The following is a 117,062-nucleotide window of genomic DNA, read 5'->3' as shown; positions in this document are numbered from 1 at the left end:
TAATGCTTCCAGCACACTACTGCAAATCGAGTTATTAAAGTTAAAATAACAGCGCTTTCTGGGCTATAACCAAATACTTTTAAATTTAGACTTTCAATTGCATGGATAATTCTAATACTTCAGAACGGATTGGCACCAGTACCGTTAAATTATAGGAGACTTTAGGGATTTTGTTGGTGAAAGTTATTTTAATTATGAAACAGCTTTACAAGTTTCAAAAGCTTTAAAATTTGCTTCTTTATCTACTTCAATATTGATGAGTTCTTTACCATGCATTGGTCGTTACAAGAAGAGAAACCGTCAGCGTTCATCTAGTAAATTGTTTACAGGCTTTGTTTTATCACCCGCATTGCAGCTTATATTATAGCTGAGCGACAGCGATTGGCTTTTAGCCAATGAGGTAGAGCGCTTTTGGTTGCGTTGGGAAAAGCGCTACTACCTCATTGGTCAAATACCAACCGCTTTTCGCTCAGTCAAAGAGTAATAAATTAAACTTTTAGTGCAGAGAAGACCATAAGTATGTAATATATAGCTTTATTCAGACTATTGTCATGATTGTGCTAAGCGAATATCGGACACATATCCGGTTGTGTTAAGATTGAATGTAAATATGGATCGAATATCAATCACACGTGGACAGTAACAGGACTGTGGCATGGGTGATGGAAAAAGAAATATAAGCGTTATAAAAAGTTTTGTTTGTTTGTTTGTATGAAACATAAATGATGCATGATGATGGAGATGATTTGATTATGAATTAGTTTATTGTCCCCGGTAAGCACAACCCATACCTCTTACCTGGGCTCCCCTCACCTATATAACCTCCTCTAAGTCCTCTTCCCGGTGTCTCCTTCCCCACTCTCGAGCTCCCCTCTCCCCCTCTCCTTCCCTTTCCACTTCCCATGCTCTCTCCCATCTGTTTCTCTTTCGCCCTCCCCTTCCCCCACACACTCTTTCTCCCTATCTCTCTTCTCTATCTCTCTCTTCTCATTTCTTTCGAGTGATACATTACTTGAATAAAAGTCAAATAAAGGCTATATTGGAAGTCATACAGCTTTCTATCGATCCTCCTGCATGGATGAATAGATGTTGTTTATATCACTCTAGTCACCCCTTTTGTGATATCGAGAGCAAATATTTCGATGGTCTATATTTTTTCACAGTCAAAATAGCCAAGGCTTATTGGATTTTCTAAAACACGCTTTTAAATGTAGATTGACATGCTCGATATTTCTGCTCGTGAATATTGCACTGCGAAATTTAAACATTTCTTTTGTAAACCTAGATCAGGTAACTTCAAACCAAGCGACTATGTTGTTCACACGATTATATGAAACAAGATGAAATGAAAACCGAAACTCCGTGCTACAAATGTTAATTTTCTAACAAAGGGTACAAACAAAGATATCAATAATGACGTCACTCAAGAACTTAGGCAGTATAATAGGAAACCACATGACCAAAACCAAACCCAATATTAAAACTCAATAATACGACCGACTGTCAGTTTAACCAAATTCGTGTTGTCTAGATTTGATTCGGCTATCAAATTTTCGCTACAAAGCAGAGATGAGGACTAATTATGATAAGAATCAAGTGGGCGTGGTTAGTCGTCGATGGAATTGCCAAAGAACGTTCTTAATATGAAACCAATAATAATTTGTATGAAAAATTAAGTTTTGTAAGCGCTCCAATTTGAGAACAATCCATATTCTGCGAACGGAACTAAATAATCTATTTAACCTGATATATCTTTGGGCAGATATTCTCTGAAATTGCTTTTAAATGAAATTCAGAAATACACAGATTTTACTATAACGCGAGAAATCCGGAAGTTCGTATATATCAAACGATTTACAACATGGCATTTCTTATTTCCAGAACTAACTCTCACTTATATCTTGCTTAAGCACCCGTAAAACATTTGAATGAAGTGTATTATTGCACAGCTAACGCGATTCGAAAGATTTACTTTTCTGTATTGAAATACCCGTGGTTTAAATTGATGGTTTAAAACTAAATCTAGCTACAAAATAAGCTTACCTGTAACTATGGTTACAAGTAATGTTAACTTGATACCTCTGTCTCAAACTCAGTTCATTCACATCGGTGGGTGAGTCAGTGGGTGCAACAATTTCGATGAATTTCATATATTGATATGAACTGCTAGACATCTTTTACCTTGCCAAGTGCGTATCTTGGATATCAACTATCTAAGAGTATCTTCTTATAGATATTTTATTAAAGGAAGTCTCCGGCAATCACAACATTATGCTTTGTATGTTAGAATAAAAATGATTTAGCACGAAAAACGTGGTTTTATTTAAAGCAAACTCATATTGACCATAAAAATGAATGAAAAACATCTGTCTCTCAATACGCGATATTCACAATTGCCGGGCACCAAAATTGAGGGGGTCGGGTTCACACTCCAATTATTTTACAGAGAAAATTAATCAAAATTCAGATGTAAGCACTTTTCGACCAAATGGATGACACTCGAAAAAAAACCACCATATTTAAATGACATGTGGCATGAAAATAAGATGCAAGTACCGGGTACGTAGAATTTTTGTATCATCTTTTCATGCTTTTATTCAAACAAATAAATCCAGGACCAACTTTCACTTGACAGAATCCTTATGCTACATACAGATGGACATTAAACGGATCAAAAATAAGATATTTGCTAGTTTCTCCCATTGAATGTTTTCACCATGTTATACAACGTTGTACCAGGTATCACACACACTAGGGGCTTATAAGATTGCTTGAACATTGTTTTAACGCCTGAATATTAAATTATAACTATTATTCATCTATTTTATGCAGACTAAGCAGCAAACCCGGCAGCAAACTAAAACAGTACTAACTGACCAGCAAGGGGCATTTTGGATGGGTCTAAAAAGTTTCGGATATATGAAGCGACACCTTATTGAAATAAAATATCCAGAGTAAAATCCCACCGGATGTAAAATTAAATCAATCTCATTTAATGTTTATTTTAAATGTGGCGGCCTGAGGCTGTTGATCCAACTCGTTATTGTCATATTATTATCGGTCACACAAGTTGTGATATGTTTAGATTGCCAAAAATGGCTGTCATATTAGACTTCATCTCAACACGGAGACCCAATTTAACAAAGGTTGTTTTTTCTTGGGGCCGTGACTAATAATAAAACAATTACAAAAGTTTATTACCTAGGCTTATACACATAATTATTACAAAAAGAAAATCGTCAAAATCCAAAATGATATCTTTATGGTTACATACTTATAGACATTACTGGTTTGTAAGACTATTCTTGAAAGTAGTAGTATATAAAGTTACAGAGTTTTGGACATATTGTGTAGTTCATTCAGGCTTGCAGCACGACAAACTGCACTTTTTGTACTATGCTCTTGGCAGTGGAATAGTTGCTTTACTGTGGTTTTGAAGAAAATTATAGCTATTGTTTACATGACTCCAATAAGGACACGGTTGTTTGATGTGATAAATTTGATTTTTGATTATGTGATATGTTTTATTCTATAATTCTATATTTGTGCACAAATCGAGGGCGCTATTTGCATATATTTTTAATTTAATTTAGCCTCTTTTTCTTATGTTTTAATGGCATTATACCAGTGTTTCAGCAAGGCATTATGTGTTAGATGTATCCTATTTTGCACAACAGTTCTAGCAGACCGGTTTTGAATAACTTTATTTCAGATAGTGACACCACAATTTTCTCATACAACTTTACACAGTGCTCCAGGAGCTCTATAACTTTGTTGCTGGCGGTTAGGGCTTAGTGGTGTCATGGTATTGATCTGTGGAGTGAAGGGGAAGGTGGTTTTAGCAGAGATATGGAACCGAGACTGTGGGACAGTCTAACCGCTTCCTAAAGTTTGTGTATCTCATTAGATTTAGTCCACATTATCTATTTTATAATCCGATGGTATTATGTTATTCGTGCTCTCACTGAAGATGAATAACAGTTTGTCTGTTAAATTTTGATTTCTGCAATTGGAAGCGTTTCAACATTAAATCTTTAGGTTGTGCAAATATATTATATTTTAACTTTCAACAGAACATTTGAGCCAAGAATGACAATGATCAAGTGCTTACAGTTTATGTGTGATTTTTGATACCATGCAACATTAATGTTGAAGTTTTAAAAGATTTAAACTTTGCATTACAATTCCCATGAAATATACCAAAAACTTTAATGTTGCAACATTTATATCAACATTAACGAAAAAAGATATTTACAAGTACCGAGCATCATCTTACATGCAAGTTTCATTTTCAAATTGAACCTAATTAAATGTTTTGTAAGAAACAGAGGGGGATTTCACAGAACAAAACATGACGCCAATTGACAGTTAACCACTATAGTGGCTAACTTCAGGCTTAGTCTTTTACGTGGTATTTTAGTATACCACTGGGCATTATAATTATGCAAAAAGTAGAAATCCGAGTAAAATTGAGGGCGTCGCTGTGAAGCAAATCACACATTATGGCTTTAACTCTTTACAACAGCATCCCTCATATTTCTATTGTTAAAGCAGAAGGCAGCAATTTTTGTCATCCATGAATGAAAAAAGTACGTTGCTTTCACGTTTAAGTGCATAGCGTGTATTCAAATATGCTGTAATGATTTACTGTCTCTTTCTGCTCTTGTCAAATTCATTCTTCGAAAACTCTTACGTTTCTGTGTATTTTCAAAATCAATGCAAATCACTCACATTATAACGATGCTCGTGGTTGCTAAAAACGTTGACTTATAGTGGTTTCCAAAGATTTTACTTGAACGTAGTATTTCTTCCTTTTCAACGATTTCAAAATAATCAACGCCTCATGTTAATTGTCAGTCTAAAATTGCATAATGGCTTTGAAAAGTAAAGGTGAATGAATTCCTGAACGCTTTACCGATATACAGGTATAATAAAGGGATATTTCATACAAACTACGTGATCAGTCTTGACATAGCTGGTATTTATTTTCCCTTTAAAAACCACAAGCTTTAAGGCTAATAAAGGAACAGTAGTAAATTGCCTAAAACTGCATTATCATGTACGACAATGGAGTATAGACTCCGCAAATTTCCCCCAATCCGTCTTGATCTTCTTCTCTGCTTCCAAAGAACGCTCTGACAATTATTGTCCCTTTCCGTTCTGCCAAATCTAATTCATCACATCTCTTCATCTTGTAGTTTGCTTTTAGTCTCTGTATTAGGTGCCAGGAGTACGTCTCATTGAAACCTATTCTCGTCTTATAAAATCATGATCACGAATGTTGAAAACTAGAAAGCCTTAACTCACAATGTGTTTCATTGTAAGTTAAGGCTTTCTGGTTCTCAACCCTCTATCAAAACTTTGCTTTCTTATTTTAAAAGACTCTCAGATTATGTGAGGAATCGGTGAAATTTAAAGAATATTGCATTTCCTTTTCTGAAAAATATACTGAGGTGTACAAGCATATTTTGTATGTGTTCCATGAATTTAATTTATATAATTTTTGAAGCGATAAAATAAGTGTGTGTATCCCTAACGCCCAAGGGCTTTTTGGTGGCTGGAAGCGAAAGACGGAAGAGAAAAGAGAGAAAATAAACAAAGAAGTTGGTTGCTCTGGGTGGGATTCAAACCAGAGACCCCTGGCATACCAAGCACTCGGTTGGCGACTCTTAGGCACTGGTCCTTTGCTGGCTTGCCAACGGAAGCGTACCTACCAGCAAACACAAAAAACGTTTTAAAAACGTTTTAAATAAGTTATATTTTGGCTTTTGGTTTAGGTAAAAACGTTTTAATAACATTAAAATGTCGGGTTATATAAAGGTCATGATAACGTTGTAAAACATTTTGTATGAAAACACACTACGACAATATTTTTAAATGTTTTCAAAAAATGTTATTGTAAACTATTTTTGCAAATAATTTTGCAAAATATTGTGTCAATACTTAAATAACATTATGTTAAAATATTTGAACCCAGCAAACACAGATATGTTCTTAAAATGTTTTTTTTCAAAACCTTTTAATAACATTTAAATGTCGGGTTATATAAAGGTCATGAAAAGGTTTTTAAAACGTTATTGAAAATATTTTGGGCAAACATTTGTCGCAAAATATTTTTTCAACCCCAAAATAATATTCTGTTTAGAATGGTTTGTATCAAGTTTTCAAGAATGTTTTTGGAATGTTATTAAAACGTTTTTATACCCTTTATATAACCCGACATTTAAACGTTTTCTGTAAAACATTTTTGTTTGCTGAGCAAAAGAAAAAAAAAAAAATGTTTTTTAAGGTTATGAAAACGTTTTATACTCTTAATATACCCTTTATATAACCCGACATTTAAACGTTTTCTGACAACCTTTTATAACCTTTTGCGAATGATGTCGAAAACGTTTTGTGTTTGCTGGGTAGGGTGTGTAATTGCGTCATCACATCACGTGGGATGCACACACGCGCAGTGCATATATCAAGTAGTATTTTGTAGTAAATGGTAGCGTTAGGGATATTGGGTGAGTCGTATGTGTGTGTGTGTGTGGGGGGGGGGGTGTATGTATATATGGGGTGGGTAGGGTGGGGTGTATATGAGGCCTATGTGTGTATAGGTCAGGGTCCCTTCCAAAGATTTTCAACTTGGTGATTTTTAGCCCAAAGTAGACCAATTGAGCCAATTTTTGTAACATGGGCTCATTTGACGGCAGGTGGCCCTAAAGGGAAGATTGATGTAGGGGTTGGGGTATGGGTGTGTGGGGGTGGGGGGAGGTGATAATGTGAAGAAGCTTATAAAAGTAAAGATGAGACTTCTTGTCATGAGTATGTGCTTGATTCCATAATACTATTGTCGAAGAGACAAAATAACAGTTCTTTGCTGAATCCATTTGTCCAAGCATCAAATTTTGCTTATGTAAAGACCACGCCACAATATGTTATTATTTTCCTTTGTCACTCGTTAAGGTGTTGTTTTATTGTGTATAAACCTGGTCAAGTGACTCTCAAACGTGAAGTGTGAGAGTTTTCCATTAGGCAATTCGAGGGCGCTCGATGTTCTACTGGTGGTTTCTATACGTAAAATGATTGTGAAGAAAGCGAGGATTCATTACGCTTGACATCCATTTTGTCATGGTTGTAAGCTATTGAAATGTCATGCGCATGAAACTTTCTATATCTTACAGATAAAAGTGGTTTTCTATCGTTTCCATGAATGTTTTAATGATATGTGGCTGACATTCCATTTTTGGCCAATTGTAATTAAAAATAAGCGATGTTTTTGGCATCAATTATGACGTCAATCTGGTTATGTTTGTAATGTTATGGGTATTGCGAAATTGGACGGTTCATTACAAATATCCAGATGGGGGTTAGTTATCCTCTCCGCTGATAGATGATGGTTAGTATTAATTTTAAGACTGGTCATAAATAATAATTTTTTTAAAACAAATTTTGTATCATTGAGCAGACGACGCTTTGTAAGTTGCATGCATAGAAGACGCAGAAGATTTACACGCAGCAGAATATTTACCGGATAAATACTCGTAAAATATTCATGTTTGTGTTTATTGTTGATGTCTTGCATATGAATTATTTATTTCTCATGACAACGATCTACTGCAGTACCCCCAACAACTTCTGCCTAAAAATACCATTTGCTTATGTAGTATTTTACCTTCCTGTTCAAGTTTGATGCACAAATACCCATCACCTCCCGCTGTCTAGCACGGATAATTCTAATGCTTCCAGGCCACTACTGAAAATCGAGTTATTGAAGTTAAAATAACAGCGCTTTCTGGGCTATAACAAAATACTATTAAATTCAGACTTTCAATTGCATGGATTTTCCACACACGTTTGGAACGGATTGACACCATACCGTCACATTATAGGAGACTTTAGGGATTTTGTTGGTGAAAGTTATTTTAATTATGAAACAACTTTATATTGCTTTATCTACTTCAACATACATATGTGTTTTACCATGTTGTCATGTATTTACAAGCCTGCTTTATTTCGTTGCTACAAGTCTGTTTTATTTCGGTGCTAGCAGAAGACAAGTAGTCTGCGTTCATCTAATCAATTGTTTACAAGCTTCGTCTTATAATCGTCATTGCAATTTCGATTATTTTATTTTTGTTTCATCTTTTTTAAATATTTCCTCAAAATTGAAATGTTAATGAATTGATTTCAATAACAATGAAATGCAATCTTAAGCTTTAACATATTTGTTGTTGCTGCTGATGTTGTTGTATTTGTTTTGTTGTGAGATCCAAACAGAAAAGATTTTAAGACAACATCGATAGATGGATGTCAATTAGTCTGCGATATAGGATGACATTTTGACAATCGACTTAGTCTGCAACTTGTCTGTTTTGTTTCCCTGACCCAGAAGAGGATACATTGTCAGTTTAACTGTGTTCGTCTTGTCTAGTTTTGATTCTCCTATCAAATTCTCGCAAAGTAGAGATGAGGAATAGTTATGATAAGAATCTAGTGGAAGTGGCTAGCTAAAGAACAATCTTTAAACCAGTAATGTATGGAATATTAAGTTTTCTTGAGCCTTTATCCTTTAGAATAAAGCACATTCTGCAAATAAAACCAAAGTATTTAACCTGATACATCAGACTAAATACATTAAATTTATTTCCATAACTGGTTCTTGCTTCTATCTTGCTTGAGCACTCATAAAAGTTGTGAATGAAGTGTATTATTGCACAGCTAATGTCCTTTGTAAAATTTACTTTCTTGTATTGAAATATCTATACACAGAGTACTTTTACCCGTAGTTTCAATTGGTGGTTTAACAAATTTAACCACATGATACTTCTTACCGGTTACCATAGTTACTGGTTACAAGAATTGTTAACTTCTATCGCCAGCAGTTCATTGACATCTGTAGTGAGTCGGTGGGTGCAACATTTTCGATGAATTTCATTATCGATATGGACTCCAAGACCTCTTTTCACCTCAACAAGTGAGTATCTCGGATATCAAATATCCATGCAGTATCTTCTTAAATAAAAAGCGTGTCTTTTCTGTTCAAGGTCATCGTTTCGCAGCATTCTGGCGTGAAGATATCCTGTATAATTACGCCTCAACTGATACCTTAAAAGAAAAAGTGTTGGAAATATCTACGACATGATAAAGTCATCTTGATTTAATAGTTTGTCTCAAAGCCCTTCCCAAATTGAAAACCTAATGGGGAATGCGATTTTTTTTTTAAATTTAAATTTTTACTTTAATTTTTTTTCCTTCAAATTGTGGGAGGAGCTTTTTAACAAGAATACGCACACATAGTTTCACTGTGTTTAAGATGAAGGGTTTTTGAGATTTACTACTTGGGCTATTTCTACGTCTGACGATGTCAGAAGTGAACTTTTTTTGCGTTAAATTTGGGAAAAATTTAATTTACTCAAGGGTAGTATTTTACTAATGCGCTCGGGGACTTTGAGAAGAACTATTAAATTAAGATGGCCTAATAAAAACTTAATATTGCTACATATTCAAAGATATGTAATCATGTGGTCACGAGGAAGAACCACCACAACCCACCAGGGCTTCCATAATGCGATTGCTAGAATATATTTGAAAGCATTTTGCTTGTACTTCGGCTTACAATGGACACTTGTGTGAGACACTTTGTAGCTGACCCATTGTGACCAACACGAGCTTGAGCAATTATCTCAACTCTTAGGTAACCTAAGCTAATTCAATTAATGTCCGTTTATTTTGTAAATATACAAGAGCCTGTTTTGTTGTGGTTATCTTCCTCCAAGGAATCATCTTAAACTGCTGATTCTTTAATGACTTGCATGGGACGTGTGTGAGCAAACTGGACTTAAATTAAGAGCGACACTTTAAATGTTGTCTTGTGCGCAGCAATATCTTCAGAGGTTTACTGAGCTAGATCCTTTATATTGTGGGAGTTATTGTTGAGTCTGGTAAGAAGTACCTCCCCTGCTGAATAACATAACATAACATCACTTGTCTATTAAAGCTTTACTAATCACTTGTTATCTATTTTATTTAGCAGGTTAACTATCTTGGAACTTTAGATTTAAAAACCCTCATCATCATGCACGAAACACGTGGTAAATGTTAGAACATCCCAACTCAAGATCAATTTAATCTGTATTTCTCTTGTCTATTCTTGTTTTACTTGCTGGTTTGTGTGTTTCGTCCAATTACCTATAGCATGTGACGAACTATTGGTCAAAATTTTAGCATGTATTTGTATTGTCTGATCAATTAAAATCGATTGTTTCAACAGTAGTATACAGAGTGTTGTTTTGTGTTTAGGGGTGGATTCAGTATTTTGTTAAAGTTTTTCGTACGTTTTGTCGTTGCGATAAAATGCAGCGACAAGATTTGAAGAAAAAAAACATTGGGAAGAAGAACAACTCTCCGAATAATGCTGTCGTTTAATAAAACAAAATGCAATAGAAAAGCGAAGATCGCAGCGGAGAGTGATAAACGAAACGTTTGTTGTAACAACAAACGGACATAAAATGTCAAACATGGGCCCAAGTCCCTACTAAACTTTACGAAGCTTCATAAGTCTAGAAATCGTACGACAAGTCGTAAGTTAAACTTACTTTAATACGAACTGCACCCTTCGTAAGTAAAAGGGATTTACTACAGGAGCCCTTCGTAAAGTTACGTCTAATATTGTGTATTCGTAACTTTACGAATGGTCCATTGATATGTCAATGCACCATTTTACCTCATTATTTTGGCTTACAATGAACTGACTTTCCTAACATGACTTTCCTAACAATTGTTACTAATCATAGTTTATAATATTTGGCAAAGGATAACCAACTTAAAATTTGACCGAAATCGTATATATCTTTAAGTAATACTGAAGTATTAGAATTCCAAACGTCCCTTTTACATTTTTCATTATCATTATTCAAACTACGTTTACTTACGCATCCTTTTCAAACTACGGAAATGGCCCACTTAAAACACGAGATATTATTTTAATGCTTCAATTGCATACTTGGGCTGACCATAATGACCAGATAAAGAGTGACAGTTTATAGATTTCCCGACCACTTATTGCACATTCCATTTAAGGATTTATAGACTGTTTAACTGCAATTGTATGTAGTCATAGCATTATCCTATGGCATATTCTGTCCGTCATATTATTAACACTCATTTCTTTGAAAAATGAAATATAAATTTGATAAAATAATCATAATTAATTAATTCTAGGAACATTTTATTGGAATTTTTGTCAAAGATATAGGGCAAAGGAGGTACAACTGATTACTAATCTTCCAAGAATCTATTCAACAATATATTGAATTTTGTATGCATTTTATACGATTTACATGGGTAAGAATAGCTATAGTTTTTGCCTTATAACGGGATACTGATTACAAACGGCCAACATGTGTGAGGCGTAAAGCACTGAAAATTATAATTCGCACATGTAATTCCTCTTACGATACATGGATCTCAGGAGTCTTTGATAAAGACTAGACATTACCTTCAAAAGAATAAACAGCAAGTACCTTTGATCGCAGTAACATCGGTCACTCAGGCATTGTGTTCTCTTTGACGGCCGAAGGCGTTGTATGTAAGTATTGAATCCGAATGTCAAGATGGCTCAACATAATTAACTGGCACTGTTTCTAGTGCTAAGCACATAGAATCTTGTCAAATACGTTACTTTGAATAACAAGTTACTTCATGACGTCACCCACACGTAGGAAAGATTGCGCCCTAAAGTTTGCTAGGAGAGTAAGTGGCCTTAAATTTGCCACCAAATTTGCGGCCATAAGATTGCTAGTATTAAGGGAGAGATTGCATCCTAAAGTTTACTAGGAGATATTGCCGCCTTAAGGTTGCTAGGAGAGATTGCGGTCTCAATTTTGTAAACAATTACGACTGAAACGTTCATATAGACTGTGCTTTGATTAGAGTTTGGGTACGTGTACTTTAATGTTAATCCACATTTATTTACCCATAATTATTTTCTTGCGATAAGTAAAGTCATCTATTAAATGAAACCAGTGCTTGGTTTTGCTTCAATCTAATGCAGATTACATACCTTTAAAACGATACTCTAATTCCTGAATCTTTACTTCTTGGCCTCTTGTTTGGCGTCACAATCTATCCTTTTCACAAACAACATTCAAATATTCTATATTGGAATAACAAAACAATCGAAGGCATAAAATGTCATTCCAGATATAAATCTAAGACATTCATAAAAGTCCCCATCTTCTCGACAGGTGTGAGGATGATGTTCAGTGAGGGGGAAGTAAGGGGAAGAAATCACCCGTGAACCTCTCAGATGTGACTCGTCTTTAAGAAAGTGCTTTTTACGATACGATGATTTCTGACCTTGTCAAGCATAATGTTGCTCTGCGATAATGTTGTTAACCAAAGAAACGTCTCATAACACACAGCCGATGGCGGTAGGCGACAAAAAGAAGAAATCTAAAAGGAAAGTAGAGGTAAAGGGGAAGAAGTTTGTCTCGAAGAGAGGGAAACAACAGGGTGATTTGATATATGTATGTATATATAAAGACTACCATTGCTTCATTGGATTTCATTCTGTATACAAACTGAAAGAGAATCAGCGAATGTATAGCTTGGGTATTCTTTTGCTTTCAACAAATATCAGGTTTGCGTATACGAGAGTCATTCAAAAAGTTCTACCTCCATCATCACATCCCTGTTATCTTACGTGTTATTTGATGAAAAATTAAGATATGTTGGTTAAAGTAAATACATATTTGGTACATCGGAAAGGGTTCCAAACTGAAAGAAACTGAGGCCAAAAGTTAAGTAAGCCAAAAGTTAAGTAAGTATCATATTGTAGCTTTGGATAATGTCTATTAAAATGTTTTCAAGATGTGATTGTCCAACTACTCAGGATAAATATTTTGGTCCTATTTAAGCTCCCTGACATGCCTTGGGACTTCAAAACAAAATAAAACGTGTTTTATATGAGAAGAAAACAACTGATCTACATTTTAATTAGCACAAACATGATTGTGAAATTTGCGAAATTTTGACTAGCCCAATGTTAAGGGTAATTCATAACTTTTTAAGCAATGGATGCATCTTTATGTTAAAATTGAACAGTTTGTTAATAACCTTGTATATACATACAAAATACAAAAGCTGTGCATAAGACTTAGTTTATTTTAAATTGATGCTCAAAAGGAACAATACAAAGTGTGTGAGTGTTGGAGGTGGTGTGCTGCCGTCACGCGGACGTTGTTTGGTTGGATCAGGTGTAAGTAGTGGTTGGTGTGAGTGTTGTAGGTGGTGTGTTGCCGTCACACGGACGTTGATCGTTTGGTTCGGGTGTATGTGGTGGTTGGTGTGAGTGTTGGAGATGGTGTGTTGCCGTCATGCGGACGTTGTTTGGTTGGTTCGGGTGTATATGGTGGTTGATGTGAGTGTTGGAGGTGTTGTGTTGCCGTCACGCGGACGTTGATAATAGGTTTATATGCCGGCAAACGGGGACCCTGTACTGGACCGGCGGAATAATTCTGGTATACACTGCGCACAAGTATAACCCTAACCCTAATCATAATTCTAACCCCAACCCTAACCGTAGCCCTAAAAAATAGGATGCGCAGGGTAAACCAGAATTGTATTAAAAACACAGGGTGCGCAGGGTAAACCAGAATACACATTTCTGCAATACATTTCAAACTGAATGCGAAGCCTAGAAAGAAAAACATGGATGTTCTTCATTTTGATTTACAATTCAGTTTGCATTATGAAATTGTAATTAACCAACAATAATTGTAATAGTCAAGTGTAAAGATGATGATGAGTGACATGGTAAATGGTAGATATGATAATCCATTGATACATTTATATTTACAAGCATTTAGGACGCCACAGGATACCATGGCATTTACAGAAATAATACAATAATCAATAATAGATAAACATAATCATGCAAGAAATAAATGAGTCTTTAAAAGTTTCTTGAAGTTGTAGGTTATTGTGGCAGACTTGAAGTCTATAAAAGGATGCATATAGAGACGCAAGAAACACTACTTATTGCTACGTTTGAATAGACACATGCAATGTGGAAGCTTGAATACAATTTAAGCAAAAATATTTTGTTCACACAAAATTACAAAGCTGACGATATCACATATTCTATCCATCACGATTCCTTTTACTCACCACGTATCGTGACCTATTTGTATCACCACATTTTAGGGGTGAAGAAGGTCCCTTACGTCACAATGCTCACTCAAGTGTTCCTGGAACTGGCGAAGAAGCTCACTTGACTATAATTATCGTCTATCGTCTCAATTTTCTCATGCTTACGTGAAATTATGAGCGTTCCCTATTTTCCAGATTTAATTGTTGCTTCCTATTTAGAATTCCTATCTAGAGAGCGATTCATACAGAATTGTAAAGTATTGTAAATTTTCTCTCTACCTCTCTTTCTCCCTGCCCATCCTCTCTATCCCTCACACACACACACACCCACCCAACACACCCCCACCACGTACGTCCGCGTGACGGCAACACATCCCTTCCAACACTCACACCAACCACCACATACACCCGAACCAACCAATCACCAACAAAATGTCATTTAACTTTAATTCTTAAACGTCCACAAATCTGCTCTAACGTCAGCCGGTTCATTCATACAAATAAATGTTTTTGTTTATCATAAAAATAAATTGGACGTAATCCAATTCTTAGCCCTGAATTTAGGAAATAAATTACCATTGGTTTGAGGAAATCAATTGGTAACGTTACCAAACGGAATAATGTGGATTGAAGTAAAAATAATAAACATGGCGATAAAAATCCTGTTCTGAATAATTCAAATGTATTATCCCTTCGACCCACGAGCCTACTGTTCTATTGTTTTTTATTCCTTTAAGCTTGTAGTAATCAGTACACGGTTGAGTTAGCTACACTGGTATATTGGATTATGTCATTAACATTGCACCTTTCTAATGATTTTACATTTACTAGCTGGTGCTAAAAACCAAAGAAAATATCATTGTATCCCAGACAGATTTACTACGTAGAATTGGAAACACTGTGAATTGGAAATGAGTCTAATGAAAGTTATTCATAATAATTTGTTGCGTGTTTGTTTTCTGTCTGTCTGTTTGTCTGTCTGTATGTGTGCAAAGGCCCATTGGTTGTGGTAAGAAAGACCAAAATAATCCCCATATTAAATATTCATTAGACGGTACGAAGACTCAAAATCGCCTTATTTTTCCATGTAAGAATATTAGATAAAGAAATATCACTAATGTTTACAAATGTTTCCAATGGCAGTATAAGTGTTTAAAGATTCTTTAATCTTTACCGCAATATGATTTGCTAGAAAATTCCTTCTTTTTGAGTCCTTGAATGCTATGAAAGCGTTGCTCGTAGCAAGTGCATTTGGTCAATTACCATAGATGTTCACATTTCAAAAAGTCATCATAAAAAATCAATGTGTTTGTGTACTTGTATATGTATTTTAATTCCATAAAATGTCAGTCCAGATGGTCACACATTACCCTCCTAATTTCCCGGCTTTGTCAATCGGTCTAGATTTGGCGGCCAGAAAATTGATCTACCTGCCATAATCCTTGCGCAAATTCAATTTGTAACCTAATAAATGCACTTCTTCTCGCACTACACCCACCATATAGATGAGATAAATATTATGTTCATTTGAGGTTAGCGCATTTACTAGGATTTAAACTATTACCTTATCCTGACCAAATGCAAAAAGACATTAATAGAATTATCGACTTGGTCCAGTTGCCCTAGATAGTTGTAGCTATTCTTGTACTGTTTATAGAGCAGCAAAAATCCCGCTTACTTAGATGCCTCTAGTCCTCCATAACGCCTCTTTCCGAAGTAATTAACCAGTATCGTTGGCGCGCATAGTCCAAGTAAAAAAAAATCGCCGACGGAATTTGCTAGTTTCATATATCTTACCATTTTACAAATCTAAACCGTGAGATTCTCTTGTGCCTCAAGGTGTGAAGCGTACTATAGTATGGGTCAGATGGTTAGGTTTAATCCACACAATCGATCTACTTGGTTGCTTCTAACAGGGCCATAGGTGTAGTGCTAAAGAAGTGTACCTTTATTGCTTGTCACGAGGACATAGTACGTCAATGTATTCAAGAAATGAAACAGAATATCTCTGTTAGGATTAATAGTATTTCAACAACCAATAGCGAAGATGTAAACATAATGCACCTTGTGTAATCGTCCTAATATTTCGCTACTGAATTTTGTGATCTCAAAACATAACCTGTAAAAGAAATTAATGAAATAATGAGACTGTCGCCTACTCGCAATTGGCATTCGTGCACAAAGGGTTAGGTAATCAACACAATTCTGTCACGTGTCAGTAAGCGCTATTAACATGATATAAAGGATGCTTCAAATTTGATAGGAAATGTAATAAAGATGCTGTAATCAATTTCTCTATGTAAAAAATGCAATTTATTTAAAAACCGATAATTCGAGTCGCTATAGTTTTTTTATTGTTAATACGAACATCGTTAATGTTAATTTGCGATTGCAAAGTAAAATGATAATATTGTAATAAAGTTAAGCTTCAAATCTATTTAATAAATTGGCATCAAATTTCTTGATCTTGAGGTAGCATTCTCTAATAGAGCAATGCAAATTCTTGTGTGTCTCCATGTAAGATAGAAGTAAACGCTTACATGATAGCATTGGGTAAATAATGTAATTGAGTATGTAACCAATGAATATATTTTATTCTGTATCGGATAAATAAACCCTGGAATATATTCGCAGTTGACTTGATATACATGTTAGTATTGTTTTGACTTTGACCAAAGATTCTTCCTACAAACACCATTTTGCATGTAATTCTTTAATTGATAATGTATTTTAGGGCTGGGCTATAGCCTACCTTATTATGTTGCTTATTAAAATGATCATCTTGTCCATTGTTTCAGGCAAGGACATAGATGGACCAACAATGTCACCCGTATGGACAATTTCATATCACTTGATAATCCTGTTGCTTAATTTACCCTCCTCAAATCTATGAAATTGAATAAAATGCCAAAAATGTGCTATCTTTCACAGATTATCTGGTGTGACAGAAGAGGCAACCTGCTTTTCTATTTACTCAGCGTAATAATTGACTCACGTGGTAGCACACATACACACTCATACAACTTCACTACTGTGCGACATTTTAAATCGCACCACTACGCGTGCGTAATAACAGATAGAGCTACCTGTCCATGGTATACATGGTATAGCGATCTCAACCACTGCAATACGCAATATCTTGAATACGACTGTGTTTTCTGCCGAGAAAGCGGTTTCACCGCATGTAAAACCAAACTACCATTGACTTGTACTGGGAAAGTTTATCCGTAAGCCACTATGGCTAATTATCCATGGATATGTAGCCTGGTTCTTTTATCAATTCTACCATTACCAGGTAAGTGATTTTACCAAAAAATTGTAGTTATATGTTCAAAATGTTGTTACTAATACCGATATGTATTTACTAGAAAAGAAAAGTAGCCACAGCGTAGCTATGGTTTTACGATATACAAATAAAATATATTACAAAGTGTTGCATATATGAGCAGAGGTTGGAACTATCATGTGTTATCATATTAAGTAGTATGTTCATGTTTGAAGTTAAAACGTGGTTTCCCGCCTTTTTTGAAAAAACAAAGCAAAACAAAAAACCCAACAACAAACCGATAATATATCAGTACGTATTATCTGACGTTCTGTAATACTATAATCCACTCCGTTGTTGGAGACTATAATATCGGTCCATTGTACCACAGCTAGCATGGACGTGTCTTTTCTTATATCTTGGTATGTACATTCTTTCGTTTACATAGCTTTTTTATCGCCGCAGAGCTTTATTTGTAAAATCGACTTCACCAAAATGAGGAAAATTATTTTGCTTATAATAAAAGCACTTAACCTTTTCAGTATTGCAAACATCAGGGAATCGTTCATTCTGAATTCCTTCGGGGTATACACCATTTTCTGTATCGCCCAGAAACACACACCAAGAATGAAGTTATGTCGCCTCGCACGGTAACATGAATATTTTCAAACCTAAAGGCACATCGTCTCCAAATTCAACCATCCGAATAGTAGTAGTTAAGAAATAACGTAGTGCCGCCAAAAAGCGCCACTAAATTCTGTTATTTTTCTCTCCAGCTAAGATTACCGTTGTTACCATAATAGCTGGTTAATTAAATAGGAGAAGCGGGTGATATGCAACTCGTCAGTAAATGATATTGTTCCCGCGCTAATTCTTGTGGGCTGATTTTTTATAATTTGACCTAAATGGCAGAATTTCAACTTTAAATTGGCGGGAATTCGATTAATCACGTGCATATGTATCCAAATATCCAATTACTTGTAACAAAACACGATTTAAGGACAGAAGAAATAATTCCTTCTCAAATATCCTTGTTGACCAAGTTATAACCTCCAGCAACCTTCAAGTCAAAATAGAAAATGTAACACCAAAAGCCATGTTACCTAAATCACGTGTGTTTCCCCTAAAATACGGAAAATACTAATTTTGTATAAACAACAGGCTTCCTGGTATGTGGGAGTGGCTTGTGCAGTACAATCCTATATATCCAACCAATCACTGATCAGCTTTCAAATGGTATTGGAATATCGACATTCAATCTTACCTTCGGGTTTGTTACCAGACAAGAAGCAGACATTCATGCTCTGACGTCATAGGAATATATTTGGGATCCTTAATTGTACCTTTGCATGGGTGATTTACTTCTTTCAATCCACAATCCAATTTTTGCTATTGATATCAAATGTGCAACCTTGAAGAAGCACCTGGTTGGTCATGATCGTATTTTTAATATCTTCATAGTATAGATTGTGATCACCTAATTGGGATTTGTTTCATTAGATATCTCTTTCAATTTTCAAGGTGAAAGTATTTTATTGGTATCTTCGCGAATATAGCTAATAACACGGGTATTATTATTCCTTTTAACTGAGGTGAAATTATTATGATAAAAAACTGCGGTCGATGGGCCTTAACCATTGTAGCTTCAATAAACTATTTTATGTTGCTTTTGTATATATTAATATGACATTTATTTTGATCTAAATAATAGTACGCCGCCATGTGTTTTATTATTACATGTCGGTTGAATCGAATATTTTAACCTGTCTAAGGTCAGGCCAATATTCATGATATTGGAATTATTTCGCTTTTCTCCCTGTCTTATATTATATCAGCTTAAATCTATCAGTTTACATTTGTATTTTTGTTTTTGTTATACCGTATATATTTTCAATCTCCGTTTACATAAAGTAATACAACATGACATAACATTCCATAAAATAACATGACATTATAACATTACACATTATATAACCCGATAATCACATCTTGCATTTACATGAAAATAGTATCTCGCTTTCCAGTTTAAAATTGCAGAATCCAATATTGTTGAACTTGCTTAAATTGGCCTAGCATTCTTATAATGAGCTTACTTGGTACGTGGCCTCATACATTCATGTAACCTTAATTACTTACCAAATTCATGAGTAAGGAAAAAATGAAATTATTGCCCCTGGGTAAAATCTTGAGATTCAAGGTCATTGCGCTCTATAGTAAACTTGCACTAAAGTTAATATTTGTAGTAACTCTGTAGAACACACTTCTAAATAACCAACCGCCGTCTCCGTCCAAAATTAATGTTTATATCAATTTTATTTTCGCTTCCTATAAATACTACCCGCCCGTTTTTCAGTAAAATCAAAATTACAATACGTGGTTCCCGCTAAATATTGTTCCGCCTGCTTGTTTCATAAAATAATCGTGATAACGAATTCGGAAATTCTCGTTAAAGGGCGTATTACACTAAATCACTGCGCGAAAGGTGCAATGGTGATGAGTTCCGGTTAAAAGTATATGGCTACTGGAGACAATGTGGTGTCCTTAGGGACCATATTCTTCGTGAGGTTGACATGTTCTGATTTAAATGAAAGATGCTAGCCTATTAATGACTAAAATAGATATGAAATTATACAAATCGATTTCACAAGAAAAGTAGGCCCTGTCCGAATTACTGCTAACGGAACAAGTTTTAATGCTAGTTTTGGCGTTGAAATAGCGGCGTCGCTTTTCAACATTTTTTAATAAAAACTGATTCTATAAAGTTCCCCAAAATTGAAGCTTAAATAAAATTTCAGTCCTTAATTAATACAGGGATGACGTAAAAAGTGAAAAATATTGTCACGCCTGGTAGAAAACGCCGTTTAAAAAAGTTGATTTTGTGTGTTTTTCAATGGAGGAGTTATTTGGTGGTTTACGCCCTTGAAAGCATGTTAAAAAATGGTGGATTGAGCCCTAAAATTCGGAACTTAAAGTTATTAAAGAACGTTTTCCCTTAAACTGATTTATTTTGAAATGAGAATATTCTATTTTATAATCCCGAAGCTTTCAAACAAGATTTTAGAGTATAAATTTCTGGAAAATTCGCTGGAAACAGGGTTTGGTACCAAAGCTGGCAATGGCGGCCATGTTTGTTCAGATATACCATTTTGAGCTTAAAATCGAATAACCATTCAACTTTTAAAATTTTTTGTTTAAGAAAATGGTACAATAATTGAAAAACGTATAACATGAAATGCGTTTATAAGATACTCTCGGAAACATTTATCCCATCAAAGTTATCCAAGTACCTCCAACTGCCTTATCAATAGCGTTTTAAGGTGACGTTTCTATTTTCCTCTCAATTTTAACGAAATTTGGTCGGTATCTGGCGTTATTATTTACAATGCGGCCGTTTTCAATTCTCTAGAGGGAAATTAATTAACAAAGTTTGTGACGAGTTTCTTTGATTGAAGATATTGTAATATTATCAGATATTGGGAGAAAATATGCGCGCAAGGGGGGTGTTGTGTCTTTATACCCCTACCCCAAACGTTTTCGTCCTAGGCGTATACTCGTGCAATGAGATGATGCTTGTCGGGGGGGTGATTCAGAAACCTTTGTGCATTTTGCTTATGTAATGTGCAACTTAAGTAATTTGACTCACTGTTGTTAAAGTTTTAACTATTATGACGTCATAATTGTATTTAATGATCGATCAAACCTGCTATAAACTCTGTCTATATCCATAATTGGTCAAAAGTACCCAAAATGGCGGTTTTTTTTTAATGTATCAAAAATTGTTTAGAGAACCCTTTATAGCAGATTGGTGTAATGTATGAATTAAAGAAATGACACTTTTTCTTAGAATGGTTTATAGTTTCCAAAAATAGAGAAAAGTTAAAAAAAATTCAAACCTCTTGTGCGGTTCAAGGGCGTATTACACTAAATCACTGCGCGAAAGGTGCAATGGTGATGAGTTCCGGTTAAAAGTATATGGCTACTGGAGACAATGTGGTGTCCTTAGGGACCATATTCTTCGTGAGGTTGACATGTTCTGATTTAAATGAAAGATGCTAGCCTATTAATGACTAAAATAGATATGAAATTATACAAATCGATTTCACAAGAAAAGTAGGCCCTGTCCGAATTACTGCTAACGGAACAAGTTTTAATGCTAGTTTTGGCGTTGAAATAGCGGCGTCGCTTTTCAACATTTTTTAAAAAAAAACTGATTCTATAAAGTTCCCCAAAATTGAAGCTTAAATAAAATTTCAGTCCTTAATTAATACAGGGATGACGTAAAAAGTGAAAAATATTGTCACGCCTGGTAGAAAACGCCGTTTAAAAAGTTGATTTTTACGTGCTTTTCAATGGAGGAGTTATTTGGTGGTTTACGCCCTTGAAAGCATGTTAAAAAATGGTGGAATGAGCCATAAAATTCGGAATTTAAAGTTATTAAAGAACGTTTTTCCCTTAAACTGATTTATTTTGAAATGAGAATATTCTATTTTATAATCCCGAAGCTTTCAAACAAGATTTTAGAGTATAAATTTCTGGAAAATTCGCTGGAAACAGGGTTTGGTACCAAAGCTGGCAATGGCGGCCATGTTTGTTCAGATATACCATTTTGAGCTTAAAATCGAATAACCATTCAACTTTTAAAATTTTTGTTTAAGAAAATGGTACAATAATTGAAAAACGTATAACATGAAATGCGTTTATAAGATACTCTCGGAAACATTTATCCCATCAAAGTTATCCAAGTACCTCCAACTGCCTTATCAATAGCGTTTTAAGGTGACGTTTCTATTTTCCTCTCAATTTTAACGAAATTTGGTCGGTATCTGGCGTTATTATTTACAATGCGGCCGTTTTCAATTCTCTAGAGGGAAATTAATTAACAAAGTTTGTGACGAGTTTCTTTGATTGAAGATATTGTAATATTATCAGATATTGGGAGAAAATATGCGCGCAAGGGGGTGTTGTGTCTTTATACCCCTACCCCAAACGTTTTCGTCCTAGGCGTATACTCGTGCAATGAGATGATGCTTGTCGGGGGGTGATTCAGAAACCTTTGTGCATTTTGCTTATGTAATGTGCAACTTAAGTAATTTGACTCACTGTTGTTAAAGTTTTAACTATTATGACGTCATAATTGTATTTAATGATCGATCAAACCTGCTATAAACTCTGTCTATATCCATAATTGGTCAAAAGTACCCAAAATGGCGGGTTTTTTAATGTATCAAAAATTGTTTAGAGAACCCTTTATAGCAGATTGGTGTAATGTATGAATTAAAGAAATGACACTTTTTCTTAGAATGGTTTATAGTTTCCAAAAATAGAGAAAAGTAAAAAAAATTCAAACCTCTTGTGCGGTTCAAGGGCGTATTACACTAAATCACTGCGCGAAAGGTGCAATGGTGATGAGTTCCGGTTAAAAGTATATGGCTACTGGAGACAATGTGGTGTCCTTAGGGACCATATTCTTCGTGAGGTTGACATGTTCTGATTTAAATGAAAGATGCTAGCCTATTAATGACTAAAATAGATATGAAATTATACAAATCGATTTCACAAGAAAAGTAGGCCCTGTCCGAATTACTGCTAACGGAACAAGTTTTAATGCTAGTTTTGGCGTTGAAATAGCGGCGTCGCTTTTCAACATTTTTAATAAAAACTGATTCTATAAAGTTCCCCAAAATTGAAGCTTAAATAAAATTTCAGTCCTTAATTAATACAGGGATGACGTAAAAAAGTGAAAAATATTGTCACGCCTGGTAGAAAACGCCGTTTAAAAAGTTGATTTTGACGTGTTTTTCAATGGAGGAGTTATTTGGTGGTTTACGCCCTTGAAAGCATGTTAAAAAATGGTGGAATGAGCCATAAAATTCGGAATTTAAAGTTATTAAAGAACGTTTTCCCCTTAAACTGATTTATTTTGAAATGAGAATATTCTATTTTATAATCCCGAAGCTTTCAAACAAGATTTTAGAGTATAAATTTCTGGAAAATTCGCTGGAAACAGGGTTTGGTACCAAAGCTGGCAATGGCGGCCATGTTTGTTCAGATATACCATTTTGAGCTTAAAATCGAATAACCATTCAACTTTTAAAATTTTTGTTTAAGAAAATGGTACAATAATTGAAAAACGTATAACATGAAATGCGTTTATAAGATACTCTCGGAAACATTTATCCCATCAAAGTTATCCAAGTACCTCCAACTGCCTTATCAATAGCGTTTTAAGGTGACGTTTCTATTTTCCTCTCAATTTTAACGAAATTTGGTCGGTATCTGGCGTTATTATTTACAATGCGGCCGTTTTCAATTCTCTAGAGGGAAATTAATTAACAAAGTTTGTGACGAGTTTCTTTGATTGAAGATATTGTAATATTATCAGATATTGGGTAATATTATCAGACATTGGGTGAAAATATGCGCGCAAGGGGGTGTTGTGTCTTTATACCCCTACCCCAAACGTTTTCGTCCTAGGCGTATACTCGTGCAATGAGATGATGCTTGTCGGGGGGTGATTCAGAAACCTTTGTGCATTTTGCTTATGTAATGTGCAACTTAAGTAATTTGACTCACTGTTGTTAAAGTTTTAACTATTATGACGTCATAATTGTATTTAATGATCGATCAAACCTGCTATAAACTCTGTCTATATCCATAATTGGTCAAAAGTACCCAAAATGGCGGTTTTTTTAATGTATCAAAAATTGTTTAGAGAACCCTTTATAGCAGATTGGTGTAATGTGTGAATTAAAGAAATGACACTTTTTCTTAGAATGGTTTATAGTTTCCAAAAATAGAGAAAAGTAAAAAAAAATTCAAACCTCTTGTGCGGTTCAAGGGCGTATTACACTAAATCACTGCGCGAAAGGTGCAATGGTGATGAGTTCCGGTTAAAAGTATATGGCTACTGGAGACAATGTGGTGTCCTTAGGGACCATATTCTTCGTGAGGTTGACATGTTCTGATTTAAATGAAAGATGCTAGCCTATTAATGACTAAAATAGATATGAAATTATACAAATCGATTTCACAAGAAAAGTAGGCCCTGTCCGAATTACTGCTAACGGAACAAGTTTTAATGCTAGTTTTGGCGTTGAAATAGCGGCGTCGCTTTTCAACATTTTTAATAAAAACTGATTCTATAAAGTTCCCCAAAATTGAAGCTTAAATAAAATTTCAGTCCTTAATTAATACAGGGATGACGTAAAAAGTGAAAAATATTGTCACGCCTGGTAGAAAACGCCGTTTAAAAAAGTTGATTTTGACGTGTTTTTCAATGGAGGAGTTATTTGGTGGTTTACGCCCTTGAAAGCATGTTAAAAAATGGTGGAATGAGCCATAAAATTCGGAATTTAAAGTTATTAAAGAACGTTTTCCCCTTAACTGATTTATTTTGAAATGAGAATATTCTATTTTATAATCCCGAAGCTTTCAAACAAGATTTTAGAGTATAAATTTCTGGAAAATTCGCTGGAAACAGGGTTTGGTACCAAAGCTGGCAATGGCGGCCATGTTTGTTCAGATATACCATTTTGAGCTTAAAATCGAATAACCATTCAACTTTTAAAATTTTTGTTTAAGAAAATGGTACAATAATTGAAAAACGTATAACATGAAATGCGTTTATAAGATACTCTCGGAAACATTTATCCCATCAAAGTTATCCAAGTACCTCCAACTGCCTTATCAATAGCGTTTTAAGGTGACGTTTCTATTTTCCTCTCAATTTTAACGAAATTTGGTCGGTATCTGGCGTTATTATTTACAATGCGGCCGTTTTCAATTCTCTAGAGGGAAATTAATTAACAAAGTTTGTGACGAGTTTCTTTGATTGAAGATATTGTAATATTATCAGATATTGGGAGAAAATATGCGCGCAATGCGCGCAAGGGGGGTGTTGTGTCTTTATACCCCTACCCCAAGCGTTTTCGTCCTAGGCGTATACTCGTGCAATGAGATGATGCTTGTCATGGGGGGGGGGGGTGATTCAGAAACCTTTGTGCATTTTGCTTATGTAATGTGCAACTTAAGTAATTTGACTCACTGTTGTTAAAGTTTTAACTATTATGACGTCATAATTGTATTTAATGATCGATCAAACCTGCTATAAACTCTGTCTATATCCATAATTGGTCAAAAGTACCCAAAATGGCGGGTTTTTTAATGTATCAAAAATTGTTTAGAGAACCCTTTATAGCAGATTGGTGTAATGTATGAATTAAAGAAATGACACTTTTTCTTAGAATGGTTTATAGTTTCCAAAAATAGAGAAAAGTTAAAAAAATTCAAACCTCTTGTGCGGTTCAAGGGCGTATTACACTAAATCACTGCGCGAAAGGTGCAATGGTGATGAGTTCCGGTTAAAAGTATATGGCTACTGGAGACAATGTGGTGTCCTTAGGGACCATATTCTTCGTGAGGTTGACATGTTCTGATTTAAATGAAAGATGCTAGCCTATTAATGACTAAAATAGATATGAAATTATACAAATCGATTTCACAAGAAAAGTAGGCCCTGTCCGAATTACTGCTAACGGAACAAGTTTTAATGCTAGTTTTGGCGTTGAAATAGCGGCGTCGCTTTTCAACATTTAATAAAAAAAAACTGATTCTATAAAGTTCCCCAAAATTGAAGCTTAAATAAAATTTCAGTCCTTAATTAATACAGGGATGACGTAAAAAGTGAAAAATATTGTCACGCCTGGTAGAAAACGCCGTTTAAAAAGTTGATTTTGACGTGTTTTTCAATGGAGGAGTTATTTGGTGGTTTACGCCCTTGAAAGCATGTTAAAAAATGGTGGAATGAGCCATAAAATTCGGAATTTAAAGTTATTAAAGAACGTTTTCCCTTAAACTGATTTATTTTGAAATGAGAATATTCTATTTTATAATCCCGAAGCTTTCAAACAAGATTTTAGAGTATAAATTTCTGGAAAATTCGCTGGAAACAGGGTTTGGTACCAAAGCTGGCAATGGCGGCCATGTTTGTTCAGATATACCATTTTGAGCTTAAAATCGAATAACCATTCAACTTTTAAAATTTTTGTTTAAGAAAATGGTACAATAATTGAAAAACGTATAACATGAAATGCGTTTATAAGATACTCTCGGAAACATTTATCCCATCAAAGTTATCCAAGTACCTCCAACTGCCTTATCAATAGCGTTTTAAGGTGACGTTTCTATTTTCCTCTCAATTTTAACGAAATTTGGTCGGTATCTGGCGTTATTATTTACAATGCGGCCGTTTTCAATTCTCTAGAGGGAAATTAATTAACAAAGTTTGTGACGAGTTTCTTTGATTGAAGATATTGTAATATTATCAGATATTGGGAGAAAATATGCGCGCAAGGGGGGGGGGGGTGTTGTGTCTTTATACCCCTACCCCAAACGTTTTCGTCCTAGGCGTATACTCGTGCAATGAGATGATGCTTGTCGGGGGTGATTCAGAAACCTTTGTGCATTTTGCTTATGTAATGTGCAACTTAAGTAATTTGACTCACTGTTGTTAAAGTTTTAACTATTATGACGTCATAATTGTATTTAATGATCGATCAAACCTGCTATAAACTCTGTCTATATCCATAATTGGTCAAAAGTACCCAAAATGGCGGGTTTTTTTAATGTATCAAAAATTGTTTAGAGAACCCTTTATAGCAGATTGGTGTAATGTATGAATTAAAGAAATGACACTTTTTCTTAGAATGGTTTATAGTTTCCAAAAATAGAGAAAAGTTAAAAAAAATTCAAACCTCTTGTGCGGTTCAAGGGCGTATTACACTAAATCACTGCGCGAAAGGTGCAATGGTGATGAGTTCCGGTTAAAAGTATATGGCTACTGGAGACAATGTGGTGTCCTTAGGGACCATATTCTTCGTGAGGTTGACATGTTCTGATTTAAATGAAAGATGCTAGCCTATTAATGACTAAAATAGATATGAAATTATACAAATCGATTTCACAAGAAAAGTAGGCCCTGTCCGAATTACTGCTAACGGAACAAGTTTTAATGCTAGTTTTGGCGTTGAAATAGCGGCGTCGCTTTTCAACATTTTTAATAAAAACTGATTCTATAAAGTTCCCCAAAATTGAAGCTTAAATAAAATTTCAGTCCTTAATTAATACAGGGATGACGTAAAAAGTGAAAAATATTGTCACGCCTGGTAGAAAACGCCGTTTAAAAAGTTGATTTTTACGTGCTTTTCAATGGAGGAGTTATTTGGTGGTTTACGCCCTTGAAAGCATGTTAAAAATGGTGGAATGAGCCATAAAATTCGGAATTTAAAGTTATTAAAGAACGTTTTCCCTTAAACTGATTTATTTTGAAATGAGAATATTCTATTTTATAATCCCGAAGCTTTCAAACAAGATTTTAGAGTATAAATTTCTGGAAAATTCGCTGGAAACAGGGTTTGGTACCAAAGCTGGCAATGGCGGCCATGTTTGTTCAGATATACCATTTTGAGCTTAAAATCGAATAACCATTCAACTTTTAAAATTTTTGTTTAAGAAAATGGTACAATAATTGAAAAACGTATAACATGAAATGCGTTTATAAGATACTCTCGGAAACATTTATCCCATCAAAGTTATCCAAGTACCTCCAACTGCCTTATCAATAGCGTTTTAAGGTGACGTTTCTATTTTCCTCTCAATTTTAACGAAATTTGGTCGGTATCTGGCGTTATTATTTACAATGCGGCCGTTTTCAATTCTCTAGAGGGAAATTAATTAACAAAGTTTGTGACGAGTTTCTTTGATTGAAGATATTGTAATATTATCAGATATTGGGAGAAAATATGCGCGCAAGGGGGGGGTGTTGTGTCTTTATACCCCTACCCCAAACGTTTTCGTCCTAGGCGTATACTCGTGCAATGAGATGATGCTTGTCGGGGGGTGATTCAGAAACCTTTGTGCATTTTGCTTATGTAATGTGCAGAAACCTTTGTGCATTTTGCTTATGTAATGTGCAACTTAAGTAATTTGACTCACTGTTGTTAAAGTTTTAACTATTATGACGTCATAATTGTATTTAATGATCGATCAAACCTGCTATAAACTCTGTCTATATCCATAATTGGTCAAAAGTACCCAAAATGGCGGTTTTTTTAATGTATCAAAATTGTTTAGAGAACCCTTTATAGCAGATTGGTGTAATGTATGAATTAAAGAAATGACACTTTTTCTTAGAATGGTTTATAGTTTCCAAAAATAGAGAAAAGTTAAAAAAATTCAAACCTCTTGTGCGGTTCAAGGGCGTATTACACTAAATCACTGCGCGAAAGGTGCAATGGTGATGAGTTCCGGTTAAAAGTATATGGCTACTGGAGACAATGTGGTGTCCTTAGGGACCATATTCTTCGTGAGGTTGACATGTTCTGATTTAAATGAAAGATGCTAGCCTATTAATGACTAAAATAGATATGAAATTATACAAATCGATTTCACAAGAAAAGTAGGCCCTGTCCGAATTACTGCTAACGGAACAAGTTTTAATGCTAGTTTTGGCGTTGAAATAGCGGCGTCGCTTTTCAACATTTTATAAAAAAAAACTGATTCTATAAAGTTCCCCAAAATTGAAGCTTAAATAAAATTTCAGTCCTTAATTAATACAGGGATGACGTAAAAAAGTGAAAAATATTGTCACGCCTGGTAGAAAACGCCGTTTAAAAAAGTTGATTTTGACGTGTTTTTCAATGGAGGAGTTATTTGGTGGTTTACGCCCTTGAAAGCATGTTAAAAAATGGTGGAATGAGCCATAAAATTCGGAATTTAAAGTTATTAAAGAACGTTTTCCCCTTAAACTGATTTATTTTGAAATGAGAATATTCTATTTTATAATCCCGAAGCTTTCAAACAAGATTTTAGAGTATAAATTTCTGGAAAATTCGCTGGAAACAGGGTTTGGTACCAAAGCTGGCAATGGCGGCCATGTTTGTTCAGATATACCATTTTGAGCTTAAAATCGAATAACCATTCATTCAACTTTTAAAATTTTTGTTTAAGAAAATGGTACAATAATTGAAAAACGTATAACATGAAATGCGTTTATAAGATACTCTCGGAAACATTTATCCCATCAAAGTTATCCAAGTACCTCCAACTGCCTTATCAATAGCGTTTTAAGGTGACGTTTCTATTTTCCTCTCAATTTTAACGAAATTTGGTCGGTATCTGGCGTTATTATTTACAATGCGGCCGTTTTCAATTCTCTAGAGGGAAATTAATTAACAAAGTTTGTGACGAGTTTCTTTGATTGAAGATATTGTAATATTATCAGATATTGGGAGAAAATATGCGCGCAAGGGGGGTGTTGTGTCTTTATACCCCTACCCCAAACGTTTTCGTCCTAGGCGTATACTCGTGCAATGAGATGATGCTTGTCGGGGGGGTGATTCAGAAACCTTTGTGCATTTTGCTTATGTAATGTGCAACTTAAGTAATTTGACTCACTGTTGTTAAAGTTTTAACTATTATGACGTCATAATTGTATTTAATGATCGATCAAACCTGCTATAAACTCTGTCTATATCCATAATTGGTCAAAAGTACCCAAAATGGCGGTTTTTTTAATGTATCAAAAATTGTTTAGAGAACCCTTTATAGCAGATTGGTGTAATGTATGAATTAAAGAAATGACACTTTTTCTTAGAATGGTTTATAGTTTCCAAAAATAGAGAAAAGTTAAAAAAAATTCAAACCTCTTGTGCGGTTCAAGGGCGTATTACACTAAATCACTGCGCGAAAGGTGCAATGGTGATGAGTTCCGGTTAAAAGTATATGGCTACTGGAGACAATGTGGTGTCCTTAGGGACCATATTCTTCGTGAGGTTGACATGTTCTGATTTAAATGAAAGATGCTAGCCTATTAATGACTAAAATAGATATGAAATTATACAAATCGATTTCACAAGAAAAGTAGGCCCTGTCCGAATTACTGCTAACGGAACAAGTTTTAATGCTAGTTTTGGCGTTGAAATAGCGGCGGCGCTTTTCAACATTTTTATAAATAAAAAACTGATTCTATAAAGTTCCCCAAAATTGAAGCTTAAATAAAATTTCAGTCCTTAATTAATACAGGGATGACGTAAAAAAGTGAAAAATATTGTCACGCCTGGTAGAAAACGCCGTTAAAAAAGTTGATTTTGACGTGTTTTTCAATGGAGGAGTTATTTGGTGGTTTACGCCCTTGAAAGCATGTTAAAAAATGGTGGAATGAGCCATAAAATTCGGAATTTAAAGTTATTAAAGAACGTTTTCCCCTTAAACTGATTTATTTTGAAATGAGAATATTCTATTTTATAATCCCGAAGCTTTCAAACAAGATTTTAGAGTATAAATTTCTGGAAAATTCGCTGGAAACAGGGTTTGGTACCAAAGCTGGCAATGGCGGCCATGTTTGTTCAGATATACCATTTTGAGCTTAAAATCGAATAACCATTCAACTTTTAAAATTTTTGTTTAAGAAAATGGTACAATAATTGAAAAACGTATAACATGAAATGCGTTTATAAGATACTCTCGGAAACATTTATCCCATCAAAGTTATCCAAGTACCTCCAACTGCCTTATCAATAGCGTTTTAAGGTGACGTTTCTATTTTCCTCTCAATTTTAACGAAATTTGGTCGGTATCTGGCGTTATTATTTACAATGCGGCCGTTTTCAATTCTCTAGAGGGAAATTAATTAACAAAGTTTGTGACGAGTTTCTTTGATTGAAGATATTGTAATATTATCAGATATTGGGAGAAAATATGCGCGCAAGGGGGGGGGTGTTGTGTCTTTATACTAACCCTACCCCAAACGTTTTCGTCCTAGGCGTATACTCGTGCAATGAGATGATGCTTGTCAGACATTGGGGGGTGATTCAGAAACGTTTTGTGCATTTTGCTTATGTAATGTGCAACTTAAGTAATTTGACTCACTGTTGTTAAAGTTTTAACTATTATGACGTCATAATTGTATTTAATGATCGATCAAACCTGCTATAAACTCTGTCTATATCCATAATTGGTCAAAAGTACCCAAAATGGCGGGTTTTTTAATGTATCAAAAATTGTTTAGAGAACCCTTTATAGCAGATTGGTGTAATGTATGAATTAAAGAAATGACACTTTTTCTTAGAATGGTTTATAGTTTCCAAAAATAGAGAAAAGTTGAAAAAAAATTCAAACCTCTTGTGCGGTTCAAGGGCGTATTACACTAAATCACTGCGCGAAAGGTGCAATGGTGATGAGTTCCGGTTAAAAGTATATGGCTACTGGAGACAATGTGGTGTCCTTAGGGACCATATTCTTCGTGAGGTTGACATGTTCTGATTTAAATGAAAGATGCTAGCCTATTAATGACTAAAATAGATATGAAATTATACAAATCGATTTCACAAGAAAAGTAGGCCCTGTCCGAATTACTGCTAACGGAACAAGTTTTAATGCTAGTTTTGGCGTTGAAATAGCGGCGTCGCTTTTCAACATTTTTAATAAAAACTGATTCTATAAAGTTCCCCAAAATTGAAGCTTAAATAAAATTTCAGTCCTTAATTAATACAGGGATGACGTAAAAAAGTGAAAAATATTGTCACGCCTGGTAGAAAACGCCGTTTAAAAAAGTTGATTTTTACGTGCTTTTCAATGGAGGAGTTATTTGGTGGTTTACGCCCTTGAAAGCATGTTAAAAAATGGTGGAATGAGCCATAAAATTCGGAATTTAAAGTTATTAAAGAACGTTTTCCCCTTAAACTGATTTATTTTGAAATGAGAATATTCTATTTTATAATCCCGAAGCTTTCAAACAAGATTTTAGAGTATAAATTTCTGGAAAATTCGCTGGAAACAGGGTTTGGTACCAAAGCTGGCAATGGCGGCCATGTTTGTTCAGATATACCATTTTGAGCTTAAAATCGAATAACCATTCAACTTTTAAAATTTTTGTTTAAGAAAATGGTACAATAATTGAAAAACGTATAACATGAAATGCGTTTATAAGATACTCTCGGAAACATTTATCCCATCAAAGTTATCCAAGTACCTCCAACTGCCTTATCAATAGCGTTTTAAGGTGACGTTTCTATTTTCCTCTCAATTTTAACGAAATTTGGTCGGTATCTGGCGTTATTATTTACAATGCGGCCGTTTTCAATTCTCTAGAGGGAAATTAATTAACAAAGTTTGTGACGAGTTTCTTTGATTGAAGATATTGTAATATTATCAGATATTGGGAGAAAATATGCGCGCAAGGGGGGGGTGTTGTGTCTTTTATACCCCTAACGTTTTCCCTAGGCGTATACCCCAAACGTTTTCAGAAACCCTAGGCGTATCTCGTGCAATGAGATGATGCTTGTCGGGGGGGTGATTCAGAAACCTTTGTGCACGTTTTTTGCTTATGTATGCTTGTGTGCAACTTAAGTAATTTGACTCACTGTTGTTAAAGTTTTAACTATTATGACGTCATAATTGTATTTAATGATCGATCAAACCTGCTATAAACTCTGTCTATATCCATAATTGGTCAAAAGTACCCAAAATGGCGGGTTTTTTTAATGTATCAAAAATTGTTTAGAGAACCCTTTATAGCAGATTGGTGTAATGTATGAATTAAAGAAATGACACTTTTTCTTAGAATGGTTTATAGTTTCCAAAAATAGAGAAAAGTTAAAAAATTCAAACCTCTTGTGCGGTTCAAGGGCGTATTACACTAAATCACTGCGCGAAAGGTGCAATGGTGATGAGTTCCGGTTAAAAGTATATGGCTACTGGAGACAATGTGGTGTCCTTAGGGACCATATTCTTCGTGAGGTTGACATGTTCTGATTTAAATGAAAGATGCTAGCCTATTAATGACTAAAATAGATATGAAATTATACAAATCGATTTCACAAGAAAAGTAGGCCCTGTCCGAATTACTGCTAACGGAACAAGTTTTAATGCTAGTTTTGGCGTTGAAATAGCGGCGTCGCTTTTCAACATTTTTAATAAAAACTGATTCTATAAAGTTCCCCAAAATTGAAGCTTAAATAAAATTTCAGTCCTTAATTAATACAGGGATGACGTAAAAAGTGAAAAATATTGTCACGCCTGGTAGAAAACGCCGTTTAAAAAGTTGATTTTTACGTGCTTTTCAATGGAGGAGTTATTTGGTGGTTTACGCCCTTGAAAGCATGTTAAAAATGGTGGAATGAGCCATAAAATTCGGAATTTAAAGTTGTTAAAGAACGTTTTCCTCTTAAACTGATTTATTTTGAAATGAGAATATTCTATTTTATAATCCCGAAGCTTTCAAACAAGATTTTAGAGTATAAATTTCTGGAAAATTCGCTGGAAACAGGGTTTGGTACCAAAGCTGGCAATGGCGGCCATGTTTGTTCAGATATACCATTTTGAGCTTAAAATCGAATAACCATTCAACTTTTAAAATTTTGTTTAAGAAAATGGTACAATAATTGAAAAACGTATAACATGAAATGCGTTTATAAGATACTCTCGGAAACATTTATCCCATCAAAGTTATCCAAGTACCTCCAACTGCCTTATCAATAGCGTTTTAAGGTGACGTTTCTATTTTTTACTCTCAATTTTAACGAAATTTGGTCGGTATCTGGCGTTATTATTTACAATGCGGCCGTTTTCAATTCTCTAGAGGGAAATTAATTAACAAAGTTTGTGACGAGTTTCTTTGATTGAAGATATTGTAATATTATCAGATATTGGGAGAAAATATGCGCGCAAGGGGGGTGTTGTGTCTTTATACCCCTACCCCAAACGTTTTCGTCCTAGGCGTATACTCGTGCAATGAGATGATGCTTGTCGGGGGGGGGATTCAGAAACCTTTGTGCATTTTGCTTATGTAATGTGCAACTTAAGTAATTTGACTCACTGTTGTTAAAGTTTTAACTATTATGACGTCATAATTGTATTTAATGATCGATCAAACCTGCTATAAACTCTGTCTATATCCATAATTGGTCAAAAGTACCCAAAATGGCGGGTTTTTTAATGTATCAAAAATTGTTTAGAGAACCCTTTATAGCAGATTGGTGTAATGTATGAATAAAAGAAATGACACTTTTTCTTAGAATGGTTTATAGTTTCCAAAAATAGAGAAAAGTTAAAAAAAATTCAAACCTCTTGTGCGGTTCAAGGGCGTATTACACTAAATCACTGCGCGAAAGGTGCAATGGTGATGAGTTCCGGTTAAAAGTATATGGCTACTGGAGACAATGTGGTGTCCTTAGGGACCATATTCTTCGTGAGGTTGACATGTTCTGATTTAAATGAAAGATGCTAGCCTATTAATGACTAAAATAGATATGAAATTATACAAATCGATTTCACAAGAAAAGTAGGCCCTGTCCGAATTACTGCTAACGGAACAAGTTTTAATGCTAGTTTTGGCGTTGAAATAGCGGCGTCGCTTTTCAACATTTTTAATAAAAACTGATTCTATAAAGTTCCCCAAAATTGAAGCTTAAATAAAATTTCAGTCCTTAATTAATACAGGGATGACGTAAAAAGTGAAAAATATTGTCACGCCTGGTAGAAAACGCCGTTTAAAAAGTTGATTTTGACGTGTTTTTCAATGGAGGAGTTATTTGGTGGTTTACGCCCTTGAAAGCATGTTAAAAATGGTGGAATGAGCCATAAAATTCGGAATTTAAAGTTATTAAAGAACGTTTTCCCTTAAACTGATTTATTTTGAAATGAGAATATTCTATTGTATAATCCCGAAGCTTTCAAACAAGGTTCTAGAGTATAAATTTCTGGAAAATTCGCTGGAAACAGGGTTTGGTACCAAAGCTGGCAATGGCGGCCATGTTTGTTCAGATATACCATTTTGAGCTTAAAATCGAATAACCATTCAACTTTTAAAATTTTTGTTTAAGAAAATGGTACAATAATTGAAAAACGTATAACATGAAATGCGTTTATAAGATACTCTCGGAAACATTTATCCCATCAAAGTTATCCAAGTACCTCCAACTGCCTTATCAATAGCGTTTTAAGGTGACGTTTCTATTTTCCTCTCAATTTTAACGAAATTTGGTCGGTATCTGCGTTATTATTATTTACAATGCGGCCGTTTTCAATTCTCTAGAGGGAAATTAATTAACAAAGTTTGTGACGAGTTTCTTTGATTGAAGATATTGTAATATTATCAGATATTGGGAGAAAATATGCGCGCAAGGGGGGGGGGGGGGTGTTGTGTCTTTTTACCCCTACCCCTACCCCAAAACGTTTTCGTCCTAGGCGTATACTCGTGCAATGAGATGATGCGTGTCGGGATTGGGGGGTGATTCAGAAACCTTTGTGCATTTTGCTTATGTAATGTGCAACTTAAGTAATTTGACTCACTGTTGTTAAAGTTTTAACTATTATGACGTCATAATTGTATTTAATGATCGATCAAACCTGCTATAAACTCTGTCTATATCCATAATTGGTCAAAAGTACCCAAAATGGCGGTTTTTTTAATGTATCAAAAATTGTTTAGAGAACCCTTACAGCAGATTGGTGTAATGTATGAATTAAAGAAATGACACTTTTTCTTAGAATGGTTTATAGTTTCCAAAAATAGAGAAAAGTTAAAAAAAATTCAAACCTCTTGTGCGGTTCAAGGGCGTATTACACTAAATCACTGCGCGAAAGGTGCAATGGTGATGAGTTCCGGTTAAAAGTATATGGCTACTGGAGACAATGTGGTGTCCTTAGGGACCATATTCTTCGTGAGGTTGACATGTTCTGATTTAAATGAAAGATGCTAGCCTATTAATGACTAAAATAGATATGAAATTATACAAATCGATTTCACAAGAAAAGTAGGCCCTGTCCGAATTACTGCTAACGGAACAAGTTTTAATGCTAGTTTTGGCGTTGAAATAGCGGCGTCGCTTTTCAACATTTTTAATAAAAACTGATTCTATAAAGTTCCCCAAAATTGAAGCTTAAATAAAATTTCAGTCCTTAATTAATACAGGGATGACGTAAAAAGTGAAAAATATTGTCACGCCTGGTAGAAAACGCCGTTTAAAAAAGTTGATTTTGACGTGTTTTTCAATGGAGGAGTTATTTGGTGGTTTACGCCCTTGAAAGCATGTTAAAAATGGTGGAATGAGCCATAAAATTCGGAATTTAAAGTTATTAAAGAACGTTTTCCCCTTAAACTGATTTATTTTGAAATGAGAATATTCTATTTTATAATCCCGAAGCTTTCAAACAAGATTTTAGAGTATAAATTTCTGGAAAATTCGCTGGAAACAGGGTTTGGTACCAAAGCTGGCAATGGCGGCCATGTTTGTTCAGATATACCATTTTGAGCTTAAAATCGAATAACCATTCAACTTTTAAAATTTTTGTTTAAGAAAATGGTACAATAATTGAAAAACGTATAACATGAAATGCGTTTATAAGATACTCTCGGAAACATTTATCCCATCAAAGTTATCCAAGTACCTCCAACTGCCTTATCAATAGCGTTTTAAGGTGACGTTTCTATTTTCCTCTCAATTTTAACGAAATTTGGTCGGTATCTGGCGTTATTATTTACAATGCGGCCGTTTTCAATTCTCTAGAGGGAAATTAATTAACAAAGTTTGTGACGACGTTTTCGTTTCAATGAGATGATGCTTTTTTGATTGAAGATATTGTAATATTATCAGATATTGGGAGAAAATATGCGCGCAAGGGGGGGTGTTGTGTCTTTATACCCCTACCCCAAACGTTTTCGTCCTAGGCGTATACTCGTGCAATGAGATGATGCTTGTCGGGGGGGTGATTCAGAAACCTTTGTGCATTTTGCTTATGTAATGTGCAACTTAAGTAATTTGACTCACTGTTGTTAAAGTTTTAACTATTATGACGTCATAATTGTATTTAATGATCGATCAAACCTGCTATAAACTCTGTCTATATCCATAATTGGTCAAAAGTACCCAAAATGGCGGGTTTTTTAATGTATCAAAAATTGTTTAGAGAACCCTTTATAGCAGATTGGTGTAATGTATGAATTAAAGAAATGACACTTTTTCTTAGAATGGTTTATAGTTTCCAAAAATAGAAAAAAAAAAAAAAAAATTCAAACCTCTTGTGCGGTTCAAGGGCGTATTACACTAAATCACTGCGCGAAAGGTGCAATGGTGATGAGTTCCGGTTAAAAGTATATGGCTACTGGAGACAATGTGGTGTCCTTAGGGACCATATTCTTCGTGAGGTTGACATGTTCTGATTTAAATGAAAGATGCTAGCCTATTAATGACTAAAATAGATATGAAATTATACAAATCGATTTCACAAGAAAAGTAGGCCCTGTCCGAATTACTGCTAACGGAACAAGTTTTAATGCTAGTTTTGGCGTTGAAATAGCGGCGTCGCTTTTCAACATTTTTAATAAAAACTGATTCTATAAAGTTCCCCAAAATTGAAGCTTAAATAAAATTTCAGTCCTTAATTAATACAGGGATGACGTAAAAAAGTGAAAAATATTGTCACGCCTGGTAGAAAACGCCGTTTAAAAAAGTTGATTTTGACGTGTTTTTCAATGGAGGAGTTATTTGGTGGTTTACGCCCTTGAAAGCATGTTAAAAAATGGTGGAATGAGCCATAAAATTCGGAATTTAAAGTTATTAAAGAACGTTTGCCCCTTAAACTGATTTATTTTGAAATGAGAATATTCTATTTTATAATCCCGAAGCTTTCAAACAAGATTTTAGAGTATAAATTTCTGGAAAATTCGCTGGAAACAGGGTTTGGTACCAAAGCTGGCAATGGCGGCCATGTTTGTTCAGATATACCATTTTGAGCTTAAAATCGAATAACCATTCAACTTTTAAAATTTTTGTTTAAGAAAATGGTACAATAAATGAAAAACGTATAACATGAAATGCGTTTATAAGATACTCTCGGAAACATTTATCCCATCAAAGTTATCCAAGTACCTCCAACTGCCTTATCAATAGCGTTTTAAGGTGACGTTTCTATTTTCCTCTCAATTTTAACGAAATTTGGTCGGTATCTGGCGTTATTATTTACAATGCGGCCGTTTTCAATTCTCTAGAGGGAAATTAATTAACAAAGTTTGTGACGAGTTTCTTTGATTGAAGATATTGTAATATTATCAGATATTGGGAGAAAATATGCGCGCAAAGGGGGTGTTGTGTCTTTATACCCCTACCCCAAACGTTTTCGTCCTAGGCGTATACTCGTGCAATGAGATGATGCTTGTCGGGGGGGTGATTCAGAAACCTTTGTGCATTTTGCTTATGTAATGTGCAACTTAAGTAATTTGACTCACTGTTGTTAAAGTTTTAACTATTATGACGTCATAATTGTATTTAATGATCGATCAAACCTGCTATAAACTCTGTCTATATCCATAATTGGTCAAAAGTACCCAAAATGGCGGTTTTTTAATGTATCAAAAATTGTTTAGAGAACCCTTTATAGCAGATTGGTGTAATGTATGAATTAAAGAAATGACACTTTTTCTTAGAATGGTTTATAGTTTCCAAAAATAGAGAAAAGTTAAAAAAATTCAAACCTCTTGTGCGGTTCAAGGGCGTATTACACTAAATCACTGCGCGAAAGGTGCAATGGTGATGAGTTCCGGTTAAAAGTATATGGCTACTGGAGACAATGTGGTGTCCTTAGGGACCATATTCTTCGTGAGGTTGACATGTTCTGATTTAAATGAAAGATGCTAGCCTATTAATGACTAAAATAGATATGAAATTATACAAATCGATTTCACAAGAAAAGTAGGCCCTGTCCGAATTACTGCTAACGGAACAAGTTTTAATGCTAGTTTTGGCGTTGAAATAGCGGCGTCGCTTTTCAACATTTTTAATAAAAACTGATTCTATAAAGTTCCCCAAAATTGAAGCTTAAATAAAATTTCAGTCCTTAATTAATACAGGGATGACGTAAAAAGGCGAAAAATATTGTCACGCCTGGTAGAAAACGCCGTTTAAAAACGTTGATTTTTACGTGCTTTTCAATGGAGGAGTTATTTGGTGGTTTACGCCCTTGAAAGCATGTTAAAAAATGGTGGAATGAGCCATAAAATTCGGAATTTAAAGTTATTAAAGAACGTTTTCCCCTTAAACTGATTTATTTTGAAATGAGAATATTCTATTTTATAATCCCGAAGCTTTCAAACAAGATTTTAGAGTATAAATTTCTGGAAAATTCGCTGGAAACAGGGTTTGGTACCAAAGCTGGCAATGGCGGCCATGTTTGTTCAGATATACCATTTTGAGCTTAAAATCGAATAACCATTCAACTTTTAAAATTTTTGTTTAAGAAAATGGTACAATAATTGAAAAACGTATAACATGAAATGCGTTTATAAGATACTCTCGGAAACATTTATCCCATCAAAGTTATCCAAGTACCTCCAACTGCCTTATCAATAGCGTTTTAAGGTGACGTTTCTATTTTCCTCTCAATTTTAACGAAATTTGGTCGGTATCTGGCGTTATTATTTACAATGCGGCCGTTTTCAATTCTCTAGAGGGAAATTAATTAACAAAGTTTGTGACGAGTTTCTTTGATTGAAGATATTGTAATATTATCAGATATTGGGAGAAAATATGCGCGCAATGCTTGGGGGGGTGTTGTGTCTGCGCGCAAGGGGGGGTGTTGTGTCTTTATACCCCTACCCCAAACGTTTTCGTCCTAGGCGTATACTCGTGCAATGAGATGATGCTTGTCGGGGGGGGGGGGGGGTGATTCAGAAACCTTTGTGCATTTTGCTTATGTAATGTGCAACTTAAGTAATTTGACTCACTGTTGTTAAAGTTTTAACTATTATGACGTCATAATTGTATTTAATGATCGATCAAACCTGCTATAAACTCTGTCTATATCCATAATTGGTCAAAAGTACCCAAAATGGCGGTTTTTTTTAATGTATCAAAAATTGTTTAGAGAACCCTTTATAGCAGATTGGTGTAATGTATGAATTAAAGAAATGACACTTTTTCTTAGAATGGTTTATAGTTTCCAAAAATAGAGAAAAGTTAAAAAAATTCAAACCTCTTGTGCGGTTCAAGGGCGTATTACACTAAATCACTGCGCGAAAGGTGCAATGGTGATGAGTTCCGGTTAAAAGTATATGGCTACTGGAGACAATGTGGTGTCCTTAGGGACCATATTCTTCGTGAGGTTGACATGTTCTGATTTAAATGAAAGATGCTAGCCTATTAATGACTAAAATAGATATGAAATTATACAAATCGATTTCACAAGAAAAGTAGGCCCTGTCCGAATTACTGCTAACGGAACAAGTTTTAATGCTAGTTTTGGCGTTGAAATAGCGGCGTCGCTTTTCAACATTTTATAAAAAAAAAGTGATTCTATAAAGTTCCCCAAAATTGAAGCTTAAATAAAATTTCAGTCCTTAATTAATACAGGGATGACGTAAAAAAGTGAAAAATATTGTCACGCCTGGTAGAAAACGCCGTTTAAAAAAGTTGATTTTGACGTGTTTTTCAATGGAGGAGTTATTTGGTGGTTTACGCCCTTGAAAGCATGTTAAAAAATGGTGGAATGAGCCATAAAATTCGGAATTTAAAGTTATTAAAGAACGTTTTCCCTTAAACTGATTTATTTTGAAATGAGAATATTCTATTTTATAATCCCGAAGCTTTCAAACAAGATTTTAGAGTATAAATTTCTGGAAAATTCGCTGGAAACAGGGTTTGGTACCAAAGCTGGCAATGGCGGCCATGTTTGTTCAGATATACCATTTTGAGCTTAAAATCGAATAACCATTCAACTTTTAAAATTTTTGTTTAAGAAAATGGTACAATAATTGAAAAACGTATAACATGAAATGCGTTTATAAGATACTCTCGGAAACATTTATCCCATCAAAGTTATCCAAGTACCTCCAACTGCCTTATCAATAGCGTTTTAAGGTGACGTTTCTATTTTCCTCTCAATTTTAACGAAATTTGGTCGGTATCTGGCGTTATTATTTACAATGCGGCCGTTTTCAATTCTCTAGAGGGAAATTAATTAACAAAGTTTGTGACGAGTTTCTTTGATTGAAGATATTGTAATATTATCAGATATTGGGAGAAAATATGCGCGCAAGGGGGGGTGTTGTGTCTTTTTATACCCCTACCCCAAACGTTTTCGTCCTAGGCGTATACTCGTGCAAACGTTTTCGTCCTAGGCGTATACTTCGTGCAATGAGATGATGCTTGTCGGGGGGGTGATTCAGAAACCTTTGTGCATTTTGCTTATGTAATGTGCAACTTAAGTAATTTGACTCACTGTTGTTAAAGTTTTAACTATTATGACGTCATAATTGTATTTAATGATCGATCAAACCTGCTATAAACTCTGTCTATATCCATAATTGGTCAAAAGTACCCAAAATGGCGGTTTTTTTTTATGTATCAAAAATTGTTTAGAGAACCCTTTATAGCAGATTGGTGTAATGTATGAATTAAAGAAATGACACTTTTTCTTAGAATGGTTTATAGTTTCCAAAAATAGAGAAAAGTTAAAAAAAATTCAAACCTCTTGTGCGGTTCAAGGGCGTATTACACTAAATCACTGCGCGAAAGGTGCAATGGTGATGAGTTCCGGTTAAAAGTATATGGCTACTGGAGACAATGTGGTGTCCTTAGGGACCATATTCTTCGTGAGGTTGACATGTTCTGATTTAAATGAAAGATGCTAGCCTATTAATGACTAAAATAGATATGAAATTATACAAATCGATTTCACAAGAAAAGTAGGCCCTGTCCGAATTACTGCTAACGGAACAAGTTTTAATGCTAGTTTTGGCGTTGAAATAGCGGCGTCGCTTTTCAACATTTTAAAAAAAAAAACTGATTCTATAAAGTTCCCCAAAATTGAAGCTTAAATAAAATTTCAGTCCTTAATTAATACAGGGATGACGTAAAAAGTGAAAAATATTGTCACGCCTGGTAGAAAACGCCGTTTAAAAAGTTGATTTTGACGTGTTTTTCAATGGAGGAGTTATTTGGTGGTTTACGCCCTTGAAAGCATGTTAAAAATGGTGGAATGAGCCATAAAATTCGGAATATAAAGTTCTTAAAGAACGTTTTCCCCCTAAACTGATTTATTTTGAAATGAGAATATTCTATTTTATAATCCCGAAGCTTTCAAACAAGATTTTAGAGTATAAATTTCTGGAAAATTCGCTGGAAACAGGGTTTGGTACCAAAGCTGGCAATGGCGGCCATGTTTGTTCAGATATACCATTTTGAGCTTAAAATCGAATAACCATTCAACTTTTAAAATTTTTGTTTAAGAAAATGGTACAATAATTGAAAACGTATAACATGAAATGCGTTTATAAGATACTCTCGGAAACATTTATCCCATCAAAGTTATCCAAGTACCTCCAACTGCCTTATCAATAGCGTTTTAAGGTGACGTTTCTATTTTCCTCTCAATTTTAACGAAATTTGGTCGGTATCTGGCGTTATTATTTACAATGCGGCCGTTTTCAATTCTCTAGAGGGAAATTAATTAACAAAGTTTGTGACGAGTTTCTTTGATTGAAGATATTGTAATATTATCAGATATTGGGAGAAAATATGCGCGCAAGGGGGGGGGTGTTGTTTCTTTATACCCCTACCCCAAACGTTTTCGTCCTAGGCGTATACTCGTGCAATGAGATGATGCTTGTCGGGGGGTGATTCAGAAACCTTTGTGCATTTTGCTTTGTGCATTTTGCCTGTAATGTGCAACTTAAGTAATTTGACTCACTGTTGTTAAAGTTTTAACTATTATGACGTCATAATTGTATTTAATGATCGATCAAACCTGCTATAAACTCTGTCTATATCCATAATTGGTCAAAAGTACCCAAAATGGCGGGTTTTTTTAATGTATCAAAAATTGTTTAGAGAACCCTTTATAGCAGATTGGTGTAATGTATGAATTAAAGAAATGACACTTTTTCTTAGAATGGTTTATAGTTTCCAAAAATAGAGAAAAGTTAAAAAAAATTCAAACCTCTTGTGCGGTTCAAGGGCGTATTACACTAAATCACTGCGCGAAAGGTGCAATGGTGATGAGTTCCGGTTAAAAGTATATGGCTACTGGAGACAATGTGGTGTCCTTAGGGACCATATTCTTCGTGAGGTTGACATGTTCTGATTTAAATGAAAGATGCTAGCCTATTAATGACTAAAATAGATATGAAATTATACAAATCGATTTCACAAGAAAAGTAGGCCCTGTCCGAATTACTGCTAACGGAACAAGTTTTAATGCTAGTTTTGGCGTTGAAATAGCGGCGTCGCTTTTCAACATTTTTAATAAAAACTGATTCTATAAAGTTCCCCAAAATTGAAGCTTAAATAAAATTTCAGTCCTTAATTAATACAGGGATGACGTAAAAAGTGAAAAATATTGTCACGCCTGGTAGAAAACGCCGTTTAAAAAGTTGATTTTACGTGCTTTTCAATGGAGGAGTTATTTGGTGGTTTACGCCCTTGAAAGCATGTTAAAAAATGGTGGAATGAGCCATAAAATTCGGAATTTAAAGTTATTAAAGAACGTTTTCCCTTAAACTGATTTATTTTGAAATGAGAATATTCTATTTTATAATCCCGAAGCTTTCAAACAAGATTTTAGAGTATAAATTTCTGGAAAATTCGCTGGAAACAGGGTTTGGTACCAAAGCTGGCAATGGCGGCCATGTTTGTTCAGATATACCATTTTGAGCTTAAAATCGAATAACCATTCAACTTTTAAAATTTTTGTTTAAGAAAATGGTACAATAATTGAAAAACGTATAACATGAAATGCGTTTATAAGATACTCTCGGAAACATTTATCCCATCAAAGTTATCCAAGTACCTCCAACTGCCTTATCAATAGCGTTTTAAGGTGACGTTTCTATTTTCCTCTCAATTTTAACGAAATTTGGTCGGTATCTGGCGTTATTATTTACAATGCGGCCGTTTTCAATTCTCTAGAGGGAAATTAATTAACAAAGTTTGTGACGAGTTTCTTTGATTGAAGATATTGTAATATTATCAGATATTGGGAGAAAATATGCGCGCAAGGGGGGTGTTGTGTCTTTATACCCCTACCCCAAACGTTTTCGTCCTAGGCGTATACTCGTGCAATGAGATGATGCTTGTCGGGGGGGTGATTCAGAAACCTTTGTGCATTTTGCTTATGTAATGTGCAACTTAAGTAATTTGACTCACTGTTGTTAAAGTTTTAAACTATTATGACGTCATAATTGTATTTAATGATCGATCAAACCTGCTATAAACTCTGTCTATATCCATAATTGGTCAAAAGTACCCAAAATGGCGGGTTTTTTTAATGTATCAAAAATTGTTTAGAGAACCCTTTATAGCAGATTGGTGTAATGTATGAATTAAAGAAATGACACTTTTTCTTAGAATGGTTTATAGTTTCCAAAAATAGAGAAAAGTTAAAAAAAATTCAAACCTCTTGTGCGGTTCAAGGGCGTATTACACTAAATCACTGCGCGAAAGGTGCAATGGTGATGAGTTCCGGTTAAAAGTATATGGCTACTGGAGACAATGTGGTGTCCTTAGGGACCATATTCTTCGTGAGGTTGACATGTTCTGATTTAAATGAAAGATGCTAGCCTATTAATGACTAAAATAGATATGAAATTATACAAATCGATTTCACAAGAAAAGTAGGCCCTGTCCGAATTACTGCTAACGGAACAAGTTTTAATGTTAGTTTTGGCGTTGAAATAGCGGCGTCGCTTTTCAACATTTTTAATAAAAACTGATTCTATAAAGTTCCCCAAAATTGAAGATTAAATAAAATTTCAGTCCTTAATTAATACAGGGATGACGTAAAAAAGTGAAAAATATTGTCACGCCTGGTAGAAAACGCCGTTTAAAAAAGTTGATTTTTACGTGCTTTTCAATGGAGGAGTTATTTGGTGGTTTACGCCCTTGAACAGTATAACATACGCCCTCAGGCAACAAAGCAAATGTCACCATCGACATTGCGAACATCCCCCAGGGTTTCTACTAACTCCCGATCGACACGGTGACAAGTGATGAAGTCTTAACACAAACTAAGTGACATCCTAAAAGCCTTATGACAGTATAAACCGTTGTGCAATATGTGCATACAGCTGGACGATAGACCCCACTGGACCTTATAGATTGGCACCAATCAATTTTAATTTTCTTCTACGGAAAAGGAGGAAGAACGATCGCAGACATACTTATATTAAATTTTATGTAATTGACAAGAGCTTATAAAAATAGATTGGATGTTCTGTAATTATGTTATAGCTTGTTTGATGGTATGAAAGTTTGCGGCTATATATATTTCTGATATCATACCAAGATATTAGCAATTATGTCCTTATTTATTATAAATTTTAAACATTTCCATTAAGCTATTGATTTTTGTTTGCTTTTCTTGATGTTTCTAAGACTGAGCTTCTTCAAATTTAGTATATATCTCAGTCATTCTTTGTGACCAAATATTTAATGTTAGTTTGAGGTTGCTGAGATGGCTTTTAAACAAATTTGACAATGTGTCATTTCTATATTAGCCATATCTGAATTGATAAATTTACCAATGAAAGTTGAAAGTAAATCGCAAATGTTTATTCAGAAAACTTATGTAATCAGTGGTTCTTGAAATAATATTTACGCACAATAATATGAAAAACTCCCATGAATTCAATTGACAACCCAACATATTCTTTAACCCTAGAACTACAACCCCCTAAGGGTTTTCACCCGTCATAAAAAACACCGCCCAAACGGCTTTAGGTAATTGTATATAGATCTATCCTTTGCGTTCATTTAGGGATCTTTACCCTAGCACCTTTCCCGGGGAAAATAACCGACCATCAAAAAACGACCATGGGGTGGGGTGGGGTGGTGAGGCCCACCATAAGTTTCTACAGTATATCCATGAATTTCATAATTTTGCTCTTGTAAGATATGTTGACTTTTTACTTCTTAGTTAGTTTGAAATAGTCATTTTGTTTTATATTTAGGTAAAAATCGAATGTTCGTAGGAATTTTAGCCGAAAATCAATTTTGCTATCAACAGCCAGAATTTCCCAATTGCAAGGGTCCTCTCACATATGACGTCATAGCAACATTATGTGGGGAATGTTTGTACTTATATTTTTGTATCACTGGATATAGAGGAGACCCATAGCTATACATTAGTGCAAAATATTATACAAATATATACTGCCATGAGAGGTTCTGGTTCAAACTATGGCATGTATGGGCCCGATGTGAGATCAATAGTACTATTTTCCTGAGGGGATGAGCCCGTCAGGAATCTAGTATACAAATATTTACTGCTCATGAGGGATCTGGTGGAATCTATTGGTCCCCGAGGTGAACTGGAGACCATGAGCCTACTATTTTCCTGAGACCGCCAGGTCGAGGGAAAATAGTAGGCTCACGGTCTCCAGTTCACCTCGGGGACCAATAGATTCCACCAGATCCCTAATTTAGAGCAGTAAATATTTGTTTTATATCCTTTAATATATTCTTTGTTCATTGATTGGTTAAAATATTAGAAACGAAAGTGCTATTTACGGCTTGGGGTACTACTTACGGCTCATCCGGGACATTGAAAATACTATTTACGGCTTAGAGCTACTATTTACGGATGGAGTACTGATTGTAGAACTGTGTTTTGGGTCATGTGGTCCAATTTTCAGCAATTAATGAGCAAGAATATATTAATGAATTCATATTCCGTGTTATAAAATGTGGCTCAGTAGTTCTAGCGTCAAGCAACAAAGTCAAGTGAATTTTCGAAGTTAAAAGTTATCAAAACGAAAATCAACTGGCGTCATAATAAAGCTTTGTTTCCATTTCCAATCTGTCCGCTTTTTATGCTCTTTTAAAATTCAATCTAGCATCAAATTGCGTCAAATCTGAATGCTACGAGATTTAGGTAAATAATAGATTGGTTTTTTTTTAAATTGATTTATCGATTTTTTATTTTTGCTTTTATTGTTATACAAATCAGGGCCACTAACTCCTTTGGAAGATATGCTCAACATTTTAAACAGCCCGCATTGTGTTTCAATTCTCCTAATTGCTTGACGAGACTTTCTTTACACGATCCCTCTGGGTACTTTGTAGTATACATACTGACCTTTGGAGCACTTGGAGTGATTAAAATGTCATTCAAGATCAGCTATTACTAAACATTTCAGGTGACTTTGGATCGAGAAGATTTGATTTTGTGTCTGTGTCCTTCAATTACACAAAAGACTAACCTAAAAGCCCTCCGGCAATATGTTGTACGATGAACAACACTTCCAACTTCCAGATATGATCAAGTAATCATAAAACTTATGGTCCATGATGGTTTGTAGATAATATTATGTATACATATAGGAAAACTAACCACAAAAATAATTGATAGTCAAATATTCTGTTCCTCGAGCAACACAGTCAAGTGAATCTACTATAAAGTTTAAAGTCATCAAGGCATAAAATCAAGTGGCGTCACATTCCAGTGCCAACATCAACAATGAAAGCTTTATTTCAATTTTCAATTTGTCCACATTTGTTATGCTCTTTTGAAAACTAGCATCAAATTGCGCTTTGGCAAAATGGTAATGTTCTCATTTAATTTTATTCTACCTCTATAACGTAATCTTACCACTACGACGGTATCTTAAAATATCAATTTTTATATCAAAATTCATCTAAATTCACAATAAAGTAAGGATCCTAAAAAACATGATCTGATAGTATTCGGTTTGCTGTTGATCTATGTAATTTTTATACGTCATATGTTGCAACATACCTCATCATTCACGAGCATTACAAAAACGGTCTTAATTTCTTACCTTCCGGCTCAATTCAGATTTTTTCATGTTTGTTTGAATTATATGATATTTATTTCTTATTTGGATTAAAGTTTATTACTCACTCTTTCTTTTTCTCGTCGTGCAATATTTCATTTGGATTATCAATTATACAGAATATGCGAAGTAGCGATACCAGAAGAGTAATTATTTTTGTTAGTCTCATGATCTCCAGTCTGTCTACTATATAGATAGTACATAGTTTCATTCTAGAAATCACAATAATATTGCCGACTTCCTTTTGCTAAAAAGTTGGCATTTAGAATAAAGCGATTCGATGGGCGTAGCCAAGTACGTCAAACTACTTCGACGTTAACAGTTCGTTTTGAAGTTAAATGTCACAACCCATATATTCATCATGTTTGCATAATATGTGATGTTTTTTAAATAAAGTCACTACTTCAGTCTCGCCTAGTGTTTCGCATAAAATCCCTTTTTGAAAGAAAACACATACAATCTGCGTTAAATACCGGTAAACCTGTAAATCGTTGTTTTGTCTACAAAGGCAATACAAGTACCATGCATCGGTTTAAATCGCATTAAATCGCATTCTATCATATCTATACGCCGTAGAAGTGACGTCATAATCGGATTAACTACCATAGCAATGGATGAATACAATTTTTGAATGTACCGCGCTGAACTACAGGCAGGTTGCACTCATCACCTGTGCATGCCTGCAATCATAGATTGAATACAATACCGCTCTGTTCAATGATACTAATCTGACAGGTGCGAGTGATTAGCATTTCTATGGTTCAATGCATTGGTACCGCGTGAACGTTGTAGTGCGGGACGATATAATTAGAATTGTATTCATCCATTGCTATGGTAGTTAATCCGATTAACCACGTCACTTCTACGGCGTATATTTTAAGACCTTATTACGAAATTACTACTACACTACTTTGCAAAACTGACCCTGTACAAGGTCATTATGAATTACATCCAATTGCTTTTCCCTTAGGATAAGTTGAATAATTCGTTGTTTTTAATTGAATGTTCGGTGTTTATTGATTTTTAAAAATTGATTTTTGCTTTTAGTCGTTTATACAATATCACTATCTCTTTTGGAAGATATACTTAACATTTAAAGCGCATTTTGTTTCAATTCCTTTAATTGTCTGACAAAACTTTCTTTACACGATATCTGTGGGTACTTTGTAGTATACATAGTGACCTTCGGAACAATTGGGAGGGATTAAAATTGAAATTGAATTGAATATCAACTATTGCTAAACATTTGTATATTGAAGTGACTTTGGATTGGAAAGATTTGATGCATACGCGCGTGTCCATCCATTACGCAAAAGCTTAAGTTAAAGCCTTCCAGCAAGATTTTGAACGATGAACTTATCGATGCAATATCGATTTCATAATCATGAATTGTTTCCAGTTTATTAACATTAAGTCATTCTAGAAAGCATTAGTGCCGATTTTCTTGTCGTAAAAAGTTACCATTAAAAAAGTAATATCGATGATCGTAGCCAAATACGTCAAACTGCTTCGAAGTTAACAGTTCCTTCCGAAATGAAATGTCATAATCCGTATTCATCGTTTTTGCATATTTATATCTTGTTTGGGGGTAAAGTCTCATATACTGTCTTGCCTAAAATCTACTTTTTAAAGAAAATGCATACAATCTCCTTAAATTATATGCATTAAACAGGGAAGAGTCTGACGACGCCTTCTGCAAATTGCTTTTTTTGTCTATAAAATTAGTGCAACTGCTATGATTTTCAATTGCTTTTCCTCTTTCAATATATATACATATTATCTACAAAGCGCATTCAAATTAAATTCCACTGCCTTACGGTAGCTCTTACTGCTACATAAAAACTGACCCTGCACAATTTATGAAATTTAGACAATTTGTTTCCCTTAGGTGTAAGTGAAGAAAGCGTGTTTTTAATTGAATACGTTGTTTATTGATGTTTTCCTTTTATTCTTTATACAAATTGTGTCTACTATCTTCAACATTTAAAGCGCATTTTGTTTCTTTAATTCTTCTAATTGACGAGACTTTCCTTGCACGATCCCTGTGGGTACTTCGTAGTGTACATTTTGACCTTTGCAGCACTCGAGGTGATTAAAATGACATTCAGGATCAGCTACTGCTAAACATTTGAGGTGGCTTCGTGGCATGTTGATCAATCTATACTCAAAGGACAAAACTAAATCTTTTGAGCAAAATGTTGTATGATGAACTTTGCTAGATTTATAATGACTATTCCCACTAAGAAACTCAACTCGAAACTTAATTAAGAATGTTCATTCGGATATGCTCAAATGATAATAAAGCTTATGGCCTTTAAGAGGTTGTAAATAATATGTAGAGAAAATAGAAAACCTCCCCCGAATCAAATGGATATCCAAGCAGATTCTTTAAGCAAAAAGTCAAGTGAAACTACAATGTTAACAATCATCAAGGCAGAAAATCAAGTGGCGTCATATTTCAATGCCAACATTAACAATGAAAGCTTTATTTCCATTTTCAATTTGTCCGCATTTTTATGCTCTTTTAAAATTCAATCTGGCATCAAATTGCGCTTTGTCAAATCTGTTAAAGTTCCCATTTAAATTTTCTACCGCTATACCGTAATCCTACCGCTACCGACGTTACCATGAATATCTTAAAATATTAATTTTTATATCTAATATCAGAATTCACCTAAATTCACAATAAAGTATCGAGCATAAAAAAACAGAACACTGAAGGGTATGAAAAGATGAAATCTTGAAAAGCATCTCATGTTATGAATTTAATATGATCTGAAAGTATTTGGTTTGTCGTTGATCTATGTCATTTGTCTACGTCATATAGTGCAATATATCTCATCCTTCATGAGCATTACAAAACAGTCTTAATTTATTTACCCTCCGGCACAAGTCAGGTTGCTTTCATGTATGTTTGAAGTATATCATATTGTTCGGATTAAAGTTTTTCCTCGCCCTTTCTTTTTCTTGTCGTGCAATATTTCATTTGGCTTATCAATTATACAGAATATGCAAAGTAGTGATTCCAGAAGATTAATTAGTTTTGTTAGTCTCATTGTCTCTTTCTACTGTTTAGTTAATACATAGTGTCATTCCAGAAATCACGATTGCCGACTTTCTGTTGCAAAAAGTTAGCATATAAAGTAAGGCGATTCGATGGGTCAAAGTACATCGAACAGTGACACGCCACAGTCCCTATTTATCATGTTTGCGCATTACGTCATGTTATTGGATAAAGTCGTTAGTTTAGTCTCGCCTAGTATTTCGCATAAAATCCCACTTGTAAAGAAAAATGCACTGAATCTGCTTTAGATACCCGACGCCTTTTCCAAATCGCGTTTTTTTTCCTACAATCAATAAACGTACCATGCATTGATTTCCTTTTGTTCATATGCAGGTTTTAATTAGGCATCTACTAATTAAATCGCATTCAAATCCATATTTTAGGATCTTACTACGATATTACTACTACACTACTTTGAAGAACTGAATTATAAGAAGTTATAGGTGAACAATTCGTTTTTAATTGAATGTTTGTTGTTTATAGATTTTTAGTCTTGCTTTGAATAGTTATACAAATCAAGGCCACTATACGATATTTAAAGCACATTTTGTTTTTTCAGTTCTTCTAATTGCTTGACGAGACTTTCTTACCACGATCCCTGTGGGTACTTTGTAGTGTAAATACTGACCATGCTGACCTTTGCAGCACTTGGAGTGATAAAATTTCATTGAATATTAACTAGCAAACATTTACATAACATTTACTAAACATTTGAGGTGACTTTGAATTCTAAAGATTTGATTTTGTGCGCGTGTCCTTTAATCATGTTAATGACGTAAACGCCGAAAATAAAGCCTTCCATCAACATTTCGTCCGATGAACTTAAAAAAAGAATATCGATTTCATAATCATTATTTGTTGTTTTCAGTTATTAGTCTTGTTCGAGGAGTAGCTAGATAACCTGTTAGGGTTGTACTTAGTTTTCTTGTCCATGCTTTCACTTTGAAATGGAGACAAATCCCTGCATTTAATCTTCAATTTCACTATGTCATACTTAATTAGTGTTATTGTTCATCTCAAAACCTGTCATAACCCCTGATGACTTCCTTATTTTTGATGTTTTCTGTTCTGTATTTGTTCCGTTTGAGTTTATGACAGGGATTTTATTGTATTGCCATCAGACAATACCCCGCTTTGTCTACTTGTCTTTATTAAAGTTGGACCTGTTTTTTGTTTAGATTAGTAGTTGCTTAGATGGAAATTTATTGTACGATTTTGTAAAGATTTTAATCAATCACGTATATAGAATAGTAATATAAGCATGACAAGTGTGTTATTCCCTTTTGTATAATTCAGGGTGCCTTAGATTTAGAGCACGTACGTTAGCCTTTATTTAGGTGTCATCTTCCAACATTTATAGATCCGATTCAATAAGATTCCTATTAGGTTTCACTGAGTTTCTGTAAATGTGGATGATTTATATTAGTGCATAAGTTTTGAGTTGTATTATATAGGACGCGCTAAAAGTTCAATGTCCTTAATATTTTTCAGTTTCTATTTAATTACAGCATGTTCTAAGGAATTATTCTAATTCAATATTTCTATATTCAATATTCAATGTCTCTTCAAGACCGTCCTTTAGTTTGCTACGACAGAAAGTAGGTACATATTGTCAACTGCACTACCAATGATACATTGAGTTGCTGGTCACCATTGGCTATACATTAAAAGAAAAAAATATTGAATGCATGATTATGTGGTCTCAAAAATATCATTAGTAATTATTTAACTGAGCCATTTTTGGTAACACGCAGAGTATAACTATACATGTAGGTCTCTTCTAGCCAATGATATAAAAATAAGTATACAATCATTCCATTCGTAATGTTGCTATGACATAATAATGTGAGCGCACCCTCACGGAATTTAGAAATTATGGCCACGTACAAAAGTTGAGACAAAAATTATTTTCGACTAAAAATGTAATTTCTAAATATGATTTTCTACTAAATATGAAAGGAAATGTTTATTTTAAAGTCCATTTCTCCATTCGCCAATTCCCTATGGTCAGCTTTGATGGTCAGCTTTACCCCTGTTATCATTGAAATGAGCGCAAAGGATGGCTCTACGATTAGCTGATGTAAACACACGCGTTTTAGTATACGGGATGACAAAGGCGTGATAGGATGTACAACCCCTCCATCGTAGGACGAGAGTTAATAATATTTTTCAGGTTTTTTTACTCAATCATTCTGCTGTTTTCTTTATTACCCATTATGTTGTATGTAATATTATATTGTACAACCTTTGAAGCAATGACTTTTATGTTTGAAAAATTGCATTTCGAGCATAAAGTGTCATGTATCATTTTTTTTCAAGGACAAGTTGTAATTCGTGGTTGGGGTCTATAACTGAAAGTTCCAGATAAGTTGTTTCATTTTATGTTGTTGTATGAAGATGTAATGAATGTAATGTACCAGATCATTTCTTGCTGACTGTTTAGCCTAAACACTAACTCCAGTATTCGCTTTTAAATGACATAAAAAAACCCACGATGTCTCCTTTCTGATAATTAAATAAACTCTTTTGTGACAAATAAATATTCATCTCAACTTTAGAGTGTATTTCAAGCTGGTAATAAAATAGCAGCATGCATACTGTAATGTACTTTTTCTGGATTTCCTTACCTGATCCATTACAACAACGTACCACAGTTTACTGATGATTTTTCAGGTAAATGTCCTTGAATGTTTGTTTTAGCAAGCAGGAGCTCTCATTACATCATATGTACAGTTGTCTGTGCAGGCGGTAATGACAGTGTAATATAATCGAAAAGTGCGTACAACTTTCCTGTCTACCGTCACCATAAACTGAAAAGCATATGTTTCTTCAAAAACGTCTTCAAGGTAATTGTTTGAAAATGTAGAAACATGAAGAATGTGTCGTCGATCACATTATTTACCTTCTAGTCATAACACCTGGTCGAACTTTGAAAGGTAAACTTTGCAATATATATTCTGCAAGATGTAGCTTTTAAACTGATCACAATAAATGAGTGGGGGCTTATATTAAAATTGAAGTAACACATGTCGCTGCAGGACCGGGCTGCAAGTCCCAGTGGTCTAATTTTAATTAAAGTAAAGTTGATCAGATCGCACGTCCCTTGCTTAACATTAGACAAGTTCTTGCTCGTATTTTTATCATCATGTTAAATTTAAGAATTTGATTTTGAATAATAACTTAGAAGTTACCACCCGCATTAGATAGAATGCAGAGATTTAATGTTTGGGGATACTCTATCTCATGAATTTACACCATCAATTATTCAAACACCTCTCCTCTTTCGCATTACCAGTTAATGAGTTAACAACGCGCGCTCAAAGTAATCTGGGTGAATCCTTCCATCATGTTAACGTCAGTTTTATTTTGTTTTTTTGAAATTCTTCCAATGAAATTCATAACCTGCCAATAAGCCCAAAGTCACGCAGACTACACTTGAGAGATTATATCAATGCGTCCAGTTCTGACCTCGGGGAGTTACTTTGCATAACATTATATTTTGTTACACATTTTTTCTGATGAGGGCTTAGCCAGAGTGAGAAGCAATTTCAACAAAAGTTTTAATTTGTCTTTCTAGACAATAAGACTGTAATGCGATACTTTGAAAGCAATTTGTTTATTCTCGAACGTCCTATTAATTTAATACTTCACTTTCATTTCGACATTCTTTATTCTAATATATTTAGACGCGATAAAATAGTGCAGCATATAATATTCATAATATTATTTCGTAATTATTGTATTCCCCATAGCGATACATAATTATTAAAATATATTTTTATGCTACCATTGATTTGAATAGACAATGAAAATATATAAAAATGTATACACATTAAAAATCTTAAGACCTTTAGATATGCCTAAGTAGTCATCCAAAGAAATTAGTATCACCGTAACTAAAACATTTACGTGTAGTCTGGAAATCCCTTTTAAATAATTTAGCCTATGTTAAGACCCAGTGCCAAGAGCAAATATCATTACGTCTTCAAATTTCCAATTTGATATGCCTAGGATCCCGCGTTTTTTCCTCGCTATTTTTGCACTTTTTATGATCTCGTGTGTCAGACACCAGTCACTGTGTCCGGGTCTGGGTACTTGTTTCCGGGCCATTCATGTATTTTCATGGGTATTTTTTATCTGGATCTACTAGATCACGTCGTCTTAAAATGTGCGCACTGTAACTGATCGCAATAGAAAAGTGAAACTGGTAAATCGACGAATCGTCTGGAATGAAAGGAACCAAAATAAGACTAACATCAGAAATATTACACATGTGGGAATTTAACCATTGACACTCAGTAAATAAAATAGACAACACCAAATTTGACACCTTTTAGGACAATTCGGATCATTTAACCTGGCCTCAAAGCAATTCGAAATTTAGTTTATTTTAGCTTTTTGACCAAACGAATCAGAAACTGTTTATATATTTGGCAGAAAACATGATCTAAGTATGTACTCGTACTGCAGCTTAGACGAGTTGCGTAATCAATCATTTTTCTGATGCATTTTGTCACTGTGTGTAGCTATAGCTCTATTACCGCATTTCAGAACTATACTCTGTCAGTAGCAGAAACAAATGACTTCCTGATATTGAGATGCCGTTATATTAGGTTTACTGTTAACGGTTCCTGCTTTTAGTGTCAACATAATATAATAACACTGACCTTGACGTGAGTCTGTGTGTACTCATGTTTAATAAAGAAGCACTATTGCTATTATGTTAAATAAACATGAAAGAGGTTGTTCAGTATTCAAACTGATTTATATAGCTTTTAAAATCTATAACTTCGTTATATTCAGCTGCAATGTTGTCGCTAAAGCAAATCGTTGCCCTTGAATGAACATTAATATGTATATGCTCTCTATTCTAATATAAAACACGCTTTGTCATTTCGGCAGTCAGGTTCATGCCCTTGGGTGTTTTCAAATAGTCGAAGATTCGAAATTAATGTTCAAATAAAAAATAAAGTCTTTTTTTTACAATATTCGGTCTGTCCATCTTATTATTGTTTGAATTGTCTCCTTGACTCCTTCTGCAAGAAACATTTGATTTGAGTTTCATCATTTGATTTTTTTATATACTGCATTCAAATCAATCAGTTCTTTATTACAAAACACATTCAATTCTGCACTGTGCTCTGGAAAGCGAAAAATCGACATGCCTGTGACTTGCTGTACATAGCTACATTACGTCTGCTTAACACGTGTGCTGGAACACACCCCACCCAACCTCTCATTCCTCGTCATTCACCTACCTCCACCCCCATCCACATCAACACTGCAATACCCACACTAACACCTTACACTACACTACTCTGGTATCACACACTTCACAACAGAAATGACTGATATGTGTTATTATCAATGCCGCTTGCCATATACATAATACATTATGACGTAAAACGTGAAACATTTTATTGACCTTGGTTGTAAAATTTATTACGTGACGAATTATTTCTGTTTCTTTTTGTCTTTGTTTGTTTTGTCTTTGTTATATTCTAATTAACTTGAAGTAAAGCATACATTTCTTTCATTTATTCTAACTCTGTATGTTCTTATTTAACACAATGCTTTGCTTCAAATGAATTAATGCGTTTTTTTTCTTTCTTTGATTCTCAAACTATCTCTTTTGTGTGTATGATGCTCTTACAAATATTGTCTATAAGAATATCGCTACGTGTATTTCATAATAGTTAAAAGGTAAGAATATGACCGGTGGCAGTATAGTTATTTTTTTTAAAGTTTCATTAATTTTTCACTGCCCCGGTTATTACTATTCTGTTGCACTTGAACAATTGTCTTACGCACAGATACTATCACCTCTGCTGCAGGGGGATTTAGCGACTACAGCTAGCTATAGACTGGTTAAGATGCTCACCAGCAACTACTCCAAGATTGTTCGTCCAGCTGATACTGCAGAATCTGCCATAACGGTCAGATTCGGTCTAGCACTACAACAGATTATCGATATGGTAAGGTAGTAATGATTTTGTGGCTGGCTATTGATGTATTTTGGTGGATATGTTATTGGCAGATGGATGTTGTTGCATATTATATGGTTGCGTAAGTTATTATATGACCAGTACCCAAGAGGTTAAGGATTGAGCGCAGAGGTCAATTTCAAGTATATTGTTATTTCTGATAAAATAACAGCATTAATTTTGTAAGGTACTATTTCTGGAAAAATATCAAAATTTGTCATCCTCACCTTTTCTCGCAGACATTTGCAGATGTGTGAAGCTATTCTGAATAGTTACACGAGAGACCATCTTTTTTATTGCTAGAAAGACATTTAAAACCGTTATTATGTTTTAAGCCTATGTGATATAATGGGCAAGCACAATCGGTTATGTTTCTCGATTCTTATTCACTCGGTCGGGCATCGGGAACATTGTCCCCTTTGTCCCCTTTGCACAAGCGCGCACATAGTAACCAGCTCAACGCAGGGGAACTACACATGCGCACACTGGTTTTGTAAGGCTATTTCCCCTGTGTGACGTCAGCCAGACGAGAGAATAAGCATCATCGCCACTTCCTAAAATAAGAATTGCTTTTTACTTTACGTGATGCAATTGCAAAGAAACCGGAAATCTATTTGCAGATTTTTAAAAAGTCCTTTGTTCAGTCTTTGTCATGTTGGTATAACGATCTTATTGTGTATTCAATAAGAAATATATTGGCAAATAATGTATTTAAATTTAAATATATTGGCATGTGGTTCTCAATATAACCACTACATTATATCAAAACACTACCTGATACCAACTGCCGCTTACATATTGAATTATACAGACTGGTTCAAACTATTGAACTTAGAGGCAGAGTCTGACAAATAAATTACTTTGGTAAAATTGAGAGTTGACTGGATAAGAGCAAACTGGAGAGTGAGCTGTCAACCTCACTCGGTCTTGTCGAAATTGACATACTCACTCAATCCTTTTAAAGAAACCTTGGTTATGGGTCTTGTATTGTATGAATGTAAAAAAAAGTCGTACGCATTAAGCACTGCTATCTTATATTTAAGTGACGAAAATGAAATGAGATTAATGCATTTGCATTGTCATGATAGTGAAAACCCGTGGTGGTATGTGTGTATAGTGAACTGTATTCATCTGACATAAAATGACCATTTAAAATGTAGTGTAACAGAAACATCTGAAGTTAAATTTAGAGTACAGTTAAAGTTAACATTAATAACAGAAAATTGCCTTTGTTTATTTGGTAAGAATTCACGGTTGGTTGATGGCATGCAAAACCGATTCATTTTTAAGAAAAGTTGAACAATGATGGAGCCATTTATCTAAAATCTGGTTTGTGTCTTTACAAGGGGTAGACACTTGTAAAATGATAGTAGAACATCTGCAAATAGACTAACAAATGACAAGGGAATTTTCAAAAAACTTTTTATCATGAAATATATGGTATAACTCATATTACTTGGCGAATTTAAATTTAAAATATATGTATATATACCGCCCTCAATTTTCACACAAATGTACAGTTTATAGAATTGAAATTACCACAAAAAAGCAGAAAAGATGAATAATTTGATATAGAAACGAAAATCTATGACAAAAATGGCTACAAAATATGTGTGTATATACAGTTTATTTATAGCTGTTGGTGTTATTCAGAATAAAGAATTGAACATTATAATAATGTTTTGTTTAGAAAAATAAATAAATGATCACATCAAACAATCGTGAATTAATTATTAATTTATAAACGGCAATCCTTTCAGACGCCCGATACGTAATACATTAATACATATGAAATATGTGGTAATTCTCATATTGCGTCACATCTTTGATTCGCATTCGCCACAAAGTTTTTTCATTATCTTTACCACAAATGTGCTGAAATCCATCTGACGGATTTTTGCAATCAATACGCCCTCCATCTATTTTTCATGCAAATTTGGCGGATAAACTTATAAGATAATGATGGTTTACTGACGTTGATTCCTGTATTATTGCAGCTCCATACCCACGAAATTACGAGTAATTCAAAACTAACTATTGTGATTTGAAGATATTAACAATGTCTCTAAATGTCTCATCAGTTCTAATTCTTCGGGGGATATGAGTCTGAAACTAGAAGCTTTTCATGTTAGGGAAACTCCCTTCAGCGCTAACATTGAATCAGCGTGAAATAGTTATTAGTGCTAAAAGTGAACGTCGATTTTACAGGTTATAATCCACGCCCGATGAAATGCGCTTTAGCACATTAACACATATCGAGTTATTCAGCAACCCTTTTCCCTGGGTACGGCAAATAGATCGCTGCTGACAGAAATATTCATTCTTTGTACCACGGAGAAAAAACTTGTCAGTTGAAATTACTTGGTAATCTTATCATTTTATTTCCCAGAAGAAATGAACACAAAAACGTGGCATATTATTATGATAATATACGTCACATTGTTTGAGGAATAAGAATGTGTGATGTTTTTACAATTCTGTTTTGATAATGCAAAAAATGTTCTGGGTATGTTAATTCTCGTTATTACAAACGAAGTAAAGGCTAACAAAATTAATGCGATACAATTCTGCTATACCACTCATGTACTATAGTATTACTTTGAACTATTACAATTCTACCGAGAGATTATATAAATATAAATATGATACATGTATATACATGTTTATGGAAAGGGAATTATGAGTTCAACTTAGCACTAAAATCAAAGGGAAATTGAGCCATACTTAAGAACAAAAAATCCTCTCCTTAGTTGAACGCATTTGCATTGGCATCTTATCCTCTACAACCCCCAATATTTATCGAAGGGGATTGGAGTAAGGATGGAGGAAATGCTCTTTTTCACATCAAACATGGTTATATGCGTGTGCTTCTATTAGCAAGGCAGCAATGAGAATTTATAAATGCCAACTTTTTGTTGCTTTGATTATAGGCTCAAGGTTAGTCAAATGCATTATCAAACTCTAGCTGCTGAAAAAGTAACTATCAGTGAGCCCTTAAATGAGGGCTATAGGGAATATTTACATCACTAGATTAATTGTTGTTGCATTGAAACTGCCTTTACCATTGGCTGCAGTGGCAGCGTAGCTCAAGTCGGCTCTACTTATTCCGTTATTGGAGCAGAGATTTGGTACATTGATTTTATTCACCTCTGCGAAATATCAGGGCTGAGAATTTAAGTTTCGTTTAATTAGATGATGGTATAGTCAAAACGTTCTTTTATAGCATGGTTTTTCGCATTAATTGGTTCAATTGACGCACATTGTATTTAACTTTGAAGTAAAAGCAAAACTTCACTGGTATGGGCAATTTCAATGTCATCCAATCAAGGCCATTAGCTACATCTTATGACGTAGTTCCTCCCTTCTCAAAAAAGAGGAATTAACAACCTAATGGTGGCCTAAAAATATCTTCGAATCAACTAGCTGTTAATTTTAGTAAACGTACAACCACTTCTAAAGCATAAACTGCATCATGCCTGTGAATTAATACTTATTACATTTTAAACATGTGCGATTTACAAATGACATTTCTGTCCTTATTTCACTAAGAGATTCCATTTCTACCAACCATAACTGCCTGGCGTGTTATTCTCATATATAACTTTAACACACTTACATACGGATACGTGCCTTCACATTTTCCTGTTCCGGATGCGCCATTTTTTTAAAACTCGAACTACGTGTCCCCGCACGAATGCGTTTATTGTATTCGATCCAATTTAGAAATCACCATGCTAGAATTTGACATTTTAAACTCAACTAGAAAGAAATGAAACAGTTCAACCAAGTTTTCTTGGAGTCTTCCAGGAAAAACGACACAATAGTGAACGACCCAATCTATTGTATGAAATCCGTGACTTCGAATAATACTGAAATAATGTAAAAGCAGAAGGTACCTCCTTAAGTTTTTTTTTAAAAATTGGATATGTCTGAGACATTATCAGAAACTCAGAACTTTTCGAGCACATTGTTTAATTAATTGCTGAAGGCAGATGTTAGGAAACTGGGATGATTCAACTTTGGGGCCTGTGCTTGAAATGCTCCTAGTATAACCAACCACAATATTTCATCCTCTGGAGAACATTACCCAGCTGCCAGTAATCTGAATGCCAAATCTCATTTCATGGAGGACTTCTACTAATTACAACCTTGAGAAACGAATACAGGTCAAGAATACTAATTTCGGAATCAATATTAAAATGTCACGTAATATTTGACAGGTCTCATTGCTATTTTGAACAAGAATAGTCGATTGATCATAATTATTAAAACCCTCTTTAAATATATCAGTGAACTACTGAGGATTTAATAGTCAATTTTTGCAACTAATCAAACATGGTCTGTTTAAAAAACTACCTCTTTTCACTTAAATATCGACGACCCATTTTTTTATATCGGAAACTATTACATAATAAATAGTGTAACGACCTTTCGTTGCAAACCGCGTTTAAAACCAAGTAACATGAACGTTAATGCGTAATTAGCTGACTCGATGGATACCAGTTTATCTCATGTGAAATAGTTACTTAAATTTTATTTGGATACCTCTGAACGAAACTAGACAACTTTAACAGTTGAACGGTGAATTCCATGACACCATATTGCTTGTTATGAATTCTCGCCTTGGAAGACTTTCTAATCATTTCCTCACAGACACGCTAGAATGTTTTTACCGCACAGTTAAGCGAGGAATACGATCACAAAATAGGCTTTGAACAAATCTCAAAGTTCCATGTTCAGCGAGCGAGACAACACAATCCATAATCCATTGCAATCTTAAATCGTTAAATTGTTTACTCCGTAGGCGAGATTGAAACATGGTGCGATAATGCGCGTTTTAACTCTTAAAATTGGCGAGATTGTACATCAGTACATTGCAACTTTGGTTCAAAAAGGATAACCCCTAGCTACCCTACTCTTAAAATTGCCATCATCATACCGGGTTTAGATACAGCATGAAAAAGGCTTATAACTGCTTACAAACTAGTATACAATGTAGGTAATAGAATGTCAGTAAATAGTAAAATTATTCATTTTTGATAAATGGAATGTTTTGTGTATAGCAATCGAACTAAATAACTGTGATATAATTTTTAAGCACAATGGCTAATAGAAATAACGTACTTTAGAAATAAATAAAAGCTAGAAACTGAAAAATAAAAGGAAGGTCGATTTTAATTTGGTATGATATTTGTAAATTTTTGTCATGGCAAATAATTTCCAATGCTTCTTTATTTTAAACACGAATTGGAAGATAAAACATCGATTTATTTTTACATTTAACCTTGTGGATTATAAATGACGATATAATGATAAGAACTATTATGGTCATCAATTGACATAAACAAAAATGCATTTACAGAATAGATTAACTAAACCTTAATCAAACTTTCAATCGCCAAAGAAGCTATTTTATCTTTCCAATTAAATTGGTTTATCGGCGTCAGAATTGATCCATAGAAATGATATCATTGGTCAAAGTTCAGCCGCATATCCCTCCAATATGACTACATCTACATTATACTCGTAATATGAACGGCGTGTATGTTGCAAATCATACAAAAACACGTCTATTCATTTTATTGGGATATCATAGAAATCACGCTTCATTGTTCAAACATTAAGAGAGCGGGTTCCAACTTCTTGCCGTAAATTGCATTGCAAAAACTTTGTAAATGATACAATTCAACGAAAATATTGCTCCAAGGATATCTCCTTTATGTTATATACTGCGCCAATAAAGTATCCTTACACTTGGAAAAATAATCACAATTTCCAAACTGAACAATATTGGGGTAAATTTGTTTTGATCTAATCCTGCACATTATGACACCACATTGAATCCAATGTGACTTCAAGAAGCAAAGTTACAAGCATTTGATTAGACGAAGGTCCAGTTTTAAAGGTAACAAACTGGCCTATTCAAAACTCCACAGACTAGACATCGGATTTGAGAGTGGTGAATGGCTAATTTATGCGTTTGACTTTAATTTAAAACAAAAGGAACAAAAGAAAACTGAAACAAAAGAACTGACATAAAAATGAAAGTTATGAAAAGTACAGAGAATCAAAAACTGAACTAAAAACTGCTTTAAATAACGCTTCATTGAAGAAACTGTGTTGTCTCTTTGTTTCGCTTGTTGGAATCTTTTTGGGCCTTGTATAGGCCAGCTTGTCACTTTCAAAACTGGACCTTCGTCTATTCAATTGCTTGTAACTTTACTTCTTGAGATCACATTGGATTCAATGTGGTGTCATAATGTGCAGAATTAAATAGTGCATCTATTAAGAAAAACAAATTTACCCCAATATAGTTCAGTTTTGAAATTGTGATTATTTTTCCAACTGTAAGGATACTTTATTGGCGCAGTATACTTTAAATATTCTAGCGAATACCGAGATAAACACTTGAAATACACGACAATGTGTAACTATTTTTGACACTCAAGAACATGTTTGAAATGTCAAATTCAATTCGATGTTTGAATGAAAAAATATTGGCAATATGGAATACTGCATTTCTTATTATATTTCCTTGATCCACGCTACAAAATAACACGTGCATTTTAATAAAATAATAACTAGAAGGATGACGTGATTGCAACATGATAACAAAGAATATTTTCATATGTTTCTTTTATTCCGTTTTACGCATACAAAATTTAAACACTTATGTCTAACCATAGTGTTATAAAGGGTCCGACTACCCACGTTTTGCAGTTGCAAATAAAATAATCAATCAACTAGTTATGGTACCCCTTTGTTAATAAAAGAAGTATCATTATCAACTCATGATTATTATTATGTTGAATAATTGTTTAAGACAAGTACACAAAACCATCCTTCAAATTCTGTTCTCTTTTGTTTGTGTTTTGTGGTATACTGTATTTTTACTCTTATGATTTGTTTGATGACGAATGTTTGCTTTGGTGATCAATTTTGATTTGTGTTTGAATGGTAATAAGGCTGTTTTGATGATTTGATATTTGGAGCATTTGGTAAAATAATTATGTTTGTGTGCTTGAGTGACAATTGTTGATACATTTGACTGTTTATATTTCATTTTCATTCCATTGCATAAACGATTGAAAGTTGGTGTTTTGTTGCATTTCTTTAATATTTTTGTGTGTGTGTGCATCAAGTCCACATTTTCATAAGTATCACGAGAGTGCAAAGGGTAAAAAGAGCATTTTGATCTCATAGAATATAATCCCTATAATGTAACTGTTATTGAAATTGGGTTCAAATCTGGAAGAATTCATTTTTTAATTTAAAATCTACTGGTCATTTGTAATTCTTCAGAGGTATGTGCTGCACAACAATCATGGTAACTTGACGGTTGACCCATTGGTCATCAAGTGAGAATTACAAAATATATTTTAGGCCACATACAAATAAATCGTTTCACGTCCGCCTCCTCCTAACTTTCTGGGATTATTTCATTTCATTTTTTTTTCAATTTTCATATTAAATTTAGATAAGTTTTTTAATACTTAGTAACATATTAATGCTGATAAACAAGTTTATTAGTCAAAAAAAAATCACAAAGGGGTCTTACCCCTCAAAATTTTAAAATAAAAAAGGGCCTCGTCGTTTTTCTCGAAGATGCGGAAAACTGCTAGCAATGTAAAATTTACGTGAAAACTGCTGCATCAATATCAATTTAGCAAAGGAAAAAAAAAAAACACTCTCCTCACTCCTTACTTTTCCAAAAACGTGGGGATGTGAAACAAATGTTGTAATTTAATGTGGTCTAACATATCAATGAGTTCAAATTCATGATATATTAACTCTGCCCTTGTGAACATTATGAAGGAAATGGACCATTGGCTATTGATATGTGAAGTATATCACTGAAAGTGAATGTGAATCAACTTTGTGTAGTTATGATATGATTGTGTTGATTTTGTTCTGTTGGTTTGGTTTGACGGTATAATAATGTGCGATACGAGACTAGCGTAAAACCACTACTGCCTGCTGACGGAGGCTTCTGAGTGTTGGTTTGATATATTATGTGCGATACGAGACTAGCGTAAAACTACTACTGCCTGCTGACGGAGGCTTCGCAGAGTTGAGCCAGTTAAAAGAGTATTTTGTGATCTTAGCATCCTCTCTTTATGACATTTGGCAGTAGAAAGCTTATTCCCAAAATTCCAGTTGAAGCCGATTTTACGTTTGAGAGATGTGTATTACCCTGCTCCATGTGCCACTGTGTTGTAATTGTAACTGTGAATTAATTTGCAAGATTTTTTGCACATAAGCAATATGTAGTTAGAGGTTTCCAGTGGTATAAAAAATCTTTTTGGTGAAAAGTGGGGCGGGGGGATAAGGCTGTGGATCACAAAATGCTCCTTTAAGTAAATTAAATGACGAATAATTAAACGACTTGAATTCTTGTCAGACCATGGATGAAACAGATAACAGACTCCGTACAAGCAGTCAAAGTTTCAGCATCACCCGATAATGAGGGGTGATTGTTCCTTGAAATGCGACAAGTAAAACTGCTACGCACTTACCGCATAATTATACGCGAAGGCACACAACGATGGCGTGATTGTTAGACACTGCACAATCGAACAATCGGCCCTCATGAATATGCGAGAATTCACATCATACAATGCAGGGGGACTTTGACTGTTGGTACATGGTCTGTAGTAGTCTGTGTGTCAGACATGCAAACGTGGTTTACATTATTTGTCTCTTTATGGGTGTGTGGGGATTGGTGTGTAATGCGTAAAATAAGTGATTCATAGTGCCTTAATATATGCGAGGAAATGTTTGTATGGGAATAAGTGTCTATGTGGGATGGGTGTACGTGTGGGATGTGTGCGTGTAGGAAAACAGATCGTATAATGTGTGTATAATTATGCTTACTAGTACTATGTTTGCACTTTTTAACACTCTTTTTAAGAGGGGGGTGAGTGTGCGAGTGCGGTCTTATCACGGTTACAGGTGGGATGTGAGTCGGGTGTGAGTGATATGTGGAGTGTGCACTCATAGAAATGACTTGTTCGCCTTGTTGGCGCAATTCAAAATGAGTAAGTTTGGAAAACTCAAAAATAGTGTAAAAGTTGCCAAAACAAAATTCATTTTAGTTATCCGAACTTAAAGAATGCTGAAAAAGCTCAAAAAGTTCCGTCAACTAATCAACTTTGTTGGCATTACTTAAAAAGTTGATGTAAGTCGTTGCGTCAACTTTTTAAGTAAGTTTATGTAACTCAACATGTAAGTTGATGTAACTCGTTCATATTAAGTTACTGGTACTTATTGTTTTGAGTTATTCCAATTTGGTACTTTGTTACTTAATTCATGTAATTGGATCATTTTCTGCACAATTAGCAGTATTCAAATATTTATTTTTGTAATCAGTGCAAAATTTTGTATACTATAGCACACCTCTAGAAAATTATGCTAACCTAGTTTCATTTTCTGAGTTGTAACAACTCAATAAAGTAAGTGCAAATGAGTGCGACCAACATAATGATATCGAGTCAGCGTTACTCAAAATTGTACGCGTTGGCATTACTCGGAAAGTTGACGCAACGACTTACATCAACTTACTGAGTATTGCCAACGAACAATTTCTATGAGTGTGGGTTGCTTTTATTAGTACAGCAGATGAAAATAGACAAGTTGTACCGTATAGCTCTCCCCCGGACGAAGCTCATATTGCGTGCAACTACGAGGAAGCGGACATGATCTTGTACCTTGCAGATGCTGTAAGCGCAGGTTACAGAAAATCTACGCAGGGTCGACACAATCAGTTGTTGTCGTCTTGTTCCGTAGCTGAAGCAGCAAACCTTAATATTCTGGAGCTGTGGTTGGGCATTTGGAACAGGTGGACATTCCAAATACATATCTGCTCACGAGATTGCAGTATCCCTTCGTTTGTCAATGTTTCATGCTTTCAGTATAGACCATGGTAGATGCGACACCGTTTTAGTATCTTACATCAGAGGAAAGAAAAGAGCTTGCGAGACCTGGAAAATATACCATTTTGCAATTGCGACTTTCTTAGCCATGTCCACGAAGCCATGGGAACACAGGACATTAACTTGACAGTATTTCTATGAGTAGACAATGCGGCAGAAAATAAGGAAAAGGAACGTTCATCTGCCTTACAATTCCTTTCCTCTCAAGCCCTTCAAATTGTGTACTCGCAATATTTTATGTCTTGGGGTTAAAATTTCTCATAATTAATTTCATTCATATTTTGATACATATCTCTAGACCACCGGCTATATTGAGCTGAAAAGGCAATATTTTAATTTCTAATTAGAGAGGCTACTGTGAGGTTTGAAAATAAACCTATGCTATAGGTAAAACCTACCAAAGGTGGAGTGTGCCAGTATTTGAAATACTACTCAGTGGTGATACGGAATTCAAACATCGGACCTTAGGCCAAAAAAAAAAGTGTTTGTTTGCCCAGACATGGGGTAGAAAGGAGTGGGTTGGTAGGTCGATTTCCTTTTTTTTTTTTTTTTTTTTTTTTTTAGATGTGTACATGTGTTGCAGCAAGTGGTGTAAGAGAAAATATATATGACATTCAGCCTTACATTTTGTACTTGTGTCAAACTTTAATCATAGGTTAATGAACGTGTATTACCGGTACTTGTTGGGGGAGAAATTAGACAAAAATAATGCATGCGCGCTGATGTTGATGCGTAGCGCAAGTGCATTACGGTATATAGTCTAATTTCTCGAGCAACAAGTATTAAATACGCGTTCATTAACATATTTGAATAGTATTTCCTACACAAGAAGTTTTTATAACAAAACTATCACTAAAAATGTTGGAAAATAGGACCAAATATAAATGCATCAACCCGCCCAAAAAGCGTGCGAAAGCACTGCGCGTAGTACGCGGATTGCACATTATATACAATCAATGTACTCCGCATACTTTTCTAACCGCTTTTCTGATTGGCTGCTATGAATGTATTTCAACCTTACCATATAAAGTTTAACCTCTTTGGTAACAAAATCGGACTAGGGTACAAAATCCCAGACCATACCTGTACATGTACTTATCGAGCTTGGCTCTCTAGATTGATGTTGATTGATGGTAAAATATTGTTGGCATGGTTGGGGAGGGCTAAATGGGAAAAATGAATGCTGTGATTGCCAGGAATATTAACTTATGTCATTATTAAGTGTCATTTGGCATTTTTATGGGGAAAAAACATCATTTTCTTTATTTTTATATCATTTGTAAAAAAAAAAAAAAAAAGGTGCATGATGTTTTTTGAATTTTTGGGTCGGTCGTGTCTGGGCAAACAAACACTTTTTTTTTTGGCCTTATGGGGCGTGTGTGTGTGCTGATATGCGTTCGTGAAAAATAATAAGTTTACTGTCTGGATGATATTGCAATTAGTTTATATATTTTCCAATTATTTATTTCATTAAATCAATCCTTACACAGCCGTGACGTTAGTCACGGCTGTGTCTTTTTTCTTACAGGATCTTTTTCTTTCTGTCAACCATTACATTTGCTCTAGCACTCACATGCTTACATCGATTTTGACCTAACTTGGTCACAATGATCAATGACCATGCCCCTACATGTCACATGAAACTCGCGGGGTCAAAGGTCACGCAGGGGTCAAAAACTAAAATGCATCTTCTCCTACAACTTACGTAGGACAGCGACCCCACTTGCACACATGCATTGTTATTACCCAGTGTCTATGTGGTGTACACAGATTTGTGGTCAAAAGGTCATTAAGGGGTCACTTCCGGTATAAAACGAAAAACCTTCAAAAATTTTATTAGCTAAGTAAAACATAGCACAGTAACGGTATGTTCACATATGATCTGCAGTTACCCAATGTATATGTGGTATTTTTTATTTGGGGTCAAAGCTCATTAAGGGGTCACTTCCGGTATAAAAAGAAATACCTTTAAAATGCATCTTCTTCCACAAATTATGTGGGACAGAGACGCCACTTGCACACATGCATTGTTATTACCCAGTGTATATGGGGTGTACACAGATTTGGGGTCACAGGTCATTAAGGGGTCACTTCCGGTATAAAACGAAATACCTTCAAAATTTTTTATTAGCTAAGTAAAACATTGGACAGTAACGGTATGTTCACACATGATCTGCAGTCACCCAATGTATATGTGGTATTTTTTTATTTGGGGTCAAATCTCATTAAGGGGTCACTTCCGGTATAAAACGAAATACTTTTAAAATGCATCTTCTTCCATAGATTATGTAGGACAGTGACGCCACTTGCACACATGCATTGTTATTACCCAGTGTCTATGGGGTGTACACAGATTTGGGGTCAAAGGTCATTAAGGGTCACTTCCGGTATAAAACGAAAAACCTTCAAAATTTTTTATTTGCTAAGAAAAACATAGGACAGTAACGGTATGTTCACACATGAATTGTGGTTACCCAGTTTATATGTGGTATTATTTTATTTGGGGTCAAAGGTCATTAAGGGGTCACTTCCGGTATAAAACGAAATACCTTTAAAATGCTTCTTCTTCCACAAATTACGTAGGACAGTGACGCTACTTGCACACATGCATTGTTATAACACAGTGTCTATATGGTGTGCACACATTTGGGGTCAAAGGTCAGTAAGGGGTCACTTCCGGTATAAAACGATATACCTTCAAAATGCACCTTCTGCCACAAAAAGCATAGCAAAGTGATGCCACGTGGACACGTGCATTGACATTAGCCAATGTCTATGGGGTTTTCATATATTTTGAGGTCAAAGGTGATTAAGGGGTCACAACACGGCTGTGTTTGTGGTCTTAGACCACAGCTAAGTCTAGTTTCTATTTTTTTTTCACAAGTAGCACCTCATTTTTAGTAGCCACATCTAGCAATGTATTCGCCGTAGAAGTGATGATGTAACAGGATCAACTACCATACCTACAGGTTAAAACATTTAAAAAATATATATCGCCATGCACTATAAACAAGTTGAACTCATCAAACTATATACGTCTGCAATCATAGATTGAATACAATACGACTTTATTCAAAGATACTAATCTTACAAGTGCAAGTGATCAGCATGAATATTCTATAGAGTTACGATCCAGGTCTTTATCCCTGTTCTATGATTTCTATGGTTCAATGCAGAGGTACCACGTGAACGTACAAGTGCAGTGCGATATATTCAAACATTGTTTTAACAAATTGCTATGGTAGTTAATCCTGTTACACTTCTACAGCAAATCTGGACAACTTTTGTTTTAAAAACACCGCACAAAAATTATACGTCACTTATACAATAAATCATTCTGGAATTAGATTGAAATAAGTTAAAGCATGCATAAATAAGACAAAAATCTAATTCACGGTTCGAAGCTCTATTAACAGGTTTGTAAATTGGGCCCCCACCTTCCGAATTGTATAGGTTTATTAAATAAGGAGATTCCTATCTAGTACAAGTATAAGATCAGTTGATGAATGCAATGTTTACATAATATATTGCTTTCAGCTTGTTTTCTCATTTCTACCTTTTCAGTGCATTGATTGTATTTGCTCCCTGTTTTCAGACCTATATTATAATTTCCCTTTCCCACTTTTTTATGAGATAGGGCGAGGTATTGGACCAAAGAGTAAACACTTATTTCACAACACGTAGCCCGACGTTGGAATACAGCTGTGTGTGTCGTCTGAAAGAAGCAAATTTTCTGATGACATTGAAAAGCTTCCTTTCATGACGAGAAATTCTATCCAGCACTCGCAGATACCCTATGTAATACCCCCTTAGCATACAAAACAAGGCAATGGAAGCGTTTTCAAATGTTTCTTTAAAGTGGAACGCAACTGCAAGTGTGCCTGTTAAATTGAAGAGTGCAAAAACGGATTAATTGTGAGAATATAGCTGCACAAGACGGAGACGAGAGCAGCTTGCTTATTTTCGTTTTAATGATGTTTACTGTCTGGTTTAAGTCCCAGGTTAGGTCAGGATCCTCTTGTAACATTAAGCTAGGGCAATGCCATATCATACTATTCAGATACGGCCGTCGATTAAAAAAAGTCTCAGAGAGATATCAATTTTCGACATGTTTCAAAATATACACGCTTTTATCTTTCAAAGGGTATAACGTTATTTATTTACTTATTTACTTATTTATTTATTTATTTATTTATGTATTTATTTATTTATTTATTTATTTATTTATTTATTTATTTATTTATTTTGTTTATTTATTTATTTATTCAAAAAATTTGACTTCATCACTGGTACATACAAATTAAATTATTGCACAACAAAATATTAAAATATATATATAAAAATATCAGGGTTTAAATTTTTTTTAAACAACATGTTAGAAGACCAGCGAATAGACTGCAAATACACCTATAGAACCATCCCACCTAAGGAAGACCGGAATAGAAATAAGGAAAAAAATTGGTGGCAAGCCAGAAGCAAAACTTTAAATGGGTGATAATTTGGGCAGCGGCAAGCAGAAAACTAGGTGCAGGTATCACACGGAACAAACTTGGAATAAAATTGAGACTTCAAAAATTCTAGAGCTTGATACTTGAAAGAAGCCCATTATAATGTTACTGTACAAAAAGATAACAATCAATTTGAAACAGACAAAATAAAGCATATTGGAAATCCTTCTTTTTCAAATAAAAAGTATTCTTCGGTTACTATAGAATAACCAGATTAAAGCACACGATAAGCTTTAAGAAATCGCTAACAAAGATGACGTTATACCCAAGTGTGTAGCTCGTGGATATGGTTGAATAGAATACCTTTGGATGGCACATAGCCGCGAGCATTCCATGCTCTCATCCTTGCCTCCATATTTAGAGGTGAAAGTTGACCAAGACTGATCTGTCTATCCTCAGGACAATGTAACTTCAGACAGCTGAAGCCCTCAAGTGTTTTTCTAACTACCTTACCTACTTCGATAATACTTTGTTTAGAACTAAAATAACCCCCTCAAATATATCGCTAATTGATTTCAGACATAAAGACGCAACAGGCTTTCATGATAGTAGACAATAGTAACACAATTCAAAAGTAACCCATTTTCCATTAGAGTATACCAAGTGAAATAATTGACTACTCCTTTTACTTTTTTATTTCAGAATAAAGTATAGCTCAAAAAGCAGCACAACCTGATGCGCTTATTAATTATCACAGCAGATCGAGAATGTTCTCTTATGCTCGTGTGTTGTCTATACAAGCAATGCCCAGGCTAGAGTTAACCAAAACAAGTTTTTACTATAAACATAGTCTACACACATTTCCCTTAATCAAACTGGGAATAAAGCCTTCTTTATTGCATTTTGCCAAGATCGGTCTGGCATGGTCGTGGCACTCAGCTACAAAAGAGGAAATTCATCCCTCCTCTAATATTATTCTAACCCTTTGTAAACTTTACACTCACCATCAGTCAAGGATCTTGGTTATGATTTTTACTTCTACTTTGTATTTTTTACAGGATGAACGCAATCAAATTCTGACAACTAATGTCTGGTTAAGACAGGTAAGGCAACATTATACTAATCCCATTGGTTTCTTTCAGGATGTCGTCTGCAAAAAATGGATTCCCGCTCAAACTGTTTGTGCATGTAATTGGATATATATTTTCACTACGCAATGAGCTGCAATTTCGAGTGATTTGATTATTGAAGAATAATTCTAGAACCCGCGAGCCAATCATTATATCATGGGCATGTTGTACTTAATCACGTGTTTTGTTTTTGATATTCTATAAAATTCTGAAGTAAATAATTGTGAATTCGGTTGGATTTGTTTGGATATTTAACGCGTAAATTGAACAAACCATTTACTTGCGACACCATGTGTGGTCAATTGTTAAAATTTCAAATTCGTAAACTTTTACAGACATATTGGAAATTCAAATGAACATTGCACGAGTACAAAGAAGGAAATTCGTCTTTGTTGTTCTAAAACTTATCAACGGAAATTTGTATTACAAATATATCTGTCTTACATGTTTGTGCCCATTAAAATCTATACTATAGTAATAGCGATTGTCATACTTATAGCGATTGTCATACTCACTACTACTACTGCGGCATCTCAGGGAAGCGCCTTCCCATGCAGCAATGTGGGTGTTTGGACAAATCCAAGTTATTAGATGCATCGATTTTTGTCTCCGTCGTTCTGAGTGCTTAGTTGTGTAGAAAGGCCATGCTGCCTGTTATCAAGTATACAGGTTGAAGTACTGCCTTCAATTGCGGCAACTTTCGCTCCCTTTTAAGCACAATGTCACTCTAAGTCCGACTTTCCCAAGTGGTGTTCAGGTTACTTTAATAGGGGGACTTTGTAATCCGCCAAAAATGCTGAAGGCCATACTTTGTCTGCTATAAATGATTCAGTTTCATTTTAAGCAACAACCATGATTGGTTTATAGCACATACATTAACTACCCAGCAAACACAATGTCCTGTAAACTTTTATTCAAAACGATTTGATAATACTTGAATGTCGGGTTATACAACGATCATGAATACGTTTTACATTGTTATTGTAAAATGTTTTGGGCAAACATTTTTGCAAAATATTTTGTCAACAGGCAAATAACATATGTTTTATGAATGTTATGAAAACGTTTTTATACCCTTTATATAACCAGCCCGACATTTAGGTTTACTGCGTAGGAAGCAATAAAGATCTGTTAAATCGGATGAGAGGCCTGAATTGAGCGCAGATGAAGAACGATCAAGAAACCAACTATTGACATAACCATTTTCCTAAATCAATGTTTGTCTATGTATATTCGTGTATGGTGTATTTGTATATTTAGTGTATGTGTGTGTGCCATGGGGTATATGTTTGAGATTTTGTATGTCTGTGATGTACTGAGTATGTTAAGGTATTGCAATGTAAATCCATGAAGGAAGTCGTGTATGACATTTTTACTTTTCGCTAGGTTTTTAGAATTACCATTTATTGTCTTTTTCGCACGGAAAAAGTTATGGACGTGTTAGCCATATTTTGAATGATGAGGCACTCAAGCGGCCAAAACGCCTGAAGCGACCATCATTAAAATATATCTGGTTACCTAAAGCAAAGTCTTTTTAATATTTAGTTATTTCAAATGTAAATTGCTTAAAACCTCCATGAACCTATGTGCAATTACACCAGAATAGTGCATTGCGCATGTGTTCAATAATCAGAATATTTGCTGTAAAAGCTTTCGATCCGTTCTCATCATCATACTTTCTTCATTGATCGGTTACTCATAACATTTTAAAACGGGTATAGCACACTCAAAATGTTGCAATCAATTGTTTCGATCGTGAAGAATTGGCTTATTACACATCTGTCATTGCTTTCAGGTCTGCATAATAATTGCACGGTTTTTACGTAGTCCCTAATACTCCCTATAGGCCTATAGTGTTTCAATCCGAACAGGAGAATACAAGAGAGTTCGTCTCGAGTCCAATTTGTAAAGAGCACAAAAAGTCACACCTTTCCGATTTCAAGGAACTTGCGTACAAAAAATGATTCGCGTTTCACATAAGGTTCCTCAGAAAACGCAACGGTAGATATATGCGATCCCACGGGGCAATGGCGCCCTATGAACTTAGCCGAGAAGAGAATAGAGCTTGATTAAATCTTGAAATAAAACAGGCTTAAGAAGAGATTGTCTTCTTATTAAGAGGATCCACTGTCTTCTTTAAAAGGGAAATGTTGCTGGGAGATAGTAAACCTATACTACTTGACTAGTCCGCGTACTCGGCTCGCCATGTGATTTCATTGTAATACGATTCTACCGCTCGTTGTTTGCCTGCTTCCAACGTTACATGAACACTGTTTGGAACAACTTGCGGCTTTCTTTTTTCCAATGCTACTATTCTTCCTTTACAACAAAATGAAAATTGTGTATATATGCAGGAAGTAAATGCATGCAATGCAAAACAATATTTTCTACATAGGCTTTTTATACTTTTTTTGCTTCAATTTGTGTGTGACAACTTGTTCCCTTTTAACAAAGTAATTTGATCAAAAAGAAGTATTAATAATTTAAGTTGAGATATTCCCTATTTATGTGTCAACACATTCAGAAACACTTTTCGCATATGCACCATATTGGCTGTGTCATCTACCATCGTGTCCTAAAAATCAGATGTTCTGGTTGAAAAAAAACCCCATAAAAGTGTAGATTTACGGTCTCCATTTATAATTGTGTAAGAGAGAGTACTCCGTCCCTCATTAGGGATATTAAGTATACGTCTTGTGTACACAGAGAATACAACTCATTGAGTGCTCTACCCCTGTCTGTCTGTTGTTCTGATTGAAATGTCTGTTAAAATTTACTAGCTAGCAATTGAACAAACAAGCAAAAAATTAAATTAAATAAATAATAAAGTTTGAGGTTTTATTAATATGTGTATTATTACATTTCACAAGCACTGGACCGATGCAGGCCTGAAATGGAATCCAATGGACTTCGAAGGAATCGACAAAATCACTCTTCCATCTCAAGATATATGGAAACCAGATATAGTTCTTTATAACATGTAAGTTTATTGGAACAATTCTAAATTAAGGTATATGCTTCCATTACAACTGTTGGTACCTAGTCTGACCGGCCACCTTTCGTGATGGATGCGACCAGAATAGGTTGCCATATTGGTATAGATGAGTTGACCTATCATCTTATTTGTTTACATTCAGAACGCCCTCTCTTGTTTCACATAAGGCAGAATAATATAGCAGTGCTATAGCAGACCACAATCAAAAATTTTTAAACTTGTAAAATCTTTGTTGTTTTAATTTTGAAAATTTATGCAGCTTGTAGCTTTATACCATTTTTGGTATAAAGTTTTTTAAAGGTTTTTTTTATTATCTTGGTTTAATACCAAATGTAAATACATTTCAACTCATCTATATGGAATAAACAACATTCTTATTGGATGAGATACTCCGGAGGTCAGAAAATCAGCCTTCCATATTTATTACCATTTGATACTACCAATATTAGATGGACTGGTATACCTTATTATATAATCTAGACACATTGTTCCTGTTATCATTTCATGATACACATACTGTAATGTTTAATACAGTCATCATGGTATTGTAACGGATAGTGACTAATATTATATTGTGAGCCATCGTTGTTAACTGTTGTTTTATACATTTGTTTATGGAGACTGTTTTGTTGTAAGTTTATTCCTCCATCAATTCCTCCATCAAACATCATACCTGGGAAAATATTTCAGTGATTACACGTAAAGCATCCATATCATTTTGATAGATGTATACCATGCATGAATTTGGATACATGTTGACTATCAGGGTGTTGATTCCCGGTGTTCCGTATTCTGATCACGTGTCAATTGTTTGGGTTGCTTTCCAGACAAGACACAAACAACTCTGCGTACATTCAATACGAGTAACTTATTGAATAATGAACATTGTATCAACCATACCGTATGAGGTTCCCCGCTGAAGAAAGAATTAATTCGGGAGCAATAACTTTTTCTCGGCTTCTAGATTACATACCACTTATTCCTAGCCTGAGATATAGCATTGCAAAAACCCATGATGCTTTAGTAATCACATCTGGTGAATATGTCACACATCTTTCTTGTGTTTTTCTTTTTGTGTGTGACAAATACGACAAGCAAACTCATTCATACAAGTGATATAAACGTACCAACCTTAACTGCTGTTTTTGTGCGCCACTTGTAATTAGAGGTTCTGTGATTATTCGCTATCGTAGATATGACGTCATATTTTTGACCCCGAAGCGTTACAATAGCGACGGGATCACGCTTTCGTGAGAACCGCAATGGCGATATCAATGTATGGAATTTATATATCAAATTTTTAAATTACCAGTTACATTTAAGACCTGAAACTTCATGATTTCAGAAGGAAAACATCTTGCAAAAGCTTACTATGCAGTGAAACCCATAAGAAATGGTTAAAAATAGATTTTCAAACAGCAGAACATCGACGTGTACAGCGTAGATAGCGTAGACATGCAACCGCCTTATCCATCACTACGGAAGTAGTTGTGACCTCGGCAGGAAGTGACGTTGGACTACGATAGCGAATAACCGCTAGTCCTAGGGTCCGTTAGTCAGAAAGCGCGCTAGTAGGCATACCCTAAGCCTAACCCTAGCCCTAGCCCTAACGTTTGGACAAGCGAACCCTTTTTATTTTTCGGATAGCAAGCTTTATTTTGAACCTTAGGACAAGCGGTCAGTGCCCGTTTTATGTGTCCTAAAATAATTCTTTCTCAGTATTTGATCTGGTACTTCCTAGGTACAGTATCAAATTAGTATCAACCATTGTTGCCTTTCAATACTATATCTTTCATTTTGTTCTATTCCAGATTGGTATAACTTATCATAAGCTTAACAATAAGTTATTCCTGGCCGATTCGATTAACATGAAAATATGAATTACTTTTTCTATTTGTAATTCCTTGTGCTATAGTCAGTCCTACCTTGCATTGGTTGCAGTAGTTGTGTGTTTGTGTAGTATTATATTGCATGCAGTGCAACTTTCTGTTTCTCCACTTTGCCATTTGCATAGTTACATTGCGTTATTCCAGATGAAATCCATACACTCCCTGTGGAAGACACGACCCTAATCTTCCACTCAACAAGTGTGAATTTCAAATGGGTTACCTGAATGGGTGACTCCATCTGAAATATACACCCCCTGTGTGTGAAATTAAGGTTATAATTTCCATAGGGGTGCGTGGATCTCATTTGGAATAGCTCAATGTTTATATTGTTTGGTTATTTTTTGGTTTTGTTTTGTTTTACTTTTTTTAATCAAACATCTTTTCAGACATAACACGTCAACATAATGTTTTATGATCAAAAGATGTTTTCATTGCTGTATCTCTCTTGGGCAACCAGTGTACTTTGTTTCTGTAATTAGTTGGGTAATGCACAAGAGTGATAATTATAATGTTTTCAATTTTTCGAAAGTGGGTAGATAAGATGTTATTTCAGCTTAACACCACAAGCCCTGGTAAAGTTTCCATTTGAAATTAAAATACGCAAATGCCAGTTAATTGAAAAGCCCGTAACACATACCATTAACATGGGTAGAAAACAATGCGCAGTGAACATGACATAATGATTGTCAGCATGTTCCACAGGTGCACACCAAACATTTTTACACCTGAAAATATTTCACGCACAACAAACCCACGCCTGAGTAATTCATGGGTTGTCACTGTCGGTGTGTTTTAAACAGCGTGAGACTATTAACCCTCCCTACTCTCCGTATATTAAAACTTTGTCTTAGACGTGAGTTTGCGGGAAGACATTTTACTGTACCGTTCTTTGAGATTTTATATTACAAAAGTTAAGCATGATTCTTTGAAATGGGCTAAATTGCTCCAATTTAACTCAAATTCAACTTTTTTTAAATATAATTTTGTATTATTTCGATCTGTTGGAATTAATTTTCAGTGCATGCATCAACACTAAATATTATCATTGATATAACTTTTACATGAGATATCAGTTAATATATTATAAATTCGCATTTTGATTAACTTAAAATTTAAATATTTAATTTATTTTAGTTTTTTTATTATATTTGCATGTGTAGAAAAAATAGCAACTAGCAACCTTATCCAAATATATTATTTTTTAATCTTGCTGAATATTTAGCATAGCATTTTAATAATTATATATCCTTTTTAAAAATTTTGATATATATAATTACTGTAATTACTGTTATTTCTTTTTCCGGTTCACACCAACAGATGAGAGCAAAACAAGCAGGGTATTCACAGCAAATGTACTTCCTCAGATGTCTCGTGTAATCTCGCAAATTCACGCGGTTATGCATTTTCAAGACATATCCATGCTTTAATGTATGTCTTGTTGATGTTTAGTCAGTGAAGGATTTTTTAGTTGCACTTAACCCTTTGCATACGAGAATAAATACCTGCATACGTTTCAAGTGGATTTTGAGATATTTAGTGATATATCAGGAACCACTTGGTCAAACTAGAAACATGTTTGTATTTATTTGAAAGAAATCGTATGTGATGAATATAAACATGTAAAAGTAAACTTAGTGTTTACTTTTGCAAGTTTTGACAAGTCAAATGTCTGCAGATTAGGTCCGTGTGCAGAAGGTGGTTAAGTGTAGGTCCAAGGTCAAACGGAAGCCGATGAGGAAAATCTTCCCAAATCTTTAAAAGTAGTTCTAGTATAGGAAACATACAACAACAAACTAAAATACCAAACATTGCAAAGACAATTAAGTTTAGACACTATTATTGTAGGTACAATTCTAAACAATAAAGATAAAGATTGAATTTAAATTACCTCTTTCTAAAGATGAAAACACATGGGATACAAAGGTCACAGGGCAAAGAGTAAAGGTTACAGGGCGAAGGGCGAGAATTACTAACTGGCTTACGATGAAAACATGTAAACTGGAGGGTATGTGGCATGGTTGTCATTGTATTCACGCATGGCCTTCAGTGAACTTTTCACCAGTTTTGAATGTGATGTGTGATTTGTGCCGAAATTATTCTTGTCATTCCAGACTTTGTGAGTTTGTCTTTCACAAACAAGAACTCTAACAGTTTTTTTCTTGTGTTAATGTCCCTGTCTTTGAGTCCACCAACAGTGCACCCCACACCCCAACTTAGAATTACTTCTTAAATAAATACCAATTGCAAATTGTCAACACGATACAGAGATAAATTATATTTTCTACTGAGATTTGTAATCATTTAAATGATATTTTATTTATATTTGTAGCCATTAAAGGTGGCTGGTCCGATTCACCGATTCACCACACAACATGTACTCTTTTGTTCGAAATATACACTAATAGGCTAATAGTACTAATATAGATGTATCGTTAAGTTTTGTACAGTGCTGTGATATTGAGTTAAGTATATCACTTATTTTACTAGGTTATGAACACCATCAAAATTGTTGTTTATGCTACCAAACATTCATCTAATTCCTTCTAAAATGTTAACATACTTAAGTAAATGTCTCTAAATCTTAATAGCTTTAAAGAAAAGTCAGTTGATGAAGCTGTTGGACGGCAATCGGGACGACAATCGGAACAGGAACCTTTAGTGAAGTTTAGGTTAATAATCCCGACACCATTCCTGTTTCTGTTGGCAAATATGATTATTCTAAATCCTGACTTAATCTGTGTGTTGGCAGAGCGGATGATACATTTGAAGGGATAATGAAGACCAATGCCGATATACAGTCTACTGGCGACGTAACATGGTATGCACCTGCAATCTTTAAAAGTTCTTGTCGAGTGAACATCAAGTATTTTCCCTTTGATGAACAGAGTTGTCTATTGAAGTTTGGCTCCTGGGCCTTTCAGACGAACCAATTAGATCTTATTAACCGTTCCTCCAGTGGGGACGTGTCTAGTTTCATCAATAACGGTGAATGGGATCTAAAAGGAATGCCAGTTACGAGAAATGAGACAACGTACCTATGCTGTGAATACCCATTTGCTGTTTTGGACTTTAATATCAACATTGTCCGGCGTTCCTTGTTTTATGTATTTAACCTGTTGGTGCCATGCATGCTCGTGTCTGCTCTTACCATGCTGTGTTTCTATTTGCCTGCCGATGCCGGAGAGAAAGTCACACTCTGTATCACGATTCTTCTATCACTTACTGTGTTTCTTCTGCTGGTTGCTGAGACTATGCCACCAACCTCGGATGTCATACCTCTTATAGGTGAGTCTGTCTGTGTGGGTCACAGGTGCAATGATCGAATATTAATGAGCTTTGAAGTTGCTTATTTATATACATTCAGGCATACTTTGAGCGAAATACAACCATCAAGTTAAATATACGTGAACGCAATGGTAATGAAAATTTAATGGCCTCTGACTTCAGGCACATTCCATTCTAATCTAAAACCTTTTTGAAAGGAGAAATACTGGAAACACTATATTCCTTAAATTCAGGAGAACAGTTACTATTGAGAATTATACATCAGATAATCCAAGCAGTTTATACATTATAAGCATGACCTTGAAATATCCTTCCAAGATAATATATACTTAGCATTTCATTTTGTCCCTCATTGTTACCCATGTAAGTCTCATGTAGAGATAAATTATTTCATTCTCGATTGCTAAGTAATTTTCAATCAAGAAGAAAACTTCATTATTTTTTTTATTTACGTTGAAAGATTAAATATAAAAATCAAATTTAAGACTGACAATAGCAATACTAGCAATATAGAAATACACAAAACAATCTATCATATATTCGACGTTTATTGTAGCAATTACTTGTAGTCTTAAAAATACGAAATAGTATGTCGCATTCATACACCGCAATGTACCGAACAATGCGTAGATGCCATTGCATCTGCATGTGAAAACCGACATTTGTTTAATCGCATTCATTGCCACATCATGACATATGACAGTTTTTTGGAGTGTATTGACAATTCTGTAACTGTTCTGTCCTTAAACAAACCTCAAGACCTACATTCATTGAGTTTACCGTCACATACATATTGACATTGACAACTCTCTAAAGCGTATCCATACTATCGACATAAGCAATATAACATTCAATGCCATAACTTTGACGTAACAATCGATGTTAACAAACTTACCAATTTGCAATTTATCGTATTTATGTCATCCGTTGTGTTTTGAAGTCTGAGAGGGTTGTTAAATTAAGAAGAAAAATAGTCAAGAACATAATAAAGCTCGTGTATTTTCCTGCATGTTTAGTTTTACTAGAATTGTTCCTAAATGAATTATGATTGTCAATGTAATGAAATGAACACGACAATACTGTCTGCTGACATTGAATAATGATAATTATGATTAAGTAAAAAAACTTTCACAGTTACAATTTACGTTCCAGAGAACATTTACGTTTATTGTTATTGTTTCAAATTATGTTACAGTTTCGTAAAGCATAATGTAAAATATTCTACAGATTAAAAGAGCTTCAAATTTAAAAAGTATAAACACTGCAATATTCTATTGTTTTATTTATAAACACATCTCCAAAAACGAACTTCCTCGAGACAGTAGCGTTGTATTTTTCAATTTCAAATACAACGCTACTTCGCGCTACAGAGGCCCGCCTTTGATCTCACGTGTATCAAAATAGATTATACCGCTTTTCTGGAAGGAAATAATTAAAATGAAATCCTATGCATAAAATTGTACAATTTAAAGGACAATGTCGCCTTTCTGAACTGCTGCATGACACACCTCTATGTTGAAAGCACACTATAATTATTGTGCGATTGTTTCTGAAAATAGTATCTACATTAGGGCTTGTTTGCAAGTCTATGGAGAGAGTGGTCACTGCGGGCGCTATCACCTCTGTTTTCATTCGGTTTTAGGCTAGTAGTTTGTCATTACATTTGCAAAATATGTGCTTCAAACATACGGCTATTTCTTGTCTTACACATCCTATACATCAGTGCTTAAGAAACATAAAAGAGTCTAGGCGAATGCTTAAATTTATCTTATATACTAATTATTGTTGTTTTTATTTTTGTTTTATAGCCCAGTACTACCTGTCCACGATGTGTCTTGTTTCAGTATCAACATTAATGACTGTAATTGTGCTACACATTCACCACCGAGGTACCTATGCTGGGCGTCCGCCATCTTGGTTCAGCCGCCTCGTTTTGGATTATATGGCCCGAATTTTGTGTCTGCGCAGTTGTCGAAGTACACATGGATCGCAGGCGGTCCCACGAATAAGTTTTGAAAACGCACCAGTAGTACGAGAAGCAAGTAACTCTTTATATAACCAAGCAAACTGTCCGCCTATGGAAATGAATAATGTAGGGATGAAAAGAGATGGTCTGTGTGTAGGCCGAAGACATAGACTTCAGCAAACTCTAGATCAAATTGCGTTGCACCTCTCTAAAATTGTAGAGAGGGCAGACGGGGAAGATATGGATGAAGAACTCAAATATGAATGGGTTAGAATTGCTTACGTTATTGATCGTTTCTTCATGGTAATCTTCAGTATGACAACACTCATTTCAACGTGTAGCATCATATTTCAAGCCCCGATTTTCTGGTAGTGCTACACTATAAGTTTACCCTTCCAACAATCTTTTGCTGCTTTCTTGCGTTACAGAACGTAAACGTATGCACAGGCACACAAGTGTAGCTGGGGAAGTCTATACATTGGAGATTAGCAGACAAGACGGGTCTGCAAATGAAATCATGGCTGTGAATTCAAAGTAGGGTTGATACAACGAGATACCCTGATTGGTGGCCCCTGATAATTTGGGATCTACTATCGATCGTAGTTCGCAGAAGCATACTATGAATTCGTTTACTTCATGCATGTATCTGGAGGCGACACGTTTATCTTCTGCTTCACTCTGCCAAAAGTGATAAATACATCATTGGTCCGTGCAGCTGCAATTGGCGCCAGTACTCAACTTTAAATTAAAATTTATTGGCGGGAAATTGTTTCTAGTTTTTGTTTCATGACATTCTCAAGTTAACCCGGGAATCATCTTGCTTCTGCTCGCTCTTTTGTCTACAAAATGTACAAGAACAAGAACGTCTCATGTTGGACAAGAACACGCGATAACACATGCTACTGTTCTCTGCATTGCTTTCAACAATTTAGTTTGAACTAACTGAAAAACGATGTTACAAAGAACATGAAAGCTTTTCGATATATACATTTCAAAGTCACTTTTGAATTTGAACGATTAAACTATATAACTTTTAACGTTATTTCCGTGTGGTACAAACAATTACAGGCTCTATTATATAGGTGATCTATCCGATCTGACACACGATGAAGGCGCGATTAAAAAGGAACCGTAACAATTATTTTTATACCAAGCTTGCGGGGAAATTCGCCATTACTATCATGGAGCTTACTCATGGAGAGGGCATAGTTTGTAACGAGCGCAGGTGGCGAATGATATCAATTGTGACTCTAGTATATAGTGAATTATAGTAATTATTCTTCAATGCCCTGTCTTTTTCCCAACAATATATTCCTTAAGGCAAATCCTGTTTTGTTTGTCCCTGATAAATTTCCATACACATTAATTTTTTATTAAAGAGGAATACTCACCCACCTATCTTTTCTTTAATTTTTATCTGGAAACAACTGTGTACAAAAATTCAAATGCAATCTTTTTATACTTTTAATTTTCACGTGTTGATTGTACAGTAACAGGTTAAAGGTGTAATTACTAAAATATATTTAAAGTGGCTTGTTTGTTCGTTTGTTTTTGTTTGTCGTACATCATTTGTTTGGAAAAATTCTGAAGAACATCGTGTGTATCAAACAACAGATGTGGACATTGTTATTTGATGTACAAAATTTATTATGGGATTACAATAACAGAAATAAAAGAGAACAATAATTTTGAGTGAGGGATCTTTATCTTTAAAAAGTAGCTTGAAATGGTAAACTTGTTCCGCAAATTGGGGTAAAAATATAAAAGAAGGCAGTATACTTGAAATCGACAGTTTTCGTTTAGGGTTGTAATTGTTGCTCTAACCTTTTCATGAGGATAAGATCTATCTTGAGTTATTTTGACGCGTAAGGAGCTTGGATAACAGCCAGAAGCTTTCATCATTGGTCTAATTTAAACATTATTATGTCCTTCAACTGTCTTTTTAGCTAAGCAAACATTTTGGCGATGAGCACATCGAAGTACTAATACAAATATGCATGTAAGCTTCAGGTGAAGATTATCCAGCCCAAGAATTCGATGAACTTATTTATAGTACATACCCGATTAGAATCAGTATGTCATTTACCGCTATTCCTGAACTTAATTGAACCTATATAATTTAATTTGATTCAAAATTATGTCAGCGGTTGCCCGGAATTTAGTCTCGGTAAATATTATACGACAGGGAAACTTGAGCAATCGCCTGTCATGATTGAATTTGTATAGATTAACATCCTTTCTTCAAGAGATTTGAATGTGACCCGTGTGAATGAAGATGGAACGATCTGATTAATCCTGTTTTGATAGAAACATTGTAGAATAATTTCACAGTGTGTTTGCAATAAATGTACCAATTCAAATAGATTAATGCCGATTCTTGCAGACAATAATGTACAAATTGCCAAACGAAGTTCAATCAATTAGTGCAAGTGTCTGCACAATTGTAATATTGCTAATGTTTTATGCATATGTTCTTCTATAAAGAGCGTTGTCCACTAGTGCCTTCTAGTATTATTTTCTCTGTGGATTTCTCTCTATGTAGCTAATAGATATGCATTGTAGAGACACCGCTTTTGAATGTTAAAAAGATCCATAGTGCTTTGCAAGCGGAAGCCGTCAGCAGAAATAACAGGCTGTTACATCAAGTATTTTGTCCTATTTTATTAGTAAATAGAAATTGTACAATGTCATTTCTCCGTCATATGAGCGTAACATGGCCATTATTACACCAGTATATATATAGTCTAAACTCTTAATAATACTCAAAATATTCAAAGACATTAACTTCCAATTTAATTCCCATGGGGGTTCTTCAGAAACATTTTGTACGAGGATGTGCCAAGCGGACTTTTGGATACTGACTACCTAGTTTTTGCTACCCATCAGTATAACAATTTTCAACAAAAGGCATCACAAAAGCACCTAAGTTTGCCATAACTGGGCGCATTGGTATCCATTGAAAATCCACCTATTGATATACCAAAAGCGATGAAAAGGTACCCAAAACCGTGGCTAATTCTCGTATACCTTATTTATACAAAATATTGTTTTTTAGATCAACTTGTTTCTATTTTATTTCACATGATTTCTGGACATAATTGCCGATATTCTTGATAGCGTCATAGACCCGAGTAATTTCTAGGGTCTATGATAGCGTGTAGATATTTTGCAGCATAAAAATAGCCATAGGAATGATTGCAATACTTTATTTGATAAGTCGAAGATTCATGACGGATATATAAACAATCAAATTACGGCGTCCTTTAATCAATATTGTTCAGTTGAAATATAAGGACCGACACATTAAGTTGTTTGATAGCATTGACATTATGCTAATGAACTACTTGCTGAATGTTTTGCTTTATTCTCTGTTAATGGTCAAATATTTTCGAACGTATTTCACAACTCTAAAACTGTGCATAAGATGTTAACCATATATTGTAAAAGTTGTTGTTTTTTAAACAAATTGGCTAGATTTATTCTGCCAAATATTCTTCCTTTGTTCAAGTTTATAAGTAAAAGTGTAGCCGCAAAAGAATTGTACCGATCTTAAGAATGTTATATAGGGTGTATCAAAATAAAGTATACAGTTTGTAAAATGTCACTAAATTAAAAAGTATGAGGCATTTGGTCAAAATGTTATAGCTGACAAATGAATAAACATCTTGTCCTCCCATAACGGTAAAATCACTGGCGTGTGACCGTTAGGGAATCAGTAGGCTATTTTTTTGCGAGCCGAGTAAAAATGCAGTTGCGCGAGGTCAATTAAAAGCAAAGTCTTCCGCATGGCGACCAGGACGTAGCCACCATTCCTCTGTATCAGCCCTCCTCAACATGGCATTGACATCACGTCGTAAATGTATGAGAGACGTCCTGCCTGGGGATGTCAACTTTTGATTTCAGATAGCCCAACAAGAATAAATCTAGCGGTGTAAGATCAGGAGATCTTAAGGGCCATTTACTTGGTGCTTTAAAGCAATTAATTGCGCGATTGCCAAGCAATTCTGCAAGGCGTTCTGCCAACTACTGTAAAGAAAGTTGTGAAACTATGATTTTCATGTTTATTTAATTGACTTCGCGCAACTGCATTTTTACGACTCACAAAAATACACACTGAGTTCTTATTAATGGTCACACGCCAGTGATTTTGCAGTTGTGGGAGGACAAGATGTTGATTCAGCTATCAATATTTTTTGACCAAATACCTCAAACTTTTTAATCTAGTGGCATTTTTCAAACTGTATACTTTATTTTGATATACCTCTAATGGCTTCAAGGTTTGTAGTTGACAAAATGTATGTAACATTATAACATCACAAAGTTGACTTGAAATGTATTATAGGGACCAAAAAATAAAGCTAATTTTACTGGATATATTTGGTCTGCTATTCCAGACAAAAGGTTGCGTTTTCAAAAGGGAGTGTATGTATTTCAACTGGAATAGCATCAGAATCAGAACAAACTTCATCGATAATAATTAAAGAGTTCAACTAATTTCCTATTTTGACTATGGCTCTTAGCTATTTTAATTATGATAAAGCAATGACTAATATATATTAATATATTGTTGAATTTTCTGTACTTCTTTAATATGTGGATGAAGCATCGCATCTTATGATATCGATTGCAGGAAACTTTTTGGTAGAAATGGACAAATGTTTTCAATTTCAATAAAAATGAAGTAAATATAGTTCAGTTGGCTCTGGTAAAAACTAAATGTAAATTAATTCAATGAGATAAGACCATTCTTTCTTTTTGTGAATGTCTTGGAGATATGTTTGATGCCTGGGAAAAATAATATGCAATTTGTACAACTTTAAAACATAAACAGGTGTTAAAACATGACACATATTCTTTGGGGAGAGTAAATAAGCGATTACTTCTTGCATTAAATTTGACATCCAATTTGAGTGCGTAATTAGTTTTTTGATTTTCATCATTATGTCATTATAATTATTCTTTTTCTACTTGTATACAAAATGCAGCTTTTTGCTTGATCTTATTTGATAACAGTAACAACGTGTACTTGTATTACACTGTTAGTATAAATATATGTCGTTATGCATCGCAAGAGAGGTTTTGAATTTGAATTAATTATGACTCAATTATGATTATATGACTGAGATTGGTGTTTTACTCAAGGATGTGCATAGTAAAACAAAAAACAAAGGAAACTTATTTATGAGAGACATAATTAACGTGATTGAAGAGCTGAAGTAACAGATATGTAAATGTTTACTTTTCTTGAGAAGCAATCATAATTATATTAAATGAGATGTATTATAAACTGTTGTTTTGTGTGCTATTTATTCTACTATTCAAAGTAATTATTCTTTTTGAGTACTCAAAACGTTTGATCCTTGATATAAGAAGCAATGAACAAGTGATCGAGTGCAACAATTGAAATGCGTCTTCAGGTTTATATATAACATGTAGCCTACATATACTATTTTCCCTGTCACTGGTTAACCATTCAAATGTTCATATGAAAGACACGGCCCTTAGAAATGCAAGTTGGGATTCCATCCGCAGTCTTGATCTAATTGACTGTGAAAACTGATTCTATCCCCCACCACTCCATCACCCCGGGGGCCCGTTTGGCAAGCTTGACGTTGCATGCTAGCGTAGAAGCCTAATCAGCTTGCCCTTCTGTAAAGTGGCCCAGAGGCGCCCAGTACAATACACGGGATACGAAGTTAATAGAATCGAGAAGGCATTTGTATGCAACTCCGTCCGATTGTGTACCATGTGACGTTTTGGACGGTAATTATCATTCCATCTCTCTGTGTTTTAATAATAACTGCAAGAGCAACGGACTATAGGGATTATGAGAACCATAAGATTACCTTGAGATAAATTTAGAAACTAGTCCCATCTTATCAATTAAAATTATCAGTTCAAAATCATTTTGTCGATATGCAAGCGAACATTTCCTACATAATTGAACATTGCAAACACAGTTTCAATATATCTCCCGTTACCCTTCATATCTGCACAAATACTCACGCATGCGTGCATCAAGCAATACTTAGCTAAAGATGTTTTAAGGGACAAATAAAACAACAAAATGGAAATTTAATTGAAATGGGGTAATGGCTGCTGTGGAATCTCGGACCCCTTGGATAGGTAATTATCCACTGCTCCTATCTGATGTCAATTGTCCAACATAATTATTTGAAGCATTAATCTGCTATATAGATGTTTATTTTCCTGTTGTAAATGTGAATACAATCTAAACCCTGTTGACACATAAGAACGTTGTTGAATGGAATATATGGATTATATTTAAAAAAACGCAAACAAAACTATTAACATTCCATTAACATTCCATTAACATTCTATTAGCATTCCATTAGCATTCCATTAGCATTCCATTAGCATTCCATTAAGAAGTAATCAGTACGCTACAGATCCTTAAACAAAATCAGTCCTATTTTACCAACGTTATTCGCTGGCGAAGTGATGTAATAACGGATTAACTACCATACCAATTTTTGAATATACTGCACTTCACTAGTACGTTCACGCGGTACCTCTGCCTTGAACCATATCATGCTGATCACTCGCACCTGTAAGATTAGTATTGTATGTTCTTAAGCATTCTTAAAGAGCTAAAATGAAAACTTTGCTTAAAGTATTTCTCAAAACAATTAACATATTCAAAACAATCAATGGTCAGAATTGCCCAGTATTGATTTAAATCATGGTTCCATATTATATAACGATATTACGACATATACACATTTTGACATGAACTGACAACTTTGACTGGAAATGTCAATTCCGCCATTCGTAAGGCAACTGATACATATTAGGTACCTAAAGGTACGTATAATATATACGAGGGTACATCATTGGTAGTATCAAATCTAAATCTAAGTAGGGTGTCATGTAACATATCACCCAAAGTATACAAATATGTTCATTTCTCTTGAGGCGTCAACAGATTATGTTTCACATTTCCACCCTTGCTGATGCAGCAATAGCTACCTACTAGCTTACCAAGATAAATATTTTTATAAAAGAAATTTTGACGTTCACATCGACCGATATTTTCTTAAATCAGTTTATCAGAAATTGTATACTCAGATAGGCACGTCTGTATTTACCTTTAGGGAAAACATGAAGGTGTTACATAGAATTATAATGTAATATACTTAATCAAGGCAAAACATAATTAAAATCAAGATTGATACCAGGGTCATTCAAAAAGTTCTCCCTCTACCTTTATATCTCAGCTTTTGCAAATAGTAGCGCATTCATATTTTTTATGATATTGGACCGCGGAAATGGAGAAATTATGTACATAATGAACACATAGGTAGACCAAATTGAAGTTAACATAAAATACATGAACGTCACTTCAGATGGTTTAAATTGAAATTGACATGCATTTTTATAACTGGTTATTTTGATATTTGGTTACACATTTTACGTTGTTTGAGTTATCTCCTAGCATAATCATAACACTTGCTTATCGAGTTAATCTTGTAATAAGGTTACACACATATTTTAATTTAAATGTTTTACGAATCTGTACCGTTTCCAGTATATGAAATCTTATATTGGTTCTGAGGTCAGCAACAAAATTTTGGAAAAGGTGTTAATATATATGCATATACACTCATGTGTAAGTGACATGACAATGTATAAGTTTGACGAAGCTACCATTTACAGAACCAAAGCTATAAGAGTGGAGTTCGAACATATTGAATGACCCGCGTACAAAAGTGAAAAGGTTATCCACTGCAATTTTGCACGTACATGCGGTTCGAAATTGCGTTTCTCCTGAAAAGACAAAGATAGAAAAAAAAAACCCGCCTGAATTGTTGTACTTGTCTGACTGTCATTTTTATTAATATCAACAAAAATATTATTTCAAAATCATGAGTTTTCTGCCTGAATTTCTGACCTCCGGAAATGGCTATAACTCAAAAGCAACATGAATATTTTAACATAGTGGGATATAAAAATTTATGCTTGCTTATCGATATATGGTACCAAGTTATGATGAAAAGACCTTCGGATATTAGATAAGCAATGATTATTAGAAAATTATTATTTCATAAAAAGAGAGGAAAAAAGAAAACGATTGAAATACGAATATAATTAATTCAAATAAATTATCAAGATTAACACATCGTTCCTTGGAGAGAGCGTAAAATTAATAAGAAATCTTATCGCAGATTATTACCAATATCTTACGCTACCAAGTGTGAAGTGTGAAAACTGAGAAACAAATAAATGAAAAGGTTGTTTTGATGACGTCAAGATAATATTATATACAGCATAGCTTACGGAAGTCTCAACCCCAGGGCACAGCTCAAGAATACATTACTCAAAACTACTATTTTAAATGATCACATACTACTTCTCTATAAGTGTGTATGTCAATGAAATTGGTATTAAACAAAAAACTGAAGTTCAGATGCAGCAAATTTTTAACACAGATAAGAATTCACAATTGATTAGTCTGTTCACGGGGTATATAAAATATGCTCCTTTCCTGACAACATATCGACGACATTGTGTTGATTTGCAACCAATGCGAGAATTTCTGGTTTGAACAGCATCATAAGTTTGAAATATTACGAGAATATCTTCCATATTTGTTAACATGGTATGCCGTACTCCAGAAAGCAGAATAACCAATACATCACAAAGTAGGAATGATTCATCTGACGGAGATGATACTAGCATGACTAGAGACTACCTAGAATATAAACATCACAATTTTCACAATTTACAATCAGGAAATATCATCCTTGTTTTGGAATGTGCAATGTAACGTTTGCTGTGAGTATCATGGTTTAATTTAACAAGATTTCGCGCAGCAATTGACATACAAATTCAGGTTTATCTATAACATGTGCTCTTCATCCCGTCACTGGTTAACCATGTCCATATGAAAGACGCGACCCATAGAATTGCAAGATGGGATTCAATCCGCAGTCTCGCTCTAATTGACTGTGAATACTGATTCTATTCTCCACCATTCCGTCACCCCGGGGGCCTGTTGGACAAGTTCGATGTTACATGCTGGCATAGAAGCATAGTCATCTTGCCCTTCTGTAAAGTGGCTCAGAGGTTCCCAGTACAATACACGAGATGCGAAGTAACAGAATCGAGAGGCTATTTGTATGTAATTCCACGTCAATGACCATTATCATACCAAAAGGGATTATTAACAGAACTATACCGAGAGATTTTATAAACTTGTTCAATCTTAGTCATTACAACTATCAGTTGTTATTGATTTTTTAGAAAATTGCTGTACTGGGAAACTCGACAAGGCTCGATTCATTTTGTTGACATGCAAGATACGACTCTCTTTTTGGCTAACATTTATTACACAATAGTGAAAGTACATAAACAAATCAGTTTCAATCTGTCTCCTTTCACCCTTAATATCTACACAAAATACTCACCAAGTTGCATAGAGTAATACTGAGTTGAGGCACAAATAAATTGTTACACCGGTTAAAGTGGGGGTATATGGATTAATTTCAGGGCTGTTGTTTACCGTCGGGCCCCTTGGGCAGGCAATTATTCCCAACCACCCGATCATATTGTTGAACTAGCAAAACATGTACTGCCGACCAATCCTGTTTTGGCAATAATACAACTTTTAACATCCCATTAAAAAAATTAAAGATGTCACCATGGCGTCTACAACTTATTTGTTGTTGTATTGCGTAATTATTACGCTGCAGACTCTTTGACAAAATCAGTCCTATTTTACCAACGTTTTAACCAAGTAGGGTCTACTTATTCAACCATACAGCCTGTTTCAAAAAAAAATTGTGCAAGTAAAAAGCGCCCTCTATGACAATTAGAAAATACCGTTGTGATAGAATGCTTACATTGACGTCAAGGACATAGTCTTAGCTCTCAAATGCCACTTGTTTTGATCTCGAGATATGCTTACTTGACAACGAAAGGGTAAAATCACAATTGTGCCACTTTTACTAGGGAAGAGGACTGTACATGTAAATCAATGATTGCATCAAGTTTATCAAGAGTTCCTTCGTCAAATCAAAAGAATGCATCAATAACACAACAATACAAAATTGTTTTTAATGTTTTATCATGATAAAGGTATAATGATTCTGTTTTTCCTCTTACGACAAATTAAACGATAAATAAATATTTCACATTCTGCTGTAAAATTAAATACATGTGCATGTCAATTATTTTACCACAGTAAAATATACTGTTCTTTTTGTCATTCAAGACATGTTAAAAGACAAATCAATATTGCACACTTATAGGTTAATGAACTTAGACAAGTTCATGAAATTTGACAAATTAATGAAATTAGACAAATTAATGAAATTAGACAAAATAATGCACGCGCGCTGATGTAGATGCGTCTAATGCACGAGCCCCGAGGGAGAGTGCATTAGACGCATCAACATCAGCTATCATTGATTTACATGTACAGCCCTATTCCTAGTAAAAGTGGCACAATTGTGATTTTACCCTTTCGTTCTTAACTAAAAGATTAAAAAGAGCAAATTGAACAGAACAAACGGTATTTGAGAGCTAAGACTGTGTCCTTGACGTTGATGTAACCATCATGTCACAACGGTATTTTCTAATCGCCAAAGAGGGCGCTTTTTACTTGCACAATTTTTGAGACAGGCTGTATAGTACTAAAACTAGACTGAACAAGGTTATCTGATGTAACTGATTGCCTACTGGGTCATATATTGCCTTTGGTTGGTTGACAAATTGGACGTGGACAGGGAAAAATTCCATTGGGAACAAAAGCGCTCAAGATGAGCTGTTGAAAACTCAGAGAGACCTATACCGTAATGGTTTATTAACGCCGACTCATTATGAATATACCAAGTCTATTTGTCACTTATTCAATGATTAAAATTACGTTCTTTTCGTTTTGAGTCTCTTTACCTAACAACATGTGGTATGTATACTACTCGACGTCCTGACACAAGTCTTTTGCACGAAATAATAATTCCGCTATTTGTAAAGCAAGTGATACATATTAGGTACCTAAAGGCACCTACAATACATGCACAGGTACATCATTGGTAGTGTCAGATCCAAATATAAGTAGGGTGTCAAGAGAAATATCACCCAAAGTACACAAATATGTTCTTTTTTCTTGAGGCGTCAACATATTATGTTTCTGGTTTTCCACCCTTGTTGATATAGCAATATCCACCTGCTCCTACCTAGCTTACAAAAATAAATATTTGTATGAAAAAATTTTTCACTGATTTTGAAATTTTGACATCGACCGATATTTTCTTCTACCATTTCATCTGAAATGTTATACCAAGGTAGGCACGTCTGTATTTACCTTAGGGGAAAATGGTGTTATATAGGTGTTATGATGCAATATAGAGTTTTGTTTTGTGTGTATGCGGTTCAAACTTTGTCCTATTTCTTTTAGTGAAGTACAACCATAACGTAAAGAAAAATTCGACCAATAGGAGTTTATACTAATTTGACTGAACTTTTGTTAACATTTACAAAAATATAATTTTAATTGTTTATTTCTGTGTGAATTTTGACCTATCGTTTGCAGATTCTGACTTGACTGACTGACTGACTGACTTGTCTTGACTAGCATCCATTCCAAGAATATATTCCCAATTTGAACAGCATTCTCTGTTTAGATTTGTGGAAGAATATCTTCCATATTCTTCTCAGAATAGGCAGTATAAAAACATGGTGCGCCGAACTCCAGAGGGCAGAATAACAAATACCTCACAAAGTATGTATAGTTAATTAGTTATATCTAACGGACGAGGTAAAAAACACACCAAGGATTAAAGGATGAAACAAGAGAATAACTAGAATATTATACCTTACACTTATTACAATAGTTAATTTACCTATTTTGGCCACTCCCTTCTGACCAAAGAATAAAATCTTTGTTGAATAATATTATTTAGTCGATTTTATGCAATCATAGTGCAGTTATACTGCACAGCAAACATGATTCGACCTTTGCAGTACTTAAACCTGGTTAACAGGAAACTAAAAAATTAATCGATAATGTCTAGTCTATCCTCCACATTGAATGGTGGACTGCACTTATGCCCAAATATGGCACTTGCCAATCAATAATCACCAACTTGAAATCCCTGACTCGCTGTACTTACCAAAGTTATGGACAGATATGGGAGGTGTTTTTGCTGTTATCTGTCATTTACATATCAGGGTGGTACGAACATTTGCAGATGCCCCACATACTCAGTTTTTAGCCTACATGTAATGTATACATTATTCTTGATTGACAGCAAGTACAAAAAATATCCGTCAAGTGGTTTAGCTTTAATGCCCTTCGGAAGAGAGCGGTCTACAAGTGAGTGATAATCACTAAAAGTTTTGCAGGCCATGCCGTGCCCTACTTACTAAAACACCAAAGTGCGAATATTTCCAAATATCTAAATAAGCTAAAAATTTAGGATATGTTACAAAACTATATTTCCTAGATTTTCAGAGAGTACAATAAATATTGGCCGGTTATTTTTCACACCGTGACGTTAACTAGGAAATGCCCTATACCTCTAACATACACTGTTTGTAGAGGTCACACCTCAGTGGTGAGAGCACTGTGTATTGTGTATAGGAAAATGAACAGTAACTGCAGTATGTCTTGAATCTTTGAATTTAGAACCAAGATCTACTTCAGCAAAAGCATCGCTTAGTATCTATCACAATAAATTTCCCGACGAGATATACCACGCGTGACAAAATGCCACAAAATATATCATAATCTAAACAAAGGGGCTTATTGTATCTAATATTCGCCTCAGTTTCGTGACAAAACAAAACTAACAATGGCGTCGTCTTTCCACATCCTGGGTCTGCATGCATGCTTATCCGTCCAACCCACGTGGCTTTAAAATCAATCAGAAAATATCATCCTTATTTTGGAACGTGCAATTTAACGTTTATAGTGAGTCTCGCGGTTTGTTTGAACAATTTGTAACGCATGAAATGCCATCTTAATCGGCATGCATTGGAGGATTCAGTTACATTATTTTAAACGCCAACATTTTAGAACTTGAAAACGCCTTTGTGGTTAATATTGTCGCCACAAACCACAGAGACAGTTTGTTACAGTGGCTCAATAACATATTATGTGTTTATGTTAAATGCTCTATTTCATTGAAATCATAACCATATAGAATTATGCAACTGACTTCCCAGAAAGGGATATCGATATCAGACATGTCAGCTAGTCCTTGAACAAATTCATTTGGAATGTTGGATTTAACTGCAAACATCATTTGTTCAACATCATTTTTCACTGGAATTGTTCAAAACGAACCATGTTTACATGTTGTAGCTAGATTATGACATGCAAACCTCATATTACCTGCAACCAGACAAATTGCATATTTGTCTTCCGCAATGTCTAAATTCTTACGCACTTTATTTTACTTGTTAAACTTTATTTACACTACAAACGGATAATGTATCAGTGGAATAATATGCCATGGGAGAATGTGTGTTTCTATATAATTTACCATGACGTGCCATTTAACAGGGTATGAATATACTTCGCCGACTTCTTGGGGCTAACTATGGTCATTTAAAGGATGATTAATCATACTACGTGAATATGGTAGAAAGATACATAGGAGGGAAAACTAATTCACGATAAAATATGTGCACTTCAAAAAAGAATATACGCAATGCATTCCTTAGTTAAACTTCTTTTCTATGTGTCACAAGGATACCAGCATTCTGCACAAAAATCAAATGCACCAATCAGGATATCGATATCGTAATACGTTATCAGTGGGTGTACTGGAGTCATATCTGAATTCAGAAGCATCATCTTTAAGTTTTGGTTATTCTCAAACTGTGAAGACCCACCATGTTGCATATTCAATTTACAATTGTTTTGAGAATAGTATTGTGTAATGACACAAAATATCCCCTCTAAATAGCACCAATACACATTCAATTCCCACACACAGACCAATATTCAATGGCTAACTTGAATCGAAGTCAACATAATATATTATATCCAGGTTTACCTTTAACATGTGCTCATCTTCCCGACATCGGTTAACCATTCAAATGTTTATATAAAAGACGCGACCCATAGAATTGCAAGATGGGATTCCATCCGCAGTCTTGCTCTAATTGACTGTGAAAACTGATTCTATTCCCCACCACTCCATCACCCGGGGGCCTGTTGGGCAAGCTCGACGTTGCATGCTAGCGTAGAAGCCTAAATCAGCTTGCCCTTCTGTAAAGTGGCCCAGAGGCGCCCAGTACAATACACGGGATACGAAGTTAATAGAATCGAGAACCCATTTGTATGCAACTCCACGGAGTTTGTGTACCATGTGACGTTTTGGACAGCCATTATCATTCCATCTCTCTGTGTACATTAACTATAGGGATTATAAAAGATGCATAAGTACCCAGAGATAATTGATAAACTAGTCCAGTCTTTTCAATTACAACTCTCAGTTGTTATTGAATCTTTATAAAACTGTCTCATGTAATACGATTGTTGACAAGGCACGATTCATTTTGTTAACACACAACATGCGACGCTCATTTGTACTAACATTTCTTACATTAGTGCGAAAGTATAGGAATATAATTCACTTTCAATTGTCTCCTCTCACCTTTTATATTTAAACATAGTACCCTGTAAAGTTACATATAAAGCAATACTTACCTGACATGATTTTAAGGCACAAATAAAACATGTTTACTATAAAGGAATATTATTTTGTTTGAGGTGGAGTGTACTTTCGGGGCCCTTGGATAACTAAATATCTAAAACCATACACATCAGAATGTGTTTATATGTAACAATCGATGTTATTGTATGCACTTTTAAACACACTCCTCTAAACGAGGTTGGGGGAAAATGTATATCTTCTATACCAAAGTAAAAACAATTCATATGATGGACGGCTTTTCATCACAGCTACATACACTTCAAGTACATATCATTAGATGTATAAAGTTTACTTCGAGAACTGTTAAATGTCAAAGATATCATTGTTTAATCATTGGTTATAAAATTTTATTGCGAATTTCAAAAAAATTAAAACTATTTGATATCAGGAGGATATTCCTTGTATTCAGAATGCAATTTGGTGTGTCTGATGTGCTCTCAAGTCCACAAAAATACTGTGCAAACGTCTCTATCCGAGCGCCCTTAAGAAGAAGGTTATTTGTTGTTGGAATGCGTAAACTTTATGCTACTGATGCCTGAAACAAAATTATTCATATCAGTACAAACGTTTTATCTTTGTATCTGAGGTGCGGGGGGGGGGATCTGAACACAAAAAAGCGCAGTGATTTATAGTGCGCTACGCACAGGCATAACGCCTAGACGTTGATCCACAAGCCTCAGCACACTTCACAGGTTGTCGCTGACCACTACGGCCCCACATCATTCTATAAACCATTTAACAAAAATTCAGGGACTTTGCTGCTACAAGAGCGCACACCCTAGACATTCCACAAATAACTTTCGCAACCAGGGACAGCTCCACGAGTTTCGCATGTGTTACAACAAGACAATATTAGCAGTAAGTTCCTTGTCCAGGGGCATTTAAAGCTAACTCATTTTTTTCACGAGAGCGTACTAGGCACTGCCAGGGTTCGAACCCGCAATCTCTCGCACCAACAAGGTCATCTGATGTACCCGATTTCCAATCTAGGTCATATTGGCTTAGGGATAAGCCACAAATAATTCCACTAGGAACGAACAGGATATCAAGAAGAATTGTGGAACACAGAAGCACCCGTAGCGTAATGATATTACGCCGAATAGTAAATTAATATACCGAGTATTGCAATCTATAAATTTGATAGGTAATTATTACTCATTCTGAGCATCATTAAAAAATGCAGATGAAAACAATTTTCTTTTTTAAGTCCTTTGAATGTTTTGTTTACAACATGTTGTATGTGCTGCCCGACGTTCTGAAGCATGTCTTATTGAGCTACAGTGATAACTTCGTTTAAAGTATTACTCAAAATAATCAGCGGTGACACGTTAATTGAATTTAGTCATAGTTTCATCTTAGATCGTATTACGACATGAAAGATTTTGACATAAAGTGAAAGCTTTGACGAGAAATGTCATTTTTTTCGTAAAACAAATGATACATATTAGGTACCTAAAGGTACCTATAATATATACGCGGGTACATCATTGGTAGTATCACATCCAAATCTAAGTAGGGTGTCATTTAACATATCACCCAATCTAAACATATATATGTTCATTTCTCTTGAGGCTTCAACAGATTATGTTTCACATTTCCACCCTTGCTGATATAGCTAATATTAGATACCAAAACAAATCTTTTTATAAAAGCAATTTTGACGTTCACATCGACCGATATTTTCTTAAATCAGAAATCGTATATTAAGATAGGCACGTCTGTATTTACCTTTAGGGAAAATATAAAGGTGTTACATAGAATTACAATGTAATTTACTTAATTAAGGCAAAACATAATTAATAAATAATAACAAGGGATTTTTCATTGAATAGATTCATCAGGTTTGTTCAGTAAATAAACATTTTGGATTTTTGTTTGACAAAACCAAGTGAATACTCACTACAATATTTCGTCCTACTCGTCGGAGGACTTCATCAGGTATGACTGATATGGTCATCTGATCCACTTTCCCGGCAAACAAGTTTGAGTGGTTTCCGGTGTTCCTTAGTCTCTTTTGCAGACTTCAGTAGTGGATCATAGACGTGACTTAAGAGGTATGTGCCCTCCTCTCTGTTTAGGGTCTTGGTGCCCCGTCGCCTTATTTCCATTGCTTCCCGCACTTCTCTAGACCTTTTATCGTGTTCCCGTCCAAGGGATTTTTGCAATAATTTAAATAACATCACCTTGGCGAACATTTTATAAATCAATTTAGAAGAGCAGCAACGAGACCACTTGCATTACATTCCAGATGTTAAATCTACATCATATGCAAAATGTGAGGAAAAAAGATTTTTATTTTAGGGCCACTTTTCTATAATTGGTCTTTACATGTAGTTCTATGGAGAAAGTGCCCGTTGAGGGCGCTATAACCTCCATTTCAGTAACAAAAATGCAAGTTAAAAATAGACCGATGCTATTTTTCTGAAATTTTCAGAATATGGAGTATGAACATGTAGACATATAATGAAGTAGTTGCCCTACCTGCTCTTCTCCGAAAAAATATAGAGTCCTATACCTCAATGATAATGAAACCTAGGTGTTACCATAATGTTGATACAAATATAATTTTAAATACTAAGTTTTGGGCGGGGTTTTCGGGGTGAACTTTGACATGTCGTTTGCAGAAGACAAGACATCCGCTACATGCGAAATGAAAAATTCAGAAGCAACAATGTATATTTTCATATATTGGGTTTAAATTATTATTATCTTGCTTATGGGTTGTGCAATAATTATCAGCCGGTGGGGAGGGGATATCCAAGCGATCATGAAGCGACTGAATCATAACATGAACGAACTGTGCATGCCACCAAACCGTCCAATATTAAATAAGCAATGATTATTGTAAAATTATAAGTTCATATAAAGTTAGAAGAAAACAAAACGATCGAAATACGAAGATAATTAATTGATTAAATTTGTCCTAATTATATTTATTTACGCACATGTAGTTAAATCAATTATCAAAATTAACACAATCATCCCTTGAAGCGTGAAATTAATTAGAAAATTATCGCAGATTATTACCTATACCATATGCTACCAAGTGTGAAGTGTGAAGACTGAGAAACAAATAAAAGAAAATGTGGTTTTGATGACATCAAAGGAATATTCATACCACAGGCAATGGAAGTCTCAACCCCAGGCAGGGCACAGCTTATGAATACATACAAAATGTTATTGTTACAGTAGTTTTGGTAATGAAGACAAACCCGATTGTAAGTTCATTCGTAAGCAAATTAATGCTACCTTTTATTACAGAAATAAGAATTCACCGTTGTTTTTCTGTTCCCGGGGTTTGTAAGATATAATCATTTCGAATCAATACATCAAATAAACATAGTATTTGCTCGGCTAGTATTCAATCCGACAATATAATTTATTTCCAATTTGAACAACATTCCATATTTGAAATCATGCGTGAATTACCCTCCGTATTCTTCTCAGAATTAGTATTATTATTAACATGGTATGCCGTACTCCAGAGGGCAGAATAACCAATACCTTATAAAGGAAGTAATGGTATATCTAACGGACAAGGTACTGAACGCATCAAAGATCAAAAGATGATACAAGAGAATAACTAGAAATATACCTCATACTTATCTCCATGGTTTATTACCTACATAGGGCCCTTCTGACAAAAGCATAAAATGTTAAAGCAATAATGTGTGATTTACATACAAGGACGTCCTCAATTTGTTATTGAATTTCTACTTTCTGCACGATTATAACACCTAATGGTGTACTTAAATACCCTGTGAAAAAGACTAAGCCTTAGCCTCAGGTGCTTTAACTGCAGTCGTTTTTGATTAAAACCGGCGATCCCCGATTTTATTCGACAATTTCCCGATAGAGCTCCACAATGTAAGCGGCTAAGTGCTTCTCTGCTATTTTTCCTTATTTTTTAAATGATCAGAAAATCTCCTTGACAGCTGTTACTAATATTATGTAATACTTTTTGGCAAACAATAGCAAAATCAAAATCATACATTATGGTTTTAAGTAATGTTATCTTATAAACGCCACAATTTGGAAATTATCATAATAATTATGCGATCTTGAATTTTTGAATTTTCAACCAAGATGGTGTGATCCATTTCAGCAAAAACATAGCTTAGTATCTGTCACAATATTTTTCCCGTCGAGATATACCACGCGTGACAAAATACCACAAAATATATCATAAGCGAACCAAAAGGGCTTATTGTATCTCAACATTCGTCTCAGTTTCGTGACAAAACAAAACCGACAGTAGCGTCGTCTATCCGCCCACATGGCTTTGTATATTCAATCAGAAATATCATCCTTGTTTTGGAACGTGGAATATAAAGTTTTATTGTGAGTTTCATGGTTTGTTTGAACAATTTGTAACGCATGAAATGCCATCGTAATCGTCATATATTGGAGGATTCAGTCACAGTATTGTAAATGTCAATATTTACCACTTGAAAACGCTTTTAGCGTGAGTACATGTATTTTGTCCATGAGACGTTTTTGTTATAGTTGCTCAATAGCATATTGTGTGCTATATTAGAATCATGTAAATGACTTCCCATGAAGTGAAATTGATACCAGACACGTTGTAGCTAGATTAAGGTACACAAATACTCATACTACCTGTAACCAAACAAATCTTATAGATGAATTGCAAGCTTAATGTCAACGCCACAATTTGGAAATTATCACAAATATTATGCAATCTAAAATCTTTGAATTTTCAACCAAGATGGTGTGATCCATTTCAGCAAAAACATAGCTTAGTATCTATCACAATATTTTTCCCGACGAGATATACCGCGCGTGACAAAATACCACAAAATATATCATAATCTAAACAAAAGGGCTTATTGTATCTCAACATTCGCCTCAGTTTCGTGACAAAACAAAACCAGCAGTAGCGTCGTCTTTCTACATCCTGGGTCTCCGCCCACATGGCTTTATAATCAATCAGAAATATCATCCTTGTTTTGGAACGTGCAATTTAAAATTTTATAGTGAGTTTCATGGTTTGTTTGAACAATTTGTAACGCATGCAATGCCATCGTAATCGTCATATATTGGAGGATTCAGTCACAGTATTGTAAATGTCAATGTTTACCACTTGACAAACGCTTTTAGTGTGAGTATTTTGTCCATGAGACGTTTTGTTACAGTAGCTCAATAGCATATTGTGTGCTATATTATTGAACTTAGCCATATAGAATTATGTAAATGACTTCCCATATAGTGAAATTGATACCAGACTAGTTGTAGCTAGATTATGGCACACAAATTCTCATACTACCTGTAACCAAACAAATCTTATAGATGAAGTGTAAGCTTAATGTCAACGCCACAATCTGTAAATTATCACAAATATTATGCAATCTAGAATCTTTGAATTTTCATCCATGATGGTGTGATCCATTTCAGCAAAAACATAGCTTAGTATCTATCACAATATTTTTCCCGACGAGATATACCGCGCGTGACAAAATACCACAAAACATATCATAAGCTAAACAAAAGGGCTTATTGTATCTCAACATTCGCCTCAGTTTCGTGACAAAACAAAACCAACAGCAGTGTCGTCTTTCCACATTCTGGATCTCCGCCCACATGGCTTTATAAAATCAATCAGAAAATATCATCCTTGTTTTGGAACGTGCAATTTAAAGTTTTATTGTGAGTTTCATGGTTTGTTTGAACAATTTGTAACGCATGAAATTCCATCGTAATCGTCATATATTGGAGGATTCAGTCACAGTATTGTAAATGTCAATATTTACCACTTGAAAACGCTTTTAGTGTGAGTATTTTGTCCATGAGACGTTTTTATTATAGTGGCTCAAAAGCATGTTGTGTGCTTTATTATTGAACTCTTAGCCATATAGAATCATGTAAATGACTTCACATGAAGTGAAATTGATACCAGGCAGATTGTAGCTAGATTAAGGCACACAAATACTCATACTACATGTAACCAAACAAATCGGATGTTTGTCTTGCAGTGACGCCTCTTTATATTACATGTACTTATATGCTGAATTTTATTAACACTACATACGGATAATGTTTATGTGCAGCAATATGTCTTGGGAGAATTTGTGTTTCTATAATATATTTTACCATGACGTACCCTTTAACAGGGGTTGAATATAGTTCTCTGACTTCCTATCTAAAGGGGGCATCCTATTGGTTTAGGATATGGAATTTCTTCAAACTTACGCACAAAATCAAATGTCGACCCCTTTATGCATCCATGTCGAAATTTTTGTACACGTCCGTTTCATCGAAGTGAAATTCATGCAAATACCCACCATGCAAATGGGCGTCGGCAATTTTGCTAGCGTCCAATGCACACCATATGCGGGGCTCGACCATTGGGCGCATCAACATCATCTCAGCGCGGATATGTTATTGAGTCCAGTTTCTTGAAATATGGTAAATACACACGCTCAAAGAAATCCACAATAGAAAAAATACGGTTACTATCCGGTACTAGTAAATTAGACAAAAAAGTGTAGACAAAGGACGTAATCTAAGAGGCTGTACAATTATTGTGTTGTCAATCCCCGGTGTCAATCCAGTCTACGAGCGACCAAACTCAACATGCTTTCGCATCACCTACAGGTTGTAACAAAATAATTATACAATCATATTTTTTGTTCTTTTGGGAGAAAAGTGAGTAATAATGCACTTGGTTTTCTCAAGAAAAATGGAAATATGTATATCATTATGCATCACAAGAGTGGTTTTGAATTTGAATTGTGTATGACTCAATTATGATTAAATGAGATTGTTGTCTAACTCAATGTATAATAAAACAAAATACAAAAGAGACATATTTATGAGTAACATAATTAACATGATTAAAAAGTTGAAGTAAACGATATATAAATGCTACTTTTCACGAGAATCAATCATATCCAAAATATATTATAAACCGTTGTCTTGTGTGATATTTATTCTGCAATTCAACGCAATCATTTTATTCAAGTATACTCAAAACTTATGATCCATGATAATAGCAATGCCTGATAGATTCATAGATTGATCGAGTGCAACAATTGAAATGTATATTCAGGTTTATACTATTAGTATTAGTTCATATATCATAAAAAGATCAAAATTTCTCATAACAAGCTGATTTTTTCAGGATAGGTCCAGGAATATGTATAAAATCAAATTCCAAAAGTCCCCGAGAATCCTCCTTGTGCTTCCTTCAAAATCCAAGATGGCGTCCAAAATGGCCGCCATTTTCAGTTTTTATCATAATTTTGCCCCCAGACATGTTAAAATCACAAACAAAGCATCTAAATATATGTTTTGAGGTACAAGAAATGTTTTAAAAGCATTTGCAAGAGGTTTCAATGATCCGAAGTAGCCAAAATCCAAGATGGCGTCCAAAATGGCCGCCATTTTAAGTTTTTATCATAACTTTGCACCCAGACATGTTAAAATCACAAACAAAGCATCTAAATATATATTTTGAGGTACAAGGAATGTTTTAAAAACATTTGCAAGAGGTTTCAATGATCCTAAGTAGCCAAATTCCAATATGGCGGCCAAAATGGCTGCCATTCTAGTTAGTAAAATTAGTTTTCAACCAGACATGTTAAATACATATATACAAAATATCTCACATAGGTTTGAGGTACAATGGATATATTCAAAATGTACTCGAAAGATTTCAATACCTAGATATAAAGCCAAAATACAAGATGGTGTCCAAAATGACCGCCTAAGAAGTGTTTAAGATGTGTTAATTGGCATTGGAGAAAGTTCGAAACTCATGATTTGTAAGCAGACTTATAATGCACATCATCCAAATTCACTACCATTATTACCATCATTATTTTACAATATTGATTCAGTGCTTTTGCCATGTGTACAATACAATAGTTACCATTATTTTCTATTTGCCTCCAAACCAGCTGAGCTCATGCCAAGATGACTTAAGCCTATGTTCACATCGGTATCCACGTGATGTAATGCAATCAAATGGTATACCTTAAACTTAATCAACTTGCACTGTGTCTTCTGCATTAATGTTCTGCAATGTTGGTTCGGTCTCCTCCTCATTGTCCACAACTAGTACAGGTGCTGTCTTGCTGCAAGACTGACCACAGCATTTGCTGCACATCAATGTACAGAAGAGTCTCAGGTTTCTTGCAGCTGCATGTCATGTTGTTGCATCTTGTTTGCATCCACATGATACCATGTTGAGCAATGTGTCTGGTGCAACAGCGAGTTCTGCTTCTACTTGAACAAGAATTCCATCTTGTGATCTCCATCCCCAGTCAGTTGGACTTAGGTTGTTCCCCATCCATTCTTGAACCGTGAGGAAAGTGCGGAATGAGTGCAGTTTTGCAGCAGCACAAGTTGGGGGTAAACTCGCGAGCTCAAATGAAGAGCTAAGGGAACTGCGACCAACTGCCCGTTTGTATACAGTGTGGCGGTATTCATTCAATGGACCATTGCTAACCCCATACATCTTCAGGATGAAGCTCTCCCCTGCTCTCTGTACCTCATCATGCATGCTGCTGGCATTTGTAAAGGTATCTAACAAGTCATATTCATGTTTCTTGTTCAGGGTTTGCGCTTTCCTCGACGATAAATGGCTGAGACTGTGTCACAGCCTGTAATAGCGTGAAGAGACATCAAAGCAGGTGAAAGCAGAATTGGGAAGCTGTGGGTGCAATACATCAGACAGGTGGCCCTTATTCGGCATTTCATTAGAGCTGAAAGAACAGGGAATTGGAAGCTCCACCTCTACTGCATAAGAGAGATGATGCCTCACTTCTACGCTGCAGGGCATCTCCACTATGCCAAATCTGCAAGGTTGTATTTACAACAGATGGAGTCTTTGGGGAAAAACATGCCCGCAGATGAGTACCAACTGTTCACAGACAAGTGATATTTCACCATCCGACGTCTAGATTTTTTCTGGGGTGGACACTTCTCTGACCAAACCATTGAGCAGTTTTTGTTGTGGACTTTGAAGATATCAGGGGAATGACACATGGTCGCGGCATCACAGACAGTACATTAACCAAGTGAGTCCACGCACTTTCTCGATGTGCCCCAGATTGTGATGCTTTAGAGCAGTTCACGGGTGTTCATACGGGAACATAAGGGATCGTAAAGTTTTTGTTGGTTGGCTGAAGGCACATCCCCCCCTTTGCTGGGTATGGACCGGATCGTCTGGTATCTGATTCATCCGCTAACTGTGATAGAGCGGTGGAAGTTGGCACGAAGTCAGCAATAGAAATAACGGGTATGAAGTTTACAAACATTGCCTTACGCCGAAATGACTTGGTTACTATGATTGGAGCAAAAGACAAGATGGTGCGAGTTAGGGGACAACAAGTAGAAGTGAATCCGACTCTATTATTTAATAGAATCACATGTGTACTGAACAACAGCTCTGAGATAGCGTTGTTCTTTACGTACGAACTAGGTCCTCAGCCACCTTCTCTCTTTGAAGATGACCTTATGCGTAAACCGCCAAAGAGTTCCCTGGGCCTTCTGTTGAAATCGTTCACTGAGCATTCCAAGCTGCCAGAGAATTGTCTCTTTGTAGTAGATGGTGGTTACCTACTTCGACATGCCATTTGGCCACATCTCTCCACCTATGCAGGCATATGTCAGAAGTACCAAAAGGCATCTACATCGACATGCCATTTGGCCACATCTCTCCACCTATGCAGGCATATGTCAGAAGTACACATCACACATGCTAAAGCATTATGGAGCACACCCGATTGTTGATGTTGTATTTGATGGATATGGCACTTTTCTCACGGTTCAAGAATGGATGGGGAACAAACTTTTCCGGCGAAACGGCTTGTTGACATTTGACGGAAGTGACGTTTGTTTGTTTTGTTTTATTTCTTCTTTTGCCTGGGTTACTCATTCAGTGGATGTTTTAAGGTATCCTCTGTTCTTCCACAGAGGAGTGGATCGTAAACGTGATCAGGAGAAACGATGCCTTCATCACGGTCGATTAATTTGGACCACCTTTTGCAAATGTGGGTTCAATTTAATTCAGTTCCAAGTAGTTTATTCACATTATGCTTCTGGTGATTGCATTCGAGTCCTTATCGAGGATTGTTGCCCCTTCCCATTCTATGACATGATTTTCTTGAGCTATGTGGTCTGTAAATGGCTGATTTGTGGTGTTTTGAGGTTGATTCGTTTCTGTTTGCTCTTTCTTTCTGTGAACTTTCTTTCTGCTTTTGTTTCTTTTTAGTTTTTTTTTCTTTTGAGTCTTTTTATGTTCTTTCAGTCTTATCCCGAACTGTCTTCCAGTCTCCCCTACTCAAGCCGTTTCGGAGGGAAAGCAGTGGACCAAGTCATTTGTGATCAAGTCATCAGCCCTGATAGCGAAAGCTAAAGTTGTGAGTTCTCATGTAATGGATTTTTAAAGAAAAAAATGTTTGAATTGTTTGTTTAGTTTTCGATGCATGGATTTTTACTCCCCTTGTAAGTGAATATTTCCTTGCAACTTGTGGTTCTACAAAAGGTCTGAAAGGGTTTTTTCTTTGACTAAACTGTTAACTTTGATCTGACAACCCTGTTTAAAGTATTACAGAAAACACTTAACGGTTAGCGTTACCAATTATTGATTTTAATTGTAGTTCTATATTAGATTATATTACTATACTGCTTCATATTTTGGCATAAACTGCCAACTTTCACTCTAAATGTCAATTCCGCAAATTTGAAATGGTACATGTATTAAGTACCAAAAGGCACCTACTTCGACATGCCATTTGGCCACATCTCTCCACATATGCAGGCATATGTCAGAAGTACACATCACACATGCTAAAGCATTATGGAGCACACCCGATTGTTGATGTTGTATTTGATGGATATGGCACTTTTCTCACGGTTCAAGAATGGATGGGGAACAACCTAAGTCCAACTGACTGGAGATGGAGATCACAAGATGGAATTCTTGTTCCAGTAGAAACAGAACTCGCTGTTGCATCAGACACATTGCTCAACATGATATCATGTGGATGCAAACAAGATGGCTGCAACAACATGACATGCAGCTGCAAGAAACTTGAGACTCTTCTGTACATTGATGTGCAGCAAATGCTGTGGTTAGTCTTGCAGCAACACAGCACCTGTACTAGTTGAGGACAATGAGGAGGATACCGAACCAGCATTGAAGAACATTAATGCCGAAAACACAGTGCAAGTTGATCAAGTTTAAGGTGTACCATTTGATTGCATTACATCACGGGGATACCGATGTGAACATAGGCTTAAGCCATCTTGGCATGAGCTCAGCTCTTTTGGAGGCAAATAGAAAATAATGGTAACTATTCATAACTGTTTTTCCGTGGTAACTATTGTATTGTACACATGATAAAAGAAATGAATCAATATTGTAAAATAATGATGGTAATAATGGTAGTGAATTTGGATGATGTGCATTATAAGTCTGCTTACAAATCATGAGTTTTGAACTTTCTCCAATGCCAATTAACACATCTTAAAAACACATGTCTGGTTGAAAACCAATTTTACTTACTAAAAAGGCGGCCATTTTGTCCACCATATTGGAATTTGGCTACTTAGGATCATTGAAACCTCTTGCAAATGTTTTTAAAACATTCCATGTACCTCAAAACATATATTTAGATGCTTTGTTTGTGATTTTAACATGTCTGGGGGCAAAGTTATGATAAAACTGAAAATGGCGGCCATTTTGGACGCCATCTTGGATTTTGGCTACTTAGGATTATTGAAACCTCTTGCAAATGTTTTTAAAACATTCCTTGTACCTCAAAACATATATTTAGATGCTTTGTTTGTGATTTTAACATGTCTGGGGGCAAAGTTACGGTAAAAACTGAAAATGGCGGCCATTTTGGACGCCATCTTGGATTTTGAAGGAAGCACACGGGGGGATTTTCGGGGACTTTTAGAATTTGATTCTACACATGTTCCTGGACCTATCCTGAAAAAATCAGCTTGTTATGAGACATTTTGGGGTTATAGCTAATACTATTGGCCTATATAGCCTGTACTGTCATGTATTCTTCTTCCTGTCTCTGTTATATGTTCATATAAAAGACACGACCGTTAGAAATGCAAGATGCATCCGTCCGCAGTCTTGCTCTAATTGACTGTGAAAACTGATTCCCTTCTCCATCATTCCAGTGACCCCGAGGGCCCGTTTGGCAAGCTTGACGTTGCATTCTAGGGTAGAAGCCTAATCAGCTTTCCCTACTGTAGGGTGGCCCAGAGGCGCAGGGTACAATACACGAGATGCGAAGTTAACCATTTCAAGTTACCATTTCAAATCAAGATTGGAAAAGTTACCAGTATTTATTCAGTAAGTAAGGGGTCGAAATACTGGACAAGAAAATCATGAATCACGGTACCCTTTTGATTTAATAGACATAGAGCTTATTTAGCCAACATGTGGGTCATCAAGTAACATATTTTTCTGATATAATGAACTAACATTTACGCTATTTGGCACTTCGTAATAAGACAGAATAAGACAGTAATGGACAGAAATGTGTCAATGTTCGTCAATTTTCAGTAAAAATAATTTTGACAAAAAGGATGTAAACACAATCTCTTACACAAGACATACCCCACGCTTGATAGTGTCTTTCATACAGATTTGTGTTCAGGTTAGGTAGTTGCTTTTGTGTTAGCGTTAATGACCAATTGATCTATTGAAGTTGCGACGCTTTGGACGGTCATTTACATTCCATCTGTGTGTACGGTACACCGGCAAGAACACCTGGCTATAGGGATTATGGATATGCATAATTGCCAAGAGATAATTAATAAACTAGTCCAATTTTATCATTACATCTTTCAGATTATCGAATCTTTAGAAAACTGTCTTATGTAATGCGATGTTTTTAGTGTGAAATTCGACATGGCATGATTCATTTTGACACACAAGCTAAGATTGTTTTATATAATAGCGAAAGTACATAAACACAAATCAGATTCAATCGCTCTGTCACCTTTGATTCACAAGTACTCAGCTAAAGTTCAAAGTTCTCAGTTACGTGGACAAATCCAAATGTTTTTTGCTGTAAATAGTAAATTAGTTTGAACGGTGATAATCATCATCATGGTAATTGATTAATGCATGTTGTGTACTCTGGATGGGTATTTATTCCCATCCCATGTCTATTTAGAAGAAATAAAGGGGACGCTGCGGCGTCTATAGCTGATTAATTATTGTTGTCCTGTGCAATTTTCTAATGGCGACTCGTTGCTTAAATGATACAGTGCAATCTTTTTAAAAATCGTTAGTCAATTTGGTTAGATAATTAATCACTTATTCTGGGCGTCACAATGCAAATTAAAACATTTTTTTCAATGATCGTTTTCTTGGAAACTTAGGTGACACGCCTACCAATCGTACACTGGAACCTTGAAATATTGAACAGGTTGATTAGTGATGCTTACCCGCAAATCTTAACATATATATAAAAAAAAAATACAAATTTTCAATGTTCTGTAAACATTCAAACTGTTTTGTTTAGTAAATAGATGCATAGGATGATAGATTAATAATTTAAACATTTTTGCTTGACAAATCCATTAAATGAATACTCATCAGGGCTGATGGCTTTCCAAGTGACCTGGTACACTGCTTTTCCCACGAATCGGCTTGTTGACATTTGACGGAAGTGACGTTTGTTTGTTTTGTTTTATTTCTTCTTTTGCCTGGGTTACTCATTCAGTGGATGTTTTAAGGTATCCTCTGTTCTTCCACAGAGGAGTGGATCGTAAACGTGATCAGGAGAAACGATGCCTTCATCACGGTTGATTAATTTGGACCACCTTTTGCAAATGTGGGTTGCTTCCCTTATTCAATTCAATTTAATTCAATTCAAAGTAGTTTATTCACATTATGCTTCTGGTGATTGCATTCGAGTCCTTATCGAGGATTGTTGTCCCTTCCCATTCTATGACATGATTTTCTTGAGCTATGTGGTCTGTAAATGGCTGATTTGTGGTGTTTTGAGGTTGATTCGTTTCTGTTTGCTCTTTCTTTCTGTGAACTTTCTTTCTGCTTTTGTTTCTTTTTAGTTTTTTTTCTTTTGAGTCTTTTTATGTTCTTTCAGTCTTATCCCGAACTGTCTTCCAGTCTCCCCTACTCAAGCCGTTTCGGAGGGAAAGCAGTGGACCAAGTCATTTGTGATCAAGTCATCAGCCCTGATGGCGAAAGCTAAAGTTGTGAGTTCTCATGTAATGGATTTTTCAAGCAAAAAATGTTTGAATTGTTTGTTTAGTTTTCGATGCATGGATTTTTACTCCCCTTGTAAGTGAATATTTCCTTGCAACTTGTGGTTCTGAAAGGTCTGAAAGGGGTTTTTCTTTGACTAAACTGTTAACTTTGATCTGAAAACCCTGTTTAAAGTATTACAGAAAACACTTAACGGTTAGCGTTACCAATTATTGATTTTAATTGTAGTTCTATATTAGATTATATTACTATACTGCTTCATATTTTGGCATAAACTGCCAACTTTCACTCTAAATGTCAATTCCGCAAATTTGAAATGGTACATGTATTAAGTACCAAAAGGCATCTACATGTGGGGGTATATATCATTGGTAGTATCATAGAAGGGTGTCATGTAACATATCACCCGAGGTACACAAATATGTTCATTTCTCTCGAGACATCTATAGATTATGTTTCAATTTTTCACCCTTCCTTTCGGTTGCTGTTACAGCAATATATACCTGCTGCTAGCTTACCAAAATAAATATTTTTATTCTAAAAATGCCGACGTTCACATCGACTGATACTTTTCTTAAATCTGTTAATCTGAAATGCTATAACAAGGAAGGTACGCATGTATTTAGAAAAAACATGAAAGTGTTAATATAATGTATGTAATATATAATCAATTAAGGCAGAACATAATTAAAGTTGAAAATTAAAATTAAAATTGATTCACTGGCATTTTATGTGAGCATGTGGGTCGAAGTATTTTGTTCCTATAAGTCAAGTACATAGAACTTCAAAAATGATCTTGGTTTTAGAAGAAAAGTCAGTAACAACTAGTAAAATGACGGAAATTTTTATACTAATTGAGCTGAAATTTTAAATTAATGTTCTAAAACATGTCACAGAATTTGAAAATTGTTTTCTTTGTGACCAGTCGTTTGCAATAGATCCTCAACGCAGGTAAATTGTTAACTCAAATGCAACATGAATATTTTATTTTAGTTGGTTTTAACCATTAACATTATCTTGCCTTTCGGTATAAGAGAGCTAATTATGATGACGCGAGAGACTGAAGCACATCGAACTGTGCATGCAACCAAACCCTCGGTTATTAAATACGCAACGATCATTATAATTAATATTATTTCAATAAATTGAGGAAGAACCAAACGATTGGATTACGAATATAATATTGATTGAGTCAATTTGTCCTAATTATATTTATTTATGTACATGTAGTCAATCAATTATCAACATTAACACAGTCTTTCCTTGCAGCGTGAAATTATCGCAGATTATAACCAAATGCAATACGTTACAAAAACAATTGAAATTTAATAAACAAATATACGAGTTAAGATAATTACAGTTACACTATTAGATTTTGAAATCTAACTTTTTCTTTCTTTTTTCTTTCTGCGCCTTCATGCTGAGGCCGATTTTACCAAAACTTGGTGTCGTCCATAACGACAAATGATACGTGACCAGTTCTAGGTCACGCAAGGGTCACAGGGGTCAAAAACGTTGTTTCAGCTTAAATGCTACTACTTCCTAAAATCTGAATAGCTCAGAGTTGGAACTTGCACACTTGCATTGACATTTCGTGGTACACAAAATTGCATAGACCGTTAATAGCTGGCACACAACATTTACAGTTCGAGGGTTCAATGGTAATCTCCGATCATTAACCAAATCCATTTAAAATGCTGCTTCTCACACAAATTAAGTATTACATAGTTGGGACTTGCACATATGCAGTGACCTTAGCTGACACGCGTAAGTTATCACCTAATTTCAAAGGTCATTTAGCGGTCACTTCCGGTCATTCATCAAATACCTTAAAAATGTTTATACTCTCGCATATATTAAGTTGTACACAGTTGTGACTTGCGTATACTTTGACCTTTAATTCCAAATGGGTCAAAGGTCATTTAGGAGTCATTTCCGATTAATGGCTTGGTGGTGTTCTGTGAACACTGTCTAGTGTTCCCTCATTCCAGTCAATGGGTATAATCCCAATTTGAATAACTTTATATCCTCCTAATTCGTCTCAGCTAGAATAAGCAGTTGCTGTTAAGTACTCCTGCAGGCAGAATAACCAACACCACATGGTTTACTACCTATAGCGGTGCTCTTTTCTGAGCAATTATTCAAATCAAATCTTTGGCAAACAATGTAGATGAATAGCAGGATTAATGTCAATATGCAAAATTAGTTAATTTCCTATCTTACTCGATCTGAAACTAAGATATTCTGAATCACGTTACTACATTCTCTTTCCCGTCGTCATATTCTACACGTGAAAAAATACTACAAAATAATTATTCGCCTCACTTCGTGAAAAACAAAACCAACAATAGCATCGTCTTTCCACACTCTGACTCTTCGTGCACGTCTACATACCCGTCCAGCTCACATGGTTTTATAATCAATCAAAAAATATCGTCCTTGTTTTGGAACGTGCAATTTTACGTTTTTATAGTGAGCCTGATGGTTTGTTTGAGCAATTTGTTACGCATGAAATGCCATCTTAATCGTCATTCTCTGGAGCATTCCATTACAGAGACGTGTTTGTTACAGTGGTTCAATAGCATATTGTGTGCTTATGTTTACTGTCCTATAGTATTGAACTCCATAATACTACCTTCTGTCAAAGTAAAATTGATAATGAAGGATTAGGACACAAAAATATCTCACAACCCCTCATTTCAAATCTTTAGTTTTGGTTTCTCTTTTGTTCAGAAACCAAAAAGTATAGCAGATCTGGTCTGCAATCATAACACTATTATGCTGGGAGGACACAGTATAGGGTATATAACCAGAAGTATACAATAGCCTATTGTGCTAACATAATTATTATAATGATTGGTATCGGAAATATATCCCCGCGGACGACAGTTGATGCTCTCTGTCGAAGGTGGCATATTACACTCCGAGTTCTAGGCCTAGAAATCATATACATGCGCGTATATTGAAGGATGGGGCACACCGACACCGCCTGGCTAATAATTATTTGGTGCAGAAGGGACACTAAAATGAATACACGGGATCGATACACGTGAATTGCTATGCCCGATTTTGATATCAGACGAAAATCTTCTGATACCGGGTTAGAAAATGATGAATATCTCCCGTCATGATTTTTTTCTCAAGAAACCAGATTTGGTCTCATAAACTTGGAAATACGTGTTGAACAGATATGATAGTCGCTAGAATGCGCTTTGAAAATTGGCCGTGCGCTTTGAACTCAAAATTTGACCATTTTATATTGCGTTGGTCCTGTTATGGACTACAGCGTGCAACGTGTAGTACAGCTGCACTCACTGTAGGCAGTATAAAAGTCGATGACCATTGACCTCAATGGGGTATACAAGCTTAATCACGCACAACCAAGATCGATTACCCGGCTATTGTGAGTAGCCTTAGTTATGTCCCTCGACTAATTATTAGTTTAAAAGAGCTTTAAAGGTTTGAACCAAATGGCTAATCGTGGCTGTGGATTTAACCTACCATGGCGATTCCTGCCATGAAGATATAGGGTCGAAGACACTGTGTGGGGTGGGGTGGGGGCTTTGTTTGTTTGTATGAAACATAAACGATGCATGGAGATGATTTGTTTATGAATTAGGTTATTATCCCCGGTAAGCACAACCCATACCTCTTTAAGAGGGGGCTCCCCTCTCCCCACCTATATAACCACCTCCTCCCTAAGTGTCTCCTTCTCCCCCCTCCTCCCCTACATTCGATATCTCCTCTATTTCGAGCTCTCCTCCCCTTTTCCTTTCACTCTCCCATCTGTTTCTCTTTCTCCCTGTCCTTACCCCCTTTACCTCCCCCACACACACCACACACAATCTCTTCTCCCCTCTATCTTCTACTTTTTCCAGTAAAAATTGCTTCAGTAAAAGTCATTAGCTTATTAGAAGTCATATAATGGCCTTCCATCGATTCTGGTACATGGGATTAAGGACATGAATCGATTTTGTTTATAACACCTATACAATTACAATAGTCGCTTCTTTTGTAATGTCGAATGCAAATATTTCGATGGTCTATATATTTTCACAGCTCAAATAGCCATGGCTTATTCGATTTTGTAAATCTTTCAATGTAGATTGCCATGCTCGATTTCTCTCCTCGTGAATATTGCACTGCGAAATTTAAACATTTCTTTTGTATACTTAGATCAGGTAACTTCAAACCAAATAATTTTCTTCTTAACACCAGTTATAAAAAACTGAAACGAAAACCGAATCTGCCTGATTCAAATGTTCAGTTTTTAACAAAAGGTAGAAACAAAGAATTCGATATCTTGTGAGTCAAGTGGTTAGGCAGGATAATAGGAAACCACGTGACCAAAACCAAAACCAAAACTAAAACTAAACATTTGAATTGACCGAACGTCTAATGCGGCCCATACACGATCAAAATATTGATCAATATTGGGGACCCTTGATGCAGGAGTGCATACAAAATCTACCATTGTTCGTGTTCAATAGTAGATTTTGTATCCACTATATTTTATCTATGGTTTTTGATATTGATCAATAAGACTGAACGTGTATGGGCCGCATAATGCGGCCCATACAGGATCAATTTGATTGATCAATATTGGGGACCTTTAGATACAAGACTGGATACAAAATACTAACAGACGACTAAACGACACGTGGTCACGGATCATGATTGCTGAAGGGAAGGTATACCGTAGATGTATATGAAGGTCATGTAGTTTCTCTTCAATTCCAAGGACATCGTGTTATTATCGGAAATGCAACCCATCTCAAGAAAAATTAAGAAGAGCTTAAATCAAGAGACAACGCCTTCAAGAGATTACGCCTGCAGTGCAGTGGCGAAGCGTCATAGGGGCACGGGGGGCATGTGCCCCAATCGATTTCAAAATTTAGACAATCCCATAGAAAATGGCTTGTGCCCCCAATCAGACCCGGTGCCCCCAATTATGGTAAATGTAATGCCCATACATGTAGTAATTGTTCGGTATTCAACTTGTCTCGACGTATATATTGAATGAAAAAGCTTATGTAATGTGCGCTAAAGCCATTCTCGGCTACGCATTGCTTTTTTTTCAGCCTCGGATACAATATTAATCCATAAAGGATAGTGCATCACTCTTTCATGAAAAGCGTCCTTCGGGACGTTTTCCCTCAAGAAGGTCAAGTACATGTATTGTGGATGTACCACAAAGGTAGCGGTCTTTT

The 117,062-nt window shown here is 35.0% G+C and overlaps 1 protein-coding gene across 1 annotated transcript; it reads left to right on the top strand.

The window, feature by feature from the left end:
• Window positions 1-17,122: 17,122 nt before the first annotated feature.
• On the top strand, window positions 17,123-88,225 carry LOC140158601 (neuronal acetylcholine receptor subunit alpha-10-like). The gene is made up of 6 exons (XM_072181757.1): window positions 17,123-17,434; window positions 57,123-57,284; window positions 72,732-72,776; window positions 75,674-75,783; window positions 80,437-80,972; window positions 82,781-88,225. The coding sequence occupies exons 2-6, from the start codon at window positions 57,183-57,185 to the stop codon at window positions 83,308-83,310; spliced, it is 1,323 nt and encodes a 440-aa protein (XP_072037858.1). The 5' UTR covers window positions 17,123-17,434; window positions 57,123-57,182; the 3' UTR covers window positions 83,311-88,225.
• The last annotated feature ends 28,837 nt before the right edge of the window (window positions 88,226-117,062 follow it).

The sequence above is a fragment of the Amphiura filiformis genome, chromosome 8 (genome assembly GCF_039555335.1).
Source record: "Amphiura filiformis chromosome 8, Afil_fr2py, whole genome shotgun sequence".
NCBI classification, from domain to species: Eukaryota; Metazoa; Echinodermata; class Ophiuroidea; order Amphilepidida; family Amphiuridae; genus Amphiura; species Amphiura filiformis.
Note: the sequence above shows the minus strand (reverse complement) of the source record. Positions and strands in the feature narration are given on the sequence as shown.

Coding starts and splice junctions, on each gene's coding strand:
- LOC140158601 (XM_072181757.1), top strand. CDS start 57,183: ATGCTCACCAGCAACTACTCCAAGATTGTTCGTCCAGCTGATACTGCA. Junction 72,777..75,673: donor CTAATGTCTGGTTAAGACAG/GTAAGGCAACAT, acceptor ACATTTCACAAG/CACTGGACCGATGCAGGCCT. Junction 75,784..80,436: donor GATATAGTTCTTTATAACAT/GTAAGTTTATTG, acceptor GTGTGTTGGCAG/AGCGGATGATACATTTGAAG.